Below are 144179 nucleotides of genomic sequence, written 5' to 3'. Positions count from 1 at the left end.
ACGCATAGACATCACCAGACGCTGGGTTTCATCCCTGGTGATGCTCTGCCAGGCCTCTACTGCAACTGTCTTCAGTTCCTGCTTGTTCTTGGGGCATTTTCCCTTCAGTTTTGTCTTCAGCAAGTGAAATGCATGCTCAATCGGATTCAGGTCAGGTGATTGACTCGGCCATTGCATAACATTCCACTTCTTTCCCTTAAAAAACTCTGGTTGCTTTTGCAGTATGCTTTGGGTGATTGTCCATCTGCACTGTGAAGCGCCGTCCAATGAATTCTGAAGCATTTGGCTAAATATGAGCAGATAATATTGCCCGAAACACTTCAGAATTCATCCTGCTGCTTTTGTCAGCAGTCACATCATCAATAAATACAAGAGAACCAGTTCCATTGGCAGCCATACATATCCACGCCATGACACTATCACCACCATGCTTCACTGATGAGGTGGTATGCTTAAGATCATGAGCAGTTCCTTTCCTTCTCCATACTCTTCTCTTCCCACCACTCTGGTACAAGTTGATCTTGGTATCATCTGTCCATAGGATATTGTTCCCGAACTGTGAAGGCTTTTTTAGATGTCGTTTGGCAAACTCTAATCTGGCCTTCCTGTTTTTGAGGCTCACCAATGTTTTACATCTTGTGGTAAACCCTCTGTATTCACTCTGGTGAAGTCTTCTCTTGATTGTTGACTTTGACACACATACACCTACCTCCTGGAGAGTGTTCTTGATCTGGCCAACTGTTGTGAAGGGTGTTTTCTTCACCAGGAAAGAATTCTTCGGTCTTCCACCACAGTTGTTTTCCGTGGTCTTCTGGGTCTTTTGGTGTTGCTGAGCTTACCGGTGCGTTCCTTCTTTTTAAGAATGTTCCAAACAGTTGTTTTGGTCACGCCTAATGTTTTTGCTATCTCTCTGATGGGTTTGTTGTGTTTTTTCAGCCTAATGATGGCTTGCTTCACTGATAGTGACAGCTCTTTGGATCTCATCTTGAGAGTTGACAGCAACAGATTCCAAATGCAAATAGCACACTTGAAATGAACTCTGGACCTTTTATCTGCTCATTGTAATTGGGATAATGAGGGAATAACACACATCTGGCCATGGAACAGCTGAGAAGCCAATTGTCCCATTACTTTTGGTCCCTTAACAAGTGGGAGGCACATATGCAAACTATTGTAATTCCTACATCGGTCACCTCCTTTGGATGTAAATTCCCTCAAATTAAGGCCTCATGCACACAACAGTTTTTTTTGCAGCCCGCAAAAAACGGGGCCCGTGATCCGTGTCCGTTTTTTCTTCCGTGGGTCTTCCTTGATTTTTGGAGGCTCCACGGACATGAAGGAAAAAGTCATTTTCGTGTCCGCCTGGCTGTGCAGAGCCAAACGGATCCGTCCTGATTTACAATTACAATGACGTTGACACAATATGGTGCAATTGCAAACGGATCCGTCCCCCATTGACTTTCAATGTAAAGTCAGGAGTCCCTATTATACCATCGGATCGGAGTTTTCTCCAATCCGATGGTATTGTCACGGATGGTGTACAGGAAACAAGACAATACCATATAAACAATGTCTCTCTGGATACACAACTAAGGAACAAAGGGAGACCCCTGCAATAGACCTGCCGCTCTCCCTCACTGCTCAGCCTATGCGAACACCCCAAAGGTGGATGGCCGCATATCCACGTTCCTCGGCTATCTATTACCTGAAGACCCTACAATAGTGAAGGGACACGACCACCGGCTCCCTACACTGACACGGAGGGAGTCAGGGTCACCTGGATCCAGAAAAGACAAAATCATAAATACATAAACAGCACTTATCTTGCAGACGAATGACGACTGGGAACAGGGAACTGGGAACAGCATGCACACACACTCCAGGAAGTTGTATCAGCCGCACACTACTGCATTATGGGGAGGAACTTAAAGGGTAGCGATCAGTCCAACTGCATGACAGCTGAGATAGACTAACGAGATGAGAAACTAAACCAAAACAAAGAAATTCAAGGAGGAGGATCTGAGAAGCTCCTGTGAGCGCTTCTCAGCTGTCTGGCTGTGACAGTACCCCTCCCTCTAGGAGTGGACTCCGGACACTCAGGGCCCACCTTCTCAGGATGGGACCTATGGAAAGCCCTGATGAGACGAGAGGCCTTAATGTCCGTCACTGGGACCCACATCCTCTCCTCAGGACCATAACCCTCCCAATGAACGAGGTACTGGAGGGAACCGCAGACAAGACGAGAATCCACAATCCTAGAGACCTGAAATTCAAGATTTCCATCAACCATAATCGGAGGAGGAGGCAAAGGCGAGGGTACAATAGGTTGAACATAAGGTTTCAATAAGGACTTATGAAAAACATTATGGATCTTCCAAGTCTGAGGAAGATCAAGACGGTAGGCAACAGGATTGATGACAGACAGGATCTTGTAAGGCCCAATAAACCTAGGACCCAACTTCCAGGAGGGAACCTTCAATTTGATATTCTTGGTAGACAACCACACCAGATCCCCAACATTCAGGTCCGGACCAGGCACACGTCTCTTATCCGCCACACGCTTATATCTCTCACTCATGCTCTTTAGATTATCCTGAATCTTTTGCCAAATAGATGACAAAGACGAGGAGAATCTGTCCTCATCAGGCAAACCAGAAGAGCCCTCTCCCGAGAAAGTCCCAAACTGCGGATGGAACCCATATGCACCAAAAAATGGTGACTTATCAGAGGACTCCTGACGACGGTTATTTAAAGCAAACTCAGCAAGTGACAAAAAAGAACACCAATCCTCCTGATTCTCCGCCACAAAACAGCGCAGATATGTCTCCAGATTCTGATTGACGCGCTCTGTCTGGCCATTCGACTGCGGATGGAAAGCAGAAGAGAATGACAACCGAACCCCCAAGCGAGAACAGAAAGCCTTCCAGAATCTGGAAACAAACTGCGTGCCCCTATCAGAGACTATGTCTGAAGGAATCCCATGCAATTTGACAATGTGGTCAATAAATGCCTGCGCCAGCGTCTTAGCATTGGGCAAACTAGGAAAAGGGATAAAATGCACCATTTTGCTAAAACGGTCCACCACCACCAGAATCACAGACTTCCCCGAGGAACGAGGCAAGTCCGTTATGAAGTCCATGGACAGATGTGTCCAAGGACGGGAAGGAATGGGCAAAGGAAGGAGAGGACCTGATGGCCGTGAATGAGGGACCTTGGCACGAGCGCAAGTCTCGCAAGCTGCCACAAAACCCTCAACCGACTTACGAAGCGCAGGCCACCAGAATCTCCGAGCGATGAGATCCAGTGTGGCTCTTGCCCCCGGGTGCCCAGCAAGGACCGTGTCGTGGTGTTCTTTAAAAATCTTGTGTCTCAAAGCGAGAGGCACAAACAACCTCCCAGGAGGACAAAGATCAGGAGCTTCTGACTGGGCTGCCTGCACCTCTGCCTCCAATTCAGGAAAAAGAGCAGAGACCACCACACCTTCAGCCAAAATGGGACCCGGGTCTTCAAAATTCCCACCTCCCGGAAAACAACGTGACAGGGCATCTGCCTTCACATTCTTAACCCCAGGGTGGAACGTAACAACAAAATTAAACCTTGAAAAGAACAAAGACCATCTGGCCTGTCTCGGGTTCAGACGCTTGGCTGACTCCAAGTAGGCCAGATTTTTATGGTCAGTAAACACGGTAATAGGGTGTCTGGCTCCCTCTAGCCAATGGCGCCATTCCTCAAAAGCCAACTTGATGGCCAACAATTCCCTATCTCCCACATCATAATTTCTCTCTGCGGAGGAGAGTTTCTTTGAGAAAAAGGCACACGGTTGCCATTTGGCAGGAGAGGAACCCTGAGACAAGACCGCACCCACCCCTACCTCAGAAGCATCAACCTCAACTATGAAGGGTAACGAAATATCAGGTTGTACTAGGATGGGAGCGGAAGCAAAACTCTCCTTGATATTAGAAAAGGCCTTACGCGCCTCTACCGACCAGGAAGAAAAATCTACCCCCTTTCTGGTCATATCAGTGAGTGGTTTAACAACAGTGGAATAATTCAAAATAAATTTCCTGTAATAATTGGCAAAGCCCAAAAAACGCATCAGCGCCTTCTGATTCTCAGGAAGCTCCCACTCAAGCACAGCGCGGACCTTCTCGGGGTCCATGCGAAAACCAGAAGCGGAGACAAGAAACCCCAGAAATTGGATTTCTGGAACCGCAAACACACATTTTTCCAGTTTCGCGTATAATTTATTCTCCCGCAGGATGAGCAAGACCTGACGTAAGTGTTCCTTATGAGTCTTGAAATCAGGAGAAAAAATCAAAATGTCATCCAAATACACTAATACAAATTTTCCCATTAAATGATAAAAAATGCTGTTGACGAAATGCTGAAAAACGGCTGGGGCATTCATCAAACCAAAAGGCATAACCAAATTCTCAAAATGGCCCTCAGGGGTATTGAAAGCCGTCTTCCATTCGTCTCCTTCTCTGACCCTAACCAGGTTGTGTGCCCCTCTTAGGTCTAATTTGGAAAAGACTTTAGCCCCAACAACCTGGTTAAACAGGTCCGGGATCAGAGGAAGCGGATAAGGATCACGAATAGTGATACTGTTCAGCTCCCTGAAATCCAGACAAGGTCTTAAAGAACCATCTTTTTTCTTAACAAAGAAAAAACCAGCGGCAACAGGTGACTTCGAGGGTCGTATGTGTCCTTTTCTCAGACTCTCAGAGATATAAGTCCGCATAGCGACCCTCTCAGGTTGGGAGAGATTGTATAAACGAGATTTAGGCAGCTTGGCGCCTGGGATGAGATTAATAGGGCAATCATACTCCCTGTGCGGAGGTAAACCCTGAACTCCACTCTCAGAGAAGACATCCAAAAATTCAGAGAGGAAAGGTGGTACAGTCTTAGTAGAAACCTCAGAAACAGATGTTATGAGGCAATTCTCTCTGCAAAAGTTACTCCAACCATTTATTTGCCTCGCTTGCCAATCAATGGTGGGGTTATGTTTAGTGAGCCAGGGTAGCCCCAACACTAGAGGAGTAGGCAAACCGCTAAGGACGAAACATGACACATCCTCAACATGAGCATCACTCACAATTAAACGGATATTGTGAACTATGCCCTTTAATGATTTCTGAGAAAGTGGAGCTGAATCAATAGCAAAAACAGGAATATCCTTTCCCAAAGTGCATACCTGGAAACCATGAGTTATTGCAAATTGATTATCAATGAGGTTGACAGCTGCTCCACTATCCACAAAAATCTCACAAAAAATGCTCTTGCTCTCTAGCGCCATCCTAGCAGGCAGGACAAAACGGGAACTACAAGCAAACGGAAAACCTTCAATTTCCGCCTCAATCCTGCCAATAGTAACAGACAGAACATTTTTAAAAGATTTTTTCCTTTTTGTCTCTTTATTACTCCCAGAAAACTGCCTGAATCTCCTAGAGGGACAAACATTTGCCAGATGATTTATACCTCCACAACAAAAACAAACCCTCCCCTGCGGGCTGAATCTTCTATTGTCAGAGGCAATCAACCCCAGCTGCATGGACTCCTGCTCAGAAGGGGCTGACAGGACTGAGCGTTACCCCTGAGCAGCGATATAATGATCCCCACCCTCCGTTCTTCATCACCAGAAGAATGGGGAAGAAGGCGAAAATGGAGTTTGCAAGCCTCTCTAAAACGCACAAAATTCTCACTACCCCCGGGGAACGTATCCGGGAGCGAGATCTTAGGCTCAGCACAAACTCCATGAACGCAAGCTGAACCGGTCACTTGAAACTGAGAAAAAGTCTTACGGAGATCAGCTACCTCCAAAGAAAGACCCTGAAAGCGTTCAGCCAAAAGTGAAACCGGATCCATGCTTGAGACGGTTTTGGCGGCTGATAATGTCACGGATGGTGTACAGGAAACAAGACAATACCATATAAACAATGTCTCTCTGGATACACAACTAAGGAACAAAGGGAGACCCCTGCAATAGACCTGCCGCTCTCCCTCACTGCTCAGCCTATGCGAACACCCCAAAGGTGGATGGCCGCATATCCACGTTCCTCGGCTATCTATTACCTGAAGACCCTACAATAGTGAAGGGACACGACCACCGGCTCCCTACACTGACACGGAGGGAGTCAGGGTCACCTGGATCCAGAAAAGACAAAATCATAAATACATAAACAGCACTTATCTTGCAGACGAATGACGACTGGGAACTGGGAACTGGGAACAGCATGCACACACACTCCAGGAAGTTGTATCAGCCGCACACTACTGCATTATGGGGAGGAACTTAAAGGGTAGCGATCAGTCCAACTGCATGACAGCTGAGATAGACTAACGAGATGAGAAACTAAACCAAAACAAAGAAATTCAAGGAGGAGGATCTGAGAAGCTCCTGTGAGCGCTTCTCAGCTGTCTGGCTGTGACAGGTATATTTTAACTTGAAGCGTCCCCATCACCATGGGAACGCCTCTATGTTAGAATATACCATCGGATTTGAGTTAGATCATGAAATCTCCCTCCCCCTCCTAATTAAAATTCTTTCCCCCCATCATTGGTGGCAGCAGAGAGTTTGTGTGATCCGTCTGTGTGAAAGTAGCCTACGGACGCGGATGCCAATCTTGTGTGCATCCGTGTTTTTTCACGGACCCATTGACTTGAATGGGTCCGTGAACCGTTGTCCGTCAAAAAAATAGGACAGGTCATATTTTTTGACGGACAGGAAACACGGATCACGGCCGCGGATGAACAACGGTGCATTTTCCGAGTTTTCAACGGACCTATTGAAAGTCAAGGGTCCGCAGAAAATCACGGAAAATGGAACAACAGCCACGGATGCACACAACGGTCGTGTGCATGAGGCCTAAAGCTGACAGTCTGCAGTTAAAGCACATCTTGTTTGTTTCATTTCAAATCCATTGTGGTGGTGTATGGAGCCAAAAATGTTAGACTTGTGTCAATATCCCAATATTTATGGACCTGACTGTAGCAGCAGCAGAAAGAGAGACAGGAGACAGCACGTGCCCACGGTGCGTCACCTCATAAAGTTGGTCTGCGCGGGTGTTGGACCCCTGCCGATCTTATATTGATGACCTATCCTAAGGGTAGGTCATCAATATTAAAAGCCCAGAGAAGGAAAATTAAAAAAAAGAACAGCTATTAGGAGTTTATTAACCCCTTACAGACAGGGCGATTTTTTCAATTTTTGCATTTTCATTTTTTACTACCATCCTTTCAGGAGCCATACCTTTATTTTTCAGTTCACACAGCCATAGGGACTCCACTTTAATTGATAGGGCCAGATATTTTGCCCGCTCTGTCAATCTACCACCAGCCAGCGGCTTGAGACAAAATCGCTCCACCTCCACGTGTACCCAGACATCAACGGTGTGTGCACAGTCAGTATCTGCGATGCTTAGGTAGAAGCACCAGGTTCTTTCGCCAATTCTTAAAGCAACAGCACATGCACGAGACTGACTGGTGAGACATCTAGCCTTGTCAATCAAAGGGAGTAGGGAGTCTCCTGAAAACAATAAAGAGATATTCCCATCTTGGACATTGGGGGCATATTGCTAGGATATGCCTCCAATGTCCGATAGGTTCAGGTCCCAGAAATGATAGGAACAGAGCTCGCATAGTGCCGGAGGGTATGCATGCATGGCCGCCCTCCAGTCACTCCTACAAGAGTGCCGAAAATAGCACGCTCATCTATTTTCGGGAGTCCTATTGAAATGAATGGGAAGCGCACCATGCAAGCGCAGCCACCGCTCCATTCACGTCTCTGGGGCTTACACCTATTAGACTTTGAGGGCGTATTATTATTATTATTTATTATTAAAGCGCCAATCATTCCATAGCGCTGTACATATGAAAAGGGGTATACATACATAATACAGACAATTGAACTAAGCATTAACAAGACGAGTTACAAACTGGTACAGAAGGAGAGAGGGCCCTGCCCGTGAGGACTTACAATCTACATGGTATGGGAGAAGGACACAGTAGGAGAGTGTAAAGCTGATCATGGCGGTATAGAGACAGCAGGGTCACTGGTTGTAGGCTTGTCTGAAGAGGTGGGTTTTTAGATTTCTTTTGAAGGATTCGATGTAGGTGAGAGTCTGATATGTTGGGGTAGCGAGTTTCAGAGGATGGGGGATGCACGGGAGAAATATTGGAGGCGATTGTTGGAAGAGGTGATAAGAGGAGAGGAGGTCTTGTGAGGATCGGAGATTGCGTGTGGGGATGTATAGGTAAAGTAGCTCAGAGATGTAGGGAGAGGACAGGTTGTGGACAGCCATGTATGTATTAGTATTTTGAACTGAATTCGCTGGGCAATGGGGAGCCAGTGAAGGGATTGGCAGAGGAGTAACAGGGTGAGAGGTGGATTAGTCAGGCAGCAGAGTTGAGGATAGATTGGACGGGTGCGAGAGTGCTAGATAGGAGAATGTTGCAGTAGTCTAGGCGGGAGATGATGAGGGCATGTACAAGCATTTTCGCAGACTCAAAGTTGAGGAAAGTGCGGATGCGGGAGGGGTTTTTGAGTTGGAGGCGGCAGGTGGTGGAAAGGGCTTTGATGTGCAGTTGGAAGGACAGGGCAGAATCCAAGGTCACTCCAAGGCAGCAGACTGTTGACTGGGGAGAGTGTGCAGCCATTGATTATGATAGATAGGTCTGTTGGGCGGGGAGGTTGAGCAAGATGGGGGAAAGATGATGAATTCCGTTTTATATCCATGTTAGGTTTTAGAAAGCGAGAGGAGAAAAAGGATATGGGAGATAGGCATTGTGGGATTCTGTATAGTAAGGCGGTGATGTCTGGACCAGAGAGGTAGATTTGTGTGTTGTCAGCATAAAAGCGATACTTAAAGCCATGGGACTCTATGAGCTGTCAGGAGCCGAAAGTGTAGATAGAGAAGAGCAGAGGTCCTAGGACAGAGCCTTGCGGGACACTAACAGAGAGAGAATGAGACATGGAGGTGGTGTGAGAGTAGGAGACGCTAAACGTCCAGTCTGTGAGGTATGATGTGATCCAGGAGAGGGCCAGGTCAGTGATGCCAAGAGATAAGAGAGTTTGTAACAGAAGGGAGTGGTCGACAGTGTCAAAGGGAGAGTACAGGTCAAGGAGAAGGAGGACAGAGTAATGTTTTTTGGTTTTGGCTATTAGTAGGTCATTGGTGACTTTGGTAAGGGCAGTTGAGTGGTGGGGTTGGAAGCCAGATTGTAGCCGGTCAAAGGGAGAGCAGGAGGAGAGGACAGTTCAGAATGGACATGTTGCTTAAGTAGCTTTGAGGCATATGTAAGAAGTGATATGGGGCGATAACTGAACAAAGAAAATGGGTCAAGTGAAGGCTTTTTAAGGATGGATGTAATGGTAGCATGTTTAAAACAAGAGGGGAAGACACCAGAGGTTAGTGATAGGCTGAAGAAATTAGTTAGGGCTGGGATAAAAACTGTGGTGAGGTTAGGGATGAGGTGGGATGTGATCTAGAGAGTAGAATGGAGAATTTTTCTTCTGTAATGTTGGAGAAGTGGGTTTTGGGAGAAGAGGACTGAGCAGTTGTGTAGATGGTCTGTGTGGACTGTGCAGTGACGCTTTCTCTAATGTTGACTATCTTTTGTTTGAAGTATGTGGCAAAGTCCTCAGCTGAGATGAGAGAATAGGGTGGGGGCACTGGGGGACAGAGAAGGGAGTTAAAAGTGCTAAAAAGTTGTTTAGGGCTGTGGAACAGGGAAGATATGAGGGATGAGAAGTAGGCCTGTTTTGCATCAGCGAGTGAGGATTTGGATACGAGGAGTGATTGCTTATATGTAGTGAAGTGATCCTTAGAATGGCATTTCTTCCATCGCCGCTCAGCAGCCCTGGAGTTTTTTGGTCAGGTTGGTGTGCCAAGGTTGTCTGTTGATTTTTCGGGTTTTGTTGTGTGTGAGGGGGGCAACAATGTCCAGAGCTGTACTTGGGAGTATTTTTGGGAGCAGAGGACTAAGCAGTTGTGTAGAGGGTCTGTGGGACTCCAATGTCCAAGGTGGGACTCCAATGTCCAAGATGGGACTCCAATGTCCAAGATGGGACCCCCCCCTTTAAATTCCTTAGAATCAATTCGCTCATCTCTGGTCATCATCTTCTCAGCTAGCCATAAAAAAGGTATCAACTACTAAAGAATCTCAAATCTTCTATTTACTGGCTAACACAGCACAAAGATATTTTTACTTTCACAAGCTTTTACGCTGTTTCCATTGACAACCAGCAGAGTTGTGAATACAGCTCTGGGACATAATACAGGCTTAAGTAACTTCAGACCTGCTGCTGTAAAAGGCACATGTATACTGTTGATGGCACCTACAAGGCAATTGAAAGGGGATATGATTTCTCTAGCTCATGAGGATGATAACTGCTTTAACAGTTTCCTGTCCATGTCATATGTAACACTAGCAGTGGGCAACATCTGAAAGCAAATAGGGCATGCTGCAGATTTTTAAACTTTTACGGGTTTTATGCAACCCCATTCACATGCATCGTTATTGCAACTTAGTGGATTTCCTGGATGGAATTTACAACTAATCCACTGCCTGACCATTTATACAAATGACAGAATTTATCACAGATGCAGGCTATGGTGACATTATTCAAGCCCAAAGGGCAATTCTGATGTGACCTGATACTCTGCCTGTTGTACTGATCTGAATAAAAAAAAAAATACACTTCTTGATCTACTTCAGTGTGAGCTTTCGTTTATCATTATAACAGATTTTACCACTTTTTCAAGTATTTTGCACGTACATCACTTGTCGATCATAGGAATATGATGACCGGGCCCCAAAATGCCAGTATAGTAGCTGCAGCACCTTGAGGGAATATGTGCATGTGGAGTATATGCTGTGGATTCGCACATGAAAAATCCACAGCATATTACAGTACCAGCAAGGCGGAGGGATTTTAGAAAACTTCATTCACACTCTGGAAAAATCTGCAGCGAAATCTGTATATAACTTGACCTGCAGTGCAGATCTTAAACCAGGCATCCTCAAACTGCGGCCCTCCAGATGTTGCAAAACTACAACTCCCAGCATGCCCGAACAGCCTACAGGTATCAGCCTACAGCAAGGCATTGTGGAAGTTGTAGTTTTACAACAGCTGGAGGGCCGCAGTTTGAAGATGCCTGCCCTAAACTCTGTAGTAGAGATCAGTGAATCGATGTGTTCAAATACTTCTTGAGTAGCGGAGGACTGTTCCTGCTGCTCAAGAAGCTCCCTCTTGATGGACAGGGCTGGACGTCTCACCTGGACCTGTGAACCTTGCACCTGCAGCATTACTCCGAGGCTCTGCTGCTTCTACCGGAGCAGCGCAAATGCCAACTGTGCATATACTGCTACACTTCCAAGCACATATAGTCAGCATCTGTGCAGCTGTGGCAGCAGCACAGCCTCTGCGCATGCGCTGCTACTCAGGACAAAGGTACAGGGCCCAGGGGAGATGTTAATCAAAGGGGAGTCTGTTTTGATGAATGAATCGATTTGCTCATCACTGCTCTGTAGCATGTCGTGTTATCTTGTGCAATGCAAAGTTTAAAACCTGCAGCAAAACAGCAGTTTTTCCATTATGAATTGTGCACCTGTGGAATTCTGGTAAAAACACCTCAGATTTTCTTCTATGAAAAATCCACAGCAGCCTCATCTCATGTGAACATAACCTTACAGTTTTCTCCCTGCACAGCAGCACTCAGCAACGCTCCATTCCCTAGGGAAAGTACACCGTAACATTATGTAATAAAATAACCCCTCTAATGCATAAAGTAGTTTCATCTGGCAATTCACCCCCTACATGCAGACAAGTATGGACATTACTGTGCCTCTGCTCCATCCTATACTGTTTTACAGCAGAAAATGCTGAGCGTATTCCATTAATCGATCTCTATGGAGAGTGAGGGATTAGATGTTACAAGAGCCTGCTGTAATATACTGTGAGAGATATGTGTAAAGGCTGATTCATTGGCCTGTATTTGTGGGAGGGGCACCGCTGCCTTTATGTTCGACCTTGCACGTCGTTCTGCGTTTTGGACCGGTACCTGGTTTCCCTTGGTTGGAGAGCGGCGTGTCCTGAGAGCGGTGTTTGTGGTGTAGCTGTGCCTCGTGGTCTGCAGCGTCCCGTATTGGTAAGTAGCTGCTACGTCCTGCAGCCCAGCGCATTGAAGTCCGGCTGGCGGGGGGAACCCCCGCACGGAGCGGTCTGCCAGGGAGCAACGCTAGCTCCCCACGCGGCACGACACGTCAGGGTGCAGGAGGCAGCGTGTCCCCGATCAGCTGTTCGTCTCAAAGTCTGGCACGGGCCGCCGTGCTATTAGATAGAAAGGGGGCAGGGCTTGATGAGGGGTCTTGAGTAGGTTAGGGTTTTTGCCGGTCTGTCACTGCTGTTGCCAGTACAGGCAGGGTGTGTGTAGATCCCTGTTTTGGATCAGTCAGTAGCAGTCTTGAGGGTGGTCTTTGTGGGGTGGTAGCAGGAGAGTAGAATGTGTAATAATTATTAATTGTATAACCGTGTCTAGGGGGTTAATGTGGAGGAGTGTAGGGTAGGGAGTTAGGGGGGGTGGTTTTGGAGGGAGTGCTTTGCGGTCTCTGGCTGCGGTTTATTTTTCACTTGTTGGGTTCCGTTAGCGCCTTATCACCTGGGCTTTCCCCGTTAGGGAGGCAGGTCATAGTCGCAGGTGTCGTTCTTTTACTTCTATCAGGCAGTAGGCGGGGTTAGGGAGTACGGCTCGCTGGCCCTAATTTGGGTGGTTACGGTCACAGGTCAGGTTCTTGTTATGAAGGAACTTTTTGGAGTGGTATAATAAAAATAATAAAAAAAAGGGAAGGTGAAGTAAACAGTAAATTATTTAAGTTACATTGTCTCCTTCAATTCTACTCGCTAGTCGTTTGCTCACCCTCCTCTTACCGTTGTTTGTGGTTTTTCATCCCGGCGCGGTGTGTAATCCGGTGTTGACGGCATGATTGTTTGCTTCCAGGTTCCAGCGTTTCTCTCAAGTTACGTCCAGGATCTTGGCTTACCTGCCAGGTAGTAGGGGTACACGTCGGGGGGGAGGAGAGAGGTTGCTAGTGTCGTTCATGTCTCATTCGCTATCCCTTGTTTCGTGTTGTATTGTCTCTACAGCTGTTATGTCGCGAGCTTCGGATATCGTTGAGGCTTCCGTGGATGAGGATGTTGTGGGAATGTCTGAAGGGGGCAGTATTCCGTCCCTTCGTGCATGGACTATCCCTAGGCTTATTTCAGAACTGACTAAGAGGGGTATTCCTTTCCCGGCTTCCGCCAGGAAGGCTGAGTTGTACCGGCTGTTGAAAGGTTCAGTGGCTCAGTGTCAAGATGACGTCTCCATGGCCACGGTGCAAACGTCACTCACCCAGTTACACGTCATGTTGAATAGCCTAACGTCGGCTGTTACTAGTATTCAAGCAAGGTTGGAGACGGTTGAGTCTCGCGCTTTGGTCGTTCCGGTCTCTCCTCCGGACTTACCTGTTGCCTCTACATCCGCGGCAGGTGGCTGTCGTCCAACGCAGGCCGCTCCCAATGTCTTTCCTGCACATTTTGTTCCGGCTAACATCAGGAAAGATATACTAGAGGGTAGGGATGTTAACCTTGCCTCTTTGGTGGTTGTTACCAGGGACTTGTCCGATAATAAGGTCATTGCCTGAGGGGAGGTCTCTGTGGTGCTGAGAGGCCGCGACCACAGGCTCAATCGCAAGTTGATGATCCCCAAATTTGTCATGGCGTTAAGTCTGTTCAGAGATGTGATATGTTCTGTTAGGCCTGATAGGAGGGAAGAGCTTGATTTGTACCTTTTCCGAGTCACAGAGTTAGGGTATAAGTATGGCGGGTGTTCATTTTATGATTACCACTGTTCATTTTCCGCCAAGGCAGCGGCAGCTTTAGCGCAGTTTCAGTTCGTCACAGATTGGTCCAATTTAAACACAGAGTAATTTTGTAGACATTTTGCTGGGTTGAAAGCTCCTTCCAATTTTCCACTCCCAGCTGAGTGGTGTCACAAGTCAGCCACCAGTGCGCCGTCTAACCCTTCTGGTTCGTCGGCCGGACCCCTAGATGTTTTCAGGTCTTCCAGCTCAGTTGACAAGTTAGGTCGGCCTATTGTTCAGTTGGGTAGGGCCCAGATTTGTAACAATTATAATTACTCTTCGTGTAATTTCAGTCAATACCGCTTGCTACACATTTGTTCTAATTGTTTCAGGGCCCACCCCAAAGTCGCATGCACCTTAAAGTCAATCAAAGCTTACATGAGTGTTGTGGATACTGGTTGCTTACAGGGGTTCTTGGTGGGTCATCCTAATCCAGGTTGCGTGGAGTTTTTAATTTCAGGATTTTCTAAAGGTTTTCATACCGGGTTGGTCACTGTTCCAGAGTTTACCCATGAATATAAGAATCTTCAGTCAGCCGGCAAGAATCCTAGCGCCATAGACAAGCTGATAAACGCTGAGTTAGATAAGGGTTTTTTGATCGGTCCTTTTAAGATGCCCCCTTTCCAGCGGTGGAGAGTTAGACCCGTAGGGGTGGTCACGGGTAAGTTTAGTAAGAAGGAGAGACTGATCATAGACCTGTCAGCCCCGCATGGTTCCCATGTCCCTAGCCTCAATTCCCTTATTCCATCAGAGGAAGTGGGCATGAGGTATTCTTCCATTGACCAGGCCATCGCCATTATCATTCAGTTAGGACCCGAAGCAGCTCTGCCCAAAGCCGATATCTCTGATGCCTTTAAGTTACTCCCTATTGCGCCTGCTCTCTGGCAGTGGCACGGCATTAAGTGGAGGGACCAATACTACTTTTCCACAAAACTTACTTTTGGTTCTAAGAGCAGCCCGTGGATGTTCGATCAGTTGGCTCAGGCCCTCCATTGGGTATTAGAGAATAAAATCCACTGTGAACATGTCATCCATTACTTGGATGACTTCCTGCTGATCGAGAGGTCAGGGCCGGCCCCCCAGGGTCTGGGGAAACTTTTGAGTTGCTTTTCTCAGGTGGGCGTCCCTGTATCCCCCAAGAAAGTTGAGGGACCATCCACAACCATTACTTTCCTAGGCATAGTGTTAGATTCAGAGAACATGTTAGCCAGGTTGCCATCAGATAAGTTAGTTAGGATCAGGGAAGTTGTTCACAGGTTCTCAGTTACCACCGTGGTCACTAAGGCTAATTTACAGTCGTTACTGGGCATGTTCAATTTTGCGATGAGGATCATTCCACAAGGCAGGTCATTCATTTCCCGTTTGTTGGCCCTTCTCGCTTCTGCTCCGAACCAAGACAGCCCGGTATGCCTGGATAGTCATGCCTTATCTGACCTACACATGTGGGACCCCTTCCTCAGCCAGTGGAATGGGTGTCCTTGTTTATTCCCGAATTGTCTAGCTTGTCTCCAGAAATTTTCTCGGACGCGGCTGCTGGCACAGGTTTTGCTGCTATTTTTGGCACCCACTGGGTCGCAGTTGAGTGGCCAGTTGAGGTTAGACAGATCCCGGGTTTCCTGCAGACCTCAGCACTCTTCGAGCTGTACTCCATAGTAGCGGCCGTTTTTATCTGGGGCAGCCGCTGGACAAACCTCACTGTGTTGTTTGTAACAGACAACGCCGCAGTGGTAGATATTATAACCAGTGGTTTGTCTAAGTCGTCTCATGTCATGTGTCTCATGAGGTGTCTAGTTCAACTCTCGTTGCAACATCATTTCTGTATTACTAGTACGCATATGTCAGGTTCTCAAAATGTGGCAGCGGACGCCTTGTCGAGGGCTAATTTTCCCCTTTTTTCACAGGTCATGCCAGAGACGGATGTTATGGGCGCTGCTGTCCCTCCCCACGAGTTGCTAATTCTGGTTTGACTAGACACCTGGCCACAGCCCATACTTTATTAGCCAAGTCACGTTCTCCGAACACGGCTAGGGCTTACCGCACCGGGTGGGCCGTATATTGCAAGTTCCTGGAGAAATGCCCTCAAGGAGAGACCAGCTTCATTGAGTACATTCTTGCTTTTACAGGTTACTGCCACTCGGAACTTAAGCTGTCACACAACACAGTGAAATCCTACCTGTCAGGGGTGCAGCATTTCCTTTCCGTTAGCCATCCAGAACGGGGTTCGTTGTTTTCTGTTCACGCAGTCAAAGCAACGCGGAGGGGGTTAAGCAGATATGGCCCAGGAGACCAGATACGCAGTTACTGGTAGGTAGGGATGAGCGAACCAGAAACTGTATAGTTCGGGTTCGTACCGAATTTTGGGGTGTCCGTGACACGGACCCGAACATTTTCGTAAAAGTCCGGGTTCAGTGTTCGGCGCTTTCTTGGTGCTTTTTGAAAGGCTGCAAAGCAGCCAATCAACAAGCGTCATACTACTTGCCCCAAGAGGCCATCACAGCCTTGCCTACTATTGGCATGGCTGTGATTGGCCAGTGCAGCATGTGACCCAGCCTCTATATAAGCTTGAGTCACGTAGCGCTGCACGTCAATCTGCTGATACAAGCGTAGGGAGAGGTTGCAGCTGCGACGTTAGGGCGAGATTAGGCAGATTAACTCCTCCAAAAGACTTCATTCAGTGATCGATCTCCAGCTGTGGATCATTGAAGTGCTGATATTCAATTGCTCACTTTTTTTAGGCTGCGCAGAGCGTTTTTATATCACTTTTTTCTGGGGTGATCGGCGGCCATTTTGTGGCTTGTGGTGCGCCAGCACAAGCTACCACCAAGTGCATTTAACCATCAATAGTGTGGTTATTTTTTGCTATATCCTACATCAGGTGCAGGCTGAGCCTGTGTCACCCAAGTGCATTTAACCATCAATAGTGTGGTTATTTTTTAGCCATATACTACATCAGGTTCAAGCTTTCATCAAGTGCATTTAACCATCAATAGTGTGGTTATTTTTTTGCCCATATACTACATCAGGTGCAGGCTGAGCCTGTGTCACCCAAGTGCATTTAACCATCAATAGTGTGGTTATTTTTTGGCCATATACTACATCAGGGGCAAGTTGAGCCTGTCACCCAGCGCCTAAAAAACAGGCCTGACATTTATATTCCTCCAAATCAGTACTGTTTTAGCTGGTCAAGTTATTTTTAGTGACCGTAAAAGCACAGTTTTTGTTCTGGGTTGAAAAACAATTCCCAAATTTGCAATTCTCAAAATTAGTAGTTTCTGCTATATCAGGCCTACTTTAAATCTATCCCTAAAAGGGTATATTAGATTCAAGGTGCTGATAGGGTCATTCTGAAAAACGTAACACACACGCTACTATTAGATACAAGTCTAATTCTGTGATTAAACCTATACCTGTCACACAGCGCCTAAAAAATAGGCCTCACATTTATATTCAGCTAAATCTGTCATAACTGGTGTGCCTGTATTAGTGTAATACGGTACCTAAATAGATAGCCAGACAGTGTTAGGTGTCTGTAAAAAAAGGCCTGAATTTTAATTCAATACATTGGCCCGAATAATATTTTTCTTATTGTGGTGAACGGTAACAATGAGGAAAAAATCTAGTAAGGGACGCGGACGTGGACATGGTCGTGGTAGTGTTAGTGGACCCTCTGGTCCTGGGAGAGGACGTGGCCGTTCTGCCACGGCCACACGTCCTAGTGTACCAACTACCTCAGGTCCCAGTAGCCGCCAGAATTTACAGGGATATTTGGTGGGGCCCAATGCCGTTCTAAGGATGGTAAGGCCTGAGCAGGTACAGGCATTAGTCAATTGGGTGGCCGACAGTGCATCCAGCACGTTCACATTATCTCCCACCCAGTCTTCTGCAGAAAGCGCACAGATGGCGCATGAAAACCAAGCCCATCAGTCTGTCACATCACCCCCATGCATATCAGGGAAACTGTCTGAGCCTCAAGTTATGCAGCAGTCTCTTATGCTGTTTGAAGACTCTGCTGCCAGGGTTTCCCAAGGGCATCCACCTAGCCCTTCCCCAGGGGTGGAAGAGATAGAATGCACTAACGCACAACCACTTATGTTTCCTGATGATGAGGACATGGGAATACCACCTCAGCACGTCTCTGATGATGACAAAACACAGGTGCCAACTGCTGCGTCTTTCTGCAGTGTGTAGACTGAACAGGAGGTCAGGGATCAAGACTGGGTGGAAGACGATGCAGGGGACGATGAGGTCCTAGACCCCACATGGAATGAAGGTCGTGCCACTGACTTTCACAGTTCGGAGGAAGAGGCAGTGGTGAGACCGAGCCAACAGCGTAGCAAAAGACAAAGAGGGAGCAGTGGGCAAAATCAGAACATCCGCCACCAAGAGACTCCGCCTGCTACTGACCGCCGCCATCTGGGACCGAGCACCCCAAAGGCAGCTTCAAGGAGTTCCCTGGCATGGCACTTCTTCAAACAATGTGATGACGACAAGACCCGAGTGGTTTGCACGCTGTGCCATCAGAGCCTGAAGCGAGGCATTAACGTTCTGAACCTTAGCACAACCTGCATGACCAGGCACCTGCATGCAAAGCATGAACTGCAGTGGAGTAAACACCTTAAAAACAAGGAAGTCACTCAGGCTCCCCCTGCTACCTCTTCTGCTGCTGCCGCCTCGGCCTCTTCCTCCACCTCTGGAGGGACGTTGGCACTTGCCGCCCAGCAAACATGGGATGTACCACCAATACCACCACCTGCGTCACCAAGCATCTCAACCATGTCACACGGCAGCGTTCAGCTCTCCATCTCACAAACATTTGAGAGAAAGCGTAAATTCCCACCTAGCCACCCTCGATCCCTGGCCCTGAATGCCAGCATTTCTAAACTACTGGCCTATGAAATGCTGTCATTTAGGCTGGTGGACACAAACAGCTTCAAACAGCTCATGTCGCTTGCTGTCCCACAGTATGTTGTTCCCAGCCGGCACTACTTCTCCAAGAGAGCCGTGCCTTCCCTGCACAACCAAGTATCCGATAAAATCAAGTGTGCACTGCGCAACGCCATCTGTGGCAAGGTCCACCTAACCACAGATACGTGGACCAGTAAGCACGGCCAGGGACGCTATATCTCTCTAACTGCACACTGGGTAAATGTAGTGGCGGCTGGGCCCCAGGCGGAGAGCTGTTTGGCGCACGTCCTTCCGCTGCCAAGGATCGCAGGGCAACATTCTTTGCCTCCTGTCTCCTCCTCAGCTTCCTCCTCCTCTTCTTCTTCCACCTGCTCATCCAGTCAGCCACACACCTTCACCACCAACTTCAGCACAGCCCGGGGTAAACGTCAGCAGGCCGTTCTGAAACTCATATGTTTGGGGGACAGGCCCCACACCGCACAGGAGTTGTGGCGGGGTATAGAACAGATCGACGAGTGGTTGCTGCCAGTGAGCCTCAAGCCCGGCCTGGTGGTGTGCGATAATGGGCGAAATCTCGTTGCAGCTCTGGGACTAGCCGGTTTGACGCACATCCCTTGCCTGGCGCATGTGCTGAATTTGGTGGTGCAGAAGTTCATTTGCAACTACCCCGACATGTCAGAGCTGCTGCATAAAGTGCGGGCCGTCTGTTCGCGCTTCCGGCGTTCACATCCTGCCGCTGCTCGCCTGTCTGCGCTATAGCGTAACTTCGGCCTTCCCGCTCACCGCCTCATATGCGACGTGCCCACCAGGTGGAACTCCACCTTGCACATGCTGGACAGACTGTGCGAGCAGCAGCAGGCCATAGTGGAGTTTCAGCTGCAGCACGCACGGGTCAGTCGCACTGCGGAACAGCACCACTTCACCACCAATGACTGGGCCTCCATGCGAGACCTGTGTGCCCTGTTTCGAGTACTCCACCAACATGGCCAGTGGCGATGACGCCGTTATCAGCGTTACAATACCACTCCTATGTCTCCTTGAGAAAACACTTAGGGCGATGACGGAAGAGGAGGTGGCCCAGGAGGAAAAGGAGGAAGAGGGGTCATTTTTAGCACTTTCAGGCCAGTCTCTTCGAAGTGACTCAGAGGGAGGTTTTTTGCAACAGCAGAGGCCAGGTACAAATGTGGCCAGACAGGGCCCACTACTGGAGGACGAGGTGGAGGAGGATAAGGATGAAGCATGTTCACAGCGGGGTGGCACCCAAAGCTGCTCGGGCCCATCACTGGTGCGTGGCTGGGGGGAAACACAGGACGATGACGATACGCCTCCCACAGAGGACAGCTTGTCCTTACCTCTGGGCAGCCTGGCACACATGAGCGACTACATGCTGCAGTGCCTGCGCAACGACAGCAGAGTTGCCCACATTTTAACGTGTGCGGACTACTGGGTTGCCACCCTGCTGGATCCCCGGTACAAAGACAATGTGCCCACCTTACTTCCTACACTGGAGCGTGATAGGAAGATGCGCGAGTACAAGCGCACGTTGGTAGACGCGCTACTGAGAGCATTCCCAAATGTCACAGGGGAACCAGTGGAAGCCCAAGGCGAAGGCAGAGGAGGAGCAAGAGGTCGCCAACGCAGCTGTGTCACGGCCAGCTCCTCTGAGGGCAGGGTTAGCATGGCAGAGATGTGGAAAAGTTTTGTCACCACGCCACAGCTAACTGCACCACCACCTGATACGGAACGTGTTAGCAGGAGGCAACATTTCACTAACATGGTGGAACAGTACCTGTGCACACCCCTCCACGTACTGACTGATGGTTCGGCCCCATTCAACTTCTGGGTCTCCAAATTGTCCATGTGGCCAGAGCTAGCCTTTTATGCCTTGGAGGTGCTGGCCTACCCGGCGGCCAGCGTTTTGACTGAACGTGTATTCAGCATGGCAGGGGGCGTCATTACAGACAAACGCAGTCGCCTGTCTACAGCCAATGTGGACAAGCTGACGTTCATAAAAATGAACCAGGCATGGATCCCACAGGACCTGTCCATCCCTTGTGCAGATTAGACATTAACTACCTCCCCTTAACAATATATTATTGTACTCCAGGGCACTTCCTCATTCAATCCTATTTTTATTTTCATTCTACCATTATATTGCGGGGCAACCCAAAGTTGAATGAACCTCTCCTCTGTCTGGGTGCCGGGGCCTAAATATGTGACAGTGGCCTGTTCCAGTGGTGGGTGACGTGAAGCCTGATTCTCTGCTATGACATGAAGACTGATTCTGTGCTGACATGAAGCCAGATTCTCTGTTACGGGACTTCTCTCCTCTGTCTGGGTGCCGGGGCCTAAATGTGTGACAGTGGCCTGTTCCAGTGGTGGGTGACGTGAAGCCTGATTTTCTGCTATGACATGAAGACTGATTCTGTGCTGACATTAAGCCAGATTCTCTGTTACGCGACCTCTCTCCTCTGCCTGGGTCTAAATATGTGACAGTGGCCTGTTCCAGTGGTGGGTGACGTGAAGCCTGATTCTCTGCTATGACATGAAGACTGATTCTGTGCTGACATGAAGCCAGATTCTCTGCTATGGCATGAAGAGACTGATTCTCTGCTGACGTGAAGCCAGATTCTCTGCTATGGGACCTCTGTCCAATTGATATTGGTTAATTATTATTATTATTTTTTTTTAAATTCATTTCCCTATCCACATTTGTTTGCAGGGGATTTACCTACATGTTGCTGCCTTTTGCAGCCCTCTAGCTCTTTCCTGGGCTGTTTTACAGCCTTTTTAGTGCCGAAAAGTTCGGGTCCCCATTGACTTCAATGGGGTTCGGGTTCGGGACGAAGATCGGGTCGGGTTCGGATCCCGAACATTTCCGGGAAGTTCGGCCGAACTTCTCGAACCCGAACATTCAGGTGTTCGCTCAACTCTACTGGTAGGCTATTCCGTAACCTGTCTGATGTTCTGGATAAGAATCCTTTCGGGGTTTTGCCCAGCTTGGTACTTAAAGCAGCTATTTATTCAGCCTTTTACGGTTTCTTGAGGCCTGGTGAGTTTACTTGTCCCCCCAATAGTAGTAAGTTTGTCACAGTTAGCCAACTGGTTCCGCATCTTGAGGGTTTCACTTTATTACTGAGGTCATCCAAGACCTCTCAGACGGGTCCCTGGTCCCAGTGTCCTACTTCCCCACGTTCCACCGGTGGTGCCCAGTCAGGGTCCTTCAGCAGTTGCAGGCAGCCTTTGTAGGTCACAGGCCAGATAGTCCACTGTTGCCTTTTGGGGTGTCGCCACTTAGTACTCATCAGTTTGTGTCTCACATACGCTCCTTAGTTGGGAGTCTGGGCGGCGACCCCGCCTCGATTTCAGGTCATTCATTTCGTATAGGAGCAGCGTCCGCGGCCTCCAAAAATCAGGTGCCAGCGCATGTTATCCAGAAGTTGGGCGCTGGCGCTCCTGCTTTAGTCGCTACATCCCTCATCCCAAAGCAGAAATGTCATTGGCTTTCCAAAGTTTGGTCTTGTGATCATGTTGTAATAAATTACTCTTGCTACTCTGTATGCCTTTTTTCCCTCTTTCTGGTGTCCCTTCTATGTCACGGTTGCGGCACAACTCTAACCGCTTAGGTGTTAGGTAGGTTCAGGTGGGGTAGGGTGCATTCTCTCGGTAGCCATGACCACAAATGCTCTTTATAGAAATCTATGATCCCTTACAGTGCATAATTTCCAAGCAAACCGTTGTCTGTCTGTGCCCAAAAAAATGACATTTCTGGAAGGGAAGCCACAGCCTTTAGCAGTAGCAAATCTTGAGAACTATAAAAGGCTAGTTTCACATCTGCGGCTGACCTTGCATACAATGCCAGGAATCGGCCAGACAAGGACTGTGGCAGTAGTTTTTGTCCGAGTGATTCCCGACATCTCAGCTGGACAGGCAGGCAGCAGTATCCAGCAATGCCTGATCTGGATAACTCCGGCAGGCTTCCGGAAAGGACAGCCGCAGACGTGAAACTAGCCATAGCCAGGGGCGGATTGGCCATAGACCTTACAGGGAAATTTCTAGGTGGGCTGATATCCAGGGGGCCGCCTGGGCCCTCCTTATTGATGGCCAGTGGAAGTTTTTGGAGATGTATTTTGTGCTGCTGGCAGTATTTTGTGATGGACTGCGGTATAATGTACCACAATATAGTATTGCTGGCCCTGCCTTCCATCAATTTGGACCCGACTACAAAACAGGGCTGCTTTTAGTATTCTTTCCCAGTCCGCCCCTGGCCATAGCTGAATACTATACATTCCCAGAAGACATTCTGAAATGATTAGCACAATAAATCTTGGAATAATATGTCACAGACTACGAATAACTCAAACAATGTAAATCAGGTTTATTAACCAGTAAAATGAAAACAATATATTTAACTTAATTAACATATATAATCTCTAAAATAGTCTTGATTACAATACAACCCCACAATCAGCAGGTTCAGTCCCCAAATATTACTAGATCTAGGCAATGTAGGCAACTTGCCTAGAGGACCTATAGAACCTGAACTACACCCCTCATCTTAGGGCCAGCATTGTCTGTACATTAACACTTTCTTATTGGTACAACTAAGCCGCCCTGCTGGTGATGTATTCTCTATACAGGAATTTAAAGGGAACATGTCACTAGGATGTAGGTTCCCAAACCACTAACCATCTGTTATCCAGGACTTTGACAAGTTCACAATGACAGTCTTCTATATTCTGAAAACAGATAGGACACAAGACAACACCAATAAAACAAATCATTTGCACCTACCGGATGGAGATGTGCAGGAGATGTGGCACATCTGTGGGGTGGGCACAGCAAACATTCTTTCTCTGCAGACTACAGCTCTTCACCTCCAAGGGACTTCTACAGCCTGGCAGAAACAGGCCAAATACTGATAAAATAGGTGATATTCTACAGCACTGTGTAAATAAAAACCTTTATTTGAACAATAAAACATGCACTGTAATGTACACAGTGTGACACATTTCCCGGCGAACCACCGACTTCATCAGGCACATCGTGCAGCGCTCAGGATTATCACCTATTTTATCAGTATTTAAAGGGGGTGTGCACAAACTACTTTTTTTTTTACTCTAAAGTTTATTTTTACCAAGTACTCTAGCTCCCATTCCTACTTGGATTGGGGTTTTTCCATTTTTTTTTTCAAATGTACCTCACTTGCAGTTTTCTCTTTCTCTCCAGGCTTGAATCCTACTTTCTGGTTTGTCAATGTGATTGCTGTCCCATCATGCCTTAGGGCAGTGAGATGTGTCCTCACATCAGCAGGACATGTGACACTAACCGTTCCACATATTCAAAATGCTCAACTGCATTTATACCAGAGGCAACGTGTGCTAATGTCCATCATTTGTTACAGCAAGAGTCATCATTATGTCAATCTATCTATTGTCCGTCTGTCCATTCATCCCTGACCCTGCACATAGAGGAGTGGTTATTGAAGGGAAGGAAAAGAAGTGCTGTGAGCATGTGCGTCCTGTATTACAAGGCTCCACTACAGGACGGAACCAACAGCAACTGAAATCAAAACTGATAACCCACAGGGTGCAACGGCAGGCTGATAACTTTAGAATAAAGGTATTTGGGGAAAGTGATATAACAGCGATATGACAGTGATATATCTGTTGGGTGGGGTACATTTATATTAGTGACACAACCCCTCTAATCTTCTATATTCTGGCAGATTCACCTTAACACAGAAAAAGAACTTTGAACGCTGTAATCAAATGTCTGGAAGGAGTCATAGGGTCAAGCCGCTCTCCAGAGTAGTCAGTGGCTTGAGTGATGTCCCACATACCAGGTACCTCATCACAAGCCACCTCCAGCGTCACCTGAGGCATCTGCAGATGAAGCTGAGGTCAGTACAGTGCCAGATTCCAGGAGAAATGGCTTGTAATAATATATCCCAACTTGAGGGATGTCAGTCACATAAGGAGTGGGACTGGCCAAAATGACTTCTGAAAAGCGACTTCACCTTCATGACTCCTTACAGGTATTTGAATACACTGTTACACATTCTTTTTCTCAATTATACCAAATCTGCCAAAATATACAGTAGAACAGAGATCAGCAACCATCAGCACGCCAGCTGCTGTGAAACTACAACTCCCAGCATGCACACTTGATCGGCTGTTCTTGTAACTTCCATAGAAGTGAAATGAGAATTCGGGGAGTTGTCGTTTCAGAACAGCTGGAGTGTCGGAGGTTGCCGATTCCTAATATAGAAGATCATCATTGTGAACTGGCCTAGATAACAGGAGGGTGGTGGTTTGGTGGTCTAAATGCTTACGACACATTCCCTTTAAAAGTTCACCAAATGGCACCATGCCCCTGTGCGAATCCAATTATTTTAATGGCCTGTAATCACTGACACTTGGACTGAAGACTCAACAGAAGGATTTTTATTTTTTTAAATATGGCAATGCCAAATCCATACTAGTATGTCAACAGGTGCAAACAATGCAGACTGATAGGGTTAATGGAATGTGGTCCCACAGGGTTTTCTAGAATCGCAGGGCGGATGGTCCCATTAAAGTACTATCAACTAAGGAAAACCTTAGATTTACAATCCATTCCATCTGAGGTTGCATGCAGAGGCCATTATTAAACTTTATTTAATAAATATACATCTAGCTTTCATTTCCAAAATAATCTTGAATATTCAGAGAGCACTACGTACTGGGGCCACCTATATTTCCTGGAGGTCCAGCATGTAACCTGCAGGGTCTTCTATTTCAATGACTGTGCAACAACTACCAAAATGACTTGATTGTGAAGATGCCTTACGATGCAGTGCAGAGTCTCTTGGGCAGAACGTAGCTACGGATCAGCTCCTGCCGCCGCCACAGACCGACCTCAACATTCTTTAGCGGAAACAATCCTCTGAAGAATTTGGAATAAACATTTCACTAAATATACAGAACAAGAACATTCTCCTCCTTCTCCAGGTACATCAAGCACTGTATGGAGTTCATCCCAGGTCTGTAGCTTCTCTAGCACTCTGTGATGAAGCTGCACTGTTTCACAGTAATTGACAGGCGACACACGAGAAGGCATTAGTTCAGAAAAATAGTTTCTAAGTATCACATAGAATATCTTTATCAATTGCACACGGCACCTTAAAGAGAATTTCTTTCAGAGTAAAGGTAGAAGAAATTTTGATGCCTCTAGATCTTCGCAGTACAGAAAATGGCTTCTGTCCTCAATCAAAGGATGCCACCTTAATTGCGGGCCGCTATCACAACAGAAAGGGCTACACCTCCTATTGCTATGGCTGTAGCCCCGAAGAGCCACTTCCAGGAAATAGTCTGTGGGAAAGAAAACAATTATTTCAGTATATCTGATGACAAATGTTTTCTCTGCTCATACAGCAGCCAAATTACAATCATAAATATAAAAAAATATGGATTTTACCACAAACACGAACGTCCTTTTAATCCAACAACATAATAAATGCTAGATTATAAAATGGTAACAGAAAAGTACATACAACATTCGTAGGGTTAGAGAACCCTCAGAATAAAGGCCGAATTAAAATGTAAAAAAAGGACAGGCATCTATGCTGCTACCATTCAAACACTAAGCATATGTGTAACACAGCGGCATAAAGCCTGACCCTTGTGTCCTGCCACAGATTCCAATCAGTGGGGCTAATCCATGTGTGGCCACCGGTCAAAATGGGTCCTGTCACCCTTTTCCCCCACAAGACGGATTTTAAATCCACAAGCAGAAAAGCCCACACCACAGCGCAGAAGTCCAACAAAAAATAACGGAAGGCAGATTGCAGTACGCGCGCCGATATTCTGCATGGAAAATCCACTGTATGCAAATACTCTATGAGCAGTTGCATAGCAGACACATGCTTGACCTCCATGCCACAATCATATAGCTGGAGGGGATGAGGTTCTGGGTCATCTATGCTGATGACTGGGGAGATCCCAATGGGCAGACCCACACGATCTAATGTTTATCACTTATCACTAGTTTCTACAGAATAACACTTTAAAGGGGTTGTGCACCTGTCAGAGCGGCGAGCAGACCTGCAAAGAGAAGCATACTGACCTGCTTCCCGGTACAGGGTCACAGCTCCTTCACTCCTCAGCCTTGGCTGCTTCTCTCGGATCCCTTGATGTAAACATCCTGTTTGGTGCCGCTGCCGCCAATCGCTGGCCGCAGCAGTGACCAGCTCTTCTTGCATCACAAGACCATTTGACATGGCACAAAGGGAGCAGGTCAGTAATTGGCGGCAGTGGTCACATGACCCATGTCAAACAGGATGTTGATGCGGGCACACCCAGGAGCTGCAGAGCAGGTGGCGAAGTGATGGAGCCACAACCCAGCAGAGGGACCATGTAAGTATGACCACCATCGCAGGTCCGGACACTCTGGAAGATCTGAAAAATGGTGGACAATCCCTTTAAATTCCACATGATACAGCAGTTCGGTAACCAGTGCCCTCTACATTATTGGACACAGAATGAAAGAAACTTGCACTGTACGTGATTGTTCAGACCCTTTCACATGTCACTGTAGTTCCTGTGTCATCCTTCTGCACACACTTACCATCCTCCACCATAGGGATATGGATTTTATAATGTTAAACATGCTGGGTCTAACAATGGATCCCTGCTGGTTGGATAACCTTAGGATGCAATATTACCGCATTGTGTAATATCTGGACAAAGTTCTGTGCAGAAAATAATAATTTAGGACTGGTGTATGATTTCTCTATGAAGCCACCAGCAATGGAAGATCTATGACAGTCAAACACCATTCCTGCACATCCTATGGTTTCTACACTAGGAAGATAAGATTCGATTCCAGGGCTGAGTAATTAGGGAATAAAAACCATACAAGCATTCATAATCTGCTGAAAACTACCAATAGCTAAAGTGTGCATCTGTAAATTGTGTATCTATGCTATGGAAAAAAACAATTCAATATAGCCAAATGTACTCGTCCATTTTTCATTATCATTGCCACTATAAATGTATTCAACCAATAATTTTCTCTGCTTTGGATTACGTGTGTGATTTATTCTGGCTCAGATAAGCTATATAATCTATATCGAGTCGTGTGTGGCCATATATTTGGTACAACCCCTTTGATGAAGCACAATCACTATTTTTATGTTTTATGCTGGCCCATTAGAAAGGTCGATGATGTAAATTGTCATAAAGGGTTATCTTTTTATCAGTGACTTAGCCACTCCATTAGTGTCATATGACCAACACAGCGTCTTATGTGTGGACAGGAAGTCAGTTTCTCTGACTTCCTGTCCACACCACACATCAGTTGGAGAGTCAGTGTATGAGTCACATGACACAGCTTAGAACCAGAAGAGTGTGGATAACTCACAAATACAGGCATCTGGGTAAGGCCTCATGCACACGACCGTTGTTGTGTTCCGTTCCGCAAAATTGGGTTCCGTTGTTCCGTTTTTGTTTCTGTGTGTCTTCCTTTATTTTTGGAGGATCACCAGACATGAAGGAAAGTAAAAAAAAAGTCTAAGTCAAGTTTGCCATGCAAATGATAAGAAAAAAACGGACGCGGACGACAATCTTGTGTGCCTCCGTGTTTTTTCACGGTCCCATTGACTTGAATGGGTCCGCAAACCATTTTCCGTGAAAAAAAATAGGACAGGTTATATTTTTTTGACGAACTGGAACCACGGATCACGGACGCGGATGACAAACGGTGCATTAGCCGAATTTTCAACGGACCCATTGAAAGTCAATGGGTCCGCAGAATATCACAAAAAACGTAAAAACGGACACGGAATAAAACAACGGTCGTGTGCATGAGGCCTAAGAGAGAGAATACAAGCTACTACTTACCAATTGTTGCCTAAGCAGATATTCACTGGGAAGTATATATCCACATGACTTCGCACATCTACGCACATTAGTAAAGACCTACAAGTTATTAAAAAGAGGACCTTTCATGTTTTTTTTATTAATTGAGATAAATACCTTAACTTGCTGGGTACCCACCGCTAATGCTGCCACCCTGCCTGATTTTTTAAATTTCGCTCCTGCGCCCCGCTGTGCCCCCCTGTATTTTTCCCGCTCAGTATCCTAATACTGAGCATCGGTACAGGGAGGAGGAGACTGCCCTGTTTCTTAATGGCTGTCTCCTTCTCCCTGGCTGTGCTACAATCCAGTCACAGCGGAGAGCGTCACAGCCAGGGAGAAGGTGAGCTTTTTTTTCTCCCTGGCTGTGACGCTCTCCGCTGTGATTGGATCATGGCACAGCCAGGGAGAAGGAGACGGCCATTGAGAAACCCTGGCGTCTCCTCCTCCCTGTACTGATGCTCCGTATTAGGATACTGAGCGGGAAAAATACAGGGGGGCACAGCGGGGCGCAGGAGCGAAATAAAAAAATCAGGCAGGGTGGCAGCATCAGCAGGGGGTACCCCGCAAGTAAAGGTATTTATCTCAATTAATATACCATGAAAGGTCTTCTTTAAAGGTTCACTGCTGCAATGAGATATTAAAGGGAACCTGTCATCAACTCTATGCTGATCTCACTGAGGGCAGTATAAAGTAGTGACAGAAATGCAGATGTCAGCGGTGTGTCACTCATCAGATAAAAGTCAGTGGTTGCTGAGAACCAGCATCATGATCATTACAGCCCAGGCCTTGAGAAGAGTCAAATCTCCCTGAGAAGAGTCCTGGTTATTCCTAATCTCCTGCTCTCACCCTTCTGCTGATGATTGGCAGTTCTTTCCTAGAGAGGGAGAAAACTAGGTAGAAGACGGTCAGTCATCAGCAGGTGGGCAGGAGAGCAGGAATTCATGAATAACCAGGACTCTTCTCCAGGCCCAGTCTGCAATGATTGTGATGTTGGTTCTCGGCAACCACTTACTTTTAACTTATAAATGACAGAACACTGAAATCATCTCACCTGTCTCTACTTTATTCTGCCGTTAGTATGGGCTGCATAAAGTTGATGACAGGTTCCCTTTAAAGGGGTAGTCCAAGATTTTGGATTCTGGCAGTTTGACACACCGCATCCCTGCCAATCAGCAGTTTTGGGGTAGCTCCAGCCCCATTGTGCAGTGGATGGAGCTGTGTAGTTCCATGCTGCGGCTACTTCAGAATAGCTGATCTGTGGGGGTGCTGGATCCCCACCAATCTGATATTGATCTCCTATCTTAAGGATAGGCTATCAATAGTAAAATCTGGGACTACCTCTTTAGTATACACCTCCTTGCAGCAGCGAACTTTTTTTTTTAGCCTTTTTTTGTGCATGCTTCCAAAATGATTCACATGAAAAAAATGTGAGTGGGAGTGCACACCTCTGCTTGCCTGCACTTCTATACACATGGAAAGACTGGACATTTCCTTAGTTACAAAGCTCATTCCTCATATTGCCTGGTATGTACACAACAAAATACATAGATATCTCTGCATTAGGCAGAGGATGGAGAAGAACTACACATCCTTTCCTGCATACAGTACATGACACAGAAGACAGCTCGGCCCAAAACAAATTCAGTACTTCATCTTTAGAGTTACCAAAAATCAAGTGCTGTGATAGATGTGTGCAAATTAAGAAATAACTGGTGCACTGACAGAAATATATGACTGGGTCACATATCAACCAAAATAAAATGACAGAACTATGGCAGCATAACCATAATGTATCCTTAGCGGGCGACTTCATAAAATCCAACCAGGTTCATTCACTTGTTCTGCCCGACCAGTGCACTCACTAGATGGAAGTGACTAACAGCCTAGCTCCTCAGTGGAGGCCTGCAAACACTTAATACCTGTCAACATGTATTAGGTGGGAGAAGCCCTTAAAGGGTGCCTCTGGGTACTGGATTAAACGTTGACATCCTGTGTGACGTGACATCACTGCTGCAACCAATGACTGGCCACAGCGGTGTCTCCCATGCATCACGTGACTCAGCGACTTGACGCATAGGTGACACATTACCACTGCAGCGTGACCGCAACAAACAGGATGTTGACCGGGGGAGAGTCAGGACCTGCCGACCTGGCAGGGAATTGACTGAGCTGGAACCCAGTCACAGAGGCAGACTCATGGGGAAATATGCTACATAATTGTTAAATCATGAATATAATGTATTTACTAAAGTAGACATGTAAGGTTTCAAAAGCTGGACCTGCAGTGTTCATACTTAAAGGGAGCCTGTCAAGAGATTCGCTATAATTGTGCCAGGCAGTTTGTTGACCACATGGAACATTTTTAAATTATTCTCTCTCTAAAATGCTGAAATATTTCACAGTAAACCACTCCTTCCTTTAATGGGGGTGAATGAATCGCTTCCTGGGCTCCCTTTAATTTAAATAGTTGTCTCTGATGAGAGCAGTGCCTAGAACAGACATCATTAAGCAGGGTTGCTCATTACCCAAGAAGACTTTCGGGTGGGCTTGCTGGTGGAAGTGCTCACATTTCCCAGCATCTTCTTGTACATGGCAGTTTCTACATTCTTCTGGTCTGCATGTTTCTTCACCAACTTGGAAAGCTCGGCGTGGATTGTCTGGAAGAAATACATACATGAAACATCCCCACTGCCCAGTAAGGATGTATTCACACATGAAAAAAACTAAAAAGTTCTGCCCAGCTCACCCTAAATTTGCGTAGTGAAGACACTTCCGTAATGTGAAGGGAAGGCAGCACGGATGGATCCCCCGGATCTGGGGTCATGAGAGACTTCAGTGACAAATTTTCAATGGATCCAGCGCCTTGGAATTTAGGATAAAATGTAACTTTTATTTACATGATTAAAAAAACTCCATGTAAATAAAAGTTACGTTTTATCCTAAATTCCAAGGCACAGTATCCATTGAAAATTTGTCACTAATGTATTTACACATGCCGATGTGTGTTTGTGTTTTATGAGGAATCCCCACATGGCTACAGGTGATATACTTGTTGATATATAGGTATACATTAACAGCATCATCATTGTAATACCATTAGCAATTCGTCCAGTGCCACCATTAATAATAGTGCCCGTCAGGTACTTCCCTTCACATAGCCATATAGGATTATAGGGGTTTGGGCTCATGCACACGACCATTGGGCGTTTTGCGGTCCGCAATTTGTGGATCCGCAGAACATGGATAATGGCCATGTGTATTACACATTTTGTGGAACAGAAGGGCTGACCCCTAATAGAATGGTCCTATCCTTGTTCATAATGTGGACAATAATAGGACATTATAGGACAACTATTTTTTTGCGGAATGGTCATGCGGACACGGAATGCACAAGTAGTAATTTCCATTTTTACAGCCCCATTGAAGTGAATGGTTCCGCATACAAGCCGCAAAAGAAACAGAGCAGACACAGAAAAAAATATATATATGTTAATGCAAATCAGCCCTAAGAGTTTGAAGTTTCCCATAGCCATAGAATTAACCCCTTCAGGACCGGGCTCATTTTCACCTTAAGGACCAGGCCATTTTTTGGAAATCTGACCAGTGTCACTTTAACCACCTCCGGACCGCCTAACCCAGGATCGCGTTCCGGAGGTGGCAGCCCTGCGCAGAGTCACGCATATATGCGTCATCTCGCGAGACGCGAGATTTCCTGTGAACGCGCGCACACAGGCGCGCGCGCTCACAGGAACGGAAGGTAAGAGAGTTGATCTCCAGCCTGCCAGCGGCGATCATTCGCTGGCAGGCTGGAGATGTGTTTTTTTTTAACCCCTAACAGGTATATTAGATGCTGTTTTGATAACAGCGTCTAATATACCTGCTACCTGGTCCTCTGGTGGTCCCCTTTGTTTGGATCGACCACCAGAGGACACAGGTAGCTCAGTAAAGTCCCACCAAGCACCACTACACTACACTACACCCCCCCCCCGTCACTTATTAACCCCTTATTAGCCCCTGATCACCCCATATAGACTCCCTGATCACCCCCCTGTCATTGATTACCCCCCTGTCATTGATCAACCCTCTGTAAAGCTCCATTCAGACGTCCGCATGATTTTTACGGATCCACTGATAGATGGATCGGATCCGCAAAACGCATCCGGACGTCTGAATGAAGCCTTACAGGGGCGTGATCAATGACTGTGGTTATCACCCCATATAGACTCCCTGATCACCCCCCTGTCATTGATTACACCCCTGTCATTGATTACCCCCCTGTAAAGCTCCATTCAGATGTCCGCATGATTTTTACGGATCCACTGATAGATGGATCGGATCCGCAAAACGCATCCGGACGTCTGAATGAAGCCTTACAGGGGCATGATCAATGACTGTGGTGATCACCCCATATAGACTCCCTGATCACCCCCCTGTAAAGCTCCATTCAGATGTCCGCATGATTTTTACGGATGCACTGATAGATGGATCCGATCCGCAAAACGCATCCGGACGTCTGAATGAAGCCTTACAGGGGCATGATCAATGACTGTGGTGATCACCCCATATAGACTCCCTGATCACCCCCCTGTAAAGCTCCATTCAGATGTCCGCATGATTTTTACGGATGCACTGATAGATGGATCGGATCCGCAAAACGCATCCGGACGTCTGAATGAAGCCTTACAGGGGCATGATCAATGACTGTGGTGATCACCCCATATAGACTCCCTGATCACCTCCCTGTAAAGCTCCATTCAGATGTCCGCATGATTTTTACGGATGCACTGATAGATGGATCCGATCCGCAAAACGCATCCGGACGTCTGAATGAAGCCTTACAGGGGCGTGATCAATGACTGTGGTTATCACCCCATATAGACTCCCTGATCACCCCCCTGTCATTGATTACACCCCTGTCATTGATCAACCCCCTGTAAAGCTCCATTCAGATGTCCGCATGATTTTTACGGATGCACTGATAGATGGATCGGATCCGCAAAACGCATCCGGACGTCTGAATGAAGCCTTACAGGGGCGTGATCAATGACTGTGGTGATCACCCCATATAGACTCCCTGATCACCCCCCTGTCATTGATTACCCCCCTGTAAAGCTCCATTCAGACGTCCGCATGATTTTTACGGATCCACTGATAGATGGATCGGCCCTGCAAAACGCATCCGGACGTCTGAATGAAGCCTTACAGGGGCGTGATCAATGACTGTGGTGATCACCCCATATAGACTCCCTGATCACCCCCCTGTCATTGATTACCCCCCTGTAAAGCTCCATTCAGATGTCCGCATGATTTTTACGGATCCACTGATAGATGGATCGGATCCGCAAAACGCATCCGGACGTCTGAATGAAGCCTTACAGGGGCGTGATCAATGACTGTGGTGATCACCCCATATAGACTCCCTGATCACCCCCCTGTCATTGATTACCCCCCTGTAAAGCTCCATTCAGACGTCCGCATGATTTTTACGGATCCACTGATAGATGGATCGGATCCGCAAAACGCATCCGGACGTCTGAATGAAGCCTTACAGGGGCGTGATCAATGACTGTGGTGATCACCCCATATAGACTCCCTGATCACCTCCCTGTCATTGATTACACCCCTGTCATTGATTACCCCCCTGTAAAGCTCAATTCAGACGTCCGCATGATTTTTACGGATCCACTGATAGATGGATCGGATCCGCAAAACGCATCCGGACGTCTGAATGAAGCCTTACAGGGGCATGATCAATGACTGTGGTGATCACCCCATATAGACTCCCTGATCACCCCCCTGTCATTGATTACCCCCCTGTAAAGCTCCATTCAGATGTCCGCATGATTTTTACGGATGCACTGATAGATGGATCGGATCCGCAAAACGCATACGGACGTCTGAATGAAGCCTTACACGGGCGTGATCAATGACTGTGGTGATCACCCCATATAGACTCCCTGATCACCCCCCTGTCATTGATCAACCCCCTGTCATTGATCACCCCCCCTGTCATTGATCACCCCCCCTGTAAGGCTCCATTCAGACATTTTTTTGGCCCAAGTTAGCGGAATTATTATTTTTTTTTTTTCTTACAAAGTCTCATATTCCACTAACTTGTGTCAAAAAATAAAATCTCACATGAACTCCCCATACCCCTCACGGAAACCAAATGCGTAAAAATTTTTAGACATTTATATTCCAGACTTCTTCTCACGCTTTAGGGCCCCTAGAATGCCAGGGCAGTATAAATACCCCACATGTGACCCCATTTCGGAAAGAAGACACCCCCAGGTATTCCGTGAGGGGCATATTGAGTCCATGAAAGATTGAAATTTTTGTCCCAAGTTAGCGGAACGGGAGACTTTGTGAGAAAAAAATTAAAAATATCAATTTCCGCTAACTTGTGCCAAAAAAAAATAATTTCTATGAACTCGCCATGCCCCTCATTGAATACCTTGGGGTGTCTTCTTTCCAAAATGGGGTCACATGTGGGGTATTTATACTGCCCTGGCATTCTAGGGGCCCCAAAGCGTGAGAAGAAGTCTGGTATCCAAATGTCTAAAAATGCCCTCCTAAAAGGAATTTGGGCACCTTTGCGCATCTAGGCTGCAAAAAAGTGTCACACATCTGGTATCGCCGTACTCAGGAGAAGTTGGGGAATGTGTTTTGGGGTGTCATTTTACATATACCCATGCTGGGTGAGAGAAATATCTTGGTCAAATGCCAACTTTGTATAAAAAAATGGGAAAAGTTGTCTTTTGCCAAGATATTTCTCTCACCCAGCAAGGGTATATGTAAAATGACACCCCAAAACACATTCCCCAACATCTCCTGAATACGGCGATACCACATGTGTGACACTTTTTTGCAGCCTAGGTGGGCAAAGGGGCCCATATTCCAAAGAGCACCTTTAGGATTTCACAGGTCATTTACCTACTTACCACACATTAGGGCCCCTGGAAAATGCCAGGGCAGTATAACTACCCCACAAGTGACCCCATTTTGGAAAGAAGACACCCCAAGGTATTCCGTGAGGGGCATGGCGAGTTCCTAGAATTTTTTATTTTTTGTCACAAGTTAGTGGAAAATGCTGATTTTTTTTTTTTTTTTTTTTTTCATACAAAGTCTCATATTCCACTAACTTGTGACAAAAAATAAAAACTTCCATGAACTCACTATGCCCATCAGCGAATACCTTGGGGTCTCTTCTTTCCAAAATGGGGTCACTTGTGGGGTAGTTATACTGCCCTGGCATTCTAGGGGCCCAAATGTGTGGTAAGGAGTTTGAAATCAAATTCTGTAAAAAATGACCTGTGAAATCCGAAAGGTGCTCTTTGGAATATGGGCCCCTTTGCCCACCTAGGCTGCAAAAAAGTGTCACACATCTGGTATCTCCGTACTCAGGAGAAGGTGGGGAATGTGTTTTGGGGTGTCATTTTACATATACCCCTGCTGGGTGAGAGAAATATCTTGGCAAAAGACAACTTTTCCCATTTTTTTATACAAAGTTGGCATTTGACCAAGATATTTATCTCACCCAGCATGGGTATATGTGAAAAGACACCCCAAAACACATTCCTCAACTTCTCCTGAATACAGAGATACCAGATGTGTGACACTTTTTTGCAGCCTAGGTGGGCAAAGGGGCCCATATTCCAAAGAGCACCTTTCGGATTTCACAGGTCATTTTTTACAGAATTTGATTTCAAACTCCTTACCACACATTTGGGCCCCTAGAATGCCAGGGCAGTATAACTAGTCCACAAGTGACCCCATTTTGGAAAGAAGAGACCCCAAGGTATTTCGTGATGGGCATAGTGAGTTCATAGAAGTTTTTATTTTTTGTCACAAGTTAGTGGAATATGAGACTTTGTAAGAAAAAAAAAAAAAATCATCATTTTCCGCTAACTTGTGACAAAAAATAAAAAGTTCGATGAACTCACTATGCCCATCAGCGAATACCTTAGGGTGTGTACTTTCCGAAATGGGGTCATTTGTGGGGTGTTTGTACTGTCTGGCCATTGTAGAACCTCAGGAAACATGACAGGTGCTCAGAAAGTCAGAGCTGCTTCAAAAAGCGGAAATTCACATTTTTGTACCATAGTTTGTAAACGCTATAACTTTTACCCAAACCATTTTTTTTTTACCCAAACATTTTTTTTTTATCAAAGACATGTAGAACAATAAATTTAGAGCAAAATTTATATATGGATGTCGTTTTTTTTTGCAAAATTTTACAAGTGAAAGTGAAAAATGTCATTTTTTTGCAAAAAAATAGTTAAATTTCGATTAATAACAAAAAAAGTAAAAATGTCAGCAGCAATGAAATACCACCAAATGAAAGCTCTATTAGTGAGAAGAAAAGGAGGTAAAATTCATTTGGGTGGTAAGTTGCATGACCGAGCAATAAACGGTGAAAGTAGTGTAGTGCCGATTTGTAAAAAAGGGCCTGGTCTTTAGGGGGGTATAAACCACTTAAGGACCACAGGTTAAGTGCTAATAACTTTAAAACGCTTTGACTTATCCAGGCCATTCTGAGACTGTTTTTTCGTCACATATTGTACTTCATGACACTGGTAAAATGAAGTCCAAAAAATTATTTTTTTTGCACAAAAAAAAACCTAATTTACCAAAAATTTTGAAAAATTTGCAAATTTCAAAGTTTCAGTTTCTCTACTTCTGTAATACATAGTAATACCCCAAAAAATTGTGATGACTTTACATTCCCCATATGTCTACTTCATGCTTGAATTGTTTTGGGAATGATATTTTATTTTTTGGGGATGTTATAAGGCTTAGAAGTTTAGAAGCAAATCTTGAAATGTTTCCGAAATTTACAAAAACTAAATTTTTAGGGACCAGTTCAGGTCTGAAGTCACTTTGCGAGGCTTACATAATAGAAACCACCCAAAAATGACCCCATATAAGAAACTACACCCCTCAAGGTATTCAAAACTGATTTTGCATACATTGTTAACCCTTTAGGTGTTGCACAAGAGTTATTGGCAAATGGGGAGGAAATTTGAGAATTTCATTTTTTTGTCTAATTTTTCATTTTAACCCATTTTTTCCACTAACAAAGCAAGGGTTAACAGCCAAACAAGACTGTATCTTTATTGCCCTGACTCTGCCGTTTACAGAAACACCCAATATGTGGCCGTAAACTACTGTACGGCCACACAGCGGGGCGTAGAGTGAAAGGTGCGCCGTTTGGTTTTTGGAAGGCTGATTTTTATGGACTGGTTTATTTACACCATGTCCCATTTGAAGCCCCCCTGATGCACCCCTAGAGTAGAAACTCCCTAAAAGTGACCCCATCTAAGAAACTACACCCCTGAAGGTATTCAAAACTGATTTTACATATGTCATTAACCCTTTAGGTGTTGCACAAGAGTTATTGGCAAATGGAGATGAAATTTGAGAATTTCATTTTTTTGCCTAATTTTCAATTTTAACCCATTTTTTCCACTAACAAAGCAAGGGTTAACAGCCAAACAAGACTGTATCTTTATTGCCCTGACTCTGCTGTTCACAGAAACACCCCATATGTGGCCCTAAACTACTGTATGGCCACACAGCGGGGCGTAGAGTGAAAGGTGCGCCGTTTGGTTTCTGGAGGGCTAATTTTGCTGGACTGTTTTTTTTACACCATGTCCCATTTGAAGCCCCCCTGATGCACCCCTAGAGTAGAAACTCCATAAAAGTGACCCCATCTAAGAAACTACACCCCTCAAGGTATTCAAAACTGATTTTACAAACTTTGTTAACCCTTTAGGTGTTCCACAAGAATAAATGGAAAATAGAAATTAAATTTCAAAATTTCACTTTTTCGGCAGATTTTCCATTTTAATATTTTTTTTCCAGTAACAAAGCAAGGGTTAACAGCCAAACAAAACTCTTTATTTATGGCCCTGATTCTGTAGTTTACAGAAACACCCCATATGTGGTCGTAAACTGCTGTACGGGCACGCGGCAGGGTGCAGAAGGAAAGGGATGCCATATGGTTTCTGGAAGGCAGATTTTGCTGGATTGTTTTTAGACACCATGTCCCATTTAAAGCCCCCTGATGCACCCCTAGGTTAGAAACTCCAAAAAAGTGGCCCCATTTTGGAAACTACGGGATAAGGTGGCAGTTTTGTTGGTACTATTTTAGGGTACATATGATTTTTGGTTGCTCTATATTACACTTTTTTGTGAGGCAAAGTAACAAAAAATAGAAATTCATAAATTTCATCTCCATTTGCCATTAACTCTTGTGGAACACTTAAAGGGTTAACAAAGTTTGTAAAATCAGTTTTGAATACCTTGAGGGGTGTAGTTTCCAAAATGGGGTCATTTTTTGGAGTTTATACTCTAGGCGAGCATCAGGGGGGCTTCAAATGGGACATGGTGTAAAAAAAAACAGTCCAGCAAAAACTGCCTTCCAAAAACCATATGGCGCTCCTTTCCTTCTGCGCCCTGCCGTGTGGCCATACAGCAGTTTACGACCACATATGGGGCATTTCTATAAACTAAAGAATCAGGGCAATAAATATTGAGTTTTGTTTGGCTGTTAACCCTTGCTTTGTTATGGGAAAAAATGAATTAAAATGGAAAATTTGCCAAAAAATAGCTGTTTTGGCACTGTTTTTATTTTTTATTATTTACAACGTTCATCTGACAGGTTAGATCATGTGCTATTTTTTATAGAGCAGGTTCTTACGGACGTGACGATACCTAATATGTATACATTTTTATTTATTTAGGTTTTACACAATAATATCATTTTTGACACAAAAAAAAAACATGTTTTAGTGTCTCCATAGTCTGAGAGCCATAGTTTTTTCAGTTTTTTGGCGATTGTCTCAGGTTGGGTATCATTTTTGCGGGATGAGATGACGGTTAGATTGGTACTATTTTGGGGTGCACATGACTTTTTGATCGCTTGCTATTACACTTTTTGTGATGTAAGGTAACAAAAAAAATAGCTTTTTTGACACCGTTTTTATTAAAAATTTTTTACAGTGTTCACATGAGGGGTTAGGTCATGGTTCTTACGGACATGGCAATACCTAATATGTCTACCTTTTTATAATTTATCAGGGTTTTACACAATAATATCATTTTTGAAACAAAAAAAAAATCATGTTTTAGTATCTCCATAGTCTGAGACCCATAGTTTTTTTATTTTTTGGGCCATTGTCTCATGTAAGGGCTCATTTTTTGCGGGATGAGGTGACGGTTTGATTGGTACTTTTTTGGCGTACATGCGACTTTTTTGATCACTTTTATTACCTTTTTTGGGAAGTAAGGTGGGCAAAATTTCAATTTCCTCATAGTTTTTATTTTTTTATTTTTATGGCGTTCACCGTGCGGGGAAAGTAACATGACCGTTTTATAGATCAGGTCGTTACGGACGCGGCGATACCTAATATGTGTAGTGTATTTTATTTTTTTTATTTTTATTCAGTGATAAATGTGTTTTTTTGAAACTTTACTTTTTTTACTTTTTTTAACTTTTTTTTTGACCCAGACCCACTTGGTTCTTGAAGATCCAGTGGGTCTGATGTCTGTATAATACAGTACAGAACAATATATATTGCACTGTACTGTATTTTACACTTGTCTGAACAGATCTATGCCTTTAGCACAGATCTGTTCAGCACCATGGACAGCAGGACGCCTGAGAGGCGTCCTGTTGCCATGGGAACCTTCCCCGTCTGCTCAGAACTGGTCAGAACTGCGCAGACGGGGAAGGGTAAGTACAGGGCTGAGGGGGGCTCTCGCCCTCTCCCATCGGGGGGCTGCAAAGGCACAGCAGCCCCCCGATGGGAGAGGGAGGGAGCTCCCTGCGCTGTTAACCTTTTCCATACAGCGGTCCGTACGGACCGCTGTATGGAAAGGGTTAAACGGCTGACATCGCATCGCAGATGTCAGCCGTTTATACCAGGGTGCCAGCAATGTGCTGGCACCCTGGTATACCCACTAGACGCCAACGATCATTGAAAGGGAGGCGGGCGGGGGATCGCGATCCCGCCTGCCGCACCGCCCGCCTCCCGCAGCTTACCGCACCTCCCCACCGCCTGCGACACCCCCCCTGCACCACCCGCCCACATAATATTATTCAGGGGTGCAGGGGGGGGTGAAACATCTTTATTTTGGGCATACTAAAGTTTCTGATCCCCGCGGTCAGGGACCGCGGCGATCAGAAACCGCAGAAAGCGCTACAAACCGCAGGTCTGAATTGACCTGCGGTTTGCAGCGATCGCCGACATGGGGGGGGTCACAGGACCCCCCTCGGCATTGACCCAAGGTGCCCGGCTGTGTGTGACAGCCGGGATCTCAGCGCTGTCACCATGTCTGCAGACATGGTGACAGTTTATGCCATGACGTGTATACTCATCATGGCGCGCTAAGTAGCAGTGCGCCATGACGAGTATACTCGTCACAGGTGGGGAAGATTTTCACACTTTCTCCTTCTCTGATCGCTTCCCTGACAGGAATTGGGGCGATCAGAGAAGGAGAAGCACATAGTCCCTCCCTAACCCCCCCTTACCTGCCCCGATGCGCTGTGATTGGTCCCTCTGCAGTAATGGACCAATCACAGCGATCGTGGGCGGGTCAGAGCTCCAATACAGCTCCTGCCGGCTTCTCTGGTTGCCTAGCAACCCCAGCACGCCGGCTTCACTGGAGCTTCAGCGCTTCGCTCCCTGCGCTGACAGTGAAAGCCGATCACGTACATGCACGTGGGAATGCGGTGAGGCACCACATTCCCCCACGTACATGTACGTGATGTTGCGTGAAGGGGTTAAATTATGAGCTGCTACAAAGAAATATTCTTCTACTCTATAATGATCTATATATTATTACATTCATCTTCGCTATCCTTACAAGATATTGTGCTTGGTTTACCAATGAATGTAATGGTGACAGACTGAATTAAAATACCTTATTAGTTGGCTCTAATTTCAATGCCTCTCTTAGGATGGCTATAGCCTCTGTGTATTCTCCTTGCTGGGCCAGGACCTGCAGATAAAGAAATGGAGGATAAAGCCTTAGTACACATATACTGCTCCTCAGTTAACTTGGTTAAATATATAGTAGAAGGCTATCTACATAAACATAGTCTATAGCACTGCAAAATGTAAACATATACAAATGTTGGCAATTTCTAACCTATTCACCCCTTTGCGCCCCCCTGCAGTAATACTAAATAATAAGTCAGCACAATCCTGGTGATTTACCGCCTCAGATGCCCCTGTCAGTAGTGACCATGGCATATGTAGGATTTGACATAGGGGGTTCGCTCTGCCCACTGATCAGAGCCCTGGCCGCAAAATTGCAGGCCTTTGTCCCATTGCAATGACAGCCTGGGGCCTCATAGCACCCAGCGCTATCATATTGAGCTGCCTGTAAAGCCATGTCAGACAGACAGCCAGTAAAAATCCCTTAGACTGCAATAGTATTCTATTGCAGTCTATGGTACAAGCAATCACAAGATTGCATTTAAAAGTCCCCTAAAAGAACTAAAAATGACTGGAAAAAAAAAAGTTTTTAAAATATATATATTAAAAAAAAGACCTACAAATGTATTAATTTCCAATTTTACATATAAAAATAAACATAATAGTCAATGATAGGTCCGAAGATGTCCTATTAAAATATATAAATGCTTTTCCTGTGTTGAATGCATGCATATTCCACCATTTTTTGGTCATTTTTCCCCTTTCAGAAAATGTAATAAAAAGTGATCAAAAAGCCACAGGTACCCCAAAATAGTAGCAATAAAAATTAGAGCTCAGTGTGAATTCTGTGTGAATGGAAAAGTATAAAAGTTATGGGTCTTAGAAGAAGGGCCAGAAAAAACTGAAATTGGCGGGCCCTTAAGGTGTTAATTAATGGTCATTTTTAGGTTTATGGATGAAAACCTTCAAGTTTTAAAACTGAATACTTCCAATTAAAATATTATACCTGAACTCTGAGGTATACACTACCAAAACCTTTGAAAAATGCTAAATAGGACAGAAATGTGGGTTCTGTCTGTGCTAGGGAGACATCTAGTGGAACTTTTAAGAAATGCAGAAACACAACATATACAGTGCCTTGCAAAAGAATTCACCCCTTGACTTTTTTCGTACTTTGGTGCCTCACAACCTGGAATGAACATGGATTGTTTGAGGATTTGCGTCATTTAATTTACAGAACATGCCCATGTAATTTACAGAACAGCCCATGTAATTTACAGATATGAAGATAAGTCGGCCAGCACTCGCTAGATGCACGCCGCGCGGGATAGGACCAGTTCCACGTGCAGTTGAATGAAAAATCCCAGCAGACGTGACTTGGATGCTCATAGGAATTTTATTGCCATATAAACAATATGTCCCATATCCTAGGACGCGTTTCGGCTAGACAGCCTTTTTCAACAAGTAGATGTACAGTCATGGCCAAAAGTTTTGAGAATGACACAAATATTAGTTTTCAAAGTTTGCTGCTAAACTGCTTTTAGATCTTTGTTTCAGTTGTTTCTGTGATGTAGTGAAATATAATTACACGCACTTCATACGTTTCAAAGGCTTTTATCGACAATTACATGACATTTATGCAAAGAGTCAGTATTTGCAGTGTTTGCCCTTCTTTTTCAGGACCTCTGCAATTCGACTGGGCATGCTCTCAATCAACTTCTGGGCCAATTCCTGACTGATAGCAACCCATTCTTTCATAATCACTTCTTGGAGTTTGTCAGAATTAGTGGGTTTTTGTTTGTCCACCCGCCTCTTGAGGATTGACCACAAGTTCTCAATGGGATTAAGATCTGGGGAGTTTCCAGGCCATGGACCCAAAATGTCAACGTTTTGGTCCCCGAGCCACTTAGTTATCACTTTTGCCTTATGGCACGGTGCTCCATCATGCTGGAAAATGCATTGTTCTTCACCAAACGGTTGTTGGATTGTTGGAAGAAGTTGCTGTTGGAGGGTGTTTTGGTACCATTCTTTATTCATGGCTGTGTTTTGGGGCAAAATTTAGCCCACTCCCTTGGATGAGAAGCAACCCCACACATGAATGGTCTCAGGATGCTTTACTGTTGGCATGACACAGGACTGATGGTAGCGCTCACCTTTTCTTCTCCGGACAAGCCTTTTTCCAGATGCCCCAAACAATCGGAAAGAGGCTTCATCGGAGAATATGACTTTGCCCCAGTCCTCAGCAGTCCATTCACCAAACTTTCTGCAGAAGATCAATCTGTCCCTGATGTTTTTTTTGGAGAGAAGTGGCTTCTTTGCTGCCCTTCTTGACACCAGGCCATCTTCCAAAAGTCTTCGCCTCACTGTGCGTGCAGATGCGCTCACACCTGCCTGATGCCCTTCCTGAGCAAGCTCTGCACTGGTGGCACTCCGATCCCGCAGCTGAATCCTCTTTAGGAGACTATCCTGGCGCTTGCTGGACTTTCTTGGATGCCCTGAAGCCTTCTTAACAAGAATTTAACCTCTTTCCTTGAAGTTCTTGATGATCCTATAAATTGTTGATTGAGGTGCAATCTTAGTAGCCACAATATCCTTACCTGGGAAGCCATTTTTATGCAACGCAATGATGGCTGCACGCGTTTCTTTGCAGGTCACCATGGTTAACAATGGAAGAACAATGATTTCAAGCATCACCCTCCTTTTAACATGTCAAGTGTTAACAAGACGCAGTAATAGTTTCTTAATGTTACCTCCCCGTCTGGGTCAGACCCAGACGGGGAGGTGACATTAAGAAACTATTACTGCGCCGGGAGGCTTACTGGATCCATACCCTGGATACCCTTCATCCAAGGGGTCTCAACAGAGATTACGAAATTATGCATGTCTGAGGTCTGATTCTGTTAACCTGTGTACCTCTTCTGTTTACCATCCAATATTAATTTATTTATATATTATATTTTTTAGACATCTACCACCTAATGAAGGATTTTCTCTGCTGTGCTGGTATTTACCATCTATAATTTACAATATATGTTCTGATACCTGTGCTGTTTCTTGATCTTTGATTGATCTTGGATAGTTTATGTTACTATGTTACTTTGAATGTACCGCCCCCTTGTGGGCGTCTGACGTCACGGGGAGGTCTTCTGTCCTCAATCATTGATGCGTGTATATATATCTGCTTCTCACAATGTACATCTACTTGTTGAAAAAGGCTGTCTAGCCAAAACGCGTCCTAGGATATGGGACATATTGTTATATGGCAATAAAATTCCTATGAGCATCCAAGTCACGTCTGCTGGGATTTTTCATTCAACATGTAATTTACAGAACAGCCCATGAAGATGTTTGTTTGTTTTTTTATTGTCAAGCAAACAACAAATAGGACAAAATAACTGAAAAAGTCAATGTGCATAACTATTCACCCCCGTAAAGTCACCTTTTGCGGCAATCACAGCTCCAAGTCGCTTACCACTCTATGAGCTTGCACATCTTACCACTGGGATTTTTGCCCATTTCTCCTTGCAAAACTGCTCCAGCTCCTTGAAGTTGGATGGTTAGCACTTGTGAACAGCAATCTGTAAAGGGAACATGTCATCAACTTTATGCTGACCTCACTGAGTGCAGCATAAATTAGTGACAGAAATGCAGATTTCAGCGGTGTGTCGCTCATCAGGTAAAAGTCAGTGGTTGCTGAGAACCAGCATCATAATCATTACAGCCCAGGCCTTGAGAAGAGTCAAATCTCCCTGAGAAGAGTCCTGGTTATTCCTAATCTCCTGCCCCTCTGCTGATGGTTGGCAGTTCTCTCCTAGAGAGGGAGAAAACTAGGTAGAAGACGGTCAGTCATCAGCAGGTGGGCAGGAGAGCAGGAATTCATGAATAACCAGGACTCTTCTCAGGTGGCCGGGACTATTTTTCAGGCCCAGTCTGCAATGATTGTGATGTTGGTTCTCGGCAACCACTTACTTTTAACTTATAAAATGACAGACCACTGAAATCATCTCACCTGTCTCTACTTTATTCTGCCGTTAGTATGGGCAGCATAAAGTTGATGACAGGTTCCCTTTAAAGGGTTTCTACCACCACATTTTGACCTAATTAGCTGTCAGACACTAGCGATCTGCTAGTGTCTGCTGTACCTAACCATGCTATTGTAATTCCTTTCTCTGCAGCGGTTACCCTAAAAAACGTAGTTTTATTGGTATGCAAATGAGCCTCTAGGTGCTATGGGGGCGTCTTTTCAGCACCTAGAGGCTCCGTCCACTCACCATTTCTGCCGCCCAGCGCGCTCCAGCCCGCCCCTCTCCTCTAGATTGACAGCCTACTCGCGCCTGCGCTGTGTGCTTCTGTATTCGGCGCAGGCGCAGTGACTGTTGGACTGCTCCGTGCGCCGTGAAGATGCCGGGGCAGGGAGACAGTCACTGTGCCTGCGCCGAATACAAAAGCACACGGCGCAGGCGCGAGTAGGCTGTCAATCTAGAGGAGAGGGGCGGGCTGGAGCGCGCTGGGCGGCAGAAATGGTGAGTGGACGGAGCCTCTAGGTGCTGAAAAGACGCCCCCATAGCACCTAGAGGCTCATTTGCATACCAATAAAACTACGTTTTTTAGGGTAACCGCTGCAGAGAAAGGAATTACAATAGCATGGTAAGGTACAGCAGACACTAGCAGATCACTAGTGTCTGACAGCTAGTTAGGTCAAAATGTGGTGGTAGAAACCCTTTAAGTCTGACCACATTGTCCTGCTGAAAGGCGAACCTCTGTCCTAGCCTCAGATCACGCACAGAGTGGTACAGGTTTTGCTCAAGAATATCCCTGTATTTAGCACCATCCATCTTTCCCTGTATTTAGCACCATCCATCTTTCCCTTAGCTCTGACCAGTGCAACACCCTGTATGACTATGCACTGTTGTGGGTAGACGTATATACTTGCTTCCTATCACCAACGTACCTATATGGTATATATGTTCTAATGAGTTAGGGTAGGTTATCGTACCCAGGAGTTGCTAGTTTGGGGTGTCAGGCTCAACCATGTTAGGAAGGTTTGGGCAGGGTGGGTTAGGGAGGTTGGGAATGGGTGCGTTGGAGAGGGTTTCTCTGTTGAGGGGTTCTTTGATGTGGATTGTATGCGTGCGTGAATGTGCCTTCATTGGTCGGAAACTATGGAGATGTTATCTTTGGAAGAATAAATGGCGGTAATTAAGCTACTTTCGTGGAATGTTCGGGGTCTGAATGATAAGATTAAACGGTCTTTAGTGTTCAATTATCTGAAGAGGTATAACCCTGACATAATGTTATTGCAAGAAACGCACCTGCAGGGCCAGAAAGTACTAGCTTTGCGGCGCCCATGGATAGGCCCCACATATCATGCGGTTTACTCAAACCACGCTAGAGGCGTGTCTATTTTAATTGCTAAAAGTCTTCCATTTCAAATACTATCTGTGCAGCTAGACCCATATGGTAGGTATGTGATTTTACATGCTTGTGTCAGAGGCCTGCAGTACCTATTTGTGGGACTATATATTCCTCCGCCATTCCGCAGAGAGGTCCTAGACTTAATTACAGCTAAAATAGCAGGATTTCCAGCAATACCTTATATTATTATGGGTGACTATAATGCCACTTTAGATCCTATACGGGACAGAAGGGTTCCCCAGGACTCACACAACAATGTCCTATCACATTGGGCTAATACTTATGATTTAGTAGAGGCGTAGCGCTATTTCCACCCCACAGATGCGCAATTCTCTTGCTATTCAGCTTCTACTGGCTCACTCTCTCGTATAGATCTGGCCTTTGTCAGCAGAGACTTATCCCCCTATATCAAGTCTAGTGATTATCTACCGAGAGCAGTTTCAGACCATGCCCCCCTCCTTCTGATACTGTCACAGCCGCTGGCTTCGACTGATAAGCAGTGGCGGTTAAACCCTATGTGGCTCGAGGTATTACCTGTGGTGAGCGAGAGTCTAGATGCAATGGGGAACTACTGGGCAGAAAATGAAGGGTCTACGAATCCTCTGGTAGAATGGGATGCTTTCAAATCAGTAATGAGAGGGGCATTGATTGCTGCTATTGCAACTCATAGAAAGGAACTGAGTATCAAACGGATAAAACTAGAGACGGAACTAGCTGATAAAGAGAGGTTATATATACTAGATCCGTGCCCTGAGAAGCAGACTTTGTGGCTTGAGGCGCAGCGCAGGTTTACTTTGCATTTAACTGAATATACTGAGAAGAAACTTTTAAATCAGAGGCAAACTATTTTTTCAGATGGTGATAAGTGTGGCAGGGCCTTGGCGTACTTGACTAGATCTGAGACACAACAAACGGTGGTGGCGGGAGTTCTGAATGATCAGGGGCTCTTATTGAGGGAGCCCAGAGATGTCTGCCGACAGTTTGCCTCCTATTATGAGACATTGTATGCCCCCAAGATCACGTGTACTTCGGAGGAAATTGTCAATTTCTTAGCAGGTATTAATATTCCTTCTTTGGACAGAGATGACAGGGGAGCCCTGGCGGCAGACATATCTGACCTGGAGATTGAAACGGCCATTAGTTCCTTAGCAACCAAGAAAACCCCGGGACCCGATGGATTTCCTGCTGAATGGTATAAGCGATTTTCTAAAGACCTGGTTAGTAGATTTGGGAAGCTGTTGAGGTATGCACTGGAAAGTGGTTCGTTGCCACCGTCCTTTCTGGAGGCAACGATAGTAGTGATTCACAAGTCGGGGAAGCCATCTGACCAGTGTAGCTCTTATCGACCTATCTCACTTCTGAATCTTGACGTCAAAATCTTTGCGAAGGTACTGGCGCTAAGATTGCGGGGGGTAATTCTCTCCTTGGTTGGGGTAGATCAATCGGGTTTTATGCCAGGGAAAACCACAGATATTAATTTAAGGCGATTGTTCACTAATCTTCAGGTCAAACATGATAACAGAGGTATGAGGGCTCTTGCGTCCTTAGACAATGAAAAAGCATTTGATTCAGTAGAATGGGAATTTATGTGTGCAGTGCTGACTCAAATGGGCTTTCCGGAGAAATTTTTGTGCTGGTTACAAATGCTTTATAGATCCCCTTCGGCGAGAGTCAGGGTGAATGGGTACACATCGGACTCCTTCCCCTTGGGTAGAGGCACTAGACAGGGCTGCCCTCTCTCCCCCCTGTTATTTGCATTAATTATGGAACCTTTGTCGATACTCATATCCTCTAATTCAGGTATAGAAGGCTGGGAAATAGCTGGAATATCAGAAAAGCTTTCATTATATGCTGATGACATGCTGGTTTACCTAGCAGATTCAGGGAAATCCTTGGATACCCTTTTAGGTGTTGTTGATCAATTTGGGGGTTTCTCGGGTCTCCGTGTGAACTGGGCTAAGTCTAGTCTATGTCTGGTTGATGATGTTGACCCAGCTCGCATTTCGGTGAACAATAAGCTTCAGATTGTGGAGCAATTTACATATTTGGGGATTATTGTTCATAAAGAAGTGGCAAAATTTTATGATTTGAATGTTGCTCCTACAATGCAATCCATTACTCGAAAGCTAGAGGCTTGGGAAAACCTTCCTTTAACTCTGATTGGGCGTATCAATGTGGTAAAAATGATTCTTCTCCCAAAATTGCTATACTTATATAGGGCTGCCCCAGTGTTACTCCCCAAGAGACATTTTGCTACTTTGGATAGAATAATCGCTCCCTTTCTATGGAATAAGTCTTCTCCCAGAATAGCGAGATCCACCCTCCAGGCGTCTTACCTGCGGGGGGGTCTTGCCTTGCCAAACCTGTACATGTACTATGTAGCGGTGCAGCTGAGCTATGTGGTGTGGTGGGTACGGGCTGACTCAGGTAACCCGGCGGTAGTGTTGGAGGCAGCTTTATTGGGGTCCTATGAGGCACTTACGAACTTGGCGTATAGGAGGGGGGCTAGGTCTACAATACACTACACCCAATCGATGGCTGCTGCAGTACAGATGTGGGTCAAATGGGGTCAGAAATGTAACCCTGATGAGAATGATATTACTTGGTCGCCATATTTGCCTTTGTGGAGAAACAGAGTGCTTCCGGAGCTGTTCTCATTACTGGAGTTTGAATTTTGGCCTCAGAGGGGGGTGCGCTACCTTACCCAACTATATGATAAGGGCCTATTTAGAACCTTTAATAGTTTGAAACAGGAGTTTAATTTGCCCCAGCGTTGTTTGTATAGATATCTTCAACTCAGGCATGCCTGTCAGGCTCAGTTTGGTAGAGAACCTTTAAAGCTGGAGTGTGGTACAGTTGAGTCAGCGATTAGGAGGGTTCCGTTGGTCAAACCAGTACCCTGTATGCGTCGTTGATGGCGTTGCAGGACTCCCCCCTAGACAGGGCATTTGTTAGGTGGAAAAGGGACATTGAAGGTTTGGAAGATGTTCATGTTAAAGAATCTAGCTGTACATGGAGATCTACAGTGGTAAGTGCTAGGGATCAGTTGATTCAAGTTAAATGGCTTCATAGGATTTATTATACTCATGTGAGACTGTTTAAAATGGGTAAATTGCCGAACCCTCATTGTACAAGATGTGGACATGAAAACGGTTGTCTTATACACATGGTTTGGCAGTGTCCGATTATTCATGGCTTCTGGGAAGAGATCCATAAATATTTTAATGACAAACTAGGCTTTCCTAACGTCTGTACTGAACTCACTAGTCTGTTGGGAGTAGCCAACGAGATTGTTCCCACCAAATTTGGCAGGAAGCTGTATAGAATACTCTTATATTATGCTAGGAAAACTATCCTTCTCAACTGAAAACCTCCTAAGAATCCTACTGTGCAACAATGGGTACATCTAGTTAATGCTGATCTTGAATTATACAAGTTTGTGTATGAGAGAAGAGGGACCCCTGATCGCTTCATGAAGATATGGGACCCCTGGATTGGAGCCCAGACTCTAGTACCATAGATGACTGAAAGACTGTTCTGACCAATGAAGGCGTGTGTGAATGTGTGTGTGTGTGCAGTACTTTTAATCTTCCTTAGGATTGATATGTTGGGTACTGTTCATCCTGAAAGTGATATCTTTTTCTTCTGTCCCAAACTTGGGTCATGAGGAACTGTTATGATTGATCCCATGTATTTGATTTGTACTGGACTCAATTGATGATTGTCTGTATTTGATGTGTTTGTTATGCTTTTTGCTAAATTAATAAATAAAAAGATACTATTAAAAAAAAAAGATTTGGATATTTATTTTATAACCCAAGAGTCCATTCACACGTCCGCAACGTGTTTTGCAGATCCGCAAAACACAGACAGCGGCAATGTGCGTTCCGCATTTTGAGGACCGCACATTGCCGGCATTAATAGAATATGCCTGTTCTTGTCCGCAATTGAGGACAAGAATAGGACATATTCTAATTTTTTTTCAGGAACGGAATTGCAGACCCGGAAGTGCGGGTCTGCAATTCCGTGTCCGGGCAGCACATAGTGCTGCCCCATAGAAATGAATGAGTCCGCAATTTCGTTCCGCAAAATGCGGAACAAAATTGCGGACGTGTGAATGGACCCTAACCCTGACTTGTACTTCTCAACAACATTGTTCCTTACTTGTTTGGAGAGTTCCTTGGTCTTCATGGCAGTGTTTGGTTAGTGATGCCTCTTAGGTGTTGCAGCATCTGGGGCCTTTCAAAAAAGGTGTGTATATGTAATGACAGATCATGTGACACTTATATTGCACACAGGTGGACATCATTTCACTAATTATGTGACTTCTGAAGGTAATTGGTTGCACCAGAGCTTTTTATGGGCTTCCTAACAATGGGGGTGAATACATGCGCACATGCCAATTTTCTGTTTTCTATTTCTAAACAATAGTTTTATTTATATATTTTTCTCATTTCACTTCCCCAACTTAGACTATTGTGTTCTGATCAATCACACAAAATTCAGATTAACAAAACATTGAACTTAAGGCTGTAATGTAACAAAATAGGAAAAAAGTCAAGGGGGGTGAATATTTTTGCAAGGCACTGTATGTGTTGTTTGGGGCACAACCTGTCCCACAAACTGAATCCATACAATTTCATATTGTCCTCAAAATCCCCCGGTAGCGCAAGTCAGTATTTGAGCTGGTAAAAAGCAATATTATCTCAGCATAAAAAAAAAATAAAGGGTACTTCACTGCTGCACTCCCAAGCAGGGATCAGAGTGGCAGGGGAACAGAAGGACGTTTAAAAAGAAAAGTTTTTTTTTTCCTTTACATTATATCATCTCCTGCTCTGTGCTCCTAGTACAACAACATATAGAATACAATCCATTACTGTTACGCTGGAAAGCAAATCAATAGAAATGGTAGATTATCGGATGGTCAGTCTCAACTTCAGGATAAAGTGAAGTAAGATCTCCTGAATTTCTTTTACCTTTCCCTTCCTGAACAAGGCCTTAATATTTTCTGGCTGCTGCTCCAGCACCATGTTACAGGACTTCAGGGCAGCCTCATAGTGGTCTAGCTTTAGCTGTGAAGCTGCCAGGTTATTCAGACACTTCATTTTAACATCCAATAATTCCTCCTCCTCTTCAGGTGTGAAATCAACTACAAGAAAGTAATGAGGGACAAGACGACAACAGTCATGCTGAAATGGAAGAAAAGCTTTCACAACCATTACTTTAATAGTGATTAACTTTTCCCACAATTTGGAATAAAACTGTAAAATGCGAAAATAAGGAACTTTATAATATACCTTATCAGAGAAAAAAAAAAAGTACACTGAACAAAAATATAAACGCAACACTTTCGGTTTTGCTCCCATCTTGCATGAGCTGCATACACAAAAGACCCAATACTCTCAAATATTGTTCACAAATCTGTCTAAATCTGTGTTAGTGAGCACTTCTCCTTTGCCAAGATAATCCATCCCACCTCACAGGTGTGGCATATCAAGGTGCTGATTAGACAGCATGAATATTGCACTGTCAGTATCTGGTGTGGCCACCATTTGCCTCACGCAGTGCAACACATCTCCATCGCATTGAGTTGATCAGGTTGTTGATTGTGGCCTGTGGAATGTTGGTCCACTCCTCTTCAATAGCTAATGGAGGGGCAGGTCGAGCATGCGCCCTGCTGGACTATTCATTCTCTTTGGGACTGCCAAAGATAGCAGAGTACAGCGCTCAGCTATTTCCAGCGTCCCATAGAGAATGAATTTGACCTACCCCTCCTTCAGATCGGCAAAATGGAACCCCATTTTCAGAATGGGCGTCCTGTGGATAGAGGATAACGTCCAAACTTGGCACAACCCCTTTAACTACCGTATACTACGTACTTTAAGTATGCAAGCTGCAAAAAAAAACTCCTCAGACATCACGTAAGATTTGAAAAATCAGTTGGAAACAAAGTTTTTGTCTTCATTTGTTACAAACTACAAATGTGTCTTTCCTTACTTTTTCCCTTACTTTTAAGTTCGAGATTAGGGTTGAGCAAATCGACTTCGGATGAAAGCGAGCGCTCCTTACAGTATTAGAATGTATTGACTCCTATGAGCCGAAGTTATTACTTCACGAAGTCTCGTGAGACTTCGCATAATAACCGAACCAGAGTTCGGGAAAAGATTTTTAACAGTAGAAATTACCCGAACTCTCGTGAGACTTCGCGAACTAATAGCTTCCGCTCATCTGAGCCAATACATTCTAATACCAGTATTCAAACGAAGTGTTATGCGAATCGACTTCGGATGTTTCATCTGAAGTTGATTCGCTCATCCCTATTCAAGATCACAAATATTTTTTTTTCAAAGCTGGTTATCTGAAGCCACTCACTTCAGGATCTCTCGAATGTATGTAAACAGCAGGTATGCAGAGAAAATGTGGGTCATGTTATAGAACCTCCTCAGACTACACATACACACCTTTGGAGCTGGAGTTAACAATCTTCAGGGCGATATCATAAGAGTTTATAGCAAACACATAGTCTGCTTGCTGGTAATAGAAATTTCCACGTTCCCGCTTCTTATTAGCCAAGGCCAGCTTTTCCTGCCCAGTCAGGAGCTCCAAGTCTGGACCATCTTTTACATCAAGCAGAGTCACCTCAAGGACAAGGTTGGCATTGGGCAAGATATCTGGACTCCTTGAAGACAATAAAATACTTTTTTGCATATAGATAAATAATTGTATTATTATTGTTAGGCCCCCTTGAATGAGCGACATGAAACATGCCCATGTTCTGCCCCATAAACAACAAGTGAGTTTTGAACCCCTTAAAAGTTTTGCCCAAGCACTGCTTGGACTTTAAAAAAAAAACTTAAAAGTTCAGGCCGAGCAGAGCCCGGGTAGCAAGGTGAGGGCTGCTTTAACCCCTCATATCTCGTGATTTCCCGATGTCGAGGCGATAACGCTGTCCTTATGGTATTGTCACCTTTCAAACAAGACCAGGACCATATCTCTAGTCCAAGATAAGAAGAGTTAAAGCAGCCCCGCTCCCCCTCCCTTCCTTCAGCTGGCTGTGATCTCAGCCATCCTGGAGGAGGAGGAGGAGGAGGGCAGTTGACAGCCTGCAGGGAGAAGACAAAAAAAAAAGTATATAAATTTGGCATCCTAATAATTGTAGTGTCTCACACAATAAAGTTATCATGTTATTTATACCACACAGTGAACACCATAAAAATGAATACCACAAAATAAAGTTAAAAGTGCTTTTTTATTTTTTTTCCCCCCAAATATAAAACAAATGTTATTTAATACACTATATGTACCTCAAAATGATTTCTTAACAAAAAAAAGAAGAAGAAAAAAAAAAATTATAACTAGTTCTGCAAAATTTAAGGTCTCATACAGCTTAATTGAAGAAAAAAATAATAATTTAGGACCACTGGAGAGGGGAAAAAGTTACTGGTCCTTTAAGGGGTTATGACAGTGGTATATATTGAGACCTATCCTCAGGAAAGGTTATCAATATATACTGCCTGCATGACCCCTTTAAACGGAACCGGTCATCAACTTTATGCTGACCCCACTGAGGGGTAGTGATAGAAATGCTGATTTCAGCGATGGGTCACTCATCGGGTAAAAGTCAGTGGTTGCCGAGAACCAGCATTATAAATCATTGCAGCCCAGGCCTTCAGAAGAGTCAAATCTACCTGAGAAGAGTCATGGTTATTCCTAATCTCCTGCCCATCTGCTGATGATTGGCAGTTCTCTCCTAGACAGAAAGGGAGAAAACTAGGTAGAAGACTGTCAGTCATCAGCAGGTGGGCAGGGAGAGCAAGTCGTCAGTGATGACTGACACATTCATTGTGGGTTGTAACCAGGTTAGGATACCGAGCACAATGTACAGAGGATGTGCCTGGAGAAACATTTGACCAGGAGAGCAGCACTAGCCTGGTAGGCAAAATGTAATAATTATCAATGGAAAAGTTGTGATTCACATTAAGGTTGGGGAGGGAATCATGAAATAAAAAAATATATCAGAATACCCTTTAAATGGAATGCACTATGACGTCTGTTTTCTCTCAGACCCATTCACTTGAATGAGTGAATTTTGCAGGGAAAGTGGAGCTGGATGGTGCATGCTGCAACCCTCTCTGCACGGACCGTGGAGGAAAAAAACAAAACCTTTGGGAATTGGCCCACTGGCTAGAATGTCGGTGTTAAATCTTGGTGCGGTCTGCCCTACACTTAAACAGCACCTGGACGTGAACATAGCTTGTCTGAATGAGCCCTTGAGCATCTCAGTTCAATAAATGATGGATATTAGGCAAACCTCCAGTCAGAGGCCAACAACATCAAATCATACCTAATGGACAGCATGTGATGCAGCTGAAGGCAGCAATGACAACCATTCAGGCCAAACTGTAATGGTTCCTGCACACGGCCACAAATCGCAGATCCACAACAAGAGTTCTATTTTTTTTATGGGGCTGCGGATCGGACATACCGATGCGGACAGCACACGGGTGTGCTGTTCTCATCTTTTGCGGCCTCAATGAGATGAATGGGTTCACATTTGATCTGCAAAAAACGCAAATCGGATGCAGACTGAAACTACGGCAGCGTTGATGAGCCACAACTGTGTGAAAGTCATCTACTGCATGCAAGTCAGCTATTTTTAACTGGACTTCTACATGCAGCTGTCATATGCAAACAAAAGTGTTTTTTGCTCTACTATTTTTATTAACTAAATCTACTTTACATTGGAGCAACACGGCAACTTTGGGAGCAACAAGCACCATGTGACCAAAGATCGCTGAGTAGCAGCAGCTGTATCACAAGTGCATGGAGTAGCATGGCGGCCTGCAAGTTGCCACAGTCCGACTCTACTACATATCTTTAGTCATGTGGTGCTTGTTGTGGGCAAAGTCGCCATGTAACCCCAGCCTTATATGAAATGGACTATACTGACTGACTGGAAAACAGTAATTACCAGATACCCACCTGCCTTCCTTCCCATAGCAATATTTAGAGTTGGCATCAATAAGTACAGTTTCCTCAGTCCCCATAAGCTGCACGCAAAGGTCCAGAGCCTAGAAAGACACATAAAAGAATTGCCAGATCATTATTAAAAGTCTAATTTTAACTACTTCTCAACTGGAGCATTTGTCGCCCCAAAAGCATAACTGTCATTTATTTTTCTAAAGTGTACGGGCAGTGATATGAAATGTTTTCTATAAGAAATTAGCAGCCTATTCTCCAAATTATCGTTGGTAAGGACAGTCTGTATTCATAGTTCAGCATGGTAAAGTCCTGAAGACACTGCTGTCTGGACTGCCTCCCTCCTATAAAGGCCTAAAACTGACCATCTATATATTGTGCCCAATGTTGCTGCCATCTCTACATTGTACACGGTGAGCACAGACAGTGTATGTTCCCTCCGTATCCTCAGCGACTATGTAACCACTCACCAGGAGAGTGGGCAGTCTCCAGATATCACTGCCAGCCCTGGCACCTCCACTGCCAGCTGAGATGTGCATGCGTAACCACCAATCAATTCACACTCCTCTGAAACTTGGATAGTATTCATATTAATAGTAAATATGAAGTTAACTCTGGCTATGTGTTCTCAGGCTGACCAAATTATCGCATCCAGGTTCAAATTGTATCATGTCAAGATGCCTATGATGAAGCAGCCATGGTTGGCAGGCACACCAAAGGATCTGTTCAGGAGGCAAGTAATTTCACAATCCACTAGGCAGTTCTCATTTTAGGATGTGTTAACTCTTTTCCATCAGCATGTTGCTCTAAAAAAAAAAAATAATCCTGATTCTAATCCAAAGGGATAACCAATCCTTGTAATGTCAACTGTCTTGCCCACTGCCACCTTTAAAGGGGTTTTCTGGGATTTTGATGATGGCTTATCCTCAGGATTGGTAATCAATATCAGATCACCAGGGTCTGACTCCCGGGATCCAGACGATCACCTGTATGCAGAGGCCGCAGCACTTCATGAGCACTTAGGCCTCTTACCAGGCCATGCGACGTCACTATTTAATTGTAGGGGCCTGGGCTGCAATACTAAATCACAGCCGCTATGAAATGGACAGCGCTGTGCTTGGGAAGTTGCAAGGGGGCTGCAGCTCTCACAAGAGCTCCAGTGAGTGCCATGGCCTCCTCAAACTTCTAATGAAGAAGGGGGGGGGGGGGGGACGTTGGAAGTGGGAACCTCACCAACCTCATATTTACCATTACCTGGATAGGCCATCAATATGAAAATCCCAGAGAACCCCTTTAACACCATGTATGAATCTACAAACTAGATTACCTGGATCACATCACCATCTCCCAAAGTGAAAGTGAAGGAACCAGGGTCTTCTACAACACCACCATCTTCTAGGGAGGTCTTCAATCGCACAGTGACATCTTGTCCCTTTCGTGGTCTGCTTTCAGGACCCTTGCCTGGAGTCAATACTTTCTTTTTTAGAAGCCCATTACCTGTAGTTGAAAAAAAATAATATTAAGCTCTGTAAATTATGGCAAAATATTATATTGGTCTCATGTCGTGGACAATGGCAAAGAGGAGCCTATTGAGGCCCTATAAATTAATATCCATACAAACACACGTACTTATTCACTCCCTCCCCACTTGGTTTTTCCTGTTTTGTTGCATTACTACCTAGATTCCTAATTGTTATAATGGAGTGAAAACAATGACCTACTTTAATAACTACTGAAAAGTTATGAGGCGGATATGTATATATTTACCCCCTTTTCTATGAAACCTCTAAATAATGTCTGGTCTAAATAACCAAAGAACATCTGTTATCAGGAGCAGCTCTAATAAACCAAGACCATGTTCTTAGCTCACCTGAAAACAAAAAACAAAAACTATATTTGCTTTTAAATTGATGGCAAAAAACTTTAATAATCATGCAGATTAGTTTTGTACACCCAGGGCACTGCTGCTGACCTCTGTGTATGAATGATCCCATCCTTCAGCCTCCCAACCACTCCCTAGAAAATTGGATTGACAGGCCCAGGCATTACATATGTCACCTTGCCGGGCTCTGTCTTCATGTGCAGGCGCCGTGCGATTACACATCAGCACATGTGCAGTAGACTCCAGGCTCTACTACGCATGGGCCAATGTGTAACTGCATTGCTTTTGTGCAAGAGCGGGCCAGGCAAGATGAAGTCTCTAATGCCTGGCCCGGTCAATCAGCATCTGGAGGGAAAGGTTGGCTGGCTGAAAGAGGGGATCTTTTGTACACCGAGGGCAGTGGCAACAGCCTCATTGCACAGAACCATTAATCTGTTACTTCAGCACAATGGAGGCATTGATTTACAAAGCAAAGACCGTGTTTGCTTCAGGTGAGCCAACCCTTCTAACAGAATGGGCTCTAATCCCAGTGTCTAGATGTGCTTAGGTAATAGAGACATATCCCAGGAGACTTGCATCTGTATAATTGCTGCAAAAGGTGGCTCCACAAAGTATTGACTCTTAGGGCTCTTTCACATGGGCGGATGCCGTGCGGGTAATCTTCTGCGTGAAAGACAGCCAAGCCCCGTTCCGGACAGCAGAGACACGGAGCAGTAACACGATTGATAATGCTCTGTGCCTCTCTGTGATCTTTTTACTACAAAAATACGGTGACAACTTTATCTCTCTGTGATTTTGTAGTAAAAAGATCACAGAGAGGCTTGGAGCATTATCAATCATGTTACTGCTCCGTGTCTCTGCTGTCCGGAGCGAGGCTTGGCTCTCTTTCACGCAGCAGATTACCGCATCCGATTGTATGAAAGAGCCCTTAGGCCTCATGCACACTGCCATTGTTGGGCAGTGCCCATGCTGTGGACCGTAATGCACGGACACAGACCATGTGCCTGCCGTATGAGGACCCATTCACGTGACGGTCCACACCGCAAAAATGCAGTGCATGCAATACTTTTTTGCAGTGCAGATGCACGGACAGAAACCCACCAAAGCCCTCCATAGTGCTTCCGTGCCCCGGTTCCACACCATAACTTCCGGATTTCGAACCCATTAAAGTGAATGGGTCTGCATCCATGATACGGTGCACAAACGGCCGGTGCCCGTATATTGCGGACATGACAACAGCCGTGTGCATGAGGCCTTAGGGGTACTTAAGCTGTTTTTGTCTTAATTATTGCTTGTTTCACATTAAAATATATTTTGCACCTTTAAAAAGAAGCATGTAGCATAAATAAAACGGTATAAAGCACTGTAGGTATACATATATACAGGTACACACACATCTTACAGCCCAAACACATATGTATACATGGTAAAAAGAAACAATGCAATACTCTTAAGGCCCAGTGGGGGACACAACAGACCATAGCGGCTGAAATTGGGAAAATCAGTATGTGTGGTTTCCAGTCCCCTGTGTTGGGATCACATTTCTGTGTTAGTACTCTATGCAGACTGCAATGTATCCCAGAGTCTTGGTAGCTTATTGCTGGACCTAGGAGACCAGGTACAGGATGAATGTGCTTACACCCTGCGTGATAGAGTTTCCAGTCTGTTCTTCATAACTCTCGATGATGGACAATTCCCATCCACAATACACTGAATGTCCTGCATTGCCACTTGTGTAATATCACTCAGGACGCATACCAGGAAAGCCATCCACTCACGTAACCAACGGGATATACAGTTCACCAACTCTGGCGTTAAAAATGACACGTTTGTGGTATGAGGGGCTTGCACTCCCACCTACCGTCTTCCAAATGCAGCCTCTAACTTGATATAAATCTTGGTCTCCTACACAAGTTCACATTTTTCTTGGAGTACATTTTTTGAATCAAGTCGATGGATCATATTTTTTTCTTTAGGACTCAAATAGGTAGAGGGGCTACATACCTCCAATCTTACAGCATCGACCATTACAGGTCACAGTTTTTTCAATCAGTTTAGATGCTTGGCTAAATGTAAAATATTAAATGAATTTGAATAAAATGGGGGAAATGCAGATAATTTTGTCACTTTCGTAAAAAGTGCTCAAACTAAATTTATCAATTATATTTAACATATAGTAAATACAGCAGAAAGATGGTAATTAAGCTTCGAGCTGAGCCCTATGAAATAGACTTGAAGCTAAAAATATACTGCCTGACAACCTCAATAAAACAACTGTGGTGGATAGACAGTGGGCACCTAGTGACGTTATTGAGCTCAAAGCTGGACTGTCAGAAACCAAGAGTAAAAGCAACTTAGAGGTAAGGTAACGTCAGTCCACTTTTTGGACTGTGGTGAAAATACCATTATGTAGATTTAAAAGAAAAAAATATATATTTCTACAGAATCTAAAACAAAAATCAAAAATACATACATATTTATAGAAAATAAAATATTAAAAAAGAACAAAACAAAGAGACACTTTGTTGAATTTCGCCAACATAAATCCCATTTCTGTTCTTGGTAAAATCTAGATAAATCATGAACACAGGTCTCAGATGACAAGCTACAGTCAGGAAAATTGGACAAGTAATCTGTCAACAGAATTACAGAAAATAGCATATTCGGGACGTGCCTCAGTACTATTGCAGTGTTTAATGATATGGAAAATGTTTTCAAACTTTTTTGTACCCCGTAATAAAGACATTGGCGCACATTTAAGGAGTTGTCCAGTTTCAAGCGGAAGCTGGACAACGAAGGGGATTGAGACCTGTAATAAAGAATACATGATTACGTACCTGGCAGATCCCATGCCAGCACTCTGGTTCTCCAGGCATGGCTGTGTTTTCCCAGCTGAGCAGTGACATCCCATCAACAAGTGACCACTGCGTCCAATCACTCGCTTCTTCAATCCATCGCTGAGGCCAGTGATTGGCTGCAGCAGTTACATGCTGCTGACATCACTGCTGCATACAGAAAAATAGTCCTACAAGGACAACCCGAGCAGCAGCACAGGACCTGCAGGTAAGGCTGAATTCACATCAGCATTCAGCCTCTCCGTAGAAAGGACGGATTCGGCACATAACTGAGCCGAATGGAGCCCATAGACTATAATGGGGTCTGATAGGTTTCCGCTCGGAGGAAGATTTTTGAAGCAGAGATAAAAGTCGTGCATGCAGGAATCTTCCTCTGAGCGGAAACCTAACGGACCCCATTATAGTCTATGGGGTCTTTAGGTTCCGTTCGGCTCAGTTATGTGCCGAATCAGTCCTTTCCATTCTCCTTCTCCTATAACGTGAACTCAGCCTAAGTAATCATCTATCCATCTTTATTACAGATCAAGCCAATAAGTTGTCTGATTCTATCTTGAAACCAGACAACCCCTTCAACTAATGTGAATGCATATACATTTTAGTTTAAGTAGCACCAAAATGTTTGGACATCTATCCAACAAGGGATTGTGGCATACTGGGATTGGTCTAGCATTACTTCATTTTGTGCCAAAACTGTACTGGCGTAAAATTCTGTCACAAGTAAGCCGATCGGTGGTATAGAGCCATAAAAAAAAGGCTATCCCTGAACCACATTTTTATCATCCAGCAGCCTAAGCCACTGTGATAAATCTGGTACAGATCTAGACTGTCTGATTACGCTATCTACAGGATTAAAGGGATTCTCCAGCCATTTCATCTAATGCGTTGTTACTAACCTGTGGAAGGCAGATCTTTCAGACAGTACTTACCCGTCCCTGGCTCCGCTGATATCGCCATCCACGCTGCGCTCACACAAGCTGAAGGCTCTTCTGTCCAGCTCCCAACTGGATATAGCCTCTTTTTACTCTAATCCAGCTGGACAGGAAAAGAAGAGGCCACATCTGGTCGGGAGCCAGTCACAAGAGCCTTCAGCTAGTGAGAGCACAGTGTGAACTGCGATATCAGCGGAGCCAGGGACAGGTAAGTACTAAGTAAAAGATCCACCTTCTACAGGTTGGTAACAACTATGCACTAGGTGAAATGGCCAGAGCATTCCTTTAATGCATTTCCTCATTGTGTATTATAAGTTCTGTCAATATCTAAAGAAAAATAAATGGTGTCAGGCATTGAGTTGTCATGAAAGGGTGGTGAACAGTGCAGGACTGGCCTCCACCCGCACCACTGTCCCTACCTATTCACATAATCAGTCCTAAGTGATGGCACACAACTGGACGGCAGTCCCTTCCAAACTAAGTGCAGGGGCCCAAACCAAATTGGCAAAGAGTAGTGAATCAGGAAGAGGTAGAAACTAGACCGCCAAAATGAGGACTGGATCAATATCCAAAATCGGATACAAATACACAACAAAGAGAAACCAGGAGAACACGTCAGAGACAAAGTCAGCAGGCAAAGACTGGGTCACAAACTAGCAGAGTCAAATACCAGGAGGTCTAGTCAGAGACAAAATCAGTAATCCGAAGCAAAGCTCAGTGATCGTTAGTAGCAAACACACGGCTATCTAGTGGGGCACAGAATACCAATCACAGGCGCCTGCTGCCAGTAGCTGCCTGTTTAAATAGCTTGCCTGGGGAGGAATGTGATGCTGGCACAGAGCCTCATTGGTCCGGCGTCCTAGCTTCCTGATAGGACAAGCAGCCCTTCTGCCAGCAGGGCTAATTGTGTACCAACAGAGTGATGCCTGTGCACCCGCCATATTGCGGCTAGACTCGCCGCAGGAGCGCAGACATGTAAGTGTGTGACATGAGTATTACATAATTATATTTGAAACCAAAAATCTGCCCTAACTAGAACAGCGGTCTGCTTGAATGAACTGCTCATGTATGTGCTGCGTTGTCCTGCATCCATCTAGACCAGTGGTTGCGAACCTATGGCAAGGGTTCCAGAGGCAGCGCTCAGAGCCCTCTCTGTGGGCACCCACACCCTGGAAAAAGTCTATTGTGTATCAATATGCCAGGGTGCACTATGAACAGAACAGACAGTGCATTGAATGTAGGCAGGCTATTATAGCTAAATGATAAAGTACATGGAAGATATACTAGATTGGACTGAAGTATTCAGGGTAAATTGCAGTGTTGGCACTTCACGATAGATAAGTGGGTTTTGGGTTGCAGTTTGGGCACTCGGTCTGTAAAAGGTTCGTCGTCACTGGTCTAGACCCACATCTCCTGTGACTATCAACATTCGATCACTGCCAGTTCTTTACAGATGAACTGATGATTACTCCACCTCACACCAGGGCTATATAACCAGACTCCGGCACATCAAGGCTCAGGAGTTACCTGGGAAAACCGCCAGCAAGACCAGCAGCAACACAATGACCCTGACTCATTACATATAAATGATACTTAATACACCGGTGGCTTGTAATGGGATGCCATGTCCATGTGCAGTAAATGGGGATGTCAGCTTGGACTATTCAGCACTAGAACACTGGATCATACATAATTCCACGTCTCCTGGCAAATCCTGGTGGTGCCGCTAATGAGCTCCCAGCACAGGGACCCCCAAACCTCAGCGTTGTTATTCCACCTGTGCTTAATAGGGAGATTTAAAGCCACTCACTTCACCTGTCCTTAAATATTCACCATTTCCCCATATCCTGCAAATGACGTCTGTCCTCCCTGGCCGGCCGGATTAGTCCTACATCTCGTAAATCACCTCCACCCGTCACACTGGCTGCCTGTAATGGCTTCCTGTGGGTCTCCTATATTTCACTGGGGTGACAGCTAATATATTCCCAACATCAGTGCTCAGTGCTGAGACTCCTGGCAGGCTGACTATTAATGGCTTTCTGAATGGAAATAATCATTGACTGCTACTCCCTCCGGTGTCTCGGGATCACCTCACCTGCAGTGTAGGGCGTTTGTGCATTATTTAACTCTGCTTCATTAGGAAATCTCTTCAAGAATAATAGACTGCAGAAAAGGAGTTGGTTTAAGAATATGGTTCCCAGACATGGAGACTCAGCTCCAGGCATTTTCCCACTAGCAGGAGCCTCGATACTACAGTGTACCCGGTGCCATGATCTTCTGCACATACAGTAGTCAGATCAGCACATGGTCTTCTTCACCCACTGAGCTTCGTGAAGGGCAGTCCACCTACTAACATGCAGTTCCAGTGCTGGAATGGGCAATTCTGCAGACAGGGGTTATGCCACGATTGATGTAGAAAATGAAAATCAAACATCATATAGTACATTACTAGGGATGAACGAGCTTCTGTTTTCAAGTTCGGCGTACAAGGTTGGGGTTATCTAAGAATTATGGTCCGTGGAAGCGGAATCCATAACGGAATTCTTAGATAACCCGAACCTTTGTACGCCGAACTTGAAAACAGAAGTTTGCTCAACACTATACATGACCATTCTAACAAGGCTAGAACCAGCCCTGTGCCACACATGGGTCCAGAGATCTCCACATTCAGCACTCAAATTGCTCTGCTAGATTATCTTCAGCCTGGCAGCTCAGGGGGCATGTCCTTTCTACTGCAGCTTTCTCCCTATAACTGCCACTGATTCTAACAGAACATAAGGCTGGTGGCAGTTGAAGATTTAAACTGCAGTGAGACGGCCAAAAATAAGGAAAAGAACAAACAGCAGGTGGCGCTATGAAGATACAGTTACTGAATAGCTCACTGGCTATACAACATATTTTTATGAAATGCAATTACCAAAGTATTCAGATCCAGGTGCTGGCGTTTCCTATGCTGGAGTGAGATGCGCCTCATTTAGTGAGAGGCAGATGACTCTTTATAAGCAAGGCTACTTTCACACTCGCGTTTTGGCTTTCTGTTTGCGAGATCCGTCATGGGCTCTCACAAACGGTCCAAAACGGAACAGTTTTGCTCTAATGCATTCTGAATGGAAAAGGATCCGTTCAGAATGCATCAGTTTGCCTCCGATCAGTCTCCATTCCACTCTGGAGGCGAAACTGAACCAAACGTGCCAGATTGTGTCAGAAAAAACGGATCCCTCCCCATTGACTTACATTGGGTGCCGTTTTCGCTGACACAATAGAAAACGGATCCGTTCAATGGTGTTTGTGACGGATCCATCTTGGCTATGTTACAGATAATACAAACAGATCCGTTCATGACGGATGGATACGGTTGTATTATTGTAACGGATACATTTTTTGCAGATCCATGACGGATCCGCCCAAAACGCGAGTGTGAAAGTAGCCTTATACATATTATGCACATTTCTGGCCCTCCGAGCACTAGAAACTCAAATCTTCACCAGCTACGTCACGCTTTCACCCTGTTTAACACATACATTTGGAAAAAAGCCTTCTACACTATGCTTTTTCCATCCTGCATAGTCCAGTAAACACATATACGTTAATGAATACATATTTTTTTTCTTTTTACTATGGGATTCTATGGTGACGGATGCCACTATATGGCATTCGTTTAATGTATATGTTTCTTGTATACATTAAATGGCAGACAAAAACGTGATGGGAACCCAGCTTTACAGGTAAAAAAAAAATGACAGATCCGACTTCATATGTGTAAGAACCCTAACAGTGATCAGAGTTCTGGGAACATTATCAAGAGAACACTATAAGAGAAGATAAATTATCATGTTTTCATTTTGCTAAAGTCAATCCTCAAACCAACTATTAACCCCTTAATGCATAATGCTGTACATGTATGACATTATGCGCAATTGCTTGTATGGAGGAGGCCACTGTGCTAAGCCCACTTCATAAGCGGCGGGTGCCGGCTGTATTATACAGCAGGTACCAGTCCGCAATGACCAGGATTGGTGAGGATGCGAAACCGGTCTTTTAACCCCTCAAATGCTGTGTTCAATAGTGATCACAGCATCTGTGCAGTTAAGCAGAGGGGGGCGGCTCCCTCTGCCTTCCGATCTGAGTAGGGTTGTTGTGATACTATAAAAAAGTATTGCGATACTCGGTACCATTTGATACCACGCGAAAAAAATAAAACACAAATAAAGCAGCGTGCATTCCGCATTTTATGGAACGTCCAGCCCATAATCGAACAAGGGACAAGGTGACAAAAAAATGCATAATCGTGCGATTTTTATTTTTTCTGTTATGGCGTTCACCGCATAGGAGATTTTTTGAAATATTTTACCGTAATAGTTTGGACTTTTTTGGGCATGGCGAAATGTAATATATGTTTATTTATTGTTTATATATTTTATATGTAAAATTGGGAAAAGGGGTGATTTATACTTAACATTTTGGTGTTTTTTTAATTTTTTTATTTAATAACTATTTCCCCCCTTAGGGGCTAGAACCTGGGATCTTTTCATCCCTTGTCCTATTCAGCCTACCTATTCAGCCTAATAGAGATCTATTAGGGTGAATAGGACTTCACACTCTCCCTGCTGCCCTGTGCATAGTACACACAGCAGCAGGGAGCTTACCATGGCAGCCAGGGCTTCAGTAGCGTCCTGGCTGCCATTGTAACTGATTGGAACCCCAGGATTACACTGCTGGGGCTCCGATCAGAAGCTGCCACTGCCCCACCAATGAGGAGGAGGGGAGGGGAATACTGGGCGGTTGTGGTAGGCGCATTACGCCACTAAAGTTTTTAGAACTGGGGGGGCGCACTGCGCCACCAATGAAGATAAGTAACCTTTTAATACAAATACAGGAGGCGGGTGCCGGCGGCAGAATTACATAGCCGGCACCCGACCTCTATGAAAGGGCGCTGCGATCCGCGGCAGTTAACCCCTCAGGTGCCGCGCCTGATGGGTTAACTGCAGCGGATCACATCGCCCTGTCATAGAGGTCGGGTGCTGACTATGTGATTCTGCCTCTGGCACCTGCCGCCTATATTTGTATTAATGAGTGAGATATCATCATTGGTGGCGCAGTGGTCACAGCCCCTCCTCCTCCCCTCTCTCTTCCTTTTGGCAGCAGCAGAGGCACAGGGGGGAGGGAAAGACTCCTTCTCCCCTTGCTGCTGAGAACATGGCGCGCGCTGAGAGCAGTGTGTGACATGTTCTCTGATAGTAAGCTGGACAGTAGCGCAGCCTAGTATCGGTATATGTCAAATCCCGGTATCGAATCGATACCGGTACTAAAGTATCGATTGGGTATCGTTAATTCGATACCCGCTACAACCCTAGACCTGAGCCTCCACAGTCGGGGAGCTCCGATCATTTAACATGACAGCCTGGGGCCTGCTGAAGCTTCCCAGCACTGTCCTTGTAACCTGCCTGTAAAGTCGTGCACGATGCACAGCTTCACAGGCAGGCATAGACCATAATAGCTCTAAATTATGGTCTATAGGACAAGCGATCAGAAGATAGAAGGTTATAGCTCCCTTAGGGCCTATAAATTACTGAGTAAAAAGTAAAAAAAAAAAAAAAAAAATTATAAAAAAAAAATATATATATATATATATATATATAAAAAAAATTCAAAATCACACCCTTTTCCCAATTTTACATATAAAAGTATATAAACAGGGGGGGGCATGGCCAACTGCCGACATGAGCGCACGCACTTGAAGCCTGCTCCGAGCCCCGTACTGAATCCTGCAGCATCCTGACATACTGGCCGCTCCAAACACCGAGTGGCAAGTGCAGAAGAGGAGGAGAAGGCGGCCTGGGAAGGTGACGATGGGCCCCAGCAAAGTGCAATCAGCGGCTGAAAAGCTGAAAGAGTATGTGAGGCAGGAGGCCCAAAATGGCGCCGTCGCCCCTGCTACACCGCGGGCAGCAGTCACGCGAGGTCAAGCAGCGCAGCAGACAGAGGCGGAAGGCTTAGGGGAGCCAGAGGTAACCCTAAAAACTGTCTCTCATCAGCTCCTGGCAGCAATCTCCACTTGTCAGACATCGCTTACCTGCAAAATAGAGGAAGTGAAGGTGGATCTGGGCCTGCTGAGACAAGATGTGCAGCAGCTCAGGGAGCGAGTGCGTCACACAGAAGACAGGGTCTCAGCTCTAGAAGACCTCACAAGACCGCTTGTAAGCAGAGTGAATGATGTGGAGAGGTCTGTGAATTTATGGCAACAAAAGTGTGATGATCTTGAGAACAGAGTCAGACGTAACGTCGTCAGGATCCTGGGACTGCCAGAGAGAGCGGAGATCTGGCTACTTTTCTGGAACTTTGGTTCAAGGCACAATTTACTAAAGCGCCATTTTCAGGCGCCTGCGCCGTTGAAAGAGCGCACCGGGTTCCTGCTAGACCTCCCCCTCCAGTAGCCCCCCCAAGGCCTCTACTGGCGCGAATGCTTAATTGGAAAGACAGAGATCTCATTTTGAGTCAAGCAAGGAATAAGCGGGACATCAAACATGAAAGTGCGAATATATCGCTGTTTCCTGACTTTTCAGCTGAGCTGCAAAAGAAAAGAGCCACCTTCATCTCGGTCAAGCGTCGGCTACGTGATTTAAACCTGCAATACTCCATGGCCTATCCGGCACGTCTTCGGGTGATAGATGGAGAGAAGACGGTCTTTTTTGTTGATCCCAAGGAGGCGGAGGAATGGATCTCCAAGAGGCCGAGTCGTCCAGGGCCTCACTGATGCTTTTGCCTCCGAAGATGCCGCAAGTATCCTGTTCACACTGACATGCTTCACTGCTAGATGTGTTCCGATGACTTTTAACATCAATGTCCGGGACTAGGGAGAAATCCCCTCATTTTATACTAGCACAGTGGCTGAGCGAATAGTACCACATTTTATTATGTTGGCGAAGGCGCCATTACTCTTCTATCCTTCCCCTCATTGCCTCACCCCTTCCCCTCCCTCCCCTCTCTCTATTCTCCTTTATCTAATCAATATATGTGCACGCAGTATGCAATACTATCCCATTGTGGCGGGGCCGAGCATACACCTGCATAGATTTAACATCACATTGCACTATGCAGGTCTCCGGTAACTCAGCCACATTACAGGATGGCATTAATGTCATCACTTACAGGTTCATTCATTTATCTGTTACTCTACAGTTAAGTTTTACACTGCTTACTCTGTTTAAGGCCTGTTGCACTAGTCACATTACTTCAGCACAGAGGGTATATGAGAGGGTCCTCATTCTCCTGAAGAGGGGGTGCTGGGGTATCTGTAGAATAAGCTATTAATGTACCGATGGCAGATTTAAATGTTGTCTCCTGGAATGTAAGAGGTTTGGGCAGCCCTAGAAAAAGGATTGCTGTATTCTCTCATCTCCGACAGTATAATCCTCACAACTTGGGGTTGCAGGAAACTCACCTGACGCCAGAAACAGGGAATAGAATTAAGAAGCCATGGGTCCAGTGGTCTCTGAACGCGTATGGATCTACGCAAACGGTGGTGGATCCTGAGGGGCAGTATATTCTTGTTTATGCATTCATTAATTGTGCTCCGTATGTTGTGGTTAATATATATAAATCCCCCCCCCCCCCCGCCACTATAACCATATTCCAGGTGGTGATGAGCTTCTCTGCGCAATACCCCAATGCCAAATTTCTCTGCATGGGAGATTTTAATCTAGTGATGCATGAAGACATGGATAGATTTCACTCAGTGGGGAGAGGAGGTGATTGCACTCAGCATGCCACTAACCTTTCTAGAATGATTAACGAACTGGGGTGGTTGGATTTGTTGAGACTGAGGCATCCACTTCAGAGGGAGTACTCCTGCTTCACTCCAGCTAGAGGTGCACTATCCAGGATTGATTATCTTCTGGGCAGTGCCGCAGTATACACAGATCTCAAAGATATTAGTTATGGATCACAAGGGCCCTCGGATCACGCACCGTTTTTTGCTCAAATTAGACTTCAGGATAGTGTCAAACAGAGTGTCAAGACGCGCGTTCATCCATTCTGGTTGTCCCTTATGACCACGAATGATAGAATCCCTGATCAGCTTCAGCTATTTCTGGAGGTGCAGGATGAGATGACGGATGAATTGCTACTCTGGGAGACATTGAAGGCTTACTTGAGAGGGTGTCTCAAGTCATCTATCTCCTATATCAAAAGAGACTCAGCACACAAAGAGCTGGAGCTACATGCTAATTGCAAGGAGGCAGAGAACTCATTCAGGTCTAATCCCTCTGAAGTGAATAGGCAGGACTGGATGCTTAAAGGTAGGCTTTACATGATGCACCTCAAGGAAATTGTGAGCGTAAATTATTCTTTTTAAAACAGCAATCCTTTGAGTCGGGTAATCAGGCGGGTAAACTGCTTGCTCACATTGTACGCAGTAATAGTTTGTCCCCCCCGGTCATTAGAATAAAGAACTCTGAGGGTCTAGTGGTAGAATCAGTTAGCGAGATATTGGGATGCTTCAAAGGATTCTATCAAGAGCTCTATAAGTCTGCAGCTCACTACACACCTCAAGAGCTGGGTTCCTACTTAACGCAGGTAGCACACCCTCAGCTTAGTGATGAGGACAGGAGTCTACTAGAGGCTGACATTTCATTAGATGAAATTCAAATGGCAATAAAGGAGCTGCCAGCAGGCAAAGCGCCTGGCCCGGACGGGATCCCGGTAGAAGTGTACTCTAAATATGTTGATGTATTAGGGCCCCAACTTCTTAAACTATATTTAGCCACTCAGCAAAGACACCGGCTACCAGAATCTATGTATGATGCTACTATAGTGGTGATCCTGAAGCCAGACAAAGACCCTTTGGAGTGTGGGTCTTATAGACCAATTTCGCTACTGAATCTAGACTATAAAATACTCACAAGACTGCTGGCTACTAGATTAAACAAGGTAATCAACACTATAGTACATAAAGATCAGTCAGGTTTTCTACCGGGCAGGTCAACGTCTGATAACATTAGGAGAGCACAGGTCATCGCGCAGATAGGAGTGGCAGGAGATAAGCATTAGGCCCTGGCATCGTTGGACACAGCCAAAGCTTTTGATGTATTTGTTAGAAGTGTTGCAGAACTTTGGATTTGGCCCTAAGTTTATCAAGTGGGTGGAGATACTATACCGACTTCCCAAAGCAAACATACTAGTGAATGGATCACTCTGAGTTTTTGGAACTTCATAGAGGCACTAGGCAAGGGTGCCCCCTGTCGCCGCTGCTGTTCGCCATAACATCTCGCCCTAAGAATCAAATAGGACCCGGTTTTTAGATGGGTGAGCATGGGAGATAGAACAGATAAAGTTGGATTATATGCAGATGATCTCCTTCTCTTTATAGATGAACCTGACACTACGCTCCCTAGAGCGATTGATATAATAGAAAGGTTTGGAGAGTACTCGGGTTTACACATAAATTAGATTAAATCAGCACTTATGCCCCTGTGGGCACACACGTGGCCCTCGCAATACTGCAATTTACCGGTTGTAGAACGTTTCAAGTATCTAGGAATTATGATCACCAGGGATCCCCAACTGGCGTACTCCTTAAATATAGCGCCCTTGGAATCCCTGTTTACTGATAAATTCAGAACATGGAAATCCCTACCGTTATCAACTATGGGAGACTAAATCTGGTCAAAATGATTCTATTGCCTAAAGGGCTATACCTCCTGGTGCATGCATGCACACCGATATCGCAGGGATTCTTTGGTCGCATTCATTCATTAGTAGCTAACTTCATTTGGGGGGAATCTAGAAGGAAGCTTTCCCTTAGGCCTAGTTCACACGAACGTATGGCTTTTATAGTTTTTTGCGGTCCGTTTTTCACTGATCCGTTGTTCCGTTTTTGAGTTCCGTTGTGTTTCCGTTTCTTTTCCGTTTTTCCGTTTCGTTTTTCCGTATGGCATATACAGTGTACAGTAATTACATAGAAAAAATTGGGCTGGGCATAACATTTTCAATAGATGGTTCAGCAAAAAACGGAACGGAAACGGAAGACATACGGATGCATTTCCGTATGTGTTCCGTTTTTTTTGCGGACCCATTGACTTGAATGGAGCCACGACCCGTGATTTACGGCCAAATATAGGACAAGCTCTATCTTTCAACGGAACGGAAAAACGGAAATACGGAAACGGAATGCATACGGAACACATTCCGTTTTTTTTTGCGGAACCATTGAAATGAACGGACCGTATACGGACCACAAAAAAACGGCCCGTACACCCGCAAAAAAAACGTTTGTGTGAACTAGGCCTTAAAGTCCTGCACAGATCTAAGCTAGAGGGCGGAGCCGCCTTGCCTGATTTCTTCCTGTATTATCTAGCCGGTCAGTTGAAATTCTTATCTCCCTGGATCCTAACGTCAGAATTGCCAAATGCGGAATACTATCTAAGGGAATATCTGAGCATGTCTTCCCTGTGGCCACTGCCAGAGGGGTCACGGTCTGTTCCTACACGCTTGCTTCCTATACACAAATTGGCCCACCAGGTGTGGAGTGCTGCCAAGATGCAATCATTTAAGGATCTCCCGGATGATATACCGATATGGGACAACCCCATGTTCGCACATCTGAAAGAATTAGAGGGAGGGAATCTGTGGAAGTCCCACGGGGTTCTTATCCTGAGAGACCTATATGTCGGGGGCACTCTTTGTTCCTTTTCGCAGATGCAGGAGAAGTTTGAGTTACCTCGTAATTTTTTCTTTAGATATCTGCAGCTGAGGCACGCGTTAATAGCTCAATTTGGGGCGATAGACTGGAAAATTTCAAAATACCCTTTAATAGGTGTTCTAAGATCACAGGGTCCGAGGGGTATTATCTCTGTGCTCTATACACATCTGCTCAATAACCGGATGCTGATGAACCCTCTCGCTGTCGAGGAAAAGTGGAAAAATTCCATACCTTCTCTGACGGCTGATGACTGGAATGAAGCCCTGATGGCTCCGGTAAAAGTTTCCCCATCAATTAATAATAGGCGGATTCAGCTGTTTATTCTGCACAGAAGTTACGTCACGCCCACTAGACTGCACAAAATGGGCAGACTACCTCACAATAGGTGTCACAGATGCTTGCAGGATAATGCCGACTTCTGGCATCTCATGTGGGATTGCACGCACTTACAAGGCTTCTGGAGAGCGGTCACAGAGGTGCTGACAACTTTGGTCCCCACTGCAGCACCGCTCTGCCCTAAAGTCTGTGTTTTGGGAATATTAGATGAGGAAACCTGGGGGCATCATCACAAGGTATTCTTGAGTGAGACTTTATTCTTTGCTAGAAAAGCCATTGCCCTGAGGTGGATGGCTGACAGAGCTCCCACACTGGGTCAATGGAAATCACTGGTCAATCACGCTGTGAGTATGGAGAAAATTGTATTTATTCACAGAAAATGCCCACAAAAGTTTCACAAGGTGTGGGGAGAGTGGTGTTCATCTCCTTTAACATTACACAATGCATGCATGTATTCTGTGGCTGATGTTATCCATATGCCTGCTGTGTGATCCCAGGTTCTAGATTATGCCTCATTACCTCTGATGTTTTCTTATATTTATCTGAGAATGGATTCCTCTTCAGGTCTGATGTAAGACTCTCGAGATATATCATGATGTCATTGTATCCCCTGCGTGGGATTTACCCCTGCACTGTCTTGATGTAACTTGCCTTACTTGTTATACTTCAATAAAACGAGTTAAAAAAAAAAAAGTATATAAAACAATTAAAAATATAACAATTATCGTCATGTCTGAACTACTAAAATATTTTTTCCTTCACCTTGAACATAGTAACAAAAGAAAAACATGCGATTCGCCATTTGACACCTTATCCTATCCCCCCAAACCACCTCTCCCTCCGGAGCTGATCATTCACCCTCAAGCTACAATCTGCTATGAATGGAGCTGAGATGAATGTTGAATATCAATACATTGTGGGACCAGGTTACAACTGCTGTCCACAGAAGTCCATAGAGAGGGGAGGAGGTGAGTTGCGGTGAGAGAGGGACAGGCACAAACGCAGAAATGCAGATTCCAGTAAGTGTTCTACCTCACCCTAGTGCTGGATTCACAGCTACACTGCTCAGTACTGCTGTATAATGTTCTCCATGCTGCTAATGCTTCTAAGTGTGACAGATAGGGGAACAGGATCTCCTCTTCTCTACGTTTGCAGTTTATGGGAGATATCATAACAGCTAATCTCCACCCAGCAGCTCAGATAAAATTGACAATTAGGTTAAACTGATGAAAAATAAAGAATACAAGTTATATAATGGTCAGAAATATTGTTATTTAGCATGTACACACACCGCAGTTTATGCCGGAAAATCACATGAAACGACAGGAACAACAGAACTGACAGGATCTGCAAACAAATTAATGGATATGAGCAGCTTCTGACAAGCAAAAGACCTATTCAGCCTAGCAGCGGCTACAACCGCCCCAAAATCCGTAGAGTGCATTAATTGGCATTATACTGTGTTGCAGAATTCTGGTGCGGATGCCGCAACACATACATGTGTGAACTCCTAAAGCCTAAAAATAAAACATGCAGTTAGCAGTGCTAGGTCTTTGGCTATGCTCTATGGAGGTCTCTTACAAATGTCAAACAAAATAGAAAAACCTACACATAAATACTACCTTATGGATGAAACATTTGAAATCATGCATATCACCTTTTGTCTCATGGCTAGTCAGGTGGATGTACAGTACCGCGCAAAAGTTTTAGGCAGGCGTGGAAATATTGCTGCAAAGTAAGAATGCTTTAAAAATAGAAATGATAATAGTTTATTTTTATCAGTGAACAAAAGAGAAATGTAAATCCAATCAATATTTGGTGTGACCTTCTGCATCAGTTCTTCCAGGTACACTTGTACATTGTTTTAGAAGGAACTCGGCAGGGAGGTTGTTCCAAACATCTTGGAGAACTATGATAGATGTCTTGTGGCACTACACATTTTCTAATAGGTGCTTAGAATAGGGATCCCTCCCCAAAGCATAAATCAAGACTTTATTTAAATGCGGCTGCACATGTGACTTCTCTGTCCGGAAGGACCTTCATCTAACTATTGCCGCTAGGGATGAACGAATCGACTTCAAATGAAACATCTGAAGTCGATTCGCATAAGACTTCGTTTCAATACTGTACGAAGCGAGCGCCCCATACAGTATTAGAATGTATTGGCTCCAATGAGCCAAAGTTATTACTTTGTGAAGTCTCGCGACACTTCGCATAATAACTTCAGAAATTTATTTATACTGTAAAAAAACTTTTCCCGAACTCGGGTACCACTTGGAACCGAACCAGAGTTCGGTAAAAGGTTTTTTACAGTATAAATCAATTTCTGAAGTTATTATGCGAAGTCTCGAGAGACTTCGCAAAGTAATAGCTTTTGCTCTTTGGAGCCAATACATTTTAATACTGTACAGTATTGACAAAGTTTTATGCGAATCGACTTGAGATGTTTTATCCCAAGTCGATTTGCTCATCCCTAATTGCAGCTCTAGCCGAGTAGGTAGAAAAATGCCGCCAGTATCCACAATATGTAATAACACTGCATTTGGACCTTTGGAGTGCTAGAATTTCCTGATTTATGGACTTTGACACCTCTCTGATCTGGACACACCCTCTTCACCTTGAAATTGGTGCTCCAAGGGCTCCGGCTGGCACCTTGGAGCTTGAACCAGCTAATTTGAACATTCCTAAAAACACAGATATCTCTGCAACGGTTATACCTACAGACAAGGCAAAGGTATCGTTTCATCAGCATGATCAACCCTATCAGGCAGATCACGCTGACAAATGTTCCTTAACCACTTACCGTCACACTAACGCCGAAAGGCGTCATCTCTGCGGCGCTCCCAGGTCACACTAACGCCGATTGGCGTCATCTCGCGTGAGCCGAGATTTCCTGTGAACGCGCGCACACAGGCGCGCGCGTTCACAGGAACGCATAGTGCACAAGTTCTTCTACAGCCTGCCGGCCGCGATCATTGGCTGTCAGGCTGTAGATTTTTGAATCGACGAATGAAAAGGTTATGTCAGACGCTATTTTCAAAATAGCGTCTGATATAACTGCTGCCTGGTCCTCTGGTGGTCCCTTTCGCTTGGATCGACCACCAGAGGACACAGGCAGCTCAGTAAGTAGCACCAAACACCACACTACACATTTACACATTGCCCTGTCATTTATTAACCCCTTATTTAGCACCTGATCACCCATATTAGACTCCCTGATCACCCTGATCACCCCCTTGTCCACCCCCCTGTCACTGATCACCCCCCCTGTAAGGGTCCCTCATCCCTGCCAGTTAGTTGGCTACTTGCTAGGTAGTTTAGCGCCCAGCCCACCGTACCGCAGTCACTTTTTAGTCGCTGATTAGCGTCATCGCTGTCGCTAATCAGCACTAGTACTATATAGTATCTGTAAGTGATCAATACTGATCGCAATCAGATCTATATCAGTACATTAGGGTCACCTTAGGCTCTACCAAACGCAGTGTTCGCCCGATCAGGCCTGATCTTTTGCGCACACTTGCGTTCAGTCCGCTCCACCGCAGTGACAGATTTTTTTTTTTTTCTGATCACTGCAAAAACACGGTAAAATCGCTGCGCCGCTATAAAGATCACTTTTGAGCTTTTTGGATCTTTATTAGCGGTCGCAGCTTTACTTCGCAAGCACTCCTTTTTGCTAGGTAGGTTTGCTCTTTTTCCTGGGTAGTCTCAGAGGAATACCCCCTAAATTTAGTGAACCCAAAATGTCAAACAAGGGGTATTCCGCTGAAGAGGCCTACAGGATTCTGGCCCTGATGGATGAAAGCGATGGGGACGCCTCACCCGCTGAATCCAGTGGTTCAGAATATGAACCTGTAGACAGCAGTGGCACTCTAACCGCTAGTGAGGATGACGAGGTAGAGGTCCCTGCTACGGCCAGACGTACCCGATCCCATGTCAGGGTTCTGCCTACCCTGCATGATGACCCTCATTTGCAGCAGAGTGGTGCCAGCGCTGATCTTGTTTATGGTGCGGCATACACCAGCAGCGCAGCACACCCTGGACCTTCTACCAGCACTGCCGTATTCCCTGGTGAAGTGGCGAGCACCAGAAGGGCAGTTCCAGCTGGTACGGTGGCACGTGCAGTAACTCCCCTGTCGCAGCCACCACGTTCACAGGCCCGTAGAACCCCTAGTCTCCCAGAGGTGCTGGCAAATCCCAATTGGCACTCCCCTGCTTCCGCCGCACCCGTATTGCCCCCTTCACCGCCCAGTCTGGAGTTCGCGTGGAGACGGCTCATTTAGGATCGGCCCTTCAGTTTTTTGAGCTGTTCTTCACCGCGGATCTCTATGACCTAGTTGTGGCAGAAACCAACCGCTACGCCACACAGTTTATTACCGCCAATCCGGAAAGCTTCTATGCCAGCCTTACCGGTGGAAACCAGTCACAGATGTGTGACACTTTTTTGCAGCCTAGGTGGGCAAAGGGGCCCATATTCCAAAGAGCACCTTTCGGATTTCACTGGTCACTTTTTACAGAATTTGATTTCAAACTCCTTACCACACATTTGGGCCCCTAGAATGCCAGGGCAGTATAACTACCCCACAAGTGACCCCATTTTGGAAAGAAGACACCCCAAGGTATTCGCTGATGGGCATAGTGAGTTCACGGAAGTTTTTATTTTTTGTCACAAGTTAGTGGAATATGAGACTTTGTAAGGAAAAAAAAAAAAAATCATCATTTTCCGCTAACTTGTGACAAAAAATAAAAAGTTCTATGAACTCACTATGCCCATCAGCGAATACCTTAGGGTGTCTACTTTCCGAAATGGGGTCATTTGTGGGGTGTTTGTACTGTCTGGGCATTGTAGAACCTCAGGAAACATGACAGGTGCTCAGAAAGTCAGAGCTGCTTCAAAAAGCGGAAATTCACATTTTTGTACTATAGTTTGTAAACGCTATAACTTTTACCCAAACATTTTTTTTTTTATCAAAGACATGTAGAACAATAAATTTAGAGCAAAATTTATATATGGATGTCGTTTTTTTTGCAAAATTTTACAACTGAAAGTGAAAAATGTCATTTTTTTGCCAAAAAAACGTTAAATTTCGATTAATAACAAAAAAAGTAAAAATGTCAGCAGCAATGAAATACCACCAAATGAAAGCTCTATTAGTGAGAAGAAAAGGAGGTAAAATTCATTTGGGTGGTAAGTTGCATGACCGAGCAATAAACCGCTAAAGTTGTGGAGTGCCGATTTGTAAAAAAGGGCCTGGTCACTAGGGGGGTATAAACCTGTGGTCCTTAAGTGGTTAAAGAGGACCTTTCATCGGTCCAAACATTGTAAGATAATTATCAGGCTACATAGAGCAGCGCCCAGGGATCTCACTGCACTTACTATTATCCCTGGGCGCCGCTCCATTCGACCGCTGTGTCCTCCGGTATCTCCACTGAATTGGCTCTACTAGGCGGGGTATGACCTGTTTCACCCTGGGCGTTCCTTCTCCCAGGCTGTGGCGCTGTCCATTTTTAAGCCTAAAACTTTTGCACAGAACTATATTTTACAGCAACCGACATTCAGATATGGGTGGTGCTACACTTTATTGTCAGGACTGTGCCAACGTGTTGCGCACATGTATACAAAATACACGGATTTAATGGTTACAGGGGATCTGCCAGCTTACCTAGAATATCTAGCCACTCTTCTTCTGGCCCTTTTCCGTCCGCACCATTTTCTCTCTGCTCACTTGATTCAGTCTGTGTTTTGCCTGATCCCTCATTCACTACGGATTCCAGAAGTGGAAGATCACTCAAGTCATCATCATCTTCCCCAGTGCTGTCTATTATCTCAAACTCCTCTGTACTGTCCACAAGGGAAGTCCTCTCTCTTGGTTTGGAGTCATTCTCTGATACTGAAGCACTGTCACACCCATCTTCATGTACTGGAGAGTCCTCCACACTGGGCACAGGTTCCTCTGCAGAAGCCATCCTCTGGATGTAGATAGGAAGAATAAATCACCTGAAAGAACACGCAAGTGGTTATCAATCACATACGCACGTCTGTCAGTTTTTTCCAACTGTTCCAAATGCAGTTTTGTATGTATTGTGCGCTCTCTCCGTCCATACCCCTACCACGCATCTGTCAGTGCCGTAAACTCCGAAAAGTGTTAACAGCGTGCATGCTCGAGTACCACTCAACTCCAGGGATGAGTATGAGTATTTAGGACTCTTCACCGTACCTTGCTGCCACACTCCTGTGTAATGACACGGATAGTATGGCAGCACACACAGCTTGTACTACATTTTTTCCAGAATAGTAAAAATACACCTTGTGGCCATTAACAATGAAGACTGATCATACAGTGCGGTCTTCGTTAGTTAATTGTAAGGAAGCTGGGGGCTAATTTACACACAGCCCAACCGTATCATGGCCATACCCCAATACCACTCTATACACCTGGGGGGGTTGCATGGTGCTGTAATAGGCCACCTAAATATTTTTATTATTTTTTTGGGTGCTCTACTGTCACAGCATGTCAGTGAACCATTAAAGGGGTAGTCTAGAATTTGAAAACCATGGCTACTTTCTCAAACAGGTCATGTTTTTCTAATTTTGGACAATCCCTTAAACTGTATAGGCAGCTTTAAGTCACACATTTGGTAGCAAAATAGAGATGGGTCCACTGTCCGCGGGTCCTTGAGTGACGATGCCTATGGAGGAAATAAAAGATAAAAAGTAACTTACCTGTAAAACAAAAAAAAAAGTAGACCACAGCAGTCATAAAGCTCCTTTTATGTAGGTGTATATAAAAAGCAAAAATAAAACAAGCTCAATTCACACATGCCTTAATTCTTTCACATCCGGTTTAACGTAGCATGCTGTTCTATTCTCTCCAGGAAAGTAAAAAAACTCATCATCAGTGGAAGAATGAAATGGATAATAAGACAACTGTCACCCGAGTCATAAGACACCACAGCAAACACAGCCTCGCCACTCTAAACTTGATAATATATATGGTTAAAGGGCTTGTCTTCTATGTCCTATTAACCCTTTCAGGACCGGGCCATTTTTTTCATTTTGCGTTTTCGTTTTTCACACCCCGCCTTCCCACAGTCCTAACTTTTTTATTTTTCCATTTACATAGCCTTATGAGGGCTTATTTTTTGAGGGACAAGTTGTACTTTCTAACGGCGCCATTTACAGTTGCATACCATGTAGTAAAAAGCGGAAAAAAAATTACAAATGGGGTAGAATTGGGAAAAAACACAATTCTGATAAAGTTTTTTTTATTTTTATTTTTTTATTACACTGTACACTATGCGGTAAAATTGACCTGTTAGCTTCATTCTCCAGGTCAGTACGGTTCCAACGATACCACACTTGTATAATTTTTCTTAAGTTTTAATACTGAATAAAAAATTAAAACCTTTGAGGAAAAACAAATACATTTTATAACCATATTCTGACCCCTATAACTTTTTTGTAGTTATGTGTACAGGGCTGTGTGAGGGCTCATTTTTTGTGGGACAATCTGTTCTTTTCAGTAATTCCAATTTGAAGTGTGTGCAACTTTTTGATCACTTTTTATAAAAAAATTATTTGGTAGTTGAAGTGACAGAAAATGGCAATTTTTTTTCCTGTTACGCCATTTGCCGTAAGCCCTTAATATTGTTATATTTTAATAGAATGGGCATTTTCACACACGGCAATGCCCATGATGTTTATTTTTTTTATAGGTTAAGTATTTTTATTTTAAGGAAAGGGGGGTGATTTGAACTTATGTTTTTTATATTTGTAAAAACTTTTTTTTTAAAACTTTTTTTAAGTCACCTTGGGTGACAATAACTGGCAATCATTAGATTGCCAATTGTGTTCACTGATGGCTAAAAAAACATCATTGAACACGTCATTTGGAATATAACAATACAATGCTGCCATCTAGTGGCCTATATTGGTATATTCCTGAAATAGGCACCGAAGCCTGCTTGAGGCTTCAGTGTATTTTAGCAAAGTAACAGGTTCCCCGATCTCAGCCGGGGAACGCTGTTACCGAACCGGAAGGACACTACTTCCGCTTCCGGACTGATCAGATGCCGTGGTCACATTTGACCACGGCATCTGAAGGGTAAAATGTATGTGATCAGCCTTTTGGCTGATCGAATACATGTGCTTTGGGTCTCTGCAATTTAAAATAGCAGAAACCCTGCGGCTATGGCGCCCACTGTGCATGCGATCGGGCGCCATGATTAAAGACCGGACCCAGGGCTCCAGATGGCGACCAAAATGGTCGCCAATGCGCCTTGAAATTTGCAGATGGCGACAAGACTTTTTAGTCTTGTCGCCATTTGCGACTGTACCGCCGCGATCCTGTGCAGCCTAAAAGTTCTCTTCAGTAGCACAGTGGAGAAGGAAGGAGTCCCTCCCTCTCCACTGTGATGCGGGCGCCACTACCACCAATGGGGATATAGCAGGGGAGGAGGAGGGGAGGAGCTGTCGCCACTGCGCCACCGATGAATGTAAAACATAAGTATAGGTAGCAGTATCACAGACCCGGCACCCGGCCTCAATAACAGGGCATTCGATACGCGGCAATTAACCCCTCAGGTGCCACAGATCGCATGCCCTGTTATTGAGGCCGGGTCTGTTATACCGCTGCAGACAATTGTATGAAAGAGTTAAAGAGGACCTTTAGTGGGTCCAAAGAATATGAACTTAGTAGCAGGCTGCATAGAGCGGCGCCCAGGGATCTAAGTGCACTTACTATTATTCCTGGGCGCCGCTCCGTTCTCACGCTGTGCCCCCCGGTATTTTCAACATTCAGAGCAAGGAGGAGGAGACGTCAGTGTCTCTCCTTCTCCCTGACAGCAGCGCTGTCCAATCACAGCGCAGAGCTCAGAGCCAGGGAGTTTTTTTTTCTCCCTGGCTCTGAGCTCTGCGCTGTGATTGGACAGCGCTGCTGTCAGGGAGAAGGAGAGACACTGGCGTCTCCTCCTCCTTCCTCTGAACGCTGAAAATACCGGGGGGCCACAGCGGGCGAACGGAGCGGCGCCCAGGAATAATAGTAAGTGCACTTAGATCCCTGGGCGCCGCTCTATGCAGCCTGCTACTAAGTTCATATTCTTTGGACCCACGAAAGGTCCTCTTTTCAATTACATTCATTGGTGGCGCAGTGCTCCCCCCCAAAGTCTCCCCCCCCCCCCATTCATTGTTATATGGTGGCCACAGGGTCCCATCCCCTTCACTGGTGGCAGTGGCAGATTACACTGCTGGGTCTCAGATCGTTACCATGGCAGCCAGGACACTACTGAAGCCCTGGCTGCCATGTTCAGCTCCCTGCTGCTGTGTGTACAGAGCCCAGGGCAGCAGGGAGATGTGTGAGATCCTATTCACCCTGATACAGCTCTATCAGGGTGAATAGCACAAGGGATGAAAAGATCCAGGTTCTAGTCCCTAAGGGAAGAAATGGTTATTAAATAAAAAGTAAAAAAAACAAAAAAAAAACACCAAAATACTAAAAGTTTAAATGGCCCCCTTCCCAGTTTTACATATAAAATTTACAAACAATAAAGAATAAACATATTACATATCGCCATGTCCCAAAAAATGTGAGCTATTAAAATATTAAAAAATATTCCCGCTCGGTGAAGGCCGTAACAGAAAAAAAAACTCTAAACCACGCAATTCGCCATTTTTAGTCACCTTGTCCCCCAGAAGATGTCCCTGGATGTGAGAGGCATGTGGTGCTGTTTTTTCCTATATGTAGTGCTGGCTCACTACTGTCACCTGCGTCTCATCTTCTCAAAGTCCTTTTTTTAAATTATATACATTTTAAATTTGGCGACTAAAAAATGTAATTTGGCTCCTAAATTTTTTAGTTTAGGAGCCAATGGCTCCTGGTAATTTTTTTTTGTCTGGAGCACTGGGACCGATGACATACATGTACGTCATCTGGCGAGAAGGGGTTAACACACAGGAACATAGATAAGGGGGGAGTTAGCCGCTCCCTGCTCTTCATGCGAGCCAGAATGGCCACCCACTCTTGTGGACCCAGACATCCATGTATTATAGAGTAAGCCACCGTACTGAACAGTCCCTAAGAAGGGTAAGTTTTTATAAGACAACCCCTCTTTTTCTACGTGTTCATTCACAGATCAATGCCTGCACACATACAGGTATGTCACATAGCAGAGCTTGATGGAGAAGTGTGGTGTTCTACAGTTTTCAATTGTTAGGGACCTTTTATACTGCAGATGTGAAAGTTACGAGTGCAGGACAAGGATATAGGATTTCCTTTTTTCCCCACTTTATCACTTTTATGGGGCTCACTACAGCCAATCTGCTGTTTGGGGCTGTGGGGGCACTGCAGCCTCGAGATTGCTTACATGGGTCCATACGGCACAACATCATACCTTCCACCCTTTTTTGGTAGCAGCAGAGGACACATATGGTGCTGTGCGGTATGGACCAAAGATCCTCTGCTGGATCTCAATACCGGAAAGAAAATTGCATATGTGAAAGTAGCCTTACAGAAAGACAAGGGAGGAGTTATTAACGACTAGCGCCGGGGGGCTGAACACTTGCAGCAATAGTAAACCCCCTAGACACTTGCATGCTCATTAGCATATCACTTCACAGTTCATTTTTTAGCATCACAGCCGCAGACAAGGGAAACAAAGGTAACATTGTGATCGGTGTATAAGAACTACAATGTGATTCAAGCAGTTTGGGTTGAGAAATTAGCTGACAGACTCCTTAGAGTTCAGAAAAAGCAGAGATATAAATGTATAAATGATACATTTTACTGCTATTTTCCCACAAAGCTCTACATCAGTCTGCTCAGCTTCTCCTGCGTTATAACCTGCTGCCTTCAGACTGCCCTGCATTTCATGGTGTCAGGTCCTCTTGAAGGGCTCTTTCAGACGAGCTATGCTCCTGTCTGGGCGTTTCCAAGCACAGAACAGACAGAACTCTGAGCTATTAACATCAATGGGACAATTTGAATGTGCAATTTTCCACATGGACCACTGGAGTACGCACCATTTAGGTCCAATTCTCTTGCTAGCAGGGATCAGCGAACCCGAACTTTACAGGTTCGGCATTCGCGAAGTGGAGGAATCCTGTTATGCATAACGGAATTCTATGACAGAATACAAAACGGAAGCCCTTAACAGTCCCCTTAACCCCTTAAGGACTCAGCCCTATTTCACCTTAAGGCTGGGTTCAGACCTGAGCGTCTTTGATATGCGCGTTTGACGCGCGTTTTTTGCAATAGTAAACGCGCGTTTGACGCGCGTTTGTGTGATTGACTGCAATGTCCTATGGCCACAAACGCGCGTCAAAACGCCCCAAAGAAGCTCAAGTACTTGTTTGAGCGTAGGGCGTTTTACAGCGCGTTTTTCAGCGCTGTAAAACGCTCAAGTGAGAACCAGGGCCATAGGGAAGCATTGGTTTTCATGTGTTGAGCGTTTTACAGCGCGTTTGAACGCGCTGTAAAACGCTCAAGTGTGAACCCAGCCTAAGGACTTGGCCATTTTTTGCAAATCTGACCAGTGTCACTTTAAGTGCTGATAACTAAAATGCTTTGACTTATCCAGGCCAAAATTACAAATTTCCAAGTTTTAATTTCTCTACTTTTATAATACATAGTAATACCTCCAAAAATAGTTATTACTTTACATTCCCCCATATGTCTACTTCATGTTTGGATCATTTTGGGAAGGATATTTTATTTTTTGGGGGACGTTACAAGGCTTAGAAGTTTAGAAGAAAATCTTGAAATCTTTCAGAAATTTTCAAAAACCCAATTTTTAGGGACCAGCTCAGGTCTGAAGTCACTTTGCGAGGCTTACATAATAGAAACCACCCAAAAATGACCCCATTCTATAAACTACACTCCTCAAGGTATTCAAAGCTGATTTTACAAACGTTGTTAACCCTTTAGGTGTTCCACAAGAATTAATGGAAAATAGAGATACAATTTCAAAATGTAACTTTTTTGGCAGATTTTCCATTTTAATAATTTTTTTCCAGTTACAAAGCAAGAGTTAACAGCCAAACCAAACTCAATATTTATGGCGCTGATTCTGTAGTTTACAGAAACATCCCATGTGTTGTCGTAAACGGCTGTACGGGCACGGGAAAGTAATGCCATACGGATTTTGGAAGGCAGGTTTTGCTGGACTGGTTTTTTGACACCATGTCCCATTTGAAGCCCCCCTGATGCACCCCTAGAGTAGAAACTCCAAAAAAGTGACCGCATTTTAGAAACTACGGGATAGGGTGGCAGTTTTGTTGGTACTAGTTTAGGGTACATATGATTTTTGGTTGCTCTATATTACCCTTTTTGTGAGGCAAGATAACAAGAAATAGCTGTTTTGGCACCGTTTTTATTTTTTGTTATTTACAACATTCATCTGACAGGTTAGATCATGTGATATTTTTATAGAGCAGGTTGTCACGGACGCTGCGATACCTAATATGTATACTTTTTTTTATTTATGTAAGTTTCACACAATGATTTCTTTTTTGAAACAAAAAAAATCATGTTTTAGTGTTTCCATAGTCTGAGAGCCATAATTTTTTCATTTTTTGGGCGATTACCTTGGGTAGGGTATGATTTTTGCAGGATGAGATGATGGTTTTATTGGCACTATTTTGGGGTGCGTGTGACTTTTTGATCGCTTGTGATTACACTTTTTGTGATGTAAGGTGGGCAAACACCTTTTTGATCGCTTGCTGTTGTACTTTTTGTGACGTAAGGTGATAAAAAATTGTTTATTTAGCTTTTTTTTTTTTTTTTTTACGGTGTTCATCTGAGGGGTTAGGTCAAGTGATATGTTTATAGAGCCGGTCGATACGGACGCGGCAATACCTAATATATATACTTTTTTTTTTTAACTTTATTTGGGGAAAATGACATTTTTGTTTATTTTTACTTAAAACTTTTAATTTTTTGGGGGGGAAACTTTATTTTATCAACTTTTTTTTTACTTTCTTTTTTGTCCCACTTTGGGACTTCAACTTTTGGGGGTCTAATCCCTTTTACAATGCATTCCAATACTTCTGTATTGGAATGCATTGGCTGTGTGTATTACTCATACAGCTTCCGGCCTGTGAGATCCAGGGGGCTGGATCTCACAGGCTCTTCACCGGAAGGCAGTGCGATGCCTTCCTTAGACATCGCGCTGCCTTCCATGCCATCGGGTCCCCCCTACAGCAGCATGGGGACCCGATGGCACCGCCACCCGCCGGATAAGGTAAAAGTCGCAAACCGCAGGTCTGAATTGACCTGCGGTCACGGGACTCCCCCGGCGTTGTGACAGAATGCCCGCTGAATGATTTCAGCGGACATCCTGTTGCGATTAACCCCCGCCGCAATCGAGATTTAAAGTTAGGGCGTACCGGTACGCCCTGAGTCCTTAAAGGGAACCTGTCACCGGGATTTTGCGTATAGAGCTGAGGCCATGGGTTGCTAGATGGCCGCTAGCACATCCGCAATACCCAGTCCCCATAGCTCTGTGTGTGCTTTTATTGTGTAAAAAAAACCGATTTGATACATATGCAAATTACCCTGATATGAGTCCTGTACGTGAGATGAGTCAGGGACAAGACTCATCTCAGGTTAATTTGCATATGTATCAAATCTTTTTTTACACAATAAAAGCACATATTGCTATGGGGACTGGGTATTGCGGATGTGCTAGCGGCCATATAGCAACCCATGTCCTCAGCTCTATACACAAAATCCTGGTGACAGGTTCCCTTTAAGGACTCGGGAAATAGGGCGTACTGATATGCCCTAAGTCCTTAAGGGGTTAAAATTGGAAAAACCTTCCCAAAAATGTCCCTTTTTTAATTGTAGATTTTCATTGTGGGTCTGCAGTAAATCTTGTTGGCGCACAACTCAGGGGACACTATTACATTTTTAACCCCTTAGTGACATAATTAATTTTGGCCTTAAAGGGTTTCTGTCATGGGAAAAATTGTTATGTAGCTGATTGACATTAGCGATGTGCTAATGTCAGCAGTACATAACAGTATGTTTGTTAACTCCCTGCCTGCCGTCGTTCTCTTAAAAAACAGACTTTTATAATATGCTAATGAAGCCTCCAGGTGCTATGAGGGCGTTGCTGCAGCACCTAAATCAGGCATGCTCAACCTGTGGCCCTCCAGCTGTTGTAAAACTACAACTCCCAAAATTCTCTGCTGTAGGCTGTTTGGGCATGCTGGGAGTTGTAGTTTTGCAACACCTGGAGGGCCGCAGGTTGAGCATGCCTGACCTAGAGGCTCGGTCTACTAGTCTTTTGGCACGTCCACGTCCACTTGATTGACATCCTTCTTCTCCGCATCGTCCTTATAATCCCGCGCCATAATCCCATTAAGTATTCGGCGCAGGCGCAGTGAGTGAAGGACACTCGGCTGATGCCAGCTTCCTCACTGCGCCGATTACGTCACAGGCCTCCCCGGCAGGCCTGCCTGGCAGCAGCAGAGCACTCACTGCGCCGAATACTAAACGGGACGGCGCAGGCGCTGGATTATGAGGACGATACGGAGAAGGACGTCAATCAAGTGGACGTGGGCGTGCAAAAAGGTGAGTAGACCGAGCCTCTAGGTGCTGCAGCAACGCCCTCATAGCACCTAGAGATTTCATTAGCAGATTATAAAAGTCAGTTTTTTAAGAGAACGGCGGCAGGCAGGAGGTTAACAAAGCACATTAGCACAGGGGTGGCCAACCTGTGGCTCTTGAGCCACATGCGGCTCTTTGCTTCTTCAAGTGAGGCTCTAGCTGTGAAGCCAGGAAGCAGTCAGGCCACCTCACTCTCCACCCCATGCTCAGATCTCTTTTCCTGATCGGACACTGTTGCTACTTTGCAGTTCCAGCTCACTCTTCACTATATCCTGATGCACACAGTGTGAGAACGTAGTACGTGGAGACACGCACTATGACCTGATGTTGTGCTCATCAGGTCACAGTGGAGAGCGTGTCAGACCTGCAGAGTAGCAGGAGCCCAGTGCCTGACCAGGAGGGAAGATATATATTTTTAATTATAGAACTGAGCATGGGGGTCTGATCTTAGCATGGGAGTTTCTGATCCGCGCATGGGAAGTAGGGATCGACCGATTATCGGTTTGGCCGATATTATCGGCCGATATTGAGGATTTTGAACGTTATCGGTATCGGCATCTATTTTGCCGATATACCGATAACGTATTGGGAACACAGAACGCGCTGCTCTCAGCGCTCTCTGTGTTCCCTCCGCAGCACAGGGGAGAAGGAAGCAGTGTCTCCCTCCCCCTGTGCTGCTGCTGCCGCTGCCGCCAATGACAGAAGAGAAGACAAGAGGAGGGGAGGGGCTGTGGCCACCGCTCCACCAATGAAGATAAGCCTTTCATTCATTCATATACAAGAGGCGGGAGCTGGCTGCAGAATCACATAGCCGGCTCCCGGCCTCTATGAGCGATAGCTGCGATCCGCGGTAGTTAACTCCTCAGGTGCCGCGGATCGCAGCTACCGCTCATAGAGGTCGGGAGCCGGCTATGTGATTCTGCAGCCAGCTCCCGCCTCCTGTATATGAATGATTGAGAGACTTATCTTCAGTGCGCCCCCCAGTATTAATCATTGGTGGCGCAGTGCGCCCCCCACCCCAATCCCGGCCAATAGTAAAAACATTGGTGGCGCAGTGCGCCCCCCCCCCCCAGTATTAATCATTGGTGGCAGTGGCCACAGGATCCCCTCTCCCCTGCTCCTCCGATCGGAGCCCCAGCTGTGTAATCCTAGGGCTCCGATCGGTTACCATGGCAGCCAGGACGCTATTGAAGCCCTGGCTGCCATGATAAGCTCCATGCTGCTGTGTGCACAAAGCACAGAGCAGCAGGGACAGTGTGAGCTCCTATTCACCCTGATAGAGATCTATCAGGGTGAATAGGACAAGGGTTCTAGTCCCTAAGGGGGCTAAAAGTTAGTTCGGCCTGAAAGTTCACAAAATATCGGTATCGGCCCTAAAAAATCAATATCGGTCGATCCCTAATGGGAAGGGTCCTGATCTGGACAATGGGGGTCTGATCTGAGCATGAGTGGGACGATTTGAGCATGAGGGTTCAGATTTGAGCATGGGGGGCAGATCTGATCATGGGGAGTCAGATCTGAGAAGGGGGGAGGGATCTGAGCACTGAGGGTCTGACACTGAGAGTCTGATTTGTGTTGCCTGATCCAAGCATTGGGGTTTTTATTTTGGGGGTCTGATTTGGAAGTCTGATGAGGTTTGGGGATCTTATTGTAGGTCAGATTAGGATTGGGGATCTGATTTAGGAGTCTGATCTGAGGTCTGGTGAAAATTAAATTTTTTCTTTTGTTTTCTCTGCTAATGAAAAATAAAAAATATATTTTAGCAGACCTCAGATGGGTTGAAAAATATTTATTTTATCTTATTTTTCTTTGTGAAAACCTAGGTGCATCTTGTAGGGTGAAAAATACGGTGACTCGTGTGTAATTGTATAGCTTGTGGCTCCTGGTAGTCATATGTTGTTGTTTTTTGGCTGTTTGTGTATGTAAGGTTGGCCACCCCTGCATTAGCACATCGCTAATGTCAGTCAGCTACATAACGATTTTTCCCATGACAGAAACCCTTTAACCCCTTCAGGACACAGCCTTATTTCACCTTAAAGAGGACCTTTCACCAGAATAAAACCTCTAAACTAACTATACAGCCATGTAGAGCGGCGCCCAGGGATTCCCCTGCACTTACTGTTATCCCTGGGCGCCGCTCCGTTCTCCCGTTATAGCCTCCGGTATCTTCATAGTTAGGCTCCACCCAGGGGAACCTGACGACATCTCTTTCTCCTATGCTGTAGCGCTGGCCAATCGCAGCGCTCAGCTCATAGCCCGAGAGTTTTTTTTTTCTCTCAGGCTATGAGCTGAGCGCTGTGATTGGCCAGCGCTACAGCATAGGAGAAAGAGATGCCGTCAGGTTCCCCTGGGTGGAGCCTAACTATGCAGATACCGGAGGCTATACCGGGCGAACGGAGCGGCGCCCGGGCATAACAGTAAGTGCAGGGAGATCCCTGGGAGCCGCTCTACATGTCTGTATAGTTAGTTTAGAGGTTTTATTATGGTGAAAGGTCCTCTTTAAGGACCAGGCCATTTTTTGCAAATCTGACCAGTGTCACTTTAAGTGCTGATAACTTTAAAACGCTTTGACTTATCCAGGCCATTCTGATATTGTTTTTTCGTAACATATTGTACTTCGTGACACTGGTAAAATGAAGTAAAAAAAAATGCATTTTTATTTATAAAAAAAATACCAAATTTACAAAAAAAAAATTTTAAAAATGCTAATTTGCAAGTTTCAATTTCTCTACTTCTATAATACATAGTAATACCTCCAAAAATAGTTATTACTTTACATTCCCCATATGTCTACTTCATGTTTGGATCATTTTGGGAAGGATATTTTATTTTTTGGGGATGTTACAAGGCTTAGAAGTTTAGAAGCAAATCTTGAAATTTTTCAGAAATTTTCAAAAACCCAATTTTTAGGGACCAGTTCAGGTCTGAAGTCACTTTGCGAGGCTTACATAATAGAAACCACCCAAAAATGACCCCATTCTAGAAACTACACCCTCAAGGTATTCAAAACAGATTTTACAAACGTCGTTAACTCTTTAAGTGTTCCACAAGAATTAATGGAAAATAGAGATACAATTTCAAAATTTCACTTTTTTGGCAGATTTTCCATCTTAATAATTTTTTTCCAGTTACAAAGCAAGGGTTAACAGCCAAACCAAACTCAATATTTATGGCCATGATTCTGTAGTTTACAGAAACACCCCATATGTGGTCGTAAACAGCACACGGCAGGGCGCAGAAGGAAAGGAATGCCATACGGTTTTTGGAAGGCAGATTTTGCTGGACTGGTTTTTTTGACACCATGTCCCATTTGAAGCCCCCCTGATGCACCCCTAGAGTAGAAACTCAAAAAAAGTGACCCCATTTTAGAAACTACGGGATAGGGTGGCAGTTTTGTTGGTACTAGTTTAGGGTACATATGATTTTTGGTTGCTCTATATTACACTTTTTGTAAGGCAAGGTAACAAGAAATAGCTGTTTTGGCACCGTTTTTACTTTTTGTTATTTACAATATTCATCTGACAGGTTAGATCATGTGATATTTTTATAGACCAGGTTGTCACGGATGCGGCGATACCTAATATGTATACTTTTTTTTATTTATGCAAGTTTCACACAATGATTTCTTTTTTGAAACAAAAAAAATCATATTTTAGTGTTTCCATAGTCTGAGAGCCATAATTTTTTCAGTTTTTGGGCGATTACCTTGGGTAGGGTATGATTTTTGCGGGATGAGATGACGGTTTTATTGGCATTATTTTGGGGTGCGTGTGACTTTTTGATCGCTTGCTATTACACTTTTTGTGGTGTAAGGTGACAAAAAATGGCTTTTTTTTAACAGTTTTTATTTTTATACGGTATTCACCTGAGGGGTTAGGTCATGTGATATTTTTATAGAGCCGGTCGATACGGATGCGGCGATACCTAATATGTATACTTTTTTATGCAAGTTTTACACAATAATATCATTTTTGAAACAAAAAAAGAAATCATGTTTTAGTGTCTCCATATTCTGAGAGCCATAGTTTTTTCAGTTTTTGGGCGATTATCTTAGGTAGGGTCTCATTTTTTGCGGGATGAGGTGACTGTTAGATTGGTACTATATTGGTGGGCAAACGCCTTTTTGATCGCTTGCTGTTGTACTTTTTGTGAAAAAAATTGTTTATTTAGCACAGTTTTTATTTTTTACGGTGTTCATCTGAGGGGTTAGGTCATGTGATATGTTTATAGAGCCGGTCGATACGGACGCGGCAATACCTAATATGTATACTTATTTTTTTCCCCTATTTTTTACAAAAATTTTTTAACTTTATTTGGGGAAAATTACGTTTTTGTTTATTTTTACTTCAAACTTTTAATTTCTTTGGGGGAAAAAATGTATTTCCATGCCATCGGGTCCCCCCTACAGCCGCATGGGGACGCGAAGGAACTGCCGATCGCTGCCGCAAACCGCAGATAAAGCCGCAAACTGCAGGTCTGAATTGACCTGCGGTTTGTGGTGATCGCCGACACGGGGGGGGGGTTTCACGGGACCCCCCCTTGCATTTAGCCAAGGTGCCTGCTCAACGATTTGAGCAGGCACCGGGTTCCGCCAGCCGGTGATCGGAAATACACAGGACGTACCCGTACGCCCTGTGTCCTTAAGTACCAGGACATCAGGGCGTATCGGTACGCCCTGTGTCCTGAAGACCATTAATATTTTCCCCCTTTGTGTTCTAGCAGTCATAACGTTAAAAAAAAAATATATCAATTTTTTTTATATTTTGCGAAATTAGTTGTGGGGGTTTTAGGAACCATTTTGGAGTATATATAGTGTATTAAACAACTTTTATTTTTTTATTTTTAGGGGGGGGAAGATAAAAAAAAAGCTATTTCGTGAATTTTTTTTACGGTGTTCACTGTGTGGTAAAAATAACTATTTTATTATGTGGGTCTGTATGCTGACGAGGTCACATTTCTATATATTTTTACTATTTATTCTCTCCTCCTGCAGCTTGTCGGCTGCTTTAGCTGCTCATATCTCTGGTTTGGTAGCAACTAGAGATATGGGTATTCAAACAATACCAGCATTTTCCACACTACATGGGAAGATATCACTGTTAGAAATCGGGATGCAGTGAATACAGCTGAAAGTGAAAGTAAAAGCAGGTTTTACCAGCTATTCCCGACTCTATTTCTAAAGCCTCATGCACACGACCGTTCAGTTTTTTGCAGATCCTTAACGGGCGGCCTATTGTAGAAATGCCTATTCTTGTCCGCAAAACGGACATGCTATATTTTTTTTGCGGGGCCACGAAACAGAGTAACAGATGCAGACAGCACACGGAGTGCTGTCCGCATCTTTTGCGGCCCCATTGAAGTGAATGGGTCCGCACCCGAGCCGCAAAAAATGCTGCTCGGATGCGGACCACAACAACGGTCATATGCATGAGACCTAACAGTGATTTCTCCTCTGTTGCTTGGACTAATGCTGTCATTTTGGTCTTGGCCTAAAATGCCAACTTTCAAACAAGACCAGTTGCCGTTTTCTAGCTCCAAGCATGTCAGCATCTAAAGCAGCCCTACCCCCTTCCACTTCTGCCCGTGCTCAGTGCTTTACCCACAGCCCGAGCTGAAAAGTTCTGTAAAGTTCGGGTTCGCACATCCCTACGGGCTAGACTTGTCCATTCAAGTTAAAGAGTGTGTGAGAAAAATGGACAGCACATGTATACTATCTGTGTGCAGTCCATATAAAAATACCTTATGTTTTAGATTATTTATCTGAAGGAGTTTTCTGGGACTCCTCAGTATAGGTCACTGATATCGGATCAGTGGGGGTCCAACATCTTCCCCAACAGATGATTTCAGGGGAAACAAGATCCTTTAGTTCTCCCAGGAGATGAGCTACTAGCAGAAGTGTGTGGCAGTGGTTTCCTCCGCTTTCCCCATAGAATACACATGCACGCTCAACCGAGCCGAATACATGTATGGGGGAGCCGGGAGAGAGAGCTGAACGGTCACTGAATTTGTACGGGTAGCTTAACAGGGTTTTCTGAGATTTTTACACTGATGACCTATTCTCTGGAAAGGTCATTAGTAGTGTTGAGCAAATCGGGTTCAGACTGCTCTATCTGAACCAGATTCCTTTCAAAACTTTGTTTATAATATGTGTTCCATACAGCAGTAAAATGTATGGGCTCCACTGAGGCCTTCTTCTCGCCACAAGTAACATGAGACTTTCTTAGTCCCGTGCCTGTGACATTACAGTTCGGTTACGCGCATACATTACTGTTTCAAAATCCAAAGCCAAACTTGGGTTTGTGCCTCATTAACGAAATTGAGTTTTGCTTTGGATTTTGAAACAGTAATGTATGCGCAGAACCGAACTATAACCTCACAGGCACGAGACTAAGCAAGTCTCACGTTACTTGTGGCTAGAAGAAGGCCTGATGCAAAGAACAGGCAAGTACATGCCTGCCAGATCCCACGCCACTGCGCTGGTTCTCCTGGTCAGACTCTACTTATCTGGCTGCAGCAGTGACATCATGTCACCACTGCAGCCAATCATTGGTCTCAGCAGTGCACCCGACAAGGCCATTGATTGGCTGCTGCAGTCACTTTCTTCATCGCGGTGACACCACAGCTGCCGTCGGGATAACAGAGCCCTTAAGCGGGATCTGTCAGGTAAATACTTACCTGTTCTTTATCGCAGGAGGATCCTGGGGATTATCTGGTGCAGTGAGTGTTAGGAGGTGCACTGACTAGCAAGAGCAACTGTGTGAATGTGCAAGTCTGAGCATGCCGGTTTGTTCTGTCCGCCTGACAGGATCTGAGGTAGAAATGGAGGCAATATCAGAAGATCAGCTGTTGATGCTGCTGGCCCTGTCCATGTGCAGAGGCTAGGCACAGCCCTGAAGAAGGCTGCCACTATACAATGACCCATATGATACAGGGCACTGCCATCTCTGCACTCCTCCTGATAAAATGGCTCCATTCACCTGACCACAGATGACTGTGAAGCCATGCGGTCAGACCCCCGCAACTGGCCCCTGCCAGCAGGTAAGTGAGCACCGCCACGCAAGGCTCTCTGTCCTTGTGTAACACTATGACAGCTCTGCATAGTAATACATCCCCGTCACCGCACCCTCCCTCCGGTTACCGTCTCCTACCTGTCACCGAGCAACTAGAGATGACACCTGCGGCTGCCCAGGGGCTCCCACCTGAACCGAGCAGCCCTTCCGGTAACAGGATGTAAACAGCGCCGTGATTGGCCGTGTCGCCTCGCCTCCTGATTGGCCAGTCAGGTCACATCCCTGGGCTGTGTACGGCCCTGCATAGAAGGGCACGTCGGCTGCGTTTCCTCAGAATGTAGACGGGGCTGAAGCTGGTTTTGTTTTGTTTCTTAGTGAATTATGAGGAGACCTTATCTGAATAATGTAATACATTGCACTGAACTGTCCTGAGGTGAAATCAGTCAAAAGCAGCTTGGCAACAAATAACTTGCATATTATGGTCAACAAAGAGTGTGATTTAAAGGGTTAAATGACTGTGGGCCCCTGATCTAATGCTTCCAACATACAGAGGGTGATGTCTAATATGAAATTCAGTTGAGTTCAGCCTGGCCTAAACAGGTGGCTACAAGCTGGCATCTAAGTGGGCAGATGGACACTTTTTACTGATTTGAATAAAGTAACTGGATTTTTTAAAGGGTTAAATGGGTTGTCCGCGTTCAGAGCTGAACCCGGACATGTCCCCATTTTCACCCAGGCAGGCCCCCTTATAGGAGCTTTGGACCTGATGCTCTACCTTGCATTGCGCAGGACAAGGGCTTTTTTGTTTATATTGTCACACCACTAGTCTGAGGCCAGCAGTGTATTCAGTGACGTCACCAGCACTGATGGGCCGCTTTAGTGATGCCCTAGCCGCTTTACAGGCAAGGGCAGTGTTAAAGCCCGCCCATTAGGCAGGTGGATAGCCCAGTAATGCAAAAGGCATTTATCATGTAGAAAAAGTTACTACAAGGCACTTAACTAATGTATTGTGATTGTCCATATTGCTTCCATTGCTGGCTTCATAAATTTTTCCATCACATTATACGCTCTTTGTTTCCATGGTTACAACCTCCCTGCAGACCAGCAGCAGTGGCCCTGATGCACACTAATAGGAAAAAAATGTCTGCCTTTACGCAGTTCCAGCCACCAGAGAGGCTGACACTTTTACTATAGTGTGCAAGCACGGCCACCGCTGGTGGAATGCAAACCTTTAAAAAAATATTTTAGCAGCACTAAATCCCCTACCAGCACTACATCCCCTACCAGCACTACATCCCCTACCAGCACTACATCCCCTACCAGCACTACATCCCCTACCAGCACTACATCCACTGCCAGCACTACATCCACTGCCAGCACTACATCCACTGCCAGCCCTACATCCACTGCCAGCCCTACATCCACTGCCAGCCCTACATCCACTGCCAGCCCTACATCCACTGCCAGCACTACATCCCCTACCAGCACTACATCCCCTACCAGCACTACATCCCCTACCAGCACTACATCCCCTACCAGCACTACATCCACTGCCAGCACTACATGCCCTACCAGCACTACATGCCCTACCAGCACTACATGCCCTACCAGCACTACATCCACTACCAGCACTACATCCACTACCAGCACTACATCCACTGCCAGCACTACATCCACTGCCAGCACTACATGCCCTACCAGCACTACATCCACTACCAGCACTACATGCCCTACCAGCACTACATCCACTACCAGCACTACATCCACTACCAGCACTACATCCACTACCAGCACTACATCCACTGCCAGCACTACATCCACTGCCAGCCCTACATCCACTGCCAGCCCTACATCCACTGCCAGCACTACATCCACTGCCAGCACTACATCCCCTACCAGCACTACATCCCCTACCAGCACTACATCCCCTACCAGCACTACATCCCCTACCAGCACTACATCCACTACATCCACTACCAGCACTACATCCACTACCAGCACTACATCCCCTACCAGCACTACATCCCCTACCAGCACTACATCCACTACCAGCACTACATCCACTACCAGCACTACCAGCACTACATCTCCTACCAGCACTACATCCCCTACCAGCACTACATCCCCTACCAGCACTACATCCCCTACCAGCACTACATCCACTACATCCACTACCAGCACTACATCCACTACCAGCACTACATCCCCTACCAGCACTACATCCCCTACCAGCACTACATCCACTACCAGCACTACATCCACTACCAGCACTACCAGCACTACATCTCCTACCAGCACTACATCCTCTACCAGCACTACATCCTCTACCAGCACTACATCCTCTACCAGCACTACATCCACTACCAGCACTACATCCTCTACCAGCACTACATGCCCTACCAGCACTACATCCACTGCCAGCACTACATCCTCTACCAGCACTACATCCTCTACCAGCACTACATCCTCTACCAGCACTACATCCTCTACCAGCACTACATCCTCTACCAGCACTACATCCTCTACCAGCACTACATCCACTGCCAGCACTACATCCTCTACCAGCACTACATCCTCTACCAGCACTACATCCTCTACCAGCACTACATCCTCTACCAGCACTACATCCTCTACCAGCACTACATGCCCTACCAGCACTACATCCACTGCCAGCACTACATGCCCTACCAGCACTACATCCACTGCCAGCACTACATCCACTGCCAGCACTACATCCACTGCCAGCACTACATCCACTGCCAGCACTACATCCACTACCAGCACTACATCCACTACCAGCACTACATCCACTACCAGCACTACATCCCCTACCAGCACTACATGCCCTACATGCCCTACCAGCACTACATCCTCTACCAGCACTACATCCTCTACCAGCACTACATCCACTACCAGCACTACATCCCCTACCAGCACTACATCCCCTACCAGCACTACATCCACTACCAGCACTACATCCACTACCAGCACTACATCCCCTACCAGCACTACATGCCCTACCAGCACTACATGCCCTACCAGCACTACATCCTCTACCAGCACTACATCCTCTACCAGCACTACATCCACTACCAGCACTACATCCAGATGGAAGTTAAACCCTTCCCAGATAGGGTCCTTGTTAGTAAGTAATCAATAAATAGGGCCAAGCAGCCCATTTCTGGACCCACATTTATAGTGTAGGTCTCCTCTTATCACTTAATGGCAGGTTTTCTATCCCACAAACTGACCCCAAGTATCTTTACGGCTGAGGCGGCAAATGTCTTTAAAAGGGAGGATCTACCAATAAATCTGTGTGATATAAATACATGTTTGAAGGAATTGAATAGAACATACAAACAATTCATTAGGTCCCTATGGGAAGTTACTAGTTTGGAAACTTATGTACAGCAGGGGCTGGTGTACAGGGGCATGATGATAAATATAGTCCCTAACACACATCAGGAAGACGCTGATTTCATCAAAGGGTGGCAACAACTGTTAACTGAAAATTCACAGCGAATGGTGGGAGGTTAATGAGGGGAGGTGGCGGGGGGGAGGTTTGGTGGAAGGAGAGAGGTTGATGGGTATTGTGAAATGCCCTGTCAACCAGATAGGGGGGTTTTTGGGGGGGGGGGGTTCAAGGGAGGGATTGGCTGCCGTCGTTCGCTGTGTAGATATGCGTGCTTCTCCGTTAAGGAAGGGGGTTTTGGAAATTTCACTTATTTTTAGGATATGCCGTGTAACATTCTATTTTGGAATGTGAGAGGGCTGGGAGACAGGGTGACGAGGACGGTGGTGTTCGACCTTGTAGTCCGCCACCTGCCGGCGATTGTGGTACTGCTAGAGACCCATGTTACACTAGATAGGATTTACACATTGAAAAGGAAATGGGCATCTCTTGAGTACCACGCTTGCTACTCTTCCTACGCAAGAGGGATTAGTGTATATATTCATCACGGGATGGAGTACCAACCGCTAGATAATTTGATTGATAAAGAGGGTAGATTTGTATTTCTCCATGGGTATTGGAAAGGGCAGGAGGTCATACTTGCTTTTATTTATATTCCCCCTCCATTTAATGCAACGGTGCTTGCACTGCTAGTGCAATATATATCTACAAAAAATCAATGTGCGCTTTTAGTGGCAGGTGATTTCAATGCAGTACCGGATCCTGAGTTGGACCGGTTCTCGTCGGTCTCCGGGCGCGGCCGCGCGGGATCCCCCTTGACTACTATATGCCAGGAGCTGGCGCTGGTCGATATCTGGCGCCACCTATATGGCAATAAAAAAAATTTTTCATGCTTTAGCCAGTCATTCGGGTCAATGTCCCGTATAGATTTGGCGTTCGCAAGTCGTGATCTGTGCGGTCGAGTCCTGAGAATGAGATATTGTAACGCACTTAGTTGATCAGTTAGGATCTCAACTGCGGAAGCAATGGACATGCACTATTATCCCACTGCCCTTGTTCTTGGCTGTGGGATTCGCGGTTACTCAGTATGTACCCCAGGCGTCTCTCTCAGTCTTGGGCGGAGAGTTTGGGGTAACAAAATCATTTACCGCTATCCATCTATTTAGTAATACTGCTGGAGAGGAAGGTCTCCCAGTATTACAGGAGTCACAAGTTAGTATAAGCTTGTGCACAGTTCAGAGTTAGTATCTAGTATGCAATAGGTTCAGGGTTAGTATATAGCAGGTCCTCAGTTTAGTATATTGTATGCCATAGGTTCAGAGCATGTCCACAGATTAGTATATAGTATGCAGTAGGTTCAGAACATGTCCACAGTTTAGTATATAGTATGCAGTAGGTTCAGAGTTAGTATAGCATGTCCACAGTTTAGTATATAGTATGCAGTAGGTTCAGAGTTAGTATAGCATGTCCACAGTTTAGTATATAGTATGCAGTAGGTTCAGAGTTAGTATAGCATGTCCACAGTTTAGTATATAGTATGCAGTAGGTTCAGAACATGTCCACAGTTTAGTATATAGTATGCAGTAGGTTCAGAGTTAGTATAACATGTCCACAGTTTAGTATATAGTATGCAGTAGGTTCAGAGCATGTCCACAGTTTAGTATATAGTAGGCAGCAGGCTCAGAGCTAGTACAGCATGTCCACAGTTTAGTATATAGTATGCAGTAGGTTCAGAGTTGGTTTGGGAGTATCGTCTCACACCAGTCAGGAACCACCCCACTCAGAGTTCCAGGGCATTAATCAGAGCAGGTAACAGGCATATACTTGCGGTTAGTTGGTCCTGGCTAGGAAGCCAGCAGTGGGGAAGCCAGTGGCAAGAAGGTAGACAGTCCTTCACGCTGTTGTTAGGGATCCAGGTCTGGATATGTGGACAGAGTCCTCAGATGCAGTGGAGCTAGCAGGGTGCGCACTCCATTAGTGGAACACCCTGCTTAGCACCTGTCTTCTATTTAAGGGCCGGACGGTAAGTGGGCGGAGTCACAGGAGGGCCCAGCAGCCACTGCGTTCCACGCTGGAGCGCAAGCCAGCGTAACAACACAGGCGGTCACTGCGTTCCACGCTGAAACGCAAGCCAGCGTATCATCGCAGACGGCCGGTGCGTTCCACGCTGGAGCGCAAGTCAGCGTATCGTCACAGGGAGCCGCTGTGATCCAGGCTGTACTGTTACAGATATGAACCTCACGGAATCTCGGATCACTCCCCAGTTCTTGTTGTGTTTAAGGAGGCTCCAAATACAGGTAGAACTTTTAAACTGAACCCGCACTGGTTTGATGTGATAGGGGAGCAATCCCGAATAGACCAAGATATTCAGGAATTTTGGGACCTTAATGTAGGATCGACACATATTCACTATGTATGGGACGCCTTGAAGGCTTATATAAGGGGCTTATACTTTAGTAAAATTAATAGGTTCAGAACGGAAGCACGGCGCAGTGAACAACAATTGACACACTTAATAAGGAGTTTACGCGCTGCACTAAATGACTCCTATACGGAGCAATCTATTAAAGAGTTAAAAGAGGCCAATCTACAGCTCAAGACGCTACTATATAAAAAGCACAACATAAGCTCCTATTTCAAGGCCAGAATCGTTTCTGCGAATCTGGTAAAACGGGTAGGTTTCTGGTTCGTTTGGTGGCCAACCAGAGGGAGTCTACCTGTATAAGAGAAATTAGGAATTTACAGGGGGCTGGTGTGGACTCTGCAGAGGAGATAAGGGAGGAATTTGCGAGATATTACTCTACCCTTTATAAATCTGAGTCTATGTTTAGTCGCACTGTTATGGATCAATATCTTCAAAAATTAGAGCTCCCCCAGTTATGCTCTCAAGATAGAGAGCGTTTGGACTCCCCCATCCTTTTAGAGGAACTCCAGGCGACTCTTTCCTCTCTAAAATATAAATCAGCCCCTGGACCAGATGGATTGCCGTTTGATCTATATAGGTTTCACGCTAGCGCACTCTTGCCGATTCTGCTTCTAGTCCTGAATGAATCTTGCGAATGCGGTGCGTTACCTCCATCATTTGGGGAAGCAGTGATTATCTTGGTCTTGAAAAAGGACAAAGATCCGTGTGATATGGGATCATATAGACCCATATCACTCCTGAATACGGATTATAAGATTTTTGCCAAAATCTTGTCTAACCGTCTAAAGAGGGTTATAGCGGGTTTGGTACACCCCAATCAGACGGGCTTTATTCCGGGACGACAGATACAGATGAGTCTATATAGGGTTTATCTGAATCTGTCTGTTGGGGGTAGTATAGACCACTCCATTCTGTCTTTAGACGCCGCAAAGGCGTTCGACAGGATGGAGTGGCCTTTTTTGTGGGCTACAATGTCCCATTTTGGCATTGGGAAGCCCTTTCTGGAAATGACTCAAATGCTATATGCACATCCTGTTGCATGTATTAGTGTCAATGGTATTAGATCCTCCCCCGTTATGATGCAGAGAGGGATGCGACAGGGTTGCCCCCTGTCCCCTCTCCTCTTTGCTCTCTTTATTGAACCGTTGGCTTCTCGGATTCGCTTAGACAGACGTATAGACGGCTTTGGAGTTGCGGGCGCGGGCGATAAAATAAGTCTATATGCCGATGACGTGATTCTGTTCTTGGACCAGGGGTGGAAAATTCTCCCGTATGTCATAGAGGTAATAGAAGATTTTGGTAAACTATCAGGCTATAGAATTAACTGGTCGAAATCATCGCTCCTTCCGCTGAACCGCAAGGCTGTAGACGAGGGGAGGCGAGTTCGTGTTTTGGTCCCCAATGACACTTTAGATTATTTGGGGGTTAAGATTGGGCTCCCTATAAATAGGTTTTATGATCTTAATTTGGCCCCGGTCCTGAATAAAGTCAGAGACAAAATTTGTGCTTGGCGGAAGCTGATACGGGCACAGACGGATAGAATAGCCCTGATTAAAATGATTATACTCCCGATAGTTTTATTTCCGTTGTGTGCCTCCCCCATCTGGATAGATGATATTTTCTTTCATAGGTTAGCAATACCTCCTAAACTATGAAAAAAGTGTACTTGGTAAGGTAGGCACACGGCTAGAACAAGAAATAGCACAAATACAGGGCTTTAAAGCAGTAGCTGACTTCTCTACACATGAGAAGAGGCTACAAATAAACATTGAAAGGTTGCAGACCGAAATAAAGGAAAGGAAACACCGAAAATATATCAGAGATAGGCGTGACTTTGATACAGGTCAAGTGTATTCAATAAGAAGCAGGAATTTCCAGCCTTATAATAACAAAAATAGAACTAAACAGGGCAATACACAGACATCTAATAGTGACATCTCTGAATCAGATATTTCAGGGCCAGAGGACATCATATCTAGACCCAACTATAATAAACAACCAGGCACTAAATGCAAAAACAAATACCGGCCTCCTTTTCCACAAAGAAAAGCCTCTGCACCCCAAATAGTGTCACAAGCAGGTAGTGACAATCTAGGATGGGTGAATCCATCAAGAATTGGAGAGGCAGACTCTGTATATCCAACAAAAGTGCTGCAGTCAGTGAGCAACATGATGATAGGAACAACGGGGGGACAATCACTACCCTCTGCCTCATTATCTATATCCTCTGCGTCAGGAGCCAATATAGCCACCACAACAAACCCTATGATGGAACTGACACCTTCCTCTTCTTCTTTTTTAGCCCAGGGTGTGCTGTTGAGGGACAGGGACAAATGGGCATACAGCCCCAGAACTTAAACAGCACAAACAGTTTCCAGATTGTAAACCTTTCGGATTTCAATTTTGAGGAGAGACATTTTAAATTACTTAGAAAGGGTTTTTCCTTCACTCCGACACCCAATTTTGAATGTTTCAACTGGGTGAAAGATGTGAACCTGTTTGCCAGGAAACTGGCTTTGCATAAGACACACAAACAGCAGGAGCGAGATTGCAGAGTTTTACAAGAAAGGGAAAAGGCAGCCATAGAGATTTTGGAATCCCTGGATTGTAACAATCAAACAAATGAGGAAAAGATTGACCCCCCCTTCTCAACGTTGAAACCACGTTCTAAGTTTACCCCCCCTTTTTCCCAATATGGAAATATTGAAACGTTTGTCAATTTAGTGACCAAACCTCATGGTCCCTGGGCAATGATAATCTAGAACCAGAAGAAAAATTAGCCCTGAGAGAACTGATGGGAAATTCAGATCTAGTACTTAAATCGTCCGATAAGGGTGGAAACATCGTGGCTATGGGAAGAAAAATGTATGAAAGTATGGTGATGGATTTGTTGAAGGACATACGGACATATAAAAAATTAGACTCAAACCCTACGGTAAAATATGTAGAGGAACTGAAGGTGATATTAGGGGTGGCAAAAAATGACAACCTCATCTCTAAGGATGAGTACAAATTTCTCTTAAATTTGCGACCAACTATAGCAACCATATATGCGATTCCCAAGATCCATAAACAGAGATATCCGATACCAGGGAGACCGATTATTTCGGGTAATAACAGCCTTATGGAAAATATCAGTGAATATGTGGATAAATTCATCTCGCCGTTTGTTCCCTCTTTACCGTCTTATGTCAGAGACACAAAGGATGCGGTCGCCAGATTACAGGAAATTCAGGTCACAGAACATACCCAACTTGCTAGCTTGGACATTGAAGCTCTATACACTAACATTAAACATGACTTGGGAATCAATGCAGTAGCATCGTTTCTCTCTACCAAAGGCACACAATTTCACGCGCACAATAAGTTAATACTCACACTCTTACGTTTTCTCCTCACACGTAATTATTTTTTGTTTAATGGGCATTTTTATTTACAGTTAGTTGGGACTGCTATGGGGAGTAAATGTGCACCAAATTTTGCAAATTTATTTTTAGGCTGGTGGGAGGACACTTTAGTTTTCACAGATGAGTTTACACAGTACACCAAGCACATTATTTTTTGGGGTCGTTATATCGACGATGTTCTGATTCTGTGGGATGGCACAACAACACTGTTTCACAATTTTGTTGCCAGCCTTAATCAAAATGATGTAGGTATGAAATTTACCTCAGAAATTCATCAGAATACGCTGACTTTTCTTGACCTTAGAATCTCTTTGGAATCTGGCGGCCGCATCAGGACAGAGGTCTACCGAAAACCAACCTCAACTAACACCATCTTACATTGGCAGAGCTACCATCCCCTACCTCTAAAAAGAGGAATTCCCACAGGCCAATATTTACGTACTCGCCGAAACTGTTCGGATGATGTGGGTTTTGCTCGTGAATGCAATACCCTTTTGGACCGTTTTCACCAACGAGGGTACCCAAAAAAGACCCTACATAAAGCGTTTAGTAGGGCTAAGAGTACCAATAGAGTAGATCTCCTAGCAAATAAACAAATGACGGTTGAGATGTCACCAATAAGATGCATTGGTACGTTTGATGCACAACACCGGAAGGTTTTCCAAATTTTGGGTAAACACTGGCATGTTTATTGATAATGCAGATAAAATAATTCCAAAATAAAGAGTGCAATAACAGACCTTGGGATAGAACAGATGAATAAACACTGGCGGACAGCCTATGTGTCCATCCCAATTGAAAAATACATGTAAACACTAAAAATAGTGCACGGCGGCACCAGAAACCAGTTGTCCTACCGGTACCGTGAGACAGGAAACGGGACGTTCACCCTTGACAATGCTCAATAGCAGCTTCTCCATAGAAGTTGAAAAAAATGAAAAAGACAATGTCAGGCAGTGATACACAGAGTGCAGGGTCCCTGTATACGCCCTATGGCTGACTAGCGAACATGACCCTAATTCTAAGATATGGGTAGCAGCCTCACCACAGGGCACTCGTCCTTACAAGGACGACCCCGTCCGGAACCTGTCCCTGAAGATAAGACTAGAAGTCCCTAAAAGGATCTAGAAAAAAAGCTCCCTACACGCATGTTTCACTGCCTGCAAACAGATGTGTATATACCGCAGGTAGTTCATCAGGGGAGATAGAGAAAAGAACACCAGGGACAAGTATAAGATAAACACTAAATCCCTAGAGACCAGCCTGAACAAATTCGTCAGCCAGTGATGGAGGTTTGCCCAGATGGTGGACAAATCCTGGGGCGGTCTCTATAGATGGAGAGACTGTGGATATGCAGCTAAATAATATGTAGTGAGCTACAACTGGGACGCCAACTATACTGGCGTGCCAGACACTTTTAAATAGTTTACCTACTTGCCGCCTTCGCCGCCCACACTATGGTCAGGCCAATGGGCGCATCCGTGCGCTTGCACGTCATCGCCGCGCATGCGCCCATCGCGGAGACGGAAGCGAGGCTTGAAGCGCACAGAAGTGCTATGGATGTCAGCTACTTCCTGCGCATGCGCGGCATCGCCAGATCTCGCGATGCCGCGGCTGCCAGCTGAGTTAGCCGCAGCGATACAGATAGGTAAGAATAATGGTCCTACCTGTAATCACTATTGGGTAACAGGGCGATCGGAACTCACCCCGCTCCCAAAGTGCAACGGTCCCCAATCGGACCATCAGAAAATACACAGTATTTGGGCAACCGGTCATATAGACCAGAATAAGACATCTGGACAATGACAGGCACCGACATATCGATGTGGTGGCCAGTAAATCGGACAAATTATAAAGCATTGTATTCAATACATAGGAGGAATAATCAAATGTGTTAGGAACACCTAAGACATAGTATATACACACATGCAACCTCCATGCCAAATCAGTGTATAGACATAAATTGGCTAAATGGGCCTGAGTGAACGCCGAAACCGTCTGTATAGAGCTAGACCCATCTAGTCCCATCATAGGAAGCAGCTGAAATTCAACTGTTCATTCAGGCCCATCGGTACAACTGTGCGTAAGAGGAGACCGATAGAGTTTATGTTGAGCGAATCCACGAATAATTTAGTAACAATCTCAAACGGACCTTTGATATCAGAGATTTTATCTCTTGCAGAACCGCAGGCGTGATATATAAGATCACGTGTATTTGTAATAAAGAATACATTGGCAAGACCAAGCGCGAGCTGCGAAGGCGAATCGGAGAGCATCTCCTTGATATAGAAAAAGGACGGGACACGGCTGTGGCCCGTCATGTGTGTGATTTCCACCAAGGCGATCCGCGGGTTATCAAAGTTTGTGGTATTGAGGCAGTCTCCCCCCCAAAACGTGGAGGAGACTGGGATAAAATCATATTACAGCGAGAAGCCCGCTGGATTTTCCTCTTACGCACAGTTGTACCGATGGGCCTGAATGAACAGTTGAATTTCAGCTGCTTCCTATGATGGGACTAGATGGGTCTAGCTCTATACAGACGGTTTCGGCGTTCACTCAGGCCCATTTAGCCAATTTATGTCTATACACTGATTTGGCATGGAGGTTGCATGTGTGTATATACTATGTCTTAGGTGTTCCTAACACATTTGATTATTCCTCCTATGTATTGAATACAATGCTTTATAATTTGTCCGATTTACTGGCCACCACATCGATATGTCGGTGCCTGTCATTGTCCAGATGTCTTATTCTGGTCTATATGACCGGTTGCCCAAATACTGTGTATTTTCTGATGGTCCGATTGGGGACCGTTGCACTTTGGGAGCGGGGTGAGTTCCGATCGCCCTGTTACCCAATAGTGATTACAGGTAGGACCATTATTCTTACCTATCTGTATCGCTGCGGCTAACTCAGCTGGCAGCCGCGGCATCGCGAGATCTGGCGATGCCGCGCATGCGCAGGAAGTAGCTGACATCCATAGCACTTCTGTGCGCTTCAAGCCTCGCTTCCGTCTCCGCGATGGGCGCATGCGCGGCGATGACGTGCAAGCGCACGGATGCGCCCATTGGCCTGACCATAGTGTGGGCGGCGAAGGCGGCAAGTAGGTAAACTATTTAAAAGTGTCTGGCACGCCAGTATAGTTGGCGTCCCAGTTGTAGCTCACTACATATTATTTAGCTGCATATCCACAGTCTCTCCATCTATAGAGACCGCCCCAGGATTTGTCCACCATCTGGGCAAACCTCCATCACTGGCTGACGAATTTGTTCAGGCTGGTCTCTAGGGATTTAGTGTTTATCTTATACTTGTCCCTGGTGTTCTTTTCTCTATCTCCCCTGATGAACTACCTGCGGTATATACACATCTGTTTGCAGGCAGTGAAACATGCGTGTAGGGAGCTTTTTTTCTAGATCCTTTTAGGGACTTCTAGTCTTATCTTCAGGGACAGGTTCCGGACGGGGTCGTCCTTGTAAGGACGAGTGCCCTGTGGTGAGGCTGCTACCCATATCTTAGAATTAGGGTCATGTTCGCTAGTCAGCCATAGGGCGTATACAGGGACCCTGCACTCTGTGTATCACTGCCTGACATTGTCTTTTTCATTTTTTTCAACTTCTATGGAGAAGCTGCTATTGAGCATTGTCAAGGGTGAACGTCCCGTTTCCTGTCTCACGGTACCGGTAGGACAACTGGTTTCTGGTGCCGCCGTGCACTATTTTTAGTGTTTACATGTATTTTTCAATTGGGATGGACACATAGGCTGTCCGCCAGTGTTTATTCATCTGTTCTATCCCAAGGTCTGTTATTGCACTCTTTATTTTGGAATTATTTTATCTGCATTATCAATAAACATGCCAGTGTTTACCCAAAATTTGGAAAACCTTCCGGTGTTGTGCATCAAACGTACCAATGCATCTTATTGGTGACATCTCAACCGTCATTTGTTTATTTGCTAGGAGATCTACTCTATTGGTACTCTTAGCCCTACTAAACGCTTTATGTAGGGTCTTTTTTGGGTACCCTCGTTGGTGAAAACGGTCCAAAAGGGTATTGCATTCACGAGCAAAACCCACATCATCCGAACAGTTTCGGCGAGTACGTAAATATTGGCCTGTGGGAATTCCTCTTTTTAGAGGTAGGGGATGGTAGCTCTGCCAATGTAAGATGGTGTTAGTTGAGGTTGGTTTTCGGTAGACCTCTGTCCTGATGCGGCCGCCAGATTCCAAAGAGATTCTAAGGTCAAGAAAAGTCAGCGTATTCTGATGAATTTCTGAGGTAAATTTCATACCTACATCATTTTGATTAAGGCTGGCAACAAAATTGTGAAACAGTGTTGTTGTGCCATCCCACAGAATCAGAACATCGTCGATATAACGACCCCAAAAAATAATGTGCTTGGTGTACTGTGTAAACTCATCTGTGAAAACTAAAGTGTCCTCCCACCAGCCTAAAAATAAATTTGCAAAATTTGGTGCACATTTACTCCCCATAGCAGTCCCAACTAACTGTAAATAAAAATGCCCATTAAACAAAAAATAATTACGTGTGAGGAGAAAACGTAAGAGTGTGAGTATTAACTTATTGTGCGCGTGAAATTGTGTGCCTTTGGTAGAGAGAAACGATGCTACTGCATTGATTCCCAAGTCATGTTTAATCTTATACTTGTCCCTGGTGTTCTTTTCTCTATCTCCCCTGATGAACTACCTGCGGTATATACACATCTGTTTGCAGGCAGTGAAACATGCGTGTAGGGAGCTTTTTTTCTAGATCCTTTTAGGGACTTCTAGTCTTATCTTCAGGGACAGGTTCCGGACGGGGTCGTCCTTGTAAGGACGAGTGCCCTGTGGTGAGGCTGCTACCCATATCTTAGAATTAGGGTCATGTTCGCTAGTCAGCCATAGGGCGTATACAGGGACCCTGCACTCTGTGTATCACTGCCTGACATTGTCTTTTTCATTTTTTTCAACTTCTATGGAGAAGCTGCTATTGAGCATTGTCAAGGGTGAACGTCCCGTTTCCTGTCTCACGGTACCGGTAGGACAACTGGTTTCTGGTGCCGCCGTGCACTATTTTTAGTGTTTACATGTATTTTTCAATTGGGATGGACACATAGGCTGTCCGCCAGTGTTTATTCATCTGTTCTATCCCAAGGTCTGTTATTGCACTCTTTATTTTGGAATTATTTTATCTGCATTATCAATAAATGTTAAATTTTAGATTACCCACCTCCTGAATCATGCCTTACCTCTGGTAATCTGGAGCGCAGACCTTTACCACGGTTTGACCTCCCTAATCAGTGTTTGTAGTCTATAAACACTGGCATGTGCTAAGTAGTGATAATGATTTAAAGGAGGTTGTGTCATCCAAACCTAAGATTACGTATCGGAGGGGTAAAAATCTAAAGGACTTTTTAGTGCAAAGTTTCCATAGCACGGATCCACCAAAAACCACCTGGCTTAAGTCCAGTACAGTGGGAACCTACCCATGTGGTAGATGCAGTTTCTGCCCATATATACAAAAACTTAAGATTTTTACGAACCCCCTGGATGACAGAAAATACGAGATTAGGGAATTTATTAATTGTCAAACAATAGGCATTATCTTATCTACATTGCACAATGTCCGTGTCCCAAATTGTATGTGGGCAAAACATCCCAAGAATTCCGACGACGAATTTGCCAACACATAAGTAGCATCAATACTAAGTCTGACACAGCAATATCACGACATGTCAGAACTTTTCACAATGGTGACCCAAAATCCCTAAAGTTTTGGGGTGTCTGTAAAAGGACTTTGGGGCCAAGGAGGGGGAATATAGATCAAATCCTGCTAAAAGAAGAAACAAGGTGGATTTACCGCCTGAATAGCCTTAGCCCAAATGGCTTAAACGAAGGCTTCACCTATACATCTTTTTTGTAAAATGAGGGCAGAACACAATACTATATCTTTTTGAAATGAATAGACGTTTATGTGAGCAGATACAGACGCTGGTTTATTAAATCCGATAATAATAGTTCCAAAATTGGATACTAAACTTACGTGTAATATACAATTCCTCCCCTGTGTGAAGTGGGAAATAGAGCTGGATATAGTCATTCCCAGATGGGCTAATGCCTTCTCACATCAATGGTCTGACAATAGTGATAATAGGAGCTACCAGTTATATAGCCAATAAACCTCATAATATATGGAGGTCACTGTTGATTTTCAGGATGTTAGAAAAACAACATAACTAAAAGTAGCAGTGGAATAACCATCACTATAGGATAAGGAGTGTGGGAGGGTGTATAATCCGCAGGATCTTTTATACTGGTAAATTAGCAGTATTTGCAATATATATATATGTGCATTAATAATATAAATATCTGTGGTAGGGTACATCTTTGTCCCTGCCTTTTGAATGCAAATAGATATGATGTTGTGGCAATAGGAATGTAGTATCTGAGCAGCTGTAGTACCCTATTTAGCCCAAGTTCCCTCTCAGATTCGTTAGTATGCGCACCAACAACTAGTAATGACACACAGAGGCAGAGTATAGGCTTGCTATTTATATCTCTCTCTCTGGTCTCTTATGATTTGCGTAAATGTAGCTATGAGGATAGAGGCATTTAAGGAATATTGTGCCTCTCCCTTCCCAAGTCCTTGCGCATGCGCAGGAAATCAGTACAATCCGAAGAGAGGTCAATGCGGGGAACGGCACAGCGCATAGAAGTGTGTTGTTTACTACTGCCTAAGTTTCAACGCATGCGCAGAACGATATATATGGGACCTGCAGGAAAGGTAAGTGTGTGCGGCGGTCCGTTCTGCACATCGGGTCATCCTGGTCCCTCCTCCTAAGTGACGCCACAAAACCTGTCTTTGCAACAATGTGTACAATGATAGGTTAAAAGTAACGAACATGATCCAAACAGCTTGCGGATTGGTGCATTACCCGCACAGGAAATGAAAGTTGAGAGGTTAAATCCCTCCACCAGCGTCAGATACTCAAGTCTGCCCGACACCCCTGATGAAGCCAGATTAGCTGGCGAAACATGTTGGGGGGCGGATTTTAGGTTTTTTAATTTGCTGACCCTATTGTGATCTTACAGTGCTTTTGTGTGCCTGATACCACAATATATGTTACTTCAAAGTACATTCAACCTTGGTGTGCTATTCCCCAGACATGGGGGCCAAGCAGCTATCAGGCATGTTTTGAACCTGTTTATATAACTGGGAATATGATGTATGACTGAGCGGTGTTAGTGCACTCCCGCCAACTCATACACCCAGTGATTCTTCATATACAGTAAGCCACATGGGGTACAGTGTTTTTAACCCTATAGGTAGCTCACAATAATTTTTGTTTTTTTAAACATGAATAAGTAAAAGTTACGTTTTATTAGTCTGGGACAAGAGTGGTTAGATAGCCGAGTAGGCAATAGTGTTTAAGTGCCAGCACTACATCCACTGCCAGCACTACATCCACTGCCAGCACTACATCCACTGCCAGCACTACATCCACTACCAGCACTACATCCACTGCCAGCACTACATCCACTGCCAGCACTACATCCACTACCAGCCCTACATCCACTACCAGCACTACATCCACTACCAGCACTACATCCACTACCAGCACTACATCCACTACCAGCACTACATCCACTACCAGCACTACATGCCCTACCAGCACTACATGCCCTACCAGCACTACATCCCCTACCAGCACTACATCTGTAGTGTACGGGGACTGTAATGCCCGTCACTACAAAGTGTCACTTGGTGTGCTGTCGTCCCTCCTTAATTATGGGGAAGTTGGTATATGTCAGTTTTATAAAATGTCATTTAATGTAATGCTATGTATTTCCCTGTTACTGTGAAACTTGCATGTACAGGCCTGCTAGGGGTGTCATTCCAGCTCTTAGTCACTAGAGGGAGCTAGGGAGCCCTAGTTTATATAAGGCCCAGTCAGGGAAGGGAAAGTCAGTCTAAGGAAGGAGTCTGGTCTAAGTGCCTGTCTAAAGCTGCAGCCTGTAGTCTGAAGCTGGAGCTTAGACTATGTCAGAGACAAGTCCAGGCCTGAAGCCTGCGGACCAGGAGAGGGTATTGCAGTCCCTGTAACCGGGTTCCAGATCTCAAGAGAAGGTTCCCCTCCTGAATATGTCTATATGCAGAAGCAGTCTAGACCACAGTGCAGAAGTTTCCAGAAGCTGAGAGAGAGACAGAGGCAAAGTGCAGAGAAGCAAGAGGTACTCAAAATAACAGAGGAGGTACTTTATAAAGCTACAGCCAAGGATATAAAGCCAGAACTAGGTTATTGGGCCTTGGAGAAAATTCGCTATATTCCAGGATCAGACAGAAATAGAGTGCAAGCTCCTGTACTGCAAGTCCTGTGTTTAACACTCTGTAATCACCTTGCTCAAGCTGTATTGCCTGCATCAACCGTATTGCAAAATCGACTGTATGCTAAGGAACTGCGATTCCGTAAATGTCTCTATGAAACCTACTAAAGTTGGAGTTCTGTTTAACATCACGTGGTCCCTCATTTATTCCTGCTATCCGCAAACGGTGTGCCACCGTTTACTTGGCACTGGCGTCACGAACAATTTCCATCATCACCTGCCTTTGCAGAGAGTCAGCCGTACCAGGTTAGTGTCTATTGCACTACATCACCCAGAACACTTCTAAACACAACTTGAGTACGCTGCACCTCTCTTTTGGCGTCACGAACAGGATTCGCACGCTTTCTAGTGCAAGAAGCGTGAACTTTGTGCCTTATACAGTTGCCCTGTGACCAAAGTGACAAATTGCCTGTTTATTTAAAGTGGACTTTGTGGACTGAAAATTATACCCAAAGTGTGCCTAAAATCTCCAGAAAGCGCTGTGCAGTGTTGCGCTACCCAGAGGAAGAAAATCGCCACATTGAAGTGTGGTTTTATAGACTTTTTATCATCCTGCTTGCTGTCAGTGAATAGACAGCGTTTTTTGCTAAAGATGGCCGCTGGGCTTGCTGAATTTACTGCTGCGTCATCTTCATCCCGAAAAGGCGGGAAAAATTGGCGCCTTTCTGAGGAAATAGCGGGAAGGAGTTCAAGGTCAGGCGCCACTGCTTATCTGGACATTTGCATGTCTGCCAGCATGGACACCGCCTTCCATATACTGGAATACCTGGGGGGCGGCCTCCCAGTGCAATGGGAGGAGCTGGCTGCTTTAATTGACGGGACCCTATCGCTCTCCTCAGAAGGATCGAGCATGTTGGAAACTGAGCAGAGCGTTGCTGCAGCGTCCGCACCTGAGATTGCAAAAATGACTGACATCGGTGTAGAGCCAGAGGAGGCTCCACCGGCCTACTCTCCGGGACCGGAGAAACCCGCCTGCCGCCCAAGGGAAAAAGAACCAGAGCCCTACTATGGCTCGTGGAGGGACTTCTTTCAGCCCTCTTTCAAATGGTCCTCACTAATGGCGGAGATCCGGGAGGCCGCTATAAAGCGGAATACCAAGACCAAAATCGTTTATGAAGAATTGACTAAAACAATCCATGAAAAGCACACTAACACCCAACCCCGCCTGGAAAGGAGAAAGGGAGTGGTGGTGTCCTTCGACAAAATCCGTGGCTACGGGTTTATCCAAGACTATCTGACTGGCAGAGACCTATATGTGAATAGAAGGTCTGTCAAAAGAGACTACCTCCCGTCTTATCAGCACAGCCTCCGTGAGGGAGAGGAAGTGGAGTACACCCCTGCCGAGAGCCTGCGAGGCCCTTATGCCACTGCCGTGACCCGTCCCAAACGAGCACCTGAGGACTGGGAGGCAGAAGAAGGAGAAGACTACTCTGGCTGCGAGCGGGAACCTGAACGCTCTCCAGAGCCGGCCCATCACGCCTTTCAGGAGCGGAGCTCCTTCATTGGGCCAAACGTCTTCTGGCAGCCAACCGTGTTGGAGAAATGGGTGAGCCCCTACCCTTCCCCCGAGCTGCCTCGTCGGGAGAAGACCATACAGGAACTGGAGAATTTAAAAGGACTTCAAGATACCTTTAAGAACATCCGGACGGGTCGGAGACCAGACGCATCGCCAGAACCTGCAAAGGCCGAGTCCGCGCCATCGGTGACTGTACCTGCGCCGGCGGCGCCAGCAGATGACAGCGACTCTGACACAGAGAGCATCGGTGTGCAGATTGTCCGGCTGGAAGAGAAGTTGCGGGAGCTGCGCAAGATCGCGACCGCCAGGATCCAGACGCCGCCAAAGAAGGACGAGGTAAGGGTGCCTGTCACCACCCGTAGACCACCTTCTGCTGTCACCGCTCCGTCAGTGCCACAAAGGAGACCCCCGGTTGTTGTGAATAGCTGCGCAGAGCCTACCGGACCGCTTGAGGCGGCGGTGACCACACCATTCCACCCCACAATCATTATGCCGGGATCGGTACGGTCCACCCAAGGGTTTACCCCTAGGCCCATGGGGCCAATACCTATTAGGGGCCCCTTCACCTTGCAGCTGCCCCCCAATACAGTTATGTGGGCCCATCCTCCTGTAGAGGACTACTACAGGCCGTACTTGCCAGCAGAGCCAAGTGGTTATGATATGCCACAGTGAATCAGCCTGCTAGGCCTTTGATTTATTTCACCGCAGAAATATGGTGTTAACCCTTCCAGGACAGGAGTCCTATGTTTCCTGGTCCTTTGTTGCGGCTGCCAGTTCATCCACGGCTCGGTGGTAGGTGTTGACCACTGAAATCACAAAGTCAGCAAGGCCAAGTTTGTTTCCAGGATCTCCTGCCTGCTTTTGCTACCCCACGCCAAGTTGTGCCTGTTCCTTTGTTGCACCTTTTACCCTTCACCCCCTTTTCAGGTTGATCAGGGGTATTACAGCACTTGTCTTTGCTGTCCTTTTATTGTGCAACTTCATATTAAGGAACCGTGCCCGGAGACAGACTCAAAAGAACCTGAGCCTCTGAGATTTTTGCTCTTTTAAAAGGAAATGTGCCCAGAGATGGACTCCACCGCATGAGAGCCTCTGTGATTTATAGGAAAATAACCTGGGTACGGACTCATGTTTGTTCTTTGAGCCTCCAAGAACTTTTATACTGTTTTATCTATTTTACTGTTCTATTATGGACTTATTCATTGTCATGGACTATCCTGGTTATGATGTTACGCTGTGCCAGGTCAGCGCCCCCGTTCCATTCACTATCCTGAGAGAAGAGAACGACGCCCCTTGTCACTGCCCTGCACCTTTGCCAATTGGACCTGATGTAAATGTAAATGCAGATGAATTACATGAGTGTATGCCTGCATGTCTCTTTTTCTATTTCAGGTAGAGATTCCAGTTGGGCGACCCATGATGGCGTACGAGGTCGTACTCAGCTTAAAGCAGTGGGGTATGTAGTGTACGGGGACTGTAATGCCCGTCACTACAAAGTGTCACTTGGTGTGCTGTCGTCCCTCCTTAATTATGGGGAAGTTGGTATATGTCAGTTTTATAAAATGTCATTTAATGTAATGCTATGTATTTCCCTGTTACTGTGAAACTTGCATGTACAGGCCTGCTAGGGGTGTCATTCCAGCTCTTAGTCACTAGAGGGAGCTAGGGAGCCCTAGTTTATATAAGGCCCAGTCAGGGAAGGGAAAGTCAGTCTAAGGAAGGAGTCTGGTCTAAGTGCCTGTCTAAAGCTGCAGCCTGTAGTCTGAAGCTGGAGCTTAGACTATGTCAGAGACAAGTCCAGGCCTGAAGCCTGCGGACCAGGAGAGGGTATTGCAGTCCCTGTAACCGGGTTCCAGATCTCAAGAGAAGGTTCCCCTCCTGAATATGTCTATATGCAGAAGCAGTCTAGACCACAGTGCAGAAGTTTCCAGAAGCTGAGAGAGAGACAGAGGCAAAGTGCAGAGAAGCAAGAGGTACTCAAAATAACAGAGGAGGTACTTTATAAAGCTACAGCCAAGGATATAAAGCCAGAACTAGGTTATTGGGCCTTGGAGAAAATTCGCTATATTCCAGGATCAGACAGAAATAGAGTGCAAGCTCCTGTACTGCAAGTCCTGTGTTTAACACTCTGTAATCACCTTGCTCAAGCTGTATTGCCTGCATCAACCGTATTGCAAAATCGACTGTATGCTAAGGAACTGCGATTCCGTAAATGTCTCTATGAAACCTACTAAAGTTGGAGTTCTGTTTAACATCACGTGGTCCCTCATTTATTCCTGCTATCCGCAAACGGCGTGCCACCGTTTACTTGGCACTGGCATCACGAACAATTTCCATCATCACCTGCCTTTGCAGAGAGTCAGCCGTACCAGGTTAGTGTCTATTGCACTACATCACCCAGAACACTTCTAAACACAACTTGAGTACGCTGCACATCCACTACCAGCACTACATCCACTGCCAGCACTACATCCACTACCAGCACTACATCCACTACCAGCACTACATCCACTACCAGCACTACATCCACTGCCAGCACTACATCCACTACCAGCACTACATGCCCTACCAGCACTACATGCCCTACCAGCACTACATCCACTACCAGCACTACATGCCCTACCAGCACTACATGCCCTACCAGCACTACATCCCCTACCAGCACTACATCCACTACCAGTACTACATCCACTACCAGCACTACATCCACTACCAGCACTACATGCCCTACCAGCACTACATGCCCTACCAGCACTACATCCACTACCAGCACTACATCCACTACCAGCACTACATGCCCTACCAGCACTACATCCCCTACCAGCAATACATGCCCTACCAGCACTACATGCCCTACCAGCACTACATCCCCTACCAGCACTACATCCACTACCAGCACTACATGCCCTACCAGCACTACATGCCCTACCAGCACTACATCCCCTACCAGCACTACATGCCCTACCAGCACTACATCCACTGCCAGCACTACATCCACTGCCAGCACTACATCCACTGCCAGCCCTACATCCACTGCCAGCACTACATCCACTACCAGCACTACATCCACTACCAGCACTACATGCCCTACCAGCACTACATCCCCTACCAGCACTACATGCCCTACCAGCACTACATCCCCTACCAGCACTACATGCCCTACCAGCACTACATCCACTGCCAGCACTACATCCACTACCAGCACTACATCCACTACCAGCCCTACATCCACTACCAGCCCTACATCCACTACCAGCCCTACATCCCCTACCAGCACTACATCCCCTACCAGCACTACATCCACTACCAGCACTACATCCACTACCAGCACTACATGCCCTACCAGCACTACATCCCCTACCAGCACTACATCCACTACCAGCACTACATCCCCTACCAGCACTACATCTCCTACCAGCACTACATCCACTTCCAGCACTACATCCACTGCCAGCACCGCACAGACCCATAACTTTTTTATTTTTCTTTCTATGTGTAAGGACTTGATTTTTTGTGGGACGACGTGTAGTCATCATTGTTACTCTTTTGAGGTAAATAAGGCATTTTGATTGCCTTTTAGGGTGCACGCACACTCTGCTGAACTTGTTGCAGAGTTTTCTGCAGCTGAAAATCTTTTTCCGTTCACCTGATTCGGGCTTTCAGGTTCTTGTTGCCCCATTCAGATGAATGGAACTGATTTTCAGTTGTGGAAACTGCAACAAAATCTGCAGTGTGTGAAGGCTCCCTTATTCCATTTTTTGTATGGCATAGAAGCAAAAAACAGCAATTTGGGCGTTTTAGGATCATGGCTAATGTGACGATACCAAATATGTGGGAGGAATTTAAGAGGTTGAAAAGCCTAGATCTGAGGTTTCTTCGATTCTGCCCGTTAGAGCAAGTGCCCAACTGTCACTAGCTGGGGACCCACTCTAACTGGCACAGGACACCCATACTGGGCTAAACTTCCATCTCCATAAAAAGCTATATGTGTAGGTTTGCTGTAAAAACATGTATGGGCCATCACTAACCTGTTAAAGGAATCTTATTTGCACTGTGCCATAACATGTTGTCCACCTCAGTGTCACAATTAGTGATGAGTCTGATCAGAGATCCAAAGTCGCTTCGTTCAAAACTTTGATTAAATGCAATACCTTCAAAATGTATGGGCTTTGTGGAGGTGAAATTCATAAAGTCCAAAGTCTCACGAGACTTTGATGGAGAACTTCGGCATTCGATTCTTAAACTTTTTAAAACTGCAATTTTAAAACTGCAATTCGAAATCGGCTTCAGTACCAAGGTACCGACTTCGGATCCCAGTTTTAAATGGTTTTAAAGTTGAATAATCGAATGCCAAAGTTATTCAATTAAGTCTGGTGAGACTTCAGACTTTACGAATTTCACCTCCGCGAACCATACATTTGAATGCTGTATGGAGACGGGTCTCCGTACAGCATTTAAAGTTTTGAACAAAGCGACTTTTGATCCGAAGCGCGCTTCGCTCAACACTAGTAACAATGTTCAATGCGTCACCAAGACAGCTAGTGATTGGCTGCTGTGGTCATGTGATGTGATGCTGGACCACCCACCAGCAAACAGTGGTGACAATAGAAACAACAGGGGGTTCAGGTGGCTTTTATATTTTTTTATAAATTCAAACTTTTTTCCAATACCATGAGTCACCCCTACAGGAGGATATAAGACATTACACAATTACAACCTATGCTTGTCTGTGTACGGCCATCTTAAAGGGTAAAGCTAGCTGTAAATTAGTAATGTATTTCTTTTACCTTTATTGCTCCTATCTTTCGTTCTGGGCTGTGGTCACATGACTGTGTCCATGCAGTTCTTTATTTCCTGTGATTTTATGTCCTTGGGTGTGACTGTGATAAGGGAGTGTCTATGTAAGTAGCTAGGTGGGAGGAGCTATCTGTCCATATCTGTTAAATACCATAGTAATCCCGGAAAACCCCTTTAATGCACGAAACAGGCTGGTCCTCCAAAGACAGTGCAGCTCCTATCAGTTAATGGCGGGGTAACAAGGGTTACATTACTTGTAAAATTGTTGTCCACTCCTTTACACGTGATGGTCCAATACCCTGCACTACTGAAGATCACCTGTTCTGCAGTAGCTCCGTCACCAGAAGTCTGATTTATGGAGCCACTGCAGCCGATCGGCTGGATGTCAGACCACCATCAATCTGATAGTGATAGCCTAGGACTTTTAAAGTTGCCATGTTCTCTGTATTTTCATTATGCATTTGCTCCCAATTGTATCACTGAAAAGTACAGATTGCCCTGCAAAAAAAGAGTCCTCATCAGTGATGGCCAGTTCGCCGTGTTCACCCACGAACACATGCGATCTGCCATCTTAAATCACAAGTTTGGCGATGCAAAGGTAAGCCCTTACCTGTGCCGCGAGCCGGTCTGAAACAAATGCGGTCACCGGGAGCAGGCAGTTCCGAGAACAGCCCGATGAAGGCCCCCGGCGGCTGTTCTCGGAACTGCCTGCTCCCGGTGACCGCATTTGTTTTCAGACCGGCTCGCACACAGGCACAGGTAAGGGCTTACCTGTGCATCGCCGGACTTGTGAGTTAAGATGGCAACCCTCATGTGTTCGTGGGTGTCCATCACTGGTCCTCATACAGCTCCATAGACCTAAATATAAAAAGGTTATAAGGGTTACAACATGGCAATAAAAAGAAAAAGAATTATTTATTTACAAAGTTTTTATTTTTTTCAGTGTCAAAACACAAGAAAAAACTATATAAATGTGGTATCATTGTAATCGTACTGACCTAGAGAAATAAAGCAACATGTCAGTTTTGCCACATAGTGAACACGAATTTTCCAGCTCCCCTCTACTTCATATACAATATAGGTCCTCATGCACACGACCATGTGCCGCCAGCCATGCCCATGCTGCCCACCGTCTGTGGACACCACAAAAAGGAGTCACTCCATAGTGCTTCCGATCCGTGCCTCCGTTCCGCACTGTACTTTATCTAACGGATTGTGGACCCATTAAAGTGAACCGGTATGCAGGTCGCAATATTGGCACGGCCATGTGCATGAGGCCTTATGGTTCCATTAGAAAGTATTTGTCCTGCAAATAACAAGTCCTCATACCACTGTTAACGGAGAAATAAAAACAGTATGGCTCTGGGAAGGCAGGGAGATAAAACGAAAATGCAAAAACTGAAAAACAACAGGTCCTGTTTCCTGGAGGGAAAATGCCCAAGGGTTGCCTAGGCCCTCTTCACAGCCGCCAGCCAGGTACATAATGATCTGATCCTCTCAGCATTAATTAATGCTAGGAGCATCAAGTACTTACTTATGCACTTAGCCTGTGGCCGCAGGTGCCCTCCTGAATTCTACTGTATTGCCATCCTCAGGATGGTGATACAGTTAAATACCGTGGCGGGGTGGTAATTTTTTCTGCACTGTTGTATTTCGCTCTGCTGGGGCTATATTTTGTGCTGCTCTAAGGTATTGCTGGCCCCCACCCACTTCTGTTGTCCCTGCCTATGTGTGTTGTCCCTGCCTTCTGTCAATTTGAACCCACCTAAAACACGAGGCCACAGTTTTTTTCCAGGGCCAGTTTAAGGGTACTTTCACACTTGCGTTGCTGGATTCTGGCAGGCAGTTCCGGCAATCTGTATGCAAACGGATACCATTTTGCGGATCCGTCTCACAAATGTATTGCAATATTGGATCCGTCTCTCCGGGTGTCATCCAGAAAAACGGATCCGGTATTTATCTTTTTCACATTTTTAAAGGTCTGCGCATGCAAGTGTTCCGGAATTTTGGACGGAGAAAATGCCGCAGCATGCTGCAGTATTTTCTCCGTCCAAAAACCGTACTGTGACTGAACTGAAGACATCCTGATGCATCCTGAACGGATTGCTCTCCATCCAGAATGCATTAGGATAAAACTGATCAGTTCTTTTCTGGTATTGAGCCCCTAGGACGGAACTCAATACCGGAAAAGTTTAACGCAAGTGTGAAAGTACCCTAAGTTTCCAGTCAGCTCCTGCACTGTGCCAACTAACCAGTTTGATTTTTGCTTCAACCTAAGGGCGTTGTTCTGCCCAGCAGGGTTAGAAAATGATTCTAGTTCATTCTGCCAGTCATTGTGTTTCTTAAGTGGTTAGTGTGGTTATAGCACCATCTAGCGGTGTTAAGTTGTATTACACTTTGTTTTTATGTTACAAAGACTACTGCATTGTGGTAGTGAAAAGCATCCTGGGAAAGAGAAATCTCCAGTCTCCAGGACACATTAGCAGAGCTGTCCTTTTGCATATCTCCTTCTTAAACTCCACCATCCTTATATAAGCATATCTGGTGAGAGATCTACCTTTGTTTCAGGGACATGATGTTATGCAGAGCTGTTCAGCTAGTTGTACAGATGTACCATGGTTAGCACTCCCGCTGTTAAAGAGGACCTTTCATCAGAATCAAGTATGTAAACTGAATATACATACATGGAGAGCGGCGCCCAGGGATCCCCCTGCACTTACTATTATCCCCGGGCGCCGCTCCGTTCTCCGGTTATAGGCTCCGGTAAAGTCATAGTTAGGCTCCACCCATTTGAGCCTGCCGGCGTCTCTTTCTCCTATGTTGTAGCGCTGGCCAATTGCAGCGCTCAGCTCATAGCATGGCTAAGAGCTGAGCGCTGCGATTGGCCAGCGCTACAGCATAGGAGAAGGAGACCGCGGCAGGCTTAAATGGGTGGAGCCTAACTATGACTTTACCGGAGCCTATAACCGGAGAACGGAGCGGCGCCCGGGGATAATAGTAAGTGCAGGGGGATCCCTGGGCGCCGCTCTCCATGTATGTATATTCAGTTTACATACTTGATTCTGATGAAAGGTCCTCTTTAACTCAAATTTCTTAACTCATTTCATTATCTTGAAACAAAAGCCATTGAAAAGCAATTGAAGGTGTTTGCTTAGATTAGATAACCAAACTCAGAAATCTCAGAAAAAAGGAGTGTTAACCATCAGGGGCGGACATACCACAGGCGTCTCCCTTCCCCAGTCCTCTCATAGGCTACAGGCACTAGGCCTGCAACCTATCAGAGGGCGGCGCAGGCGGCACGACGACGTCATCACGCCGCCTGAGCTATACAGCGCGGGACACAGGCCGGAAGAGGCCTGCATCGCATCACTGAAAGCAGCAAGGAGGTAAGTATGTGATTTTATTTTTTATTTACACTTTACTAGGGGCCCTATCTGGCACTCATGGGGGCATCTACTGGGGGCCCTATCTTATGTACTGGCACACATAGAGGGCACTATGGAGAAGGAGGAGCACTATGGGGGCCCTATTTTAAATATTGACACACATGGGGGCACTATGGAGGGGGGAGTACTATTGGGGCCCTATTTTATATACTGGCACACATGGGGGGCACTATGGAGGGGGAGGAGCACTATGGGGGGCCCTATTTTAAATACTGTCACACATGGGGGGCACTATGGAGGGGGGGAGTACTATTGGGGCCCTATTTTATATACTCACAAAAGAAACAGTCGGCACTCACTCAGTTTGCACGTTGCACGGAATAGGAAGAAATCTCCACGGATATAGAAAGAAAATCCCAGCAAACGTGTCTTCAATCAAGTGTTGTTTTATTTCATCAGATCAATCCTGGACGTTTCGGCTAGCATGCCTTCATCAACAGGTCCTGTTGATGAAGGCATGCTAGCCGAAACGTCCAGGATTGATCTGATGAAATAAAACAACACTTGATTGAAGACACGTTTGCTGGGATTTTCTTTCTATTTTATATACTGGCACACATGGGGGGCACTATGGAGGGGGAGGAGCACTATGGGGGGCCCTATCTTAATTACTGGCACACATGGGGGGTACTATGGAGAAGGGGGGAGAGGAGCACTATGGAGGCATCTTCTGGGGCTCTATCTTATATATTGGCAGACATGGGGGGCACTATAGAGGGGGAGTAGCACTATGGGGGCCCTATCTTGTATGCTAGCACACATGGGCACCATGGAGAAGGGGGAACACTATGGGGGCATCTACTGGTGACCCTATCTTATATACTGGCACACATTATGGGGGCATTTTATACTGGCACATTGTCAGGCACTATGGGGATAAGGGGAGGCGCACAATATAGGAGTATTTTATACTTGCACAAATTATAGGGCACTATGGGGACCTTGGGTCAACTGGGGGCACTAAGAGGGTTTTTTGGGCAAACAGTAGGGGGCATTGGCACACATTATGAGGGTACTATGGGGACATTGACTCTACAGGGGGCACTAAGAGGAGGTATTTTTTATACTGCCACACAACAGGGCACTTTTATGTACTGGCGCACATTATAAGGGGGCATTTTTCTACTGTTACACATTTTAAAGAGGACCTTTCACCGATTATTACACTATGAACTAACCTTACAGACATGTAGAGCGGCGCTCGGGGATCTCACTGCACTTACTATTATCCCTGGGCGCCGCTCCGTTCTCCTGCTATGCCCTCCGGTATCTCCGCTCACTAAGTTATAGTAGGCGGAGATTCCAGTCCCTAAGTTATGGTATATAAGGAAGGAATCCCAGCTGCTGGGATTCCTTCCTTATATTGCTGTGGATTGACATCCTCTCCCGGGCAGCGTGCATCTGAGTGAGTGCTGGTTTTTCCACATCCATCACTAAGTTATGGTAGGCGGAGTCAGCCCTTGTTCTGCTCTAGCGCTGGCCAATCGCAGCGCAGAGCTCACAGCCTGGGAGGTTCTTTTCTCCCAGGCTGTGAGCTCTGCAATGCGATTGGCCAGCGCTACAGCAGAACAAGGGCAGACTCCGCCTACCATAACTTAGTGAGCGGAGATACCGGAGGGCATAGCGGGAGAACTGAGCGGCGCCCGGGGATAATAGTAAGTGCAGTGAGATCCCCGGGCGCCGCTCTCCATGTCTGTATACTTAGTTCATAGTGTAATAATCGGTGAAAGGTCCTCTTTAACCACCTCAGCCCCCAGTGCTTAAACACCCTGAAAGACCAGGCCACTTTTTACACTTCTGACCTACAATACTTTCACCGTTTATTGCTCGGTCATGCAACTTACCACCCAAATGAATTTTACCTCCTTTTCTTCTCACTAATAGAGCTTTCATTTGGTGGTATTTCATTGCTGCTGACATTTTTACTTTTTTTGTTATTAATCGAAATTTAACGATTTTTTTGCAAAAAAATGACATTTTTCACTTTCAGTTGTAAAATTTTGCAAAAAAAACAAGATCCATATATAAATTTTGCTCTAAATTTATTGTTCTACATGTCTTTGATAAAAAAAAAATGTTTGGGTAAAAAAAAAATGGTTTGGGTAAAAGTTATAGCGTTTACAAACTATGGTACAAAAATGTGAATTTCCGCTTTTTGAAGCAGCTCTGACTTTCTGAGCACCTGTCATGTTTCCTGAGGTTCTACAATGCCCAGACAGTACAAATACCCCACAAATGACCCCATTTCGGAAAGTACACACCCTAAGGTATTCGCTGGTGGGCATAGTGAGTTCATAGAACTTTTTATTTTTTGTCACAAGTTAGCGGAAAATGATGATTTTTTATTTTATTTTTTTTTTCTTACAAAGTCTCATATTCCACTAACTTGTGACAAAAAATAAAAACTTCTATGAACTCACTATGCCGATCAGCGAATACCTTGGGGTCTCTTCTTTCCAAAATGGGGTCACTTGTGGGGTAGTTATACTGCCCTGGCATTCTAGGGGCCCAAATGTGTGGTAAGGAGTTTGAAATCAAATTCTGTAAAAAATGACGAGTGAAATCCGAAAGGTGCTCTTTGGAATATGGGCCCCTTTGCCCACCTAGGCTGCAAAAAAGTGTCACACATCTGGTATCTCCGTATTCAGTAGAAGTTGGGGAATGTGTTTTGGGGTGTCTTTTTACATATACCCATGCTGGGTGAGAGAAATATCTTGGTCAAATGCCAACTTTGTATAAAAAAATGGGAAAAGTTGTCTTTTGCCAAGATATTTCTCTCACCCAGCATGGGTATATGTAAAATGACACCCCAAAACACATTCCCCAACTTCTACTGAATACGGAGATACCAGATGTGTGACACTTTTTTGCAGCCTAGGTGGGCAAAGGGGCCCATATTCCAAAGAGCACCTTTCGGATTTCACTCGTCATTTTTTACAGAATTTGATTTCAAACTCCTTACCACACATTTGGGCCCCTAGAATGCCAGGGCAGTATAACTACCCCACAAGTGACCCCATTTTGGAAAGAAGAGACCCCAAGGTATTCACTGATGGGCATGGCGAGTTCATGGAAGTTTTTATTTTTTGTCACAAGTTAGTGGAATATGAGACTTTGTATGAAAAAAATAAATAAAAAAAAAATCATCATTTTCCACTAACTTGTGACAAAAAATAAAAAATTCTAGGAACTCGCCATGCCCCTCACGGAATACCTTGGGGTGTCTTCTTTCCAAAATGGGGTCACTTGTGGGGTAGTTATACTGCCCTGGCATTCTAGGGGCCCAAATGTGTGGTAAGGAGTTTGAAATCAAATTCTGTAAAAAATGACGAGTGAAATCCGAAAGGTGCTCTTTGAAATATGGGCCCCTTTGCCCACCTAGGCTGCAAAAAAGTGTCACACATGTGGTATCTCCGTATTCAGTAGAAGTTGGGGAATGTGTTTTGGGGTGTCTTTTTACATATACCCATGCTGGGTGAGATAAATATCTTGGTCAAATGCCAACTTTGTATAAAAAAATGGGAAAAGTTGTCTTTTGCCAAGATATTTCTCTCACCCAGCATGGGTATATGTAAAATGACACCCCAAAACACATTCCCCAACTTCTACTGAGTACGGAGATACCAGATGTGTGACACTTTTTTGCAGCCTAGGTGGGCAAAGGGGCCCATATTCCAAAGAGCACCTTTCGGATTTCACTCGTCATTTTTTACAGAATTTGATTTCAAACTCCTTACCACACATTTGGGCCCCTAGAATGCCAGGGCAGTATAACTACCCCACAAGTGACCCCATTTTGGAAAGAAGACACCCCAAGGTATTCCGTGAGGGGTATGGCGAGTTCCTAGAATTTTTTATTTTTTGTCACAAGTTAGTGGAAAATGATGATTTTTTTTTTTTGATTTTTTTTCATACAAAGTCTCATATTCCACTAACTTGTGACAAAAAATAAAAACTTCCATGAACTCGCCATGCCCATCAGCGAATACCTTGGGGTCTCTTCTTTCCAAAATGGGGTCACTTGTGGGGTAGTTATACTGCCCTGGCATTCTAGGGGCCCAAATGTGTGGTAAGGAGTTTGAAATCAAATTCTGTAAAAAATGACGAGTGAAATCCGAAAGGTGCTCTTTGGAATATGGGCCCCTTTGCCCACCTAGGCTGCAAAAAAGTGTCACACATCTGGTATCTCCGTATTCAGTAGAAGTTGGGGAATGTGTTTTGGGGTGTCATTTTACATATACCCATGCTGGGTGAGAGAAATATCTTGGCAAAAGACAACTTTTCCCATTTTTTTATACAAAGTTGGCATTTGACCAAGATATTTATCTCACCCAGCATGGGTATATGTAAAAAGACACCCCAAAACACATTCCCCAACTTCTACTGAATATGGAGATACCAGATGTGTGACACTTTTTTGCAGCCTAGGTGGGCAAAGGGGCCCATATTCCAAAGAGCACCTTTCGGATTTCACTCGTCATTTTTTACAGAATTTGATTTCAAACTCCTTACCACACATTTGGGCCCCTAGAATGCCAGGGCAGTATAACTACCCCACAAGTGACCCCATTTTGGAAAGAAGAGACCCCAAGGTATTCGCTGATGGGCATAGTGAGTTCATGGAAGTTTTTATTTTTTGTCACAAGTTAGTGGAATATGAGACTTTGTATGTAAAAAAAAAAAAAAAATCATCATTTTCCACTAACTTGTGACAAAAAATAAAAAATTCTAGGAACTCGCCATGCCCCTCACGGAATACCTTGGGGTGTCTTCTTTCCAAAATGGGGTCACTTGTGGGGTAGTTATACTGCCCTGGCATTTTCCAGGGGCATTTGACCAAGATATTTATCTCACCCAGCATGGGTATATGTAAAATGACACCCCAAAACACATTCACCAACTTCTACTGAATACGGAGATACCACATGTGTGACACTTTTTTGCAGCCTAGGTGGGCAAAGGGGCCCAAATTCCTTTTAGGAGGGCATTTTTAGACATTTGGATACCAGACTTCTTCTCACGCTTTGGGGCCCCTAAAATGCCAGGGCAGTATAAATACCCCACATGTGACCCCATTTTGGAAAGAAGACACCCCAAGGTATTCAATGAGGGGCATGGCGAGTTCATTGAAAAAAAAATTTTTGGGCACAAGTTAGCGGAAATTGATTTTTTTGATTTTGTTCTCACAAAGTCTCCCTTTCCGCTAACTTGGGACAAAAATTTCAATCTTTCATGGACTCAATATGCCCCTCAGCGAATACCTTGGGGTGTCTTCTTTCCAAAATGGTGTTATTTGTGGGGTGTTTGTACTGCCCTGGCATTTGAGGGTCTCCGCAATCATTACATGTATGCCCAGCATTAGGAGTTTCTGCTATTCTCCTTATATTGAGCATACAGGTAATGAGATTTTTTTTTTTCCGTTCAGCCGCTGGGCTGAAAGAAAAAAATGAACGGCACAGATTTCTTCATTCGCATCGATCAATGTGGATGAAAAAATCTCTGCCAAAAAAAGAAAAAGGAGGGGAAAGGCGTCTGCCAGGACATAGGAGCTCTGCCCAACATCCATGCCCACTTAGCTCGTATGCCCTGGCAAACCCGATTTCTCCATTCACATCAATCGATGTGGATGAATAAATCATTGCCGGGATTTTTTTTTTTATATATACAAAGTGTTTGCCAAAGTATATGAACACCGCCACCTCCTCAGCTCATATGCCTCGGCAAACGTATCTTTTACTGCAGAGGAGAAATCTCGTCTTGCAGCGCCGCATACACTGACTTGCGTGTAATCTGACAGCAGCGCAATGCTTCTGTCCGAATGCACATCAGTGCTGCAGCTAGTCGATCGGTTGGTCCACCTGAAAGGTAAAAAAAACAAAACAAAAAAGAAAAAACCAGGCCGCAAAGCAATAACTTTATTAACTTTAGAACAGAACATATTAACTTTTTTTAACTTTTTTAACTTTTTTACTTACCGGTATTTTTTTTTTGTTTAGTTTTTTTTACCTTTATAGAACAAACCTCTCCTTCCCCATGGGACAATGTGCAAAGCGCAAATCGCCCAAAGATGTGGCGAAGTACGTTATGCACTTTATCCCAGGTGAAAGGAGAGGTTTGCAGCAGCTGTGAGTGAATGGGCCCTAATAGCCCTGTGTGCCTGTCCTGGTGAGATGTGATCCCTATGCTAGGTGTACCTGTGTGTGGTACTTCCGGAAACACTCTCCATAGCATAGGGCAGGGTGGTCAGCACAGTCAGGACAGAAATAGCGGGTGTCACGCCTTATTCCACTCCTGCTACAGACACGACATATTTTTCGGGGTGACGGTTGGGTTGAGGTACCAGGAACGACACTGGGGAAATGTCGCTCGTGTAGACGGCTAACTACACTGGTGGATGGGGCCACGGAACCTTCTGGATACAGGAGGTTCTCGATGATCTCTTCCTGGAATTTGAGGAAGGATCGTGTTCTCCCAGCCTTACTGTAGAGAACAAAACTATTGTACAGCGCCAATTGAATCAAATATACAGACACCTTCTTATACCAGCGTCTGGTTCTGCGGGAAACTAAATATGGAGACAACATCTGGTCATTGAAGTCCACCCCTCCCATGAGCGCATTATAGTCGTGGACACAGAGGGGCTTTTCAATGACACGGGTTGCTTGCTCAATTTGGATTGTCGTGTCTGCGTGAATGGAGGAGAGCATGTAAACGTCACGCTTGTCTCTCCATTTCACCGCGAGCAGTTCTTCGTTACACAAGGCAGCCCTCTGCCCCCTTGCAAGACGGGTGGTTACAAGCCGTTGGGGGAAGCCCACGCGACTAGTTCGCGCGGTGCCACATGCGCAAATCCGTTCTAGAAACAAATGCCTAAAGAGGGCCACACTTGTGTAGAAATTGTCCACATAAAGATGGTACCCCTTGCCGAATAAGGGTGACACCAAGTCCCAGACTGTCTTCCCACTGCTCCCCAGGTAGTCAGGGCAACCGACCGGCTCCAGGGTCTGATCTTTTCCCTCATAGATCCGAAATTTGTGGGTATAGCCTGTGGCCCTTTCACAGAGCTTATACAATTTGACCCCATACCGGGCACGCTTGCTTGGGATGTATTGTTTGAAGCCAAGGCGCCCGGTAAAATGTATTAGGGACTCGTCTACGCAGATGTTTTGCTCAGGGGTATACAAATCTGCAAATTTCAGGTTGAAATGGTCTATGAGGGGCCGAATTTTGTGGAGCCGGTCAAAAGCTGGGTGGCCTCTGGGACGGGAGGTGGTGTTGTCGCTAAAATGCAGAAAACGGAGGATGGTCTCAAATCGTGTCCTGGACATAGCAGCAGAGAACATGGGCATGTGATGAATTGGGTGCGTTGACCAATATGACCGCAATTCATGCTTTTTTGTCAGGCCCATGTTGAGGAGAAGGCCCAGAAAAATTTTAAGTTCGGAAACTTGGACTGGTTTCCACCGGAAAGGCTGGGCATAATAGCTTCCCGGGTTTGCGGTTATAAATTGTGTGGCATACCGGTTTGTCTCTGCCACAACTAAGTCCAAGAGCTCCGCAGTCAAGAACAGCTCAAAAAATCCCAGGGCCGAACCGATTTGAGCCGTCTCAACCCGAACTCCAGACTGGGCGGTGAAAGGGGGAACTACTGGTGCGGCTGAAGTTGGTGACTGCCAATCAGGATTTGCCAGCACCTCAGGGACTCTAGGGGCTCTACGGGCCTGTCTGTGCGGTGGCTGCGACGGGGTAACTATTGCACGTGCCACCGTACCAGCTTCAACTGCCCTTCTGGTGCTCGCTACTTCACCAGGTTGTACGGCAGTGCTGGTACTAGGTCCAGGAAGGGCTGCGCTGCTGGTGTATGCCTCACCACGTGATCCGGCAGCGACAGCCCCACTCTGCTGCTCTTGAAGCGGATCCTGCGTAACCTGTGGTCTAGCGACACGGGGCCTGGTACGCCTGGTGCTATCAGGGACCTCCACCTCCTCGTCCGAACTTTGGGTCAGAGAGCCACTGCTTTCTACAGGTTCATATTCTGACCCGCTAGATTCATCAGATGAGGGTTCCCACTCCTCATCCGACTGGGTCAGAATCCTGTAGGCCTCTTCAGAAGAATACCCCCTGTTTGACATTTTGGACTACTAAATTTAGGGGTATTCCCTGAGACTACCCAAGAAAAAAAGCAAACCTGTCTTACAAAGGGGAGGCTAGCGAAGTACCGGAGGCTGCTGCGGTTGATAAAAAATATCAAAACTGATTTTTTTATCGCCGCAGTGCCGCAGTGCGTGTAAAATGAATGTGCAGTGATCAAAAAATATATATTTTTTGTCACTGCGGTGGGGCGGGCGTGGGTGAACGCACGTGTGGGCGACCGATCAGGCCTGATCGGGCAAACACTGCGTTTTGGGTGGAGGGCGAGCTAAGGTGACACTAATACTATTATAGATCTGACCGTGATCACTTACAGATACTATAAAAGTACAAATGCTGATTAGCGATACGCTAAACAGCGAATAAAAGTGACTGCGGTGCGGTGGGGTGGGCGCTAACTGACGCTAACTACCTAACCAAGGGGCCTAAACTATCCCTAAAACCTAACAGCCAATACCAGTGAAAAAAAAAAAGTGACAGTTTACACTGATCACTTTTTTTCCTTTCACTAGTGATTGACAGGGGCGATCAAAGGGGTGATCAAAGGGTTAATTGGGGTGCAGGTGGGTGATCTGGGGCTAAGGTGTAGTGTTGGTGCTACTCACAGTTCAGTCTGCTCCTGTGCTGGATCCAACCGACGAAAATGACCAGCACAGGAGCAGACAAGCCATATAACAGATCATATTTACTAATATGATCTGTTATATGACTTTGGATTGGATTTTTTGAAAATCGCCAGCCTGCCAGCCAATGATCGTTGCTGGCAGGCTGGTGACGAAATACTTCTTTTAATTTTGCCGGCCCGCGATGCGCATGCGCGGGCCGGCTTGGAGCGAAATCTCGCGTCTCGCGAGATGACGCGTATATGCGTGACTCTGCGCAGCGCTGCCACCTCCGGAACGCGATCCTGCGTTAGGCGGTCCGGAGGTGGTTAAAGAGAATTATTACTACTGGGGGCATTATGGTGGGCTTTATTACAGTTGAGGGACTATGAGGAACTTGAATACTAGTATGAGCACTATGGGAGCATTATTACTTCTGGGACACAGTGGGGTCATTATTACTGTAGGGGCACTATTACTACTACGTGTTGTCTGGTAGATAATTATTCCTATTGGTGGGATTTTGGGGAGCACTATTACTTTGGTGGGCACCCTGGCACGGTATGGGGGGGGGGCCAGGCACATTCTTTGCACAGGGGCCCTCTGCTGTCTGTGTCCGCCCCTGCTAACCATGTTACATCAGTAATTGTTAATCAGGGAGTTGTTACTACTGTTAGCTAGACATGTAATCTTATGTACAGACAGCCATTTTGCCATGTGCTTCAGCGTTAATGCAAATGTTCTAGTACATGCTATCTATACTTTATACTTATACTTGCTATTTGCATTTTTATATCACCGAAAGAGAAGACGTCATCGGCGCAGGCGCACTGAAGGAGTGCTGAGGAGGCGAGCCTCCTTCTCTCAGAGCGCCTGCGCCGAATCAACACAGGCGCGCGATTTTTGAAATGCTGACAGGGCCACCGGAGGAGGAGATCGCGGCTGGCCCTGTCAATCAACAGGAGGAGGGGGCGGTTTTCTGCGGCTGCTACTAGCAAGTACACGCCCTACTTGTTGGTAGAAAGGTAATTAGCATATCATAAAAGTAAGTTTTTTGCTAAATCTACTGAACGACAATTATTGATAACATAATGTATGGCAATATGGCAGGATAGGGATTATAAGTACACAAAAAAAAAAGAAGAGTTTAGTGGGGTGACAGAAGACCTTTAACCCCTTTACAGAGATCTGGACTTTGCTGCAGGGAACTAGCCAGGCTGCTGACCCATGGGCGTCAGAGACACCAGTGTGAAGCTCCAAGTAATCAGGCAAAAGTTGTAGTCTGAATACAGTCCAAGGTCTGGGCTCGCTGAGCACATGCATATTCCAGATAACAATTCCAAGGGCGGGGCACGCAGAGTATGTGGATATTCCAGATAACAATTCCATGGTCAGGGCAAGCAGAGTATATGTATAAGTCCAGCTGTGGCAAAAGTAGGTGGGAAAACTATGCCAGCCAGGTGCATGGACTGCCATATATGAGCCTAATTTATGATGATTTTTATTATGAAAATATTAAGAGGATATTCTGGGCCATAAAGGGTCTTTTTTGAATTTATAGTAATTTATGATTATATATTTGCCATATACTACAGCAGCGCAGGGGGGGGAAACTAAGAATGGCGAAAAAAAACGTCTTGGTAAATGCCCCCCCATGGCATCTACTGCCCAGGAAGAATGATTGAGATGGCCGCACCTCAGATCATTTCACCCATTAAACGAGCGTTTCGCTCATTCATCGGAGGACCTGCGACCCCTTTACACGGGACGATTATTGGGAATGAGCATTTATAGGTAATCGGCCTGAAGATCGGGCCGTGTAAATGTGGCTGTGGCTGGACAAGGAGCAAGGGTTAACTCTCACAGCGCTGAAAGGAAGTTCACAAAGCACTAGTCCCAATACACACATGGAGAGAGGAGCGATGTCTGCGCCTGCATGGGACAGCGGCAAATACAAGTCACCAGCCTAACATTTGTGTGACTTTGGCCTCATGCACACAACCGTTTTTTTTTAAGGCCCCTTTCACACGGGCGTTGCGGGAAAATGTGCGGGTGCGTTGCGGGAACACCAGCGATTTATCCGTGCGAGTGCAAAACATTGTAATGCGTTTTGCACTCGCATGAGAAAAATCGCGCATGTTTGGTACTTAAACCCGAACTTCTTCACAGATGTTCGGGCTTGGGATTGGTGTTCTGTAGATTGCATTATTTTCCCTTATAACATGGTTATAAGGGAAAATAATAGCATTCTGAATACAGAATGCATAGTAAAATAGCGCTGGAGGGGTTAAAAAAATTAAAATAATAATTTAACTCACCTTAGTCCACTTGATAGCGCAGCCCGGCATCTCCTTCTGTGTCCTTTCTTCAGTACCTGGGTAAAGGACCTGTGGTGACGTCACTCCGGTCGTCACATGGTCCATCACATGATTCATCACCATGGTAAAAGATCATGTGATGGATCATGTGATGACCAGAGTGACGTCACCACAGGTCCTTTACCCAGGTCCTGAAGAATGGAGACAGAAGGAGATGCCGGGCTACGCGATCAAGTGGATTAAGGTGAGTTTAATTATTTTTTATTTATTTTTAACCCCTCCAGCGCTATTTTACTATGCATTCTGTATTCAGAACGCTATTATTTTCCCTTATAACCATGTTATAAGGAGAAATAATAATGATCGGGTCTTTATCCCGATCGTCTCCTAGCAACCGTGCGTGAAAATCGCACCGCATACGCACTTGCTTGCGGATGCTTGCGATTTTCACGCAACCCCATTCACTTCTATGGGGCCTGCGTTGCGTGAAAAACGCAGAATATAGAGCATGCTGCGATTTTCACGCAACGCACAAGTGATGCGTGAAAATCACCGCTCATGTGAACGGCCCCATAGAAATGAATGGGTCGGTATTCAGTGCGGGTGCAATGCGTTCAACTCACGCATCGCATCCGCGCGGAATACTTGCCCGTGTGAAAGGGGCCTAAGGGCCGCAAAAAAGGGGTCCGTAGGTCCGTGATCCATGACCGTTTTTTCATCCGTGGGTCTTCCTTGATTTTTGGAGGATCCACGGACATGAAAAAAAAGTCGTTTTGGTGTCCGCCTGGCCGTGCGGATCCGTCCTGAATTACAATGCAAGTCAATGGGGACGGATCCGTTTGACGTTGACACAATATGGTGCAATTGCAAACGGATCCGTCCCCCACTGACTTTCAATGTAAAGTCAGGAGTCCCTTTTATACCATCGGATCAGAGTTTTCTCCAATCCGATGGTATATTTTAACTTGAAGCGTCCCCATCACCATGGGAACGCCTTTATGTTAGAATATAACATCGGATTTGAGTTAGATCGTGAAACTCAGATCCGACAGTATATTCTAACACAGAGGCGTTCCCATGGTGATGGGGATGCTTCAGGTTAGAATATACTAAAAGAACTGTGTACATGACTGCCCCCTGCTGCCAGGCAGCAGGGTGCAGACCCCCCCTCCCCCCCCTGTATTTAACTCATTGGTGGCCAGTGCGGCCCCCCCTCACTCCCTTGTATTTAACACATTGGTGGCCAGTGCGGCCGGCTCCCCCTCCCTCCCCTGTAGTTAACACATTGGTGGCCAGTGCGGCCGGCCCCCCCTCCCTCCCCTGTAGTTAACACATTGGTGGCCAGTGCGGCCGGCCCCCCCTCCCTCCCCTGTAGTACTGTAGATTCATTGGTGGCCAGTGGGCCCCCCCCTCCCTCCCCCTCCTAATTAAAATCTCCCCCCCTATCCTTGGTGGCAGCGGAGAGTACCGATCAGAGTCCCAGTTTAATCGCTGGGGCTCCGATCGGTAACCATGGCAACCAGGACGCTACTGCAGTCCTGGTTGCCATGGTTACTTAGCAATTTTTAGAAGCATTATACTTACCTGCGAGCTGCGATGTCTGTGACCGGCCGGCCGCTCCTCCTACTAGTAAGTGAAAGGTCTGTACGGCGCATTGCTTATAGCACAGACCTGTCACTTACCAGTAGGAGGAGCGCCCGGCCGGTCACAGACAGCGCAGCTCGCAGGTAAGTATAATGCTTCTAAAAATTGCTAAGTAACCATGGCAACCAGGACTGCAGTAGCGTCCTGGTTGCCATGGTTACCGATCGGAGCCCCAGCGATTAAACTGGGACTCCGATCGGTACTCTCCGCTGCCACCAAGGATAGGGGGGGAGATTTTAATTAGGAGGGGGAGGGAGGGGGGGGGGCCCACTGGCCACCAATGAATCTACAGTACTACAGGGGAGGGAGGGGGGCTGGCTGCACTGGCCACCAATGTGTTAACTACAGGGGAGGGAGGGGGGGCCAGCCGCACTGGCCACCAATGTGTTAACTACAGGGGAGGGAGGGGGGGCCGGCCGCACTGGCCACCAATGTATTAACTACAGGGGAGGGGGGGGGGGCGGCCGCACTGGCCACCAATGTGTTAACTACAACGGAGGGAGGGGGGGCCCACTGGCCACCAATGAATTTAAAACTGGGGAGGGAGGGGGGTCTGCCCCCTCCTGCCTGGCAGCACATGATCTCTTACAGGGGGCTATGATACGCACAATTAACCCATCAGGTGCAGAACCTGAAGGGTTAATTGTGCGGATCACAGCCCCCTGTAAGAGATCGGGTGCTGCGAGGCAGCAGGAGCAGTCATGTACACAGTTCAAAGTATATTCTAACTAAAAGCGTCCCCATCACTATGGGAACGCCTCTGTGTTAGAATATACTGTCGGATCTGAGTTTTCACGAAGTGAAAACTCAGCTCTGAAAAAGCTTTTATGCAGACGGATCTGCGGATCCGTCTGTGTGAAAGTAGCCTACGGCCACGGGCCACGGACCACGGACGCGGATGCCAATCTTGTGTGCATCCGTGTTTTTTCACGGACCCATTGACTTGAATGGGTCCGTGAACCGTTGTCCGTCAAAAAAATAGGACAGGTCATATTTTTTTGGATGGACAGGAAACACGGATCACGGATGTGGCTGCAAAACGGTGCATTTTCCGATTTTTCCACGGACCCATTGAAAGTCAATGGGTCCGCGAAAAAAAAAACGGAAAACGGCACAACGGCCACGGATGCACACAACGGTTGTGTGCATGAGGCCTTAATCTAATGAGCAAAGCACAAGTGAAACCCTCACTACCAATCTCACCTCCATGATTGAAGCACCCTTCAGCCAAGCTCTTGGAGAAGTCATTAACATCTTCCTCTACCGTACAAGATTACTCAATGTGCTCAATAAAAGACATGAACAGTATCGCTCTTTGTGTGTTATTACTTCAGTTACATTGTGTTTGTCTGTAATTGTGACTTATCAGACTACATATTTTTGGGGTAATCAATGCAGAAGGGGTTCACTTAGTTTTTATTGCAACTGTACACACATAGGCAATTGTATATCTACACACGGTGCCCCCATTTAATCACACACTATAATCCTTTATTTGCCTGGTTCTCTGAAACATGGGCATTTTTTACATTTAGAGGGCAAGGCAGAGGTGCTGGAGCAAGCAGGATTCTTGAGAGGTCATTCACTCTGCAGATGACCCCCAGACAGCGGCTACACACGGTCATCGATCATCGTCCACATCAGCAAATTGCTATGTGCCGAGGAGTAGTAAACGACTGTACAATTAACTACTTGTAGAATGGAATTGTTAAATGCCTGCTTAGTGAGCCATTGATATATCAGTGTGAACCCCTGAATTGCGCTGCTGCTGGCTTCATGATTTTGAGATATCCTCAGGATTCTAGGCACTAAGGCACCCTCACTAATCAGCTTTCTGAATGGGCTGCAGCACTTTTAAACGCGTGTTTATCTGTACACCATCTGCTTTGTATTGGCGTTAAGGGGTAATTACAGCTTACTCAATTATATGGGACATATAGCTGTACTTACCCTGCACCGCCACTGCTGTGTAGATTGCGAGCAGGTAAATACTGAAGAGGATACAGTGCCACAGCCCATTCAAACAGCTGACCAGTGGGGGTGCCAGGAGTCAGACCAATCTGATGTTGATGACCTATCCTGAAGATCGGGCAGCAATATCGTGAAACCAGGCAAGCCCTTTAACAGTTACTTGCAGCAGCATTGTCAACTCACAAAGAAAATAAAAAATCTGTTAATATCAGGCAGAATTACCGGAGCACCTCAGGTTTCAGTACAGTTTCTAAAAAGCAATTTATAGCTATGGATTTTCTAAAGAGAAATTTGCACAGGGCTTCTTCAGGGTGTAACGCCTATACTTTTGTGATGTCAGCGGTCCCCTCCTCTCCTCCTGGTTGGCACGGCTGATGAATCACACATGTGCTTCTACGATGCATCAGCGTTAGAGATGAGCGAATCGACTTCTGATGAAACATCCGAAGTCGATTTACATAAAACTTTGTTCTAATACTGTACGGAGCAGGAGCCTTGGAACCGAACCCGAGTTCGGGAAACATTTTTTTACAGTATAAATGAATTTCTGAAGTTATTAGGCGAAGTCTCACGAGACTTCGCGAAGTAATAACTTCGGCTCATCAGAGCCAATACATTCTAATACTGTACGGAGCTCCTGCTCCGTACAGAATTAGAACGAAGTTTCATGCAAATCGACTTTGGATGTTTCATCCGAAGTCGATTCGCTCATCTCTATTCAGCATCTCTCTGTTCCCTGCCAGAGTAGCTCTGCTCTGTTCACTCCACGCTGGTGGTGGACTACTCCTCCTGCCTGCTGTGCCTCAGGCTTATTGCACACGACCGTATGGCTTTTTCAGTGTTTTGCGGTCAGTTTTTCACGGATCCGTTGTTCCGTTTTTTGTTTCCGTTGTGCTTCCGTTTCTGTTCCGTTTTTCCGTTCCGTTTTTCTGTATGGCATATACAGTATACAGTAATAACATAGATAAAATTGGGCTGGGCATAACATTTTCAATAGATGGTTCAGCAAAAAACGGAACGGAAACGGAAGACATACGGATGCATTTACGTATGTGTTCCGTTTTTTTTGCGGACCCATTGACTAAGGCCTCATGCACACGACCGTTGTGTGCACCCGTGGCCGTTGTTCCGTTTTCCGTGATTTTCTGCGGACCCATTGACTTTCAATGGGTCCGTTGAAAACTCGGAAAATGCACCGTTTGTCATCCGCCTCCGTGATCCGTGTTTCCTGTCCGTCAAAAAAATAAGACCTGTCCTATTTTTTTGACGGACAATGGTTCACGGACCCATTCAAGTCAATGGGTCCGTGAAAAAACACGGATGCACACAAGATTGGCATCCGTGTCCGTGATCCGTGTCCGTAGGCTACTTTCATACAGACGGATCCGAAGATCCGTCTGCATAAAAGCTTTTTCAGAGCGGAGTTTTCACTTCGTGAAAACTCAAATCCGACAGTATATTCTAACACAGAGGCGTTCCCATAGTGATGGGGACGCTTCTAGTTAGAATATACTACGAACTGTGTACATGACTGCCCCCTGCTGCCACCCGATCTCTTACAGGGGGCTGTGATCCGCACAATTAACCCCTCAGGTGCTGCACCTGAAGGGGTTAATTGTGCGTATCATAGCCCCCTGTAAGAGATAAGGGGCTGCCAGGCAGCAGGGGGCAGATCCCCCTCTCTCCACACTTTTAATTTCATTGGTGGCCAGTGCGGCCCTTCCCCAGCCCCCCCTCCCTCTATTGTATTGATATCATTGGTGGCCAGTGCGGCCCCCCCCCCGGCCCCCCCTCCCTCTATTGTATTGATATCATTGGTGGCCAGTGCGGCCCCCCCGGCCCCCCTCCCTCCCTCTATTGTATTATCATTGGTAGCCAGTGTGCGGCCCCCCCTCCCTCCCGCTATTGTATTATAATTGGTGGCCAGTGTGCGCCCCCCCGGCCCCCCCTCTATTGTATTAATATCATTGGTGGCCAGTGTGCGGCCTCCCCTCCCCCCCCGATCATTGGTGGCAGCGGAGAGTTCCGATCGGAGTCCCAGTTTAATCGCTGGGGCTCCGATCGGTAACCATGGCAACCAGGACGCTACTGCAGTCCTGGTTGCCATGGTTACTTAGCAATATTAGAAGCATCATACTTACCTGCTGCGCTGTCTGTGACCGGCCGGGAGCTCCTCCTACCAGTAAGTGACAGATCATTAAGCAATGCGCCGCACAGACCTGTCACTTACCAGTAGGAGGAGCTCCCGGCCGGTCACAGACAGCGCAGCAGGTAAGTATGATGCTTCTAATATTGCCAAGTAACTATGGCAACCAGGACTGCAGTAGCGTCCTGATTGCCATGGTTACCGATCGGAGCCCCAGCGATTAAACTGGGACTCCGATCGGAACTCTCCGCTGCCACCAATGATCGGGGGGGGGGAGGGGATCTCGCACACTGGCCACCAATGATATTAATACAATAGAGGGGGGGCCGGGGGGGCGCACACTGGCCACCAATGATAATACAATAGAGGCCGGGGGGGCCGCACACTGGCCACCAATGATAATACAATAGAGGGAGGGAGAGGGGCCGGGGGGGGCCGCACACTGGCCACCAATGATATTCAAACTGGGGAGGGAGGGGGGTCTGCCCCCTGCTGCCTGGCAGCCCCTGATCTCTTACAGGGGGCTATGATACGCACAATTAACCCCTTCAGGTGCGGCACCTAAGGGGTTAATTGTGCTGATCACAGCCCCCTGTAAGAGATCGGGTGCTGCCAGGCAGCAGGGGGCAGTCATGTACACAGTTTGTAGTATATTCTAACTTGAAGCGTCCCCATCACCATGGGAACGCCTCTGTGTTAGAATATACTGTCGGATATGAGTTTTCACGATGTAACTCAAATCCGATGGTATATTCTAACATAGAGGCGTTCCCATGGTGATGGGGACGCTTAAAGTTAAAATATACCATCGGATTGGAGAAAACTCTGATCCTATGGTATATTAACTCCTTACTTTACATTGAAAGTCAATGGGGGACGAATCCGTTTGCAATTGCACCATATTGTGTCAACATCAAACGGATCCGTCCACATTGACTTGCATTTTAAGTCAGGACGGATCCTTTTTGGCTCCGCAGGGCCAGGCGGACACCAAAACGACTTTTTTTTCATGTCCGTGGATCCTCCAAAAATCAAGGAAGACCCACGGACGAAAAAACGGTCACGGACCTACGGACCCCGTTTTTGCGGACCTTAAAAAAAAAGGTCGTGTGCATGAGGCCGAGGCTACATGCACACGACCGTTGTGTGTTTTGTGGTCCGCAAATTGAGGATCCGCAAAAGACGGATGGCGTCCGTGTGCATTTCCCAATTTGCGGAATGGCACGGACAGCCATTGATATAACTGCCTATTCTTGTCCACAAAACAGACAAGAATAGGAAAGGTTATATTTTTTTTGCGGGGCCACAGAATGGAGCGTTTTTTGGATTCACAATTTGCATTCCATAAAACAGGCAATGGTCGTGTGCATGAGCCCTAACTGTATAATATATGTTTACTATAATAATATATGTTTTGTTTAATCTTTTCCCACAAAACTCTATATAAATCTGCTCAGCTCCTCCTGTTCTAGAACATGCTGCCTGCGGAGTGCTGTCCGCATCTTTTGCGGCCCCATTAAAGTATATGGGTCCGCATCCGAGCCACAAAAACTGCGGCTCGGATGCGGACCAAAACGACGGCCGTGTGCATCAGGCCTAATGTAGAGACAAACTCCCAACTGGTAATACCTATGTGGACCTTTATTCCTACTGGCAATTATTTCATAACTTATATCAGTAATAATAGAGGAATGGCACTTAGAGTTATAAGAATAGATACTCCAGAAATTTTATTTCATTGTGAATGAAAGTAGTTACTAAGGCCTTGGTCACATTTCCGTTTTTTAATAACATATGCTATCCGCATTTTCCCCCTTTTTATGTGTTTGCTCACACACCAGTATTTTTTTTTTTTTACTGACCATGGGTAAGTGAAAAAATCATGGAGACATGCACTACTTTGGCCCGTGATGCAGACCAAAAACGTCCATTTTAAGTCTGTGGGCGAAAAATCACTGACACCACATGGCTGGCATCCGTGTTTGCTCCGTTTTTCCCTGTCCACTGGTAGGAGATGCTCTGGAAATTAATTTACGAATGACATCTTTACGAATGGAATGTGGATGGATTTTTTTAGGGACGTCAAACGGACATGGAAATGTGAACGTGGCCTAAAGCTGACCTGTCTGGAGAGATGTCAGGTCCTCTTTAAAATCCATTTGCAAATGAAAGCTTTCTCCCTTGTCTACCATGAACTGCTGACCTATGAGTTACTGTATAATCTGCCTGAATCTTAGGTTTATGTACTCACATTTTATGACTCCCTTTGCAGGTAGTTTTTACTGTGTTTCTACTGTGTTTACAGCTTTGTCTCTGGACAATTATTAACAATTACCTTTTCTTAAAGAGTCCCTGTCATCCCCAAAACGCAGTGCAATCTGCAGGCAGCATGTTCTAGAACAGGAGGAGCGGAGCAGATTGATATAGAGTTTTGTGGGGAAAGATTAAACAAAACATATACTATTATAGTAAACATATATTATACAGTTAGGGCTCATGCAATTGTAAATCCAAAAAACGCGGATACCGGCCGTGTGCCTTCTGCATTTAACGGAACCTTCGGCCCATAATAGAACAGACTTATCCTTGTCTGTAATGCGGACACTAATAGGACATGTTCTATTTGCGGAATGGCCATGCAGACACAGAATGCACACAGAGTAATTTCCGTTTTTTTTGTGGCATCATTGAAGTAAATGGTTCCGCATACGGGCCACAAAAAAGACGGAACGGACATGGAAAAAAAAATAAAGATCATGTGCATGTGCCCTTATATCTCTGCTCTTCCTGACCACCCACATATACAGCTCTCAGTACGTGTGTGAAAGGTTGAGCTGCACAACTTTATAAGGCCCCTTTCACACGGGTGAGTATTCCGCGCGGATGCGATGCGTGAGTTGAACGCATTGCACCCGCACTGAATACCGACCCATTCATTTCTATGGGGCTGTTCACATGAGCGGTGATTTTCACGCATCACTTGTGCGTTGCGTGAAAATCGCAGCATGTTCTATATTCTGCGTTTTTCACGCAACGCAGGCCCCATAGAAGTGAATGGGGTTGCGTGAAAATCGCAAGCATCCGCAAGCAAGTGCGGATGCGGTGCGATTTTCACGCACGGTTGCTAGGAGACGATCGGGATGGAGACCCAATCATTATTATTTTCCCTTATGGTTATAAGGGAAAATAATAGCATTCTGAATACAGAATGCATAGTAAAATAGCGCTGGAGGGGTTAAAAAAAATAAAATAAATTTAACTCACCTTAATCCACTTGATCACGGAGCTGTGTGGAGCAACAGGACCTGTGGTGACGTCACTCTAGTCATCACATGGTCCATCACATGATCCATCACCATGGTAAAAGATCATGTGATGGATCATGTGATGACCGGAGTGACGTCATCACAGGTCCTGTTGCTCCACACAGCTAAGATGAAGACAGAAGGAGAAGGCGGCTCCGCGATCAAGTGGATTAAGGTGAGTTCAATTTTTTAATATTTTTTTTTAACCCCTCCAGCACTAATTTACTATGCATTCTGTATTCAGAATGCTATTATTTTCGCTTATAACCATGTTATAAGGGAAAATAATACAATCTACAGAACACCGATCCCAAGCCCAAACTTCTGTGAAGAAGTTCGGGTTTGGGTACCAAACATGCGCGATTTTTCTCACGCGAGTGCAAAACGCATTACAATGTTTTGCACTCGCGCGGAAAAATCGCGCGTGTTCCCGCAACACACCCGCACATTTTCCCGCAACGCCCGTGTGAAAGAGACCTTAGGGGGCAGTCACACGACCATGAGTATTTTGTGACCCTCAAAGGACGGATCTGCAAAACATAGATACTGGCTGTGTGCACACCACATCATGGTGCAGACCCGTTGGCTTCAATAGGTCTGTGGTCTGCATGATACAGTGAAGTATGGGACATGTCCTATCTTTTGCCATGCTGCATGGATGCCATAGCTCATGGGGGCCCTTCCATGCTGGATCAAGAGAGCTCTGGCAATCTGCTCTCTGCCAGAACTCCTGACCCAAATGGGAAACAGGCTTAAAAGTACTGAATGCCATGACAGACTGCTGAAAATGTAGCTGACAGGTTCCCTTTAAGGCCTCCTGCACACAACCGGGTTTTTTTTCTGTTTACTGGCCGTTTTTTGCGTTCCGTATACGGTCCGCCCAAAAAAACGGAATGTACTCCGTATGCATTCCGTTTCCGTATTTCCGTTTTTCCGTTCCGTTGAAAGATAGAACATGTCCTATTATTGCCCGCAAATCACGTTCCGTGGCTCCATTCAAGTCAATGGGTCCGCAAAAAAAACGGAAGACATACGGAAATGCATCCGTATGTCTTCGGTATATGTTCCATTTTGGCTGAACCATCTATTTAAAATGTTATACCCAGCCCAATTTTTTTAATGTAATTACTGTATATGCCATACAGAAAAATGGAACAGAAAAACAGAACGGAAACACAACGGAGACAAAAAACGAAACAACGGTACCGTGAAAAACGGACCGCAAAACACTAAAAAAGCCATACGGTCGTGTGCAGGAGGGCTAAAGACCTGTTACCTTTCCTGATATGTTTGTTAGGGCTCACGCACGACCATAGCTAATTGCAGACCTGCAAAACATGGATACCGTCCTGCTATCTATAGAACAGTCCTAACCTTGTCCATAAAAGGGGACTGTTTTCAGGGTTTCATTTTTTATCGTATTTACTGCGCAGTGATAATGAATTTTTTATTAAAAAACATTGCTTTGTGTCACCATATTCTGACATCCATAACTTTCATTTCCTGCATGCAGTGTCGGGCTGTGGTACTTAGGGCCCACCAGTGTAACTGATTCTGGGGGCCCACCTTAGGGCCTTTGATTCCATATACCTTTGATTCCATATACTGTCCTTATACGGAACCATTCATTTCAATGGGTCCGCAAAAGATGCGGACAGCACTCTGTGTGCACGTATCCATGGTTTTGACCACTCTGCAATCCAGCAGCGGTGGCCGTGTTTGCACATTATATGTAAAGGTGTTGGCCTATGCGCACTTCCAGCCTTACCCTATAGTGTGTAAGCACGGCCACCACTGCTGGATTACACGGTGGTCGTAACCACGGATACGTGCTGTGTATAATGTGATGGAAAGGAGGCAATATGGAGTATCACAATACATTAATAAGTGCCTTGTATTAACTGCATGATAAATGCCATTTACTGAAGTGAGACAAACCCTTTAACCCCTTTAAGCATAAATGTCTGGCATGAAATTTACCAAATCTTAACCTCCTCATATTGTAAATAATCTACATTATAATTAAAATGGTTGTCCTACCATAATGACCTATTGCCTATCTACAGGATAGGTGATAAATATCAGATTGCTGGGGTCTGACTGCTGGAATACCCACTGAGACATTCAATTACATTACTGCCAATGTACACAAGGGTCTTAAGACCACGTTCCCTTGATCATGGGGGTCCAGCAGTCAGACCCCGCATCAATCAGACACTTATCACCTGTCGTTTGCTAGCTGTTGGACCTTTTCACATTCCCTATCCTTAACCCCTTCCCGACATATGACGTAATAGTAC

General features: G+C 45.5%; 2 protein-coding genes across 3 annotated transcripts; one reads left to right on the top strand and one right to left on the bottom strand.

Moving 5' to 3' along the window:
- Positions 1-24966: 24966 nt before the first annotated feature.
- Positions 24967-94583, bottom strand: FKBP8 (FKBP prolyl isomerase 8). Of its 2 annotated transcripts, XM_040417635.1 has the most exons (10): positions 94493-94583; positions 88227-88238; positions 78406-78742; positions 57372-57541; positions 56048-56136; positions 53527-53744; positions 52042-52214; positions 41634-41711; positions 31232-31363; positions 24967-26159 (listed from the first exon to the last, which is right to left on the bottom strand). In XM_040417635.1, the coding sequence occupies exons 3-10, from the start codon at positions 78707-78709 to the stop codon at positions 26073-26075; spliced, it is 1251 nt and encodes a 416-aa protein (XP_040273569.1). In that variant the 5' UTR covers positions 78710-78742; positions 88227-88238; positions 94493-94583; the 3' UTR covers positions 24967-26072. The 2 variants fall into 2 exon arrangements, with proteins under 2 accessions (XP_040273569.1, XP_040273570.1); XM_040417636.1 differs by lacking the exon at positions 88227-88238 and having other exon boundaries at positions 78406-78740; positions 94497-94579.
- Positions 94584-116059: 21476 nt separating this feature from the next.
- On the top strand, positions 116060-116971 carry LOC120990920 (histidine-rich glycoprotein-like). Its single transcript, XM_040419810.1, has one exon. It carries the CDS (start codon positions 116060-116062, stop codon positions 116969-116971), a length of 912 nt encoding a protein of 303 aa, XP_040275744.1.
- The last annotated feature ends 27208 nt before the right edge of the window (positions 116972-144179 follow it).

Source organism: Bufo bufo, chromosome 2 (genome assembly GCF_905171765.1).
Source record: "Bufo bufo chromosome 2, aBufBuf1.1, whole genome shotgun sequence".
Lineage (NCBI taxonomy): Eukaryota > Metazoa > Chordata > Amphibia > Anura > Bufonidae > Bufo > Bufo bufo.
This window is presented reverse-complemented; position numbering and strand designations above follow the sequence as displayed.

What these genes read in the sequence shown, in the direction of transcription:
- FKBP8 (XM_040417635.1), bottom strand. Translation starts at nt 78,709, where the DNA reads ATGGCTTCTGCAGAGGAACCTGTGCCCAGTGTGGAGGACTCTCCAGTA. An exon ending in GAGATGGTGATGTGATCCAG is followed by an intron (nt 56,137 to 57,371) that starts GTAATCTAGTTT and finishes GTGTCTTTCTAG; the next exon opens with GCTCTGGACCTTTGCGTGCA. An exon ending in CCTTGTTCAGGAAGGGAAAG is followed by an intron (nt 41,712 to 52,041) that starts GTAAAAGAAATT and finishes CTTTATCTGCAG; the next exon opens with GTCCTGGCCCAGCAAGGAGA.
- LOC120990920 (XM_040419810.1), top strand. Translation starts at nt 116,060, where the DNA reads ATGCCCTACCAGCACTACATGCCCTACCAGCACTACATCCACTACCAG.